Source organism: Erpetoichthys calabaricus, chromosome 16 (assembly GCF_900747795.2).
Source record: "Erpetoichthys calabaricus chromosome 16, fErpCal1.3, whole genome shotgun sequence".
Classification (NCBI taxonomy): Eukaryota; Metazoa; Chordata; class Cladistia; order Polypteriformes; family Polypteridae; genus Erpetoichthys; species Erpetoichthys calabaricus.
Window position 1 is genome coordinate 3,590,833 of NC_041409.2, and position 128,192 is coordinate 3,719,024.

General features: G+C 39.2%; 1 protein-coding gene across 1 annotated transcript; it reads left to right on the forward strand.

Moving 5' to 3' along the window:
* Positions 1–51,184: 51,184 nt before the first annotated feature.
* On the forward strand, positions 51,185–117,791 carry sdhc (succinate dehydrogenase complex, subunit C, integral membrane protein). The gene is made up of 6 exons (XM_028821615.2): positions 51,185–51,342; positions 79,673–79,735; positions 80,139–80,240; positions 80,333–80,394; positions 116,463–116,626; positions 117,046–117,791. The coding sequence occupies exons 1-6, from the start codon at positions 51,326–51,328 to the stop codon at positions 117,148–117,150; spliced, it is 513 nt and encodes a 170-aa protein (XP_028677448.1). The 5' UTR covers positions 51,185–51,325; the 3' UTR covers positions 117,151–117,791.
* The last annotated feature ends 10,401 nt before the right edge of the window (positions 117,792–128,192 follow it).

Consider the following 128,192-nt stretch of genomic DNA (forward strand, 5'->3'; position numbering starts at 1 on the left):
CTGCAATGCTACGTTCCACTCCTTTTCTGATATATTGATTAAGAGATCTTTTTCCCAATGTCCTCTTGGATCTTTGAAAGGAAGGGACTCTAATAAGATTTTATATAATGCGGAAATGGTGTCTAATTCCTCGAAATAGAGCAGTATTTTTTCCAGCATGGTGGAGGGTACAAGATGGGGAAAATCGGGCAGTTTCTGTTTAACAAAGTTTCTAATTTGAAGATAGTGAAAGAAATGTGTAGCTGGAAGGTTGAATTTGGAACGTAACTGTTCAAAGGATGCAAAGATATTGTTTATATAAAGATCTCTGAGCAATTTAATCCCAAATCTTTTCCAGGTATTAAAAACTGGATATGTTTGCGAGGGTTGAAAGAGGTGGTTCTCTTGCAGAGGTGCCACAGATAAAAGATTTTCCATCTTAAAATGCTTTCTAAGTTGGTTCCATATTCTGAGTGAGTAAAGCACAATCGGGTTATTAGTATATTTGCGATAACTTGCATTTATTGGAGCGCAGAGCAGGGAATATAAAGAAGTACTACAGGATTTTACTTCTATTGCGGACCAAGCCTGTGTATGTTCATTTATTTGTGTCCAGGATTTTATGGCTTGTATGTTTGCTGCCCAGTAATAAAACTGAAAATTAGGTAAAGCCATGCCACATTCTGCCTGAGGTCTTTTTAGGGTCGCTCTTCTGATACGTGAGTGTTTTGAGTTCCAAATAAATGAGGTTATAGTTGAATCTAATTGCTTAAAAAATGATTTTTTGATATATATCAGAATGTTTTGAAATAAAAAAAGAAGTTTAGGAAGGATATTCATCTTAACAACGTTAATTCTTCCGGCTAGAGTGAGATGAAGTGCTGACCATCTATGCAAGTCTTGCTTAATTTTTTCCATACAGACAGCAAAATTTTGTTGATAAAGAGCTTTATGTTTACTTGTGATATTTACCCCTAGGTATTTAAACTGATCTGCTATGGTAAAAGGTAGGGTGTCCAATCTAATATTATATGCTTGTGAATTCACTGGAAAGAGTATACTTTTATTCAGATTAATTCTGAGACCAGATATCTTTTAAAATTCTGTAAGTGCTGTTAAAATTGCAGGCACAGTGTTTTCTGGGTCTGATATATATAAAACCATATCATCTGCATGTAGAGAAATTTTCTGTTCCAGTCCTTCTCTGATAATCCCCTTTATCTGATAAGAATTTCGACAGTGAACCGCCAGTGGTTCAATGGCGATTGCAAACAGCAGTGGTGACAAGGGGCATCCTTGTCTAGTGCCACGTTCTAGCTTAAAGTAGTTTGAGCAAATGTTGTTAATACAAACTGAAGCTTCTGGATTGGTATACAGTAGTTTGATCCATGCACAAATATTCAGGCCAAACCCAAATTTCTCCAATGCAGTGAAAAGGTAGTTCCATTCAATCATGTCAAATGCTTTTTCTGCATCTAATGATAGTAATATCTCTGGGGTGTTTGACTTTGCTGGTGAATATATTACATTAAACAGGCGTCGGAGATTGGAAGATAAGTGTCGGCCTTTAATAAATCCAGTTTGATCCTGTGATATTACCGAGGGCAGCACTTTCTCCATCCTTCTAGCTAGAATTTTTGAGAGTATCTTAACATCATTATTCAGGAGTGAAATTGGTCTGTATGATGCACATTGTAACAAGTCCTTATTTTGTTTAGGAAAGACAATGATTAATGCTTGATGAAAAGTTTGAGGTAGAATTTGATTGTCTCTAGCAAATGTTGCCAATAAGAGGGGAGCTAGCTGAGTGGAGAATTTCTTATAAAATTCTACGGGGTAACCATCAGGGCCTGCTGATTTCCCACTTTGAAGTGAATTTATAGCATCTAGTAATTCTGATAGGGTCAGAGGTTTATCCAGTTCCTCAGCACTTAAAGCATCTATTTGTGGTGTCTGTAATGTATCCAGAAATGCATTAGATTGTGTGTTGTCTTCTTTGAATTTAGTAGAATATAAGATTTTATAGTAATCTATAAATGTATGCATTATATTTTTATGGTCAATGATTTCTTCTCCATTCGTGTTGGTGATTACTGGTAATGCATTGCGAACTTCTTGCTTGTGGATTTGTTGAGCTAAAAGCTTATTAGCTTTTTCTCCGTGTTATTAGTAATGATGTCTTGACTTATAAATAAGTTGTTCAGTTTCTTTAGTTGTCAAGATGTTGAGTTCTGTATGCAGAGCCTGCCTTTTCCTGTGGAGAGCTTCACTTGGACGCCTGGCTTGTTCTTCATCTATTCTAGTAATTTCGCTTCTTAGCTCTGATGCTTTCTTGGTTTCTAATTTATTTCTGTGGGAAAGATATAAAATAATCTGTCCTCTTAAGAAGGCCTTTAGAGTTTCCCAGAGTGTTCCTGCAGAAACCTCTGAGGGTGTGTTTGTCTCTAGGAAGAAGCTGATTTGTTTGGATATAAATTCTGTGCAGTTCTCGTCTGCTAATAGAAGAGGGTTAAGATGCCATCTGCGATGTGAGTGTGAGGGGCTTAATGATTTTAGCTCCAAGACTAAGGGGCATGGTCGGAGATAACAATTGTGTCGTATTTGCACGATTTAATCGTAGGCAAGAAATTATTATCTATAAAAAAATAATCAATTCTTGAGTAGCTATGATTCACTGGTGAGTAGAACGAATATGTTCTTGAGTTTGGGTTAAGAAACCTCCAGGGGTCTGATAAGTTGTGGTCAGTTACAAACTGTGTAATTGTCTTTTCAGTGTTAGATGTCATCCCCCCTGTCACAGGAGTCCTATCTAAGAGTGGATTTAAAACACAATTAAAGTCCCCAGCCATTATAATTTTATGAGTGTTCACATTGGGAATGGATGCAAATAGATTTTGCATGAATTCCTTATCATCGACATTGGGTGCATAAACATTTATCAAAATCATTTTACTGTTAAATAAGTTGCCCATGACCATCACGTCTCCCTTCAGGGAGACTACAAATGGGACTGTTCTGTGTATGAGAATCCCCACACCTCTAGTGGGGGGTTGTGTGTTTCATCAAAATTTAAATATTCAGTGTCTGCAAATAAGACCTCAGCGGGAGCAGTCGGGTCACGTTCATGTCACAGCATGAGAAGATTCATGTGGTAGACGTGTTCCCAAGGACTTCAGTTGGGCTGATACTCCATCATATTCATCATGAAAAGTAGAAAGAACAATATTTATTTTATTGTTTTCTTAATTACTAACACACAGTGTCATGCCTGTGCATCTGGGATCATCATCCAAGCTCTTCCCAGGTACATAATACCATCCCGGGCCGAGAGAGTCTGCTGCCGCTAAAAGCCTTGTCATTTTCTTCCTCTGTAGTCTTGAGAAATCACCCAGTAAGGGCAATTGAATCCAGTAGGAGCCGTCACTGACCACAGAGACGATTGAGAGAGAGGAGCTCGAACATTAAAGAACTCAATGGCTCAGGAGAGCAAACAGAAGCCATATAGCCTCTTATTTATCGTTTTCATGCCATTGTGTGTTGTTTTGTTTTCAGCCTTATTACTTAATGGGGAGGGCCGTGTTGGCACCCCAAACTATTTCAGTTTTTTGGACCCTTCTTCCTTTGGCCACCACAACAGTTATTGTAAAGTTATATGGTTTTATAAGACATGATGTAAAGTTTAATCGTTTAATAAGAAACACACACATGCTTCTCTTGCAGTTGGGACTTCCTCAAAATATACTTGTCATTACTGTTGTACAAAAAAAATAATAATTCAGTACCTACAGTGATAACCCATGGAATAAGTAGGATGTACAAAAGACATTTGCAAAAGATGTTTGGCCCATAGTTCTAAGTAGCAAAAGCAGAAAGTCTTTGACCTTCATCTCAAAGGTGTAAACGAGTTACAACAAAATGCTTCGACAAATGTATGTGTCACTACAATGATTTATCCTACTGGTGGAACAATAGCATGAAAGGCAGCAGCAAACCGAAGCAGAAATAGATAGTGTGATTAAAATTGTACCTCCATGATTTGTAAATTGTTCTTAACAAAGACAGACATGGGTGTAGACAAATCTCTAACAGGTCACTGTTATGTTCATTCATATTAAATTTACCCTGCTTATCGAAGTCAGTGAGGTTACACCAAAACCTATCCCAGGTACAATCAAGAACCAACCCTGGACATTCTCTTGGTCCACATCACAGGGCACACTTCTTCATATGGGGCAAATTTAGAGTCATTAATCAATCTGATGCAGGCAGACAGAGAATGTGTAGACTCCACATAGACAGTGAACAGACTAAGATGGAGAGACAGTTAGGTGCTGTGTTGTTGCATCTATTGCTTGGAGTAATGGAACTTGAGTTCAATGACAAATTGTACGGTTTCCACAAAACTAAAATGTAAGGAAGAGATGGATGTAAAGCTTGACATAGAGATACTTGCCAATGTGAGAGCAACTTAATAATCAGTTTACGATCACCAACCACAAAATCAATCTTTACTGGAGGCAGTGAAGACTGTGTTCTCCCTATGAGACATTCTCCCCCATATTTTATTAAAATAGACATCATGGAGTTTAATGTTCACATCAACATAAATTCAACATTAAATGGGCTGTTTAGTGAAAAATCTTTCTATTGTCATCTTTCCAGAGAAATGTTGATTACATCTGGCCTCATACCATGATCTGCTTAATTAATGCATTAGTTATATGGTTTTGGCACTGTGATTAAAGGCATTGCTTTTCACTTGGACTGGATAAATGTTATTTTACAGCAACAATTTTGTGCATCATTATACTGACTACACTGCTATGACAAATGGAAATGGGGCGCAAAGCCCACAATACCAAAACGTCTGAGCAGCCTGTTGCCATGAAGAATCTCAGAAATGTATTCAAATGATTGCAACTATCATTTTATTGATATTTATCATTTTGTGTACAATTGTTCAAACAAAAGAAATGCAAAATGGCAATTTAATTTATGGAAGAGATGAAAAAAATACTTTTAAAGGTATATGGAAAGTTTTGGATGTGTTTGGATCTATGTAGAGAAATTTAATTTAAAAAGTCGTATAGTTATATAGTTTACACTGGACTAGGATTCAAACTGAGGTGCTACTTATTGTATCACTCTACTGCTCCAAAACTTCTTCTTCTTCTTTTGGCTGCTCCCATAAGGGGCTGCCACAGCAGATCATCTTGTTCCATATCTTCCGGTCCTCTACATCTTGCTCTGTCACACCCATCACCTGCATGTCTTCTCTCACCACATCCATAAACCTTCTCTTAAGCCTTCCTCTTTTCCACTTGCCTGTCAGCTCTATCCTTAACATTCTTTTCCCAATATACCCAGCATCCTCTGCACATGTCCAATCCAATGCAATCTCACTCGCTGACGTTGTCTCCCAACCTTCCAACCTGAGTTGACCCTACAATGTCCTCATTTCTAATCCTGTCCATCCTCATCACACCCAATGCAAATCTTAGCATCTTTAACTCTGCCACATCCGGCTCTGTCTCCTTTTTTCTGGTCAGTGCCACCATCTCCAACCCATATAACATAATTGGTCTCACTACCATCCTGTAGATCTTCCCTTTCACTCTTGCTGATACCCGTCTGTCACACATTTTTGCTACATGAAAATTTACAGTCTAGCCTTTCTGAATGCATCCACACTCAAGGCAGTGTGACATTTATCCAGAGTCCACCCCTAATTCATTTTCTGGCATTACCTGGATGCCTGGTTTACATACACACACATAATCGGGTTAAGGTAAATAACCCAGTTAAGGCTTGTGTACTCACAGAAAGTGGCTTGGACAATGTAACGTGCGTTACTTTAATATGTTAATCCTACTGCTCCCAATATTGTGCTACCAAGTTTAGCACTGTACCTTCAGCTCATCAACATAAATTTAGTGATTTGTGAAATATTGAGACAGATTGTTCCAGCCAGGAAAAGGAATAATGTGATTGCCGAACATTTGCCTCAAGAAATGCATTTTGTGGATTCTTCTACCCATGGTTGCTGAAAGTGTGTGAAAAACAACGTGTGGGGTGACAGAGTACCATGGAAATGTGCAGGATACAAAATTCTTAAAGAGTAATCCGGTGAAGGGTTGACTTGGTCACATAATTGGGTTATTTGCAGAGAAATCTACCTCCATTAATCAGTTTTCTCAGAAGTCAATGTCCTGATTTCTCTACTCAGAATACGGGTTTACATTGCATTTTACAAATTAGGTTCGCTAATCGGATTAAGGGTTTACATTGTCCATCCATCCATCCATTTTTTTGTTCAAATCAGGTTCTCTAATTGGAATAAAGGTTTATATTGTATTTTACAAATCAGGTCCTTTGATGCTATTGTATTTTACAAATCAGGTTATTGTGAATACTAGGATGATTGCAAGGCATGTAAATGAGCTAATAATCAGGATCTAAACATCATTTTTGACATTATCTGGTAGCCCATGCAAGGTCCACTAGTGCTGAAAGCAAGATGAAATTGCAGCTTTTCCTCAAGATAGAATGTATTTTCAGTCCTTCTGAGACAAAATGCTGTTTTTGTGGTGGAGTGGACTTGCAGTGGAAAGAGATTCTAATGCTCAGAGGCTTATTGGCTGCTGTTTCAACCTATAGGCTGGATTACAGATCACTCAATAAGAGATGGTGTTAAAGTCTTTGTTAGGACTTGGTGTAATTTCCAGCGCTAACAAGATAAAAACAGCAAGTTGTCTTCATTTAAACTGCAGACCATAGTCTTAAAAGCAAATCACAAGGAAAATGCAATCATCTCATGTTTTGCTTCTATCCATCAAATGTACATGTGGTTATCAGTAAGCAAGTCTTTAGATTTTATGATCTGTTATTAAGTTTTAATCATAAAACTGAGCTCACTACAAACTGGGTTGATTTGTAGTTTAAAACTCAACCATATAGAAAATATTCTCCAGTATAACTGTTATTATTATTAACCGGAGTGGTTCAGCATACTCACTCTTGTGGTATTGCTAACTGCAGTGGTCTAATACATAATTTTTTACTCATGGGTCTTTCAAATTGAAAGACTGTTAGAACAATACATGTAGTATTTTCTGCTCCGACCATTAATCTGTGTCTGGACTCACCTCCACAGCCAGCTCCTCACATATATGGCTATCTAGGCTGGAGCCTTTTGGACTGATGTTTGTTCAAGTCTGGCTAAACAAAGGCATTTGTGTTTCTGTAGATTGGCCTGCTGGGCGCTCAGGCCTTGTGTTCACAGCTCTCTGCATTGCTCACATGCCCTAGGAATACCACACGCGCTGCTCCCACCATCGCTTCACTCTGGGGCACAGAGCTTTTCTTTGGACAAGGGCTGTACTGTAAGCCTAGCAGTGGCCCTGCCAGGACCAGGGCGGTGCTGAAGGGTCCATATACAATGCGCTCCCAGTTCCTACTGAAGGCTGAACCAGCAACATTGTTTACATTCTTCACCTAAGGAGGAAAACAAGGGAAATGCTTATCTCTGTTTTAACCAAAAGGCTGAGCTGGGCTAGTGGGCAGCATCTCTTTTGTTCTCTTTATAACCACAAGGGGCAGTGTAGGCATGTCAGAGACATTAGTGTATTCTCCAACAAGTCAATGAGGGATTATCAGAGGTTTGACTCTGCCCCGACTAATTCTTTTCAAAAATATTATCTCGGATCTGCTTTGAATTCCCTCTTGGTTTTGCAGAGGACGAACTAACAAAAAGCAGGACTGTGTGAAAGTTTCTAAACTGCTATTGTAGTTCTTTAAATGTTATACTTGTTACTGTGAAATTCTTGTTGAAAGTAAATGGATTGTTACTTTTTGAAAAGAAAATATTAAAATCCACAGCTTTTTGTCATTATTTAGAATATGTAATCACAAAGTATATGGGGAGATTACAATTAGTTCATCTCTAAAGTTACATTCAGTTAGAGGTGGCATATCCATTAGTACTGTCCACGGATCCCATGACCCTGAATGGGTTTTGGAAGTTGTGAGAGTATTATATTATATTTTTTTTTCTTTTCTTTTTTAACAGTCTCCTATCTAGTGTTGTTTCTTGCCTTGTCCAGAATGCTTCTTGGAGGACCTCACGTCCTCATGACCCTATAAATGGATAAAGCTGATTTGAAAGCAAAATATACGCTTGCTGTTAACCTTTATCAGCTATTGCAGCAAGCAAACATTTCATATTTTAAACTATGTATTCCTTGCTTTGGCTTTTCTCCTATTTTCCTTTTAAAAACTGCATCATTTGCTCCAGATGTGTTGCCTATCTTGCTCTAGGTATTGGCACCACATTTCTGTTGGGCTGAGCTCTGAACTTTGGTTTGATCATTCTAAAGCATACAGTTTACACTTTTTGATCCATTCTTTGTTAGAATTCCTGGAATATTTGTAATCAATTTAATATCTAAACACTCATTTTTGTGTCACCTTCCACTCCCTACAGAGTACCTGACAGTTATTCTACAATGGACGTCATTGCTCCCTCATAGAAAAGCAGCCTGAAGCTAAGACAGTCCAACCGTCATGCCTGACAGTCAAGATTAGGTGACATAGTGTTAAACTTATGCCAAACATGGCATTTGCTTTGTTGAAGTCAAAAAGATCCACTTTCAGACTCATCCAGCCAGAGGACACTCTTCCATTCCCTGCCAGTTATTCAAAGGGTCTTTAGAAAACTTCATATAAGCTGTATTGTTGTTTCATGGAAGCAACTCCTGGCCATCCACTAATAAATGCTATTGTGATATTAAAACTGACATCAGCTGCAAAAAAGAGAGGCTTCTTGTTGTTCAGTGAGATCATTTGGAAGACATGTCAACACCTAAGTACAGTTGCCATGCTCTTAAACTTTCTCCTTGCAAAGAAAATTTGCATCACATTAGGCTGTAGATGTTGTTCTGATTTCATTGACTTTTCCATACTGACAAGAATGGATGTCTTTCCAAATATGGCTGTGGCCTCCTTAGATTGTGACATGTTGTATTGGTGAGACCACACTGACTGGGTGCTATAAAGGATACCTCCGTTTGATCACCGGCACCTGGACTTCTCCACTTAGCATCCAGTTATCTTAATACATAATTCGCCTGCCTCCTCACTCACTCACTCATGTCCGTCCGAAGCCGAATGCGCAGTCGCCTTCTGCGCACGTCCAAAGCCAAATGTGCAGTCGCCTTCTGCGCAGTTGCCCGAAAAACCTTACGAGGCCGACATCCAACCCCAACATGGCGGCAGGCGGCGGATTTATGGCCACAAAAATTCAAAGAGAAAGGCGACTTCCATTAAAGCTCTAGAGGCCTGAAAGGCGATTTCAACTACAGCTCGAGGCCTAATTACGCATTGATTCAATTACACATTCATTCAATACACCTATATCAGGTTTGTGGTGCTTGTACTTTTTACTATTCCATATTGTACTGGAACATTCATCATTCAATATTATACTATAGGCCTGGAAAATTCATCATCTAACAGTACAAGCCTGTACAGTAATGAGTAAAGCGGACTACAATCATTACAAAACAACTTCTTCGTTACTTATCATTTGTTCTTCATACACTGCTGACACAAACTCGTGCCCATTTCATCTTACGTTGTCGAAACGGGCTCTTTGTCTAGTTTATATATATACTAGACATTAAGCCTGTTACAATAACGGGCACTAGAACAGTAGTGCATAAACATTAATAGGAACAGCCTATATTTTTTGTCAAAAATATTTTTGCAAGAAACCTAAAGTAAAATAATAATAAAAATTATATAGAAACGTATATGACAATACAGTAAGTATAATTAATATTACATGTATCCTCTCCTCTGTGGCTGTTGATTGATGTGTTGTGTCTGTTTGAAGATCTCCTATCCTGCCTCTCTTTATTTTAGCTCGCTGTGGTGTCTCTCCAGCAAGTACTGTACAGTTCCCCAGCAAGTATTTTAATCTGTGCTGGCGTGCAGCTGATTATTTTATGTGTGGCGTCTCCCCAGCAACGGATTTTATGTGAGCGAAAATAAATCTACTTTTAAAAGTCATCTTATTGTAATATCATGAAAATTCGTATATTTAGGAAAACCCCTTCAACGACTGACACTTTACACTTTACCAGGCCAAGCTTCTTAATCGCAAATCTGACATCCTCAGAGTGAACACTTGCACAACAACAAACACTAATCCCACCTCTCTGGGGAAGCTGGTCTCCGCGTTTCAGTACCTGATTGGATTTTTCGTGCGTTATGTTTTAGGTGTTACCTCATTTACCAAAATCCGATTGGATCGGCCACGCGATATTTTATAGGTCCGCCCTCTCTGTCTTGTGTGACACGTCAGGCGGCCTTTGAAGAATATGTTAGAGGCCGGTGACTCTGCCACTCATTCCGCCCCTCCCTGTACTTCCACCTTGTCCGTAATATGCGTTTAAATTTCTGTCACAGCAGTGGGCAATGAGCAGAGTCTCCCCAGGAACTGATGTAATGTGTGGCTTGCAGCTGATAATCGTGGCTGTGGCGTCTCTCCAGCAAGTACTGTGCAGTTCCCCAGCAAGTATTTTAATCTGTGCTGGCGTGCAGCTGATTATTGTATGTGTGCCGTCTTCCCAGCAACGGATTTTATGTGCACGGCCGCGAGTACCCAATCAGCACTCTCCCCAGCAATGATGTCCTTTATTAAAGAGTGCCCCGTGCATGCGCACTTCACCAGAAGACACACACACACGGACACATGGACGCACACAGAGATTTTATTAAAGAGTATATATATATATATATATATATATATATATATATATATATATATATACAGTAATCCCTCCTCCATCGCGGGGGTTGCGTTCCAGAGCCACCTGCGAAATAAGAAAATCCGCGAAGTAGAAACCATATGTTTATATGGTTATTTTTATATTGTCATGCTTGGGTCACAGATTTGCGCAGAAACACAGGAGGTTGTAGAGAGACAGGAACGTTATTTAAACACTGCAAACAAACATTTGTCTCTTTTTCAAAAGTTTAAACTGTGCTCCATGACAAGTAAGAGATCACAGTTCCGTCTCACAATTAAAAGAATGCAAACATATCTTCCTTTTCAAAGGAGTGCGCGTCAGGAGCAGATCATGTCACAGAGATAGAGAAAAGCAAACAAATCGATAGGGCTGTTTGGCTTTTAAGTATGTGAAGCACCGCGGCACAAAGCTGTTGAAGGCGGCAGCTCACACCCCTTCCGTCAGGAGCAGAGAGAGAGAGAGAGACAGAGTTTGTTTTTCAAGCAAAAATCAATACATGCCCTTCGAGCTTTTAAGTATGCGAAGCACTGTGCAGCATGTCGTTTCAGGAAGCAGCTGCACAAAAGATAGCAACGTGAAGATAATCTTTCAGCATTTTCAGACGAGCATCCTTATCGTCTAGGTGTGCGAACAGCCCCCCTGCTCAATCCCCCTATGTCAGGATCAGAGAAAGTCAGCGCAAGAGAAAAGTAAGCTGGGTGGCTTCTCAGCCATCTGCCAATAGCGTCCCTTGTATGAAATCAACTGGGCAAACCAACTGAGGAAGCATGTACCAGAAGTAAAAAGACCCATTGTCCGCAGAAACCCGCGAAGCAGCGAAAAATCCGCAATATATATTTAAATATGCTTACATATAAAATCCGCGATGGAGTGAAGCCACGAAAGGCGAAGCGCGATATAGCGAGGGATTACTGTATATATATATATATATATATATATATATATATATATATATATATATATATATATAGTCACACACGTGCGAGTAGGAGACAGCTAAAGGGCATGAGTAATAATAAAGCATCCGACCAGGGGGCGGTGGAGTGCGCTAACTGTCTTTCTCAGTTACCAACAGACCTTTCCCAGGAAATCCTGCAAGGTTCTGGAGCCTCAGAAGACATCACTTCCGGTGCTGACGTCACTCCCTTTATGGGCCTTTAAAGCCTCCATCTTTGTCTCTGATAATCAGTTCTGTTTTGGACTCTGTTCTATGCGTATTATGCTACTAAAATTCAACTTTTGCAGCCAGGAAAACAATATACGGGTGGCTGCCCCAAATCTTTATGATGTCTTTGTCTAATTATTATCACAATATAGACATATCTACTCTCTCTATATAAAATCCTAAGCCTAAAAGTACAACGATTTTGTGATTTTTTATGTCACGTTTTTTGTCAATATTTAAATCGGGCTTATTTTAAAATCTACATATATATGTTTGGTATCATTCTTTTCAGAATTTATTGAATTTTAATATGATGTTGTTAGATTTTCAGATTCTTATTCCATTTTTTAAATTATAAACTAAAAAATATCAAGAACTCACATCCCATGAGATGAGACTTTGTGCCAAGACATTTAACCATGCCCAGGGCCGGAAATAAAAGACAAAGAGTAGGACAGCTGCTGTACAGGATTTAAACGTTCAAAGCACCGCGCGAGATGCAGATCATGCAGTACGGCAGCAGCAGCTGATCAGCAAAGAGGAGGTAAAAAAACTGTATTTGTTTCTGTTGTATCACCATTTAAGAGGGGGTTTCGGAGGAGCGACTGCGTCTCATTGGGGTGCGTTTAGCCCCCCTCGTCACAACACGAGTGGCAGAATGGCTGATGTGTAGCGCAGGCCGGGGTGGGGGCTTGTTAAGCGAAGCAAATAGGGGGGAACCCCCCAGTAATATTATATATTATATATATTATATATATATATATATATATATATATATATATATATATATATATATATATATATATATATACTGTACATTGTAAGAGACGCCCAGCAGCTCAACCCGGCTAGGACACCCCTGCAATGGAAGGAAGGGGGAAGGCAGATTTTCATGGACACTGCCTATCCCAAAATGCTAGATGGCAGCTCCCCTGGAGTGTAACAGTGCATCTTGGGACTTGGAGTTCAGTTGCTCAGCCCTGTTGAGTACCGTGGGTGCCACCAGGAGGAGCTGTGAGAGGACCAGAGGAGCCATGCCTCATCCATAGCCTGGAAGTAATAGGAAGTCACGTGGACGGGAGCCCTGAAGTATATCCGGGTTGATTAAATAACTTTAATTCTCTGTCTGATCTGGAAGTGCTGGCAAGTCACATGGACTAAAGAGTAGAAGCACTTCTGAGTCAAGGACTATTTTAAGGACTTTTGGAGACCCAGCAAGTGAGCCAAGTTGGGAGGAAGAGGACAGAGCTTGCTGAGTGGTGTAGAGGAGATAATTGTAATTATTAGTGTATTTATTTGCCTGTTTATTGGTGGTGGTCCTTGAGGAGCACTATACAAAAAGAAGAAATAGTAACAACTTCTTGGTGCTTTTAAAATGTGTGGTCAGTGTCTGTGTGTTGGGTTAAGCGCTGGTATAGTGCCATCTAATGTTACTCTATATATACTGTATATATATATATATATATATATATATATATATATATATATATATATATATACAGAGAGAGAGAGAGATGCTCTGAAGGATTCTGCAAAACAAGTGCTGAAGATAAAGCTGAGTGAAGGAAAGGAAGCTTACAAAGCTAAAATAGAAATCAAACTCACCCTTATAATGTGAAAGATGTCTGGAATGGACTGGGCATAATTAAAGGACTCAAGCAATCCAGGGCTTAGGTGCTAGAAGGAGATGTTAGCTGACACCCTGAACCAATTTTAATAGATTTTTTCCTTCCACCCTCTTTTAAAGACCAGCCTCACCACACCATCCCTACTAAATCAACAACTTCTACCATGTCAATTGGAATGGCTAGTGACAAGTCCACCACTGACCACCAGTGTGTGCTGTTCATAACTGAAAACTGCGTAAGGAGACAACTGAGGAAGCTACACACAGGAAAAGCTGCAGGACCAGATGGAGTCTGTCCTTGAGTTCTTAAGGCCTACGTTGACCAACTTTGTGGTGTCTCTAAGGTTCCAGAAAGTGCCACTGCTGTGGAAAACATCCTGTAAGGCAGGCGTCTCTTCGCCTACAATGACTACAAACCAGTGGCACTTAATGTTTTGAAAGAATGAGGATGCAAAGGCTACAATTGTTAAGTTTAACTTTGGTCGGAAAAAATTTTAGCAGATGAGGCAAAGCATAAGGAGGATAGACTGGGATAAGCTTTTAGGTGTTGAGGCAGTAAAGAAGCAGTGGGGAAATTCTGAAGGACTGGAAAATGCCAAATATTATAATATATTTATTATATAAAAAGTGTGACCAGGCAAATCCATGCAACTATAGGCCAGTAAGCTTAATGTGCATCACAGGAAAATTAATGGAAGGAATTATTAAAGATAAGATTAAAAAGCACATGGCAAGAATAGGAGACTTACTGAACAGTCAGCATGGGCTCAGAAGAGGGAGGTCTTGTTTAACTAATATGCTGGAATTCTGTGAAGAGGCAAAAAAAGGATACGATCAAAGTGGAGCAAATGATATTATTTATCTGGACTTTCAGAAAGCATTTGATAAGTTGAGACATGAGAAGTTGGGCATCAGACTTAAAGAAGTGAGAGTTCAGATTTCACACAAATGTTAGAAAGTTTTTATTCACACAAAGAAGCATGCACTCATGTAATAAATTACAAAGTAGTACGGTTTAGAATAGGTACCTACAAATCTCAACTTGATGTTATTTTGGACTATCTAGGTGAATAGGGTGGACAAGTTTTTTGGGCTAAACGGCCTGTTCTCATCACAATTGGTCTAATGCTAACAAGCTTGCTAGGTACAGTTTCATTTAGATCATTTATATAAATTGTAAACAGCAGTGTCAAAAGACGTTTTCCCAGAAGGACGCCATTTTTAAAATTTCATGATTTGAGACAAGTTTCTGCCAAAATAATATTTTGCTTTCTGTGTTGTCACCAATTTTGCACCAATCTTCATGCACTTTTTGGACACTTTATTATACTGTAACAAATTCAGTAACCCTTTGGTTTATGTACTGGAAAAATGCATCTATTACTCATTTACTGTTATGCAACCAGACATTAACACAAACCTCTTCTGGTCTTCATAACACTTACAAAGCATCAGTAAATCATCTCTGCAATGTGACATACTAATGAAACATCACTCTGGAGTGGTCTGAGGGCCTTAACTGAGACATAGATCTCATGGCATTACATATTTGGTGTAAGACCTTAGATTTCCTCAAGTCATTTTATCATTATGTCAATTTGCACAGAGAGGAATGACTTGTCTACTGATGTTATTATAAGTGTTATGAAGACCCAAAGAGACCTTTGTTAAGGTCTTGGTACGTAAGATTAATGAGTAATAGATGCATTTTTGCAGTATGTAAAATAAAGTTTTTTTTAAAATAAACTGTTTATTTGGTTACTAGAATATGAGAAAAAAAATCTGTAAGGAGAAAGCCAGCAAATTATGGTTAAAAAAAAACAAAACAAAAAACTATGAAAGCCTTAGAAGTTCTTTACTACTAACTCACTGTAAAATGAGCTGTACTGCTTTGTCCTTCGCTGTCAGATTTCTGTGGTAAACACATCACCCTCTGTAGGATTTGGAGTGCAAACCTATGACATTTATTAATTGGGCAGTGGGGAATTTGACTGTTAATCCACAATTTTTCACTGCTACAGTTTTCTTAATCTAAAGAGAAAAATCACTAGCAACAAGAAACTGCTGCAGTAAAAAAAAAAAAAAGGTGGAATGTGCTGGAAAATAATTTAACAATCCATATGACTAAAATCATTTGTGAGGCAACGTCCTTACTCTTGGGAGTGACGAGATTCCACAAAGATATCATTTTCTGATTGTCTAGTGAATTGAAAAAAAAATAATAGACTAATCTCAGTACTCACTGCAGTGAGGAAATGAGTAAGTAGGGCATCGAAATAGAAAAATGAAATGAATTATATCACAGCCTACAGCAAATATTATTCAGAAGAATATTTAACAAAATAATTCTAAGTGAGAGACACTTTTCTAGATTATTTTAAAATTTTTAGATATGAAAATTAAAGAAACAGCCCAAAGGGTGCAGAAATGGATTTGGGCCAAAAATAAAACATTATTGTTGAGAGTGCTGTCTCTTCAATGGTTGGTTCCACACTGAAAGCTGACTTCTTGTGTCTTCATCATACAGTATATACAGTGGTAACCCAGAAGAGTTGCGGCTTCTTGCAGAAAGAAGTAAGTCCTCTGGTGGTCTGGCTTCGGAACTGGGGGTAAAAAAGAAGTGGTGATCAGTGACCTCTACCAGTGACCTCTCTACTCAGAGTGGTATTGCTTATATATTGTCACTCACGTGTGCATAGAGGACAGCTGTAGGGCTCTAGTAATGGTAATATGCTACCACTGCAGGAGTTTGCGCTGTGCACTAATGTCTACTCTCTTCTTCCTTCTGCAGACTGGAAGATTGACGGCTTTACCACTATTGATATCACTTACAGTGTCTGTCTGCCTGCACCCGCCTCTTCCTAACAAAAGTCCTCAAGGCCGGAAGATTCTCCATCTCTGGGCAGTCAAGATTTAGACTTGTGTCTTGTGTATTCTCTAACTGTATATTCAGCCCTAGATATCGCACAGATTCAACCAAAAAAATTGGAAAGTTTCAAAAAGAAAAATCTGAATTTGCCACATGTCAAGCACTACCCTGAATCCATGCGAATGAAGTGAGGTATAGGCATTCCTTTGCTACCCAAGGGATAGCAACAGTTGTATAACCATTGCAAGATTTGTTTTGATGATGCAAAGAAAATGAAAAAAAAGGTTTCCTATAACAATGTTTATGGTGGCATGGTGGCGCAGAGGGTAGCGCTGCTGCCTCACAGTTAGGAGACCCGGGTTCGTGTGGAGTTTGCATGTTCTCCCCGTGTCTGCGTTTGTTTCCTCAGGGTACTCTGGTTTCCTCCCACAGTCCAAAGACATGCATGTTAGGTGCATTGGCGAGCCTACATTGTCTCTAGTGTGTGGTGTGTGTGCACCTGGCGGTGGTCTGGGATTGGCTCCAGCAGACCCCTGTGACCCTGTAGTTAGGATATGGTGGGTTGGATGGATGGATGTTTATAACTAAAGTATCTGCAATTGTGAAGCATCAGACTTCAACGCTTGAAGATCATCAGGTTTAGCCTTTTATACATCCTGACCAGGACTGGTCAACCCCTTTAGGCAACATAGGCAGCCACCTATGATGTGTGATGGGTGTGTGTGTGCGCCCAGCGGTGGGCTGGGATTGGCTCCAGCAGACCCCCGTGACCCTGTAGTTAGGATATAGTGGGTTGGATGATGGATGGATGGATGTTTATAATTAAAGTATCTGCAATTGTGAAGCATCAGACTTCAACGCTTGAAGATCATCAGGTTTAGCCTTTTATACATCCTGACCAGGACTGGTCAACCCCTTTAGGCAACATAGGCAGCCACCTATGACTCCGTCATCTGAGGTGCACCATTTATGAAAGTTAAGTGTCATGATCTCCAGACATCAAGGGAAAGGGTCATAAAAAATATGATAATAATGTCTGTGGTATGTACACAAACATAAAACAGTCAGGGTGTACATAACGATGGACTTGCCCACACCTGCCCATGAAATAACCTTTGAGTCAATTGTCCAATTACTTTTGAGCCCCTGAAATGAAGGGATCGTGTTCAAAAAATGCTTTAGTTGCCTCACATTTTTATGCAATCGTTTTGTTCACCCCACTGAATTAAAGCTGAAAGTCTGCACTTCAACTGCATCTGAGTTGTTTCATTTAAAATTCATTGTGGTAATGTACAGAACCAAAATTAGAAAAAAGTTGTCTCTGTCCAAATATTTATGGACCTAACTATGTACAGTATATTAAAAATAGCAGTAGCCCTAGCATTAACCCTTAAGGGACACCACTCATCATTCAATTCTGATAAGGTTCCTCTCACCATAATCCTCTGCTTCCTGTGTCTGGCCCAACTCTGTACCCATCTACACACTACACCCTGCAATGCCACTACATTTAGCTCTCATGTGGTACATTATTAAATACTTTCTGAAATTTAAGATAAATATCATATGTACCACTCTGGTTGTATCCATTTGCTCCTTTCTCATAGAATTCCAGCATGTTGGTAAAATATGTCCTCCCTCTTCTGAGCCCATTTTGAATGTTCAGTAAAACTTGCCATATGTTTCTCAATCTCTTCTTTAATAATTCCTTTCACTAATTTAATTGTGATGCATGCTAAGCTTGCTGGCTTTGATCTTCCTGATAACCCTATTTACATAATATTTGCCATTTTCCTGCTTTTCAGAATTTCCGCAATGCACAGTGACTTCCTGAAAATATGCGTCAAGGGATTATATCTGTACTTGCTAACCTCCTTCAGAACTCGAGGGTAAATATCTGGCCCTGCAGATTTGTTTGATTTCAGCCTATTTAATCTAAGCAGGACTTCTCCCTTTACAATTTCCAAATCACTCAGTACCTCTTTAGTAGTCCCTTTTCCACTGGAAGGTTATCCGTATCCTCACATGTGAAGACTTCAGAAAAATGCAAGTTTAAAGCATCTCTTATTTCACTATCTGAATATTTTAATCTCCTCTACAATTCCTGATACACTTCACCTCCTCCTTGACTGTTATTTTACTATTATTCTTTATTCTTTAATGTGGGAAGTGACATCTTTCACATCTTTTATAACTCTGTGATGTAAGTAAGGATAGTGAATGAAGCAGAAACTGCATTGCATCTGGAAATCAGTATTCACAGTGTTCTCCACAATCAGCACTGACAGACACTGCCAAAAAGGAAATCTCATTAGCTGTAATGTCATCTGGTGGTCACTATAAGTATTCACATTTTCATACTTTAAACTGCTTTGTTTTAATCTCAATCCATTCATAGATTAACAAACCTGCCTAATCTGTTTCAGGACAACATTAGCCTTGGAAAGGGCATTTTGGTTTTAATGTTCAAAAATAAATATTTCAGTTAATAAGCTGCAAAGTATTTTGGTTTGTGATTCATTACAGAATATGATAAATTCCCCTGTTGTATGCCCCTAAGAAATGACCCCTCCTTCTATCAATTATCAGAAACCTTTTAATTCAAATAAAAATTCACTACGGGCTAGAGTGCATATGCAGGAATGGGCACTAGAAAAGTTATCAGTGGAGTTTTTCATTGTAGTTAATTTTTATAACTCATTCTGAGCAACTACAATGCAAACGAGAAACCTAAAATCTGACATCCATCTATCCATCCATCCATTTCAAACAGACTTTTTACAAGACAGATGCAAATTTTCTATCATTATAATTGATTAATCCATCCTTCAATTCATTAACCAAACCTGTTATCCAATTCAAAGTCATGGGGAAGGAATTTATATAATTGTAAGATATAATAGAGAAAAAAATATATATCTATGTATATATATATTGTAATAAAGATAGACAACAAGGTCATAAAGGTTTGGGGTTTTTAGGCCCCGTATACTGTAAAGAAGGTCAAAACAATTTGAACAAATCATTAGATACAGAAGGGTGGGTAGATGGACAATGGAGCCAGACCTAAAATCAAAACACTGGAATGCTGGGAAAACATGGTGATGGATTGGTAGTTGACGTCATCAAATGGGGACCAGAGGAAAAGAGGGACCCGGAAGTCTTGCGTTTCTTGGAGTCGTCCAGGCGAGATTATGGTGGCAGTGCTTCATCTTTTCTGAGGAAACAGAGAGAGAGAGGTTAGTACCCCGCCGTTGTCCCCTGGCATGACTTGTCACATTGCACGTCGGGTCCTTAAGCTGCTCCTCATGCACTCGTGCGTGACAATATATATATATATATATACAGTATCTCACAAAAGTGAGTACACCCCTCACATTTTTGTAAATATTTTATTATATCTTTTCATGGGACAACACTGAAGATATGACACTTTGATATAATGTAAAGTAGTCCGTGTACAGCTTGTACAACAGTGTACATTTGCTGTCCCATCAAAATAACACACAGCCATTAATGTCTAAACTGTTGGCAACAAAAGTGCCCAATTAGCCATTTTCCCTCATGTGACTCGTTAGTGTTACAAGGTCTCAGGTGTGAATGGAAGTTCATACTGGTCACTGGAAGTTCAACATGGCACCTCATGGCAAAGAACTCTCTGAGGATCTGAAAAAAAGAATTGTCGCTCTACATCAAGATGACCTTGGCTATAAGAAGATTGCCAACACCCTGAAACTGAGATGCAGCACGGGGGCCAAGACCATACAGTGGTTTAACAGGACAGGTTCCACTCAGAACACGCCTTGCCATGGTTGACCAAAGAAGTTGAGTGCACATGCTCAGCGTCATATCCAGAGGTTGTCTTTTGAAAATAGATGTATGAGTACTGCCAGCATTGCTACAGAGGTTGAAGGGGTGGGGGGTCAGCCTGTCAGTGCTCAAACCATAAGCCGCACACTGCATCAAATTGGTCTGCATGGCTGTCGTCCCAGAAGGAAGCCTCTTCTAAAGATGATGCACAAGAAAGCCTGCTAGAAGTTTGCTGAAGACAAGCAGACTAAGGACATGGATTACTGGAACCAAGTCCTGTGGTCTGATGAGACCAAGATAAACTTATTTGGTTCACATGGTGTCAAGCGTGTGTAGCGGCAACCAGGTGAGGAATACAAAGACAAACAGATAGTGCTTTGCTGAAAGCTGTGGACCCACTATACCACACTGTATATACGTATATAGTCTCTTGCAGGCCATTCCCGGGAAATCCTGCTTGATTACGGCACCACTGATGACATCATTTCCAGGTCTGGCGCCAACGACGACGTCACTTCCAGTTCCGGCGCCAGTGATGTCATTTCCCCTACTCTTGCTTAAAATGGCCATTTTGTCTAAAGGCCAGTCAGTTCTGTTTTGGACTCTGTTCTATGCACATCATGCTTATTTCAAATCAAATTTTTGCAGCAAGGACACAATATACGGCTGGCTGCCCCAAACCTTTATGATGTCTATGACTCATTCTTATGTCAATATATATATATATATATACTGTATATACAGTATATTGTGTCACACACATTCGCATAGGGGACAGGTTACAGGTTCAAATACTGATATTTGTCAGCCAGACTGGGGGATGGCGCTCTCACTTAATTCTCTCTCCTCTTGTTCCTCTGCAGTTCACCTAAAGGCCCAGTCTCTTAATGGCATCACCACCAGTCCACCCACTGCTGACATCTCTTCCCATACCCAGAATCCATCACACCACATCAGTTCTTGTTCCGGCCATCTTGACTCCACATCTTCCTTCTCTCCACCATATTTAAGCTCAGTTGTTAATCTGTTAGCCAGTTCCATTTTGAACTCCGCCTGTAAAGACCTGTTTTCTTTATTTTTGCATATTTTGCAGTATACGCGGTGACCATCCCCAAACCTTTTTCAGTTGGTTGTCTGTTTTTTACCACAATTGTGAGACCCCAGTAACCCCCAATGGGTGCTCGACAACACCCTCAACTGTGTTGTGCACTGAAACTCTGTTAAAACAGACAGAAATTGGTTGTCTGCTGCCGGTTCATATGCAGGTTTGCAGGCTCACCACATAACGTGTCTGTAGCCTGATGGTTGATGCAGTTTAAAACTGGCCGCTGACCTGGCTCTGCTGTCTTTCTGTCTTCTCTCTTGTGCAGGAAGGCTATCTGTTCTTTAAATATGAGAAGGGAGCGAATGCAGGACGGCTTTCAGCGTCACTGCGTGTGTGGTGTGTGTGCTTAGGTGAGACCTCCCGTTTGAATGAATACTTTGAGAATGTTTCTGCCTTCACAACAATAAAGTGGATTTTCTCAGAAACCTGGACTCATGTCATTCTCTTTTGTGGAAGTCTGTGACCCACACATCACAAGATACAATTTTTATAATTTTTGAAAATTAAGGTCAGAGTCACTGTGACAACACAGGGGGTATGAAAGAGAGTTGGCAGGCAGTTTTAAATTATAGCGGGTACAGGATTGAGGTGTAGCAAGTCTATGTAACTGTACCTCACTGAACCTGCAATACAGATACTCTGTAAGGAGAAAAGAATACTGCGCCTCTGTGTGTTGATCGTCTCCGTCATCACAACATCTGTAAGAAAGGGGACTTGGAGGTGGAAGAATATTTCACTACCAAACGTCCTGGTGAGTGTTTCTAACATATCTGTTCTTGTGCAGAAAAGCACACCATCGGCTACCTTCAGTATGATTGTATTATCGTAGTATTTCCCTCTACTTACCCTTTACCTGTTTTCTCAAGGGTAAATGTTCTTGTCAGGTTCGTTATCGGGTTGGTCTACTGTTGCACTTTAAAATGATAATACACACATACATAGATTCACACACACTCAGACCCTAACCACAACAGTGCCCTACAAATGACTCACACACAGTTGGCTAACTTTTAGCACTTAAAAACCACACAAATGCTTTAAGTATAACACAACTTGTCACTCTCTCAGCACATCAAGAGACTTATTTATTTATCGGCACGGACAACGTATGATGTTTTAAATAGACCTCAGACCTAAATGTTACTTTTGGTCTCCAAGAAAATATTAAAACATACAAAGACTCAGTATCCTTGACTATAGGCCATTTATCAGCCAAGAATACCTTCTTATCATACTGCCCCCTAACTATTGAGTGGCGCCTCACTCTCAGCCTTAAAACCCCGCAGCACAGAGCTAATGGCAAAATCTCCAGCTACGCCAGGTGCTCTTAGAAATCTACCTTATTACTTCAATCACTCTAGACATTAAAACAAAGCATAGAATGTTAAAAGCAGCATGGTATTTATTACAAGAATAATAATAATACCACTGGAACAAAGAATAGAAAATAAGTACTGATAGGAAAGTCTGAATATATATATAGTCTTTAGGAAAAGCTTACGAAAAAGTTGAAATGACAAGGATGAATGTCCCAGGGAGGCGTTTGATTTAGCAATGGATGTTCATGATGCCTTTCTGACGACCAATGTCGTCTTCGTCTGTTCCTCTTCTTCTTCTCCTCCTCCCTCCTGCTCCTTCTTCTTCTTCCTCCTCCTGTTCTCCTTCCTCTCCCAGACCAAGGCATATTTATTATGAAATATCATGCCTTGGTTACACAACACATGAACCTGATTGGCTGGCTGTCAATGTGATTGATAAATTTTGCTCAAACTCTTTCCCAGATAATAAAGTTCTTTGATATTGCCTGTTTCCCTTTCCCAGGCCATAAATCCCAGATGTCCATCCATAAAGTAATCAATAGCCTGGGGTGTCAGCAGAGCATCCTTTCCCGGGTTGTAAAATAATTGAGCCCCAGAATGTCTTCCTTTCAATGTAGGAAACAGCTGTTTGAAAGTGAGGTGTGACAAAACCTGCTTTGATCTGTCTTATTTCATCTGTTATCTTGTCTCGAACAAAATATAATGGAAACCAAAATGTACAGATTTTATACACCATAACAATGATAAAGACAGCAACTTACACAAACATCATGGAACAAGACAGGAGTCAATCTTTTACTGGATTCTAGTCCATCTCAGGGGAAACTCATGCACACTCTTGTGGTTACTAATACAGGAATAATGTAGTGACCAATTAACACAGAGTCTTTTGGATATGGTAGGTAGACTAGACTACTCAAGAGAAAAGATTACAAAGACTAAGGGAAGATACACAAACTCACTATAGACAGAACATATACTGGAATTTTAACACAGTCTTGTGAAACTACGAGGCAGGTGCACTACTCATTACCTCGCCATGCCACTCTCAATCTACAGTGCTGTTTACTGTATATAGCTATAGCTGCCAAGTGAAAAAACTTCCAAGTGACAGTCATCTTGAAAACACCAACAGGCCAAAGCTCAGGAGATCACGCTTTTCTAACTAGAGACACAAGACAAAGGTGAAGTGCACCCCCTAGTGAAAATATATTGTGATAAACAAATATGAGAGACTGAGGCTCCCAGAGGATAAGAAACCTGCTCTCTTGGTTTATTCCTACTGATAAGAAAAATAGGCATAAACACAAAGATGTAAAATGGAGTAGGTGTGAAAGTGCTGTATTTCAAGTGTGTTCAATGTACAATCAAAATATTGAGCACTCCTCACTAGTGAGCCATACTTCTAGTATAGACTGAGATATAAAGGAGAGCAAAACTAAAAATGTTCTTGAACATGGAGTGGTATGGTGACACAGAGGTTAGTACCAGCGTCATGTGTTTCAATCAGGAAGCCAGCCATAGTTTGCATTGTATGTGTGTGTTTGGTGAGGTCCTGTGGGTACTCTTGATTTTTTGGGGACATGGAGGGTTAGATTAACTTTAACTGGAGAGTCTAACCTGACTGTGTACATGAGCAGGCCCTGTGATCAACTGGTGACCCCATCCATAGTTGTTCGCAGGTTTGTGCTCAGTGCTGCTTAGATAGACTCCTGACTCTACATGTTGCTGAAATTGATTAAAAAGTTTGATGATGTTGTATTGTATTAATATACACCTCATTTTGTGTTTTAGCATTATTGGAAGTACATTTGTAAAACCGCAGCAAGATCTGAACTTTTAATATAGACAATACTCTGTAAATAAAGGTACTTTGAAACTAAATTAACTAAACTGAATTGGAGAGCAGCATGGTGGAACAGTGGTTAGAAAGATAAAGGCTGATTCACAGAGCCAGAGATCTGGGTTCAAACCTCAGCTTATTCACTATCTGTTTGGAGTTTACACATCTTTTCTGTATCTGTGTGGGGTTTTCATCTGGGCACTTTGGTTTTATTACCCACACCCCAAAGGTATACATTTAAGACTAATTGGCAGCTCTGACCTGCGAGGGAATTCAATGGACAGGCACCCAGTTCTGGAGTAGTTCTCACCAGTGCTACCACAATGGTCAAACTGCAACCATGAAATGGATAAGGGTGTTAGAAAATGGATTGGTAAAAAGAACTGCTTTGGTGCAGACAATGTTCAGCTTATCATTTTCTAATTTGTTCAGTCAGGCAGCATGGTGGTGCAGTGGCAGTGCTGCTTCCCTGCAGGAAGGAGTCAGGGCTTTGAGCCCCTTGTGTGGAGTCTGTGTAGCCTTCCTCTGGGTGCTCTCATTTCCTCCCACCGTCCAAAGACATGCAGATTAGGTGAATTGGTGCTGTAAAATCGTCTTGTGTGTGTGTTCATTCACCCGCTGCTATGGACTGGTTCCCTGTCCAGGTGTTGCTCCTGCCTTGAGCCTTGTGCTTACTGAAATTGGCTCCAGTTGCCCTGGATATACAGGTTTAAGAAAATCAATGGATGGAGCTGATCGGTACATTCATTTTCCTAACCTGCTTATTCAGGATAGGGCTATGGGGAAGCTGGAGCCCATCCCAGGAAGCATAGGGCACAAAGCAATAGCAATAGTTAGAGAGCTCAAGGTAATTGGGCTCATTTAGCTTTTATTTTCCATCAGATTTACACAGCACAATTTCACAAGTGTTTAAAAATCAAAAACACTTCCACTATTATACACGTTGAAACATACTGTAAGTAGCAGCAAATAAAAAAAATCACAGAAAAATGAGGTTACCTTAAATAATGTAAATGTCTCTTGGTGAAATGCTAGACATTAGCAAACCAAGATTCTCAGTCCTTGATGATGCAAAACAATTACAATAGAAAATAATATGATATCAATTAAAAAGACCCCTCTCTGAAAGTTCATACTTGAGAGCACACATTTTAATGTTAATATAATTACAATTCAATTAATATGTGGGATATTTTCAGCATGACACACACAGTCTGCTATTGGCTTTACAGCTTCATCTCTCTTTCCCTCTAAGTTCCCCTCCTGCGGCTCACTCAGTGACAACTTAACACTTACCTTCTTCCCATAAACAGCAGGACATCAATAATTCAGCATTTTGTTATAAGGCTCATCAATTCAAAAGAAGACTTCACCAGTCTCTTATTTCACTCTCGGTAAGAGGTTCAGCTATAAAGTTATCATGTAGTCTTTTGGGAATGTGGATATTCAACTATTTTTTCCCCTACATTTCAGTTTTGTTTTTCAGAGCAGTATGTCAAGTGTAATTGCCTCTGTCTTTTATTTTGTTGTATATTGATTTTCTTTTTTGATAGAGCCCAGGGCCATGTTAATATCACTAGACAATTAGAGGTGCATTGCCTAGGTGTCTCTCCAAACAACATAGTTTGTTCTCGTAATATTTGTAGCTTTCTTTGTTTTAAATAGAACTCTCCTTTCCTAACTAAAATATTTGCTTTTTGAAGACCTTGAGATCCATTTCAATGTCTGATAATCCTTCCTTGGCAGCATTTCTCTCTCCCTCCCCCATCTTCAGGTAGAGGGTTAAGCCCTGGGAATTAAATATCCAGTGGAGTGACTTATTACTGCACTGAAGGATGAAACAATAGGAAGACCAGAGGAAATGGACTCTGTTCAGTCAGGAATATGTCATTACCTCAGATGAATCTTAATTACTGCTCTATATGTGAACAATTCCACTGCATGTAGATAGGAACATAAAAATCTGTATTTTTTTGGCCCATCCCTCAGTAGATAAACATGGAATCTTTATTTGGTTTTACTCTGGTCTTTAGTGAACACTAAACCAATGTGTTTCAGGGTTCCAGAACGATTTCTGGATTATTTACAGCTGTTAAAAATGAAATTACAACAACATGTAAGAACAGCAGGGGTACCCCAAGGCTTTCTTCTTCTTTTTCTTTATTTTTTCTCACTTATATGTGGGGTCGATGTGCTTAATCAATCTTCTCCATACAGTTCAGTCCTGCAGCTCTTCCTCAGTAAAACCCTTCTTCTTCTGCTTTATCCATCCTCCACCACTTTGGACTGCCTTGCTTTTTCTTCCCTTGTACTTCCATTCCCAACACTCTTTTACCCACACATCAATTGTCTCTCCTCATCACATATCCATACCACCTCAACCTACATTCCAGAAACGTCTCAGGTACTTCTCCTACTTTTCTTGTACCTCTGATTGTCTCATTTCTTATGCTGTCCTTTTTTGTAACTCCACACATCCATCTCAACATTTTCATTTATGCCACATCTAACTTTTTCTCCTGTGCTCCCTTAACTGGCCGTGTCTCGACTCCATATATCATTGCTGGTCTTACCATCGTCTTAAAAAACCTTGTCTTTACCCTTCACCTTAATTCTTCAAACACACAATACTCCTGATACCTTCTTCTAATTGTTCCATACACACTGCACTCTATGTGTTATCTCTGCATCTAATTTTTAATCTTGGGCTACCACTGACCCTAGTTATTTAAATTATTCAACTCTTTTCAATAGCTATCCCTGCAAGCTAACTTTTGAATCCTGATCATCATTAAACCTCAAATATTCTGTCTTTTTCACAAATACAGTATCTTCAATCTTCTATCTTCCAAATGCCTTCTCCATTCTTCCAACTTCTTTTCCACTTCCTCTTTTCTGGGTGCTACATAATACAAAGTCATCAACAAAAGCATGCACCAGGGGGGGTTGGTCCTTTATCCCACAAGTCAACACATCCATAACCACATGAAAGAGGTAAGGACTTAAAGAAGAGCACCATGACTTAAAGAAGAGCCCTGGTGCAGACCACCTCTATCTGGGATCTTATCTGTTAACCCAACTCTGCTTTTAACCTGAGTCCTCCCTCCCTCGTTCTTAACCTGGACATTCCTCACACACTTCTCTGGTACTCTATTCTCCCTCAAGCACCTCCAGACCTCTTGACATGGCACTCATAAGCCATAAGCCATCTTTAAATCAATACACACCATATGCCAAACCTTTCTGTTTTTTCTTGATGCTTCTCTAATCAGTTGTTTCAATGCAAAGACTGCATCAGTCGCTCCTTTCCCTGACATAAAACCAAACTGCTCATCCCCTATGGTGGTCTCTTCCCAAAGCCTTCACTCTAAAACCCTTTACCAAATTTTCATTGTCTTTGACATCAGCTTTATTACTCTGTAGTTTCCACAATCCCAAATACTGTAACACCCTTCTCCTCATAAATGGGTACAATCACACTGTTCCTCCACTCCTCTGGTATTCTCTTCTGTTCATATATCCTCTGCATTACATCCAACAACACATCTATTCCTTCTTCTCTTAAACTCTTCCACACTTCTGCTGGTATTTCATTCAGTCCTGTTGCCTTTCCATCTACCATTCTTTTCATTTTTTCACTTTATCCTTATTCTTGGTACTAGCCCTTAATTTGCCACTCCATTCCCAAATACCACCCTTGGATTTTCTTCATTCAACAGCTTTTCAAAGTACCTCTTCTATCTATTCTTGATCCTATCATGCTCACTCAAGACCACACCTTGCTTATGTTTCATCTGCTTTAGCTGACTAAAATCCCTCCCAGCTTTGTTCCTGTTCTTTGCTATTTTAAAAATCATTGTCTCTCCCTGTTTTGTCTCCAATGTTTTTATAAACCTCCTCCAAAGCTTGTGCCTTGGCTCTTGCCACTGCCTCCTTTGCCTCCTTGTTTGTCTGTCCATAGATTTCCTTCTTCTGTGATTTGTACCATGTCTTCTTTACCTCCTTCTTAGCCTTTGTCACATCTTGCTCCTCTCTATTCCACCACCATTTCTCCTTGGCCCCAAGTGGGCTCCTTCCTGTCATCCTACCTAACACCTCTTCACCTACTCTTAATACATCTTTGCTATTCTTCTCCCATCATTCCTATAGACTCTTAAATGACTGCACTTCATTTAAAACTTTCTCCCTAATCCTTTTCCTAAGCCCTTCCTCTTTACTCTCCACCAATTTATCCTTGGTGCTGCTTGCTCTGGTTTTATTCTCATGCTGATTTCAATCTCCCAGTCCATCATCACCACTTTATGGTGCACTCTCACACTTTCCCCATTTATGACCCTGTAATTGTTTAGCTCTTTCAAATGAGATCTTCTATTCATTAGAAAGTCTATTTGACTTTCCCTTCATCCACTAATCTAAGTCACAAGCTGATTTACTTTCTTTTCAATAAATATGTTAACCCAAATCAGATGCCATTACAAAATCTACTGTCCTCTCTCCTTCCCCATTTTTCTCCCCTACTTCCCACTCTCTATGTACCCTCTTGATCATCTCTCTACTTTTTCCCACATACCCATTTAGATTACCACCAACAATCACCTTTTCACTTTCTTGTACAACCCTAAGCTCTTTATCCATTTATGCCCAGAAAATGTACTCCTCTTCCTCACAGCCCACAAGAAGTGTATATTTACAAATAACATTAACTACATTTTCACCAAGTCTAGCTTGATGCTAATCACCTACTATTCCTGCTATTTACACAGACAAGTGTTAGTTCTTCGGATACTACTATACTTATACCATTGATGCCTTGCTCATTTGCTCCACTGTACAACAACTTACATTTTCTTCTCAAATCTCTTGCCTTATTCACCCTCCATTTAGGTTCCTGCATACACAACACTCCCAATTTCTTCCTTTCCATCAAATCTGCCAACCCTCTTCCTTTCCTAGTCATTACTCCAACATTCTGTGTCCCCAATCTCACCTTTAACTTACAGATCTTCTTCTGCTTCTTCTGGACTAGCTTCTTTAGCCGGGCCTGTCTTTGTTCCCATAGCTCTCACTCACTTCCCACAGGGGTTAGAAAAGGCCCAAGTGCATTGTGTACAGGGTCCACCCTAGCATTTTCTGAAGCTGACTGGATCGATTCCATCATTAAGGTTTTAGATAGGTTTTACAGCCTGATGCCCTTCCTGAAACTAACGTTTTCTGTTTATCCAGATTGGGGACTAGTTCCAAGTTGGGCTGATTTGCCAGACTGGTGGCTAAATTAATTGGGGTTCTACCAATTAATGCTGTTAAATTGCCATTTTAAAAGGCAAAAACAAAGTACACTCAGAAATCTGAGCAAAACCAACATACCTTTCTCTCTGAAGGCCTTTCAAATGACAGCCGCTTTCCTAACCCTAACCCTGGGGCTCCACCTATAAAGAACAAAGAACAGAGATACATTCAAAAAAGACAGTACATAGTAATAGATATGATAGAAAAACATCAAAATATTACACATAATAACACAGAAAAAAAAGAAATAACAATAAAATCAATAAACACACATTAATGCATAATACTTTAAGAGACAAATTATACCTAAACTAGTCATTTAGCCCATTGCAATAACGGGCGCTAGAACAGTAGTGCATAAACATTAGTAGGAACAGTCTATATTAAATGGCAAGGGACTTTGACCTCATTCTTTTTGTTGGTCGTATTTTTCTTTCTTTCAGCCTTTCTTTTGTTGATGTTTACTTGCTGAGCTGACCGTTCTTCGTGGGCTGCCGCCGTGTATTGTGTGTCTTTAATTTTCTGTGACAGTAATAATGTCTTGTACGGCTCTATTCAATAAGGGCGTGCACAAAAAGGCGAGCTTCAAAAGGGCGCCCTCAATTGAGCGCGGCGAATAAAGGCGTTCGTAGATAATTTAGTTCAAATGGCTCTGGAATATGTGAAGAGCAACAAAGGTGCAGATCTTTATTTAAGTGCGCCTTTATTCGCTGCGACCAATTGAGGTCGCCCTTTTGAGGCTCGCCTTTTTGTGCGCGCCCTTATTGAAGGATACCGTCTTGTACGCCTGCTGGCTTGTACGTCCGTAATATACCTTTAATTTTCTCTGGTGGTAATACAGGCGTGCGCGTCGGTAATATGCCTTTAATCTCCTCTGACAGTAATACTGGCTTGTATGTGGCTGTAATATGCGTCACTGTATTGTGTACCTTTAACTTCCTCTCGCAGTAATACTGGTTTGTATTTCCGTAAAACGCCTCTAACTTTCTCTGACAGTAATATCGCGCATCGCACCGTGCCCCGCGTATGCGCACTTCACCAGAAGACACCCACACACGGACACCTGGACGCACATAGGGATTTTATATATATAGATGTTTGACTTGGTATACAGTAGACTTCAAATGTCTATACCTCTATTGATATTTTCGCTTTTGTTGATTTAAATATTGAAATCAAGAAAAATCATGTTTAGACACATAATAAATCTTGAAACCATCTATATTATAACCTTGTGGTCTTCAGTCAAATTTCTTAAACTCAAGGCCAAACTATGTACTAAAGCTCATGGACTTTTAATTTTTCAAGAGAAGAAATTTTCTCAATATATGTATTGAGCCTTCCTCAAACTCAGAAATTCAAATTTTTGAAATTTAGCAAAAATAGCATGGAGGTAAGAACTGTAATGTATGAAAATACAAAGTAATCAAAGAAATAGGTAAGCAGGTAAGAGAGTGGACAGCGTGTGTTGGAGCACCTCGGATGTTTGGCTACAAGTGGGGCAGACGAACGTCCGCTCTAATAGACTCCCGAGGGAGCTGGCACAGGATGTGCACGTGTTCAATGGCTCCCGGCCACTTACTCAGGATGAAAGAACCCCGAATCCACCGCCGGCCAAGATTATTAACCTGCTCTTGACTGTACGAGATTTGGAGTCCGTCCTCCAACCTGTACAGTCTCTCTTACAGGCAATTGACCTGCTGAAGCAGGCAGTCGAGAGAATGGAGAGGACAGCAGAGGTGCCATTGAAGGCAGCATGTCAGTGGCTGACTTGAAGCGGCGCGGGACTCTTCAAACAGCTTGACGTGGCAGTACAGGTGAATGGTTCATGTACCGTAAATAATAACAGAAACCTGAGCAAATTGAATCTGGAAGTGATGCACGAAAGAAGGAACGGCTTGTATGTGTTGACACCCAAAGCTCCCCATGCCAAATGCTGGTGGTGGTCTCACACAAGTCAAGAGGTGTGCAAAGAGGTGTGTCTCTTCTTGTCTCATAGAGAGACTCAGACTGTCGCCGCACCCCAGATAATAAGGAGGACCTGGAAAGGCAAGTACGGGTCTTCAAACACTGCAGCACGTGAGTCCCTGCGCTCACATGTGACAGAGGGCTGTACTCCGTGGGGGTGGAGGGTGGTCTGACACCAGCTGAGTGCAAAGCAGGTTTTCAATGTCCGGAGGGCATGGACACAGGCTGGGGTGCAGCGCGGTTACAAGTGCCACCAAGTTAGTCACATGTGGAGATGTTACAGGAAGAAGATCTCCATAGATGCCTGGAGAGGGTGTCAGTGCAGCGCCTCTCCATCCCCCTTGTGTTTATATTTTACAGGACGAAACCATGGCCTACACTTTACAGGACAAAACCATGGCCTGGATGAGTACAGCCCCCCATCCAATAGAACAGCCCTGGCAGGACAGGATGCTTCGCCTGGCAAGACTCAGCTGGGGGAGGAGCAGTGTGGCAGGCAGGCCGGGACGCCCTGAGTGTGGAAGGACCGGGGGAGAGAGTATTTTCAGGACAGTTGCTCCCCAACAGAGGGCAGCCCTCTTGGTTTCCAGCAGGGCCACACATCTTGAGCATGGGAGCTCAACCCTGTTGGACACACCCTCAGGGGGCACATAGACCTTTTCAGGGCCTTATTTGGCCAAACTTTTGCCACACCCAGAAGTGTGGCCGGAAGAAGCTTGTTGGGCACCCGGAGTCCTTCCGGGTGCCCTATAAAAAGGGGCCAGTCCCCACCATTCGATGGCCAGCCAGAGTCGGGGGGAAGAGGACAAAGCCTGAGGAGGAGTGGAGGGAGAAGGACTGGCAGCAACAAGGGACTAAATTGTGCTGTGTGGTGATTGGTGCACTGTGAGTGTAGTGTGGCAAAATCTGTCTCCTGCCTGTCTGTGTCTGGGTTGGCTCCACAATATACACAGAGAGAGAGAGCAACAACAGGGCTGTAATAAGGTAACCCCAATTGCACAATTGCCTGAGGAAACATAGATGTTAATGCCTTCTTCTCTCTCACCTTTAGACCAGAGGATGAGCCTGATGACAAGCTGTGATGACACTTCTGGTTTGGTCTTCTGGATATCTTGCTTCTTTCCTATAGTGAGCTACTTATGGAACAAGGGCACAGGAAGTTGGCCTTTACTAAGGAGCTAAAGCAGGACAATCACCTTCGTCACTGCTTGTATCTTGCGTGCTGAAGTAAAAGCTCCCATTTTGAATATACTGTAGCCTTAAAAATGTTCCTACCTTTCCAACAATGTCCTGCATATGACATCAAACTGCATCTGGCCCTGCAGGCAGTCCTCCAACTTGCAGGGAAATCATGGGGGTGGTGGCAGGATTGGCAATCCAGCCACCATAAAAAAGGGGATGGAGGAAAGCCCTTGTAAGCCTCAACCCCGGAAGAGCTAAAACCATTGTCGAGCCAATGGGGTCAGGTCTGTTGGGGATCAGAATTGGTGTGGTGCTTCGGGGTCCCAATTTGGAGGAAGCCCATCCAGGTAGGTGCATGGAACGTCTTGTCTCTCTGGCATGATGGCATATCTATTGCACTCCATTTTTCATTGGAACATCTGGAGAATAGAGACGCTATGGTCCGCATGTTGTTTGTTGATTTTAGTTCGGCTTTTAATACCATCATCCCCTCAGAATTTGATCAGCAAACTGGGCCCATTGGGACTGGGCATACCTCTGCAAAACTGGATATTGGACTTTCTAATGGATAGGCCACAGTACGTACGGGTAGGAAAAGAATAAATCAGATACCATCTCCTTGAGCACAGGTTCTCCACAGGGGTGTGTTCTAAGTCCCCTCCTCTTCACGCTCATGACCCACGATTGTTGTGCCAAGTTCAGCACAAACCAAATTATTAAGTATGCGGACGACACAACAGTGGTGGGTCTCATTCGAGGTGACGGGGAAGGGGATTACAGAGAGGAGGTGAAGTCATTTGTGGAATGGTGTGATAAAAACAATCTGATACTGAATGTCGAAAAAACAAAAGAACTGGTGATCGACTTCAGGAAGAAACAGCTGATACACATCCCGGTCTACATTAAGAACACTGCTGTGGAAATTGTGCAGTCTACTAAGTTCCTGGGAGTTAATGTGACGAACAACCTCACCTGGTCCCTGCACACCTCCTCCGTCATCAAGAAAGCTCACCAGCGCTTGATCTTTCTGCGGAGGCTAAAGAGGGCCCATCTCAGTAAGTCAGTCCTCACCACTTTTTACAGAGGGACCATAGAGAGCATGCTAACCAGCAGCAGCTCTCTGTGGCAGGAGAGCTGCAGCGCTTCGGACTGGAAAGCACTGAGGAAAGTGGTGAGGGCTGCGGAGAGGATCATTGGAGCCCCGTTGCCTAATGTACAAGACTTGGCAAAACAACGCTGTCTGGCCAGAGCTGTGCGGATTTCTAGAGACCCTACTTATCCTGCCTCTCATGCCCTCAAGCAGAAGGTACCGCAGCCTGAAATGTAGAACTACCAGGTTTAAAAACAGTTTTTTTCCTACTGCCATTCGTCTTTTAAATGAAGCATTTTAGTATTTTATTGTAGGCTGATTTTAACTATTTGTTTTTATTAATGTCTTGTGCATCGTATTTTCGTTCTGCAGCACATCTTGGATGTTCTGCTAAATGACAAATAAAATTGAATTGAATTGAATTGAATTGAATCTTCCTCTGCTGTTGGAGGAGCCATGTAAACTCCACATTTCAGTGGCAGCTCTCTCTGAGGTGCGCAGACCTGAGATTGGCCAGATCTCTGTGGGTGGATACACCTTCTATTGGTCTGGTCGCTCTGTCACACTCGGGGGACAGCTTTTGCTGTAGCGGACTGGCTTCTTCTGATGGTGTCTGATGTTACTCCTTTCAATGAGCGTATTATGAGACTCAGATTACGGCACTCCCTGGGTGCCTTGTCTGTTGTGTCGGTGTATGCTCCAACCACGGTTAGTGATGTCTCGGTGAGGGAGACATTTTATTTGCAACTCCACTTGGTGGTTGATGGGTGCCCATGAGGTGACTCTCCTCTGGCCATTGGTGACTTCAATGCAACCACTGGCACTGACTGGGCTGGCTATGAGAATTGTCTCAGTCCCCATGGGTCTAGTGACTGTGGTGAAAGTAGCTTCATGTTCCTTGACCTTGCAAAAGGTCAGGGGCTGCGAAACTCTGGATCCTGGTTCCAGTGCCCTAAGCCACATCATTGGACTTGGTACTCCAATACTTGTGGTGCAGTGAAGGAGATCGATCACATCCTCATGGGCAGACGCTGGAGGCTCTTGCTAAACTACTGGATATCATGGATGGCCTGTACACTGGTACTGTGTGTGCTGTGCAGAGTGGAGCACTTCTGCATTTTTCCCAGATGATTTTGGGGTTTGTCAGAGGTATGTTCTTGCTCCTACTCTGTTCAATGCTTGCATGGACTGGGTGTTGGGGAAGGCCATGGGGTCCAGTGGCTGTGGGGCATCTTTTGCTGAAGAAAGATTCACCGATCTTGACTTTGCTGATGATGCTGTGATCTTTGTGGAGTCAATCGAGGCTCTGATCGGGGCTCTCAAGAGACCGAGCAAGGAGTCTGTGTCTGGGCTTGTGAATGTCCTGGATAAAAACCAAGATCCAGGCCTTTAATGACCTCTTGGGCACAGTCATCAGCAATGTGTCGGTCAGCGGGAGAGTGTTGAAATTGTCGAGAGGTTTACTTACCTCGGCAGTGACATTCATGTCTCTGGTGACTCTTCCAATGAAGTCAGTAGATGGATTGGGAGAGCATGAGAGGTCATGAGGTCGATGAAAAGGGCAGTGTGCTGCTCCTGATATCTTTGCAAAAGGATGAAGGTGCAAGTCTTTAGAGTCCTGGTGCTTCCTGTCTTGCTATATGGTTGTGAGACATGGACGCTATCCAGTGACCTGAGATGAAGACTGGACTCCTTCTGTACTTTGTCTCTTTGTAGAACCCTTGGGTACCGCTGGTTTGACTTTGTGTCAAATGAGGAGTTGCTCACGAAGTCCCTGAATGAGGTACATTACCTGCATTGTGAGGATGAGTCAAGTTATGGCACTACGACCATGTGGTACAATTCCCATAGGGAAATCTGACTCATTGTTGATAACCCGAGCGGCAGGACCAGGCCAAGGGGACACCCATATAACACCTGGCCGTGACAGATAGATGGTCATTTCCGGAAGGTGGGACTGGAGTGTCTGTCTGGGGTGTTGCCAACCAGGATCCCGAGCTCTTCACTCTTGTGGTGGGTGTTGCAACGTTGCTGTACCAGTGCATGCTCCCCAACCTGACCTGACCTGTTCAAGAATAAAGTTATTTTTCCTTGCAAACCAGTTCTTGCCTTCCTGTCTCTCTGCGACCCAAGCTTGACAATATTTAAAACTAGGGGGCTTCGCCCCCTGCTCGCTTCACTCGCCAACCCCCATATTTGGTTTTCCGGACACACTTTTAAGATTTTTTTGTCTTTGAATTGTTGCTATTTCATTAGTTTCACTTTTATTTCAGAACTTATGTAAAAACAACATTTGGAACCTTTTGAGTCCAAATATGTTGAATCTTTTAAATGAGGTCAGTGAGACATGTCTTTAATGACTTTGTCAGGTTAGAGATAATGAAAACTGGAATTAAAAAGACTCCCAAAAAACGTAGGCGCGAAACACATGCAGAGCAAGATACAGAACATGAAAGCAGAAAAAAACGAAAGTGCCAAAAAAAAAATAGTAAACATCGCGTTAGCGCTAAAAAAGAGAAATTATTACTCGGAGAAATAACTAAAAGGCGAATAGAGATTGAATATATGGACACAGGTGATATGTCAGAAGTACGTAAATATTGTAAAGCTTTGAAGTTTAAGTCAGAGAATTTCAAAAACATGTTTTACCTCACATGCATTTATTGGTTACTTTGCAAAAAAAATTATTAACTGATGATGATGTCTATCGCTTTGTCTGTGCTGAAATTCCAAACACAGAAACCTATCCTGAATTATCTCTAACCCGCTCTGCATGTGTTTGGCCCTTTTGTTTTGTAACCTCTTTATGACGTTTTACATTGTTTTCTACTCTGTCTTTTATTTCTGATCTCGCTTTATCCTGCTTTTTTTTCAATGACACCTGGTCTGTGGTAATTATTTTCCCTTTTTCGAGTATTAATTTCCGTTTGTTTGCGCTACTGCGATCTTTAGTTTCTTTTTTTATACTTTCTAATTTTCCTACTTTCATATTCTTTAACTTTCTCCACATTTGAATCGCGCATATGTTTTTTTTTTTGGAGCCTTTCGAATTGCACTGCTTTCATAATCTGCTCTGCATGTGCATAGCACCAACGTTTGTGAACGTCTTTATGAAGTTCTACTTTGTCTTTCACTCTCTTTTAATTCTGAGCCCGATTGGACGTGCTTTGTTTCAAATCCACTTGTTACGGGCTGATAATTACTTGCCTTATTTTCAGAATTTGCACCTAGATTATTTTTTCTTTTTTCTTTCCAACGCTTTTGAGTCTTTTTTCTCCGTGCTGCTTTCTTCTTCGCTTATTCGTCGACGTTTCATTTATAACGTATTGTCCTTATATGCTTTATATGCGCTGAGACCCTTGATCTGTATGTGCTCAAATCCTTCACAAGACTGAATGTTTTGCTGCTCCGTTGTCTTATTTGATATTGATTGTAAGTAGGGTGTGTCTTGCAAGAATCTCATGTTCTACGTCATCGTGAGACGGTCCTGGGTCAATCTCTTGGCACAATGTCTCATGTTTACGGTCCCCGCGAGACACACCGTGGCAAGTGTCTTTGGTCTTGCGGGTCTTTTAAATGTCTTCCGAGAAGATCACGTATCGTAGCCTTGCTTTTGCTTTCCAGGATTTTTTTTTTATAATAGACAGACTTACTCAATCCAATTCATGGTCATGGGGCTAGGGCCTATCCCAGTTGCACTGGGTGCAAAACAAAAAACAGCCATGGTCAGGTTGCCACTCCATTGAAAGCCCTCTCATGTACATACTCCTACACATAACCACACAAGGCCAGTTTGAAATCATCAGTTATCTTAAAACACACGTCTTTAGCAAAAATTGAGTACCCAGAGGAAACTCATACAGATATGAGAAGAATGTGCAAACTCCATACAGGCAATGGCCAACATAGGATTAGTAAGGCTGGAGGCATTGCGGCATTCTTAAAAAAAAAATTTCTTAAAAATAGGACATTGAGAATAAAGGAGCAAACAATTATCTCTGAATTGTGGAGAGTGTTGGGATTCTTTGTGTTTTCTTTTTAATATATGTCCATTCAAATGCAAGCTAAATGCATATTCTTTGATAGGCACATTAAAAAAAACTGACATAATTCTTTCCTTCCATTACTCCTACTTAAATCTGTCCTATTTCACCTAGCTTAATGAGCCATTTGCTTTTCCATATTGACTGCATTGACTGCTTTATTGGTATTCATGCACTGTTTGAGGGCAAAGAAATGAAAAGTGCTGTCAATAGAAGATCAGCACACTCCCCATGAACATGTCAATGCTGAGGTTTTAACACATTTCTTTTGTGCAGTGGTGCCTTGTTTACATTTTCTTTTTAATGAAAAGAAGACAATTTCCAAAAATTCTGATCTTTTGTTGTTAAAGTTACCATAAATAAGTTGAAATATTTGTTCTCAGGACATGCTTTAATTCCACCAATCCACTTAGTAAACTGACTTATCCCAATACAGAATCATAGTGGGTTGCTGCTAACTCGGCCACCATTCCATACAAAGATCCCAAGATCTCGTCTGTAGATGGAGACACCCCAGCCAACCACACTGCACACTTGTGCACACCTTCAATTGTTTATAACAGGCCAATGTAGATTTGCCAGTCTACTAAATATACAGCATGTGTCTTTGGGATGTATTAGTAAACTGTAGTACCCAGTGAAAAGCCATACAATCACAGGAAGAATTTGTAAACTCCACACATCCACTAGCCTGGGTTGGAATCTGAATTCAGGTCTCTAAAGCAATGATTAATCACTGTATCATCTCATGTTGCAGTTCACCTCACAAGACAGGCTGACTTAATGCTTTCCTTTCTAGGACTGTGACCTCTGTGTTTTGCAGGAATACTTAGAACTAAGTTGTTGGGAGTCTTGCACTCCTATTTGGGTTAGAATGACAAAATGGGATATGATCATCTATATATATAATTCACTAAGCCAGAAGACAAGTAGCCACCCATGGAAAGCACGCCGGAAGGGGCGTGGATTCACTAAGCCGCTGACAAGTAAGACACCCATGGCGCACGCAGGAAGGAGCCATGCCCACCAACTCTAAGACCATTGGATACGACGACAACTCGCAGAGCCACGCCCACCAACTCGGACGCGACGCCTCGGAAAACATGCCTTCATTTCTGTTTGTCTGTGCCACAGTCCACATGCAGCTCTGAGCCACGTTAACTTTTCATTAGTCAACCTCAGTGGAACCTTGGTTCACACAGAGGCAGCGCCAGAGAGAGACAGAGGCACACACAGGCAGCGCGAGAGAGAGAGCCGCGCACACACAGGCAGCGCGACAGAGAGACAGAGGCACACACACAGGCAGCGCGACAGAGAGAGATGCGCAATCCTTTAAAACTGAGGTTAAAACACAATGAAGGAAGCAGTCATTAAAAACCAATAAGCCCTGTGCCTCTTTTTCATTAGCGTCTCACCTGCTTCACCGCCCTGCAACAGTCGAGATGCTTTCTCAGCAGCTGACCTTCTCTGTGCCTGACTCCACTACTGTCAGTCGCCTGATTAAAAATGGTGAACTCCTGCAATGTTACTATCTTGGTTGGCTTTTAAATAAAGTTCGGATTTGTTCAAATGTTCCTTTTTTTCCCCCTGTGCTTAAAACTCATTTTAAAAAAAAAAGTGTTTATACAACTGCTGCAATGTTACAGAGAGAGAGAGAGAGGGCTCGCCTGCTTCTGAGAGACAGAGGGTGAGGGGGCTCGCGTGCTGCTGAGAGAGAGAGAGAGAGAGAGAGGGGGGGGGGGGGAGGCTCGCGTGCTGCTGAGAGAGAGAGAGAGAGAGGGGGGGCTGGGGAGGCTGGCGTGCTGCTGAGAAAGAGAGAGAGAGAGAGAGAGAGAGAGAGGGGTGGGGGCTGGGGAGGCTCGCGTGCTGCTGAGAGAGAGAGAGAGAGAGCATGCAGCTGAGCAGGGAGCCTGGGTGTTTGTGTCAGTGTTATTCAAATGTTTTTACTATTACACTGTGCATTCTATGGTGTAATGATTAACTATATTTGTGCTTAAAAATCTTTAAAAAAATATATTTACATACAGTTCGTATGGTCTGGAATGGATTCATTGTATTTACATACAATCCTATGGGGGAAATTGCTTCGGTTCACGACCAAATCGGTTTACGACCAGAGGTTTGGAACGAATCATGGTCGTGAACCGAGGTTCCACTGTATATTGACTCTAGAAAACATGATCAGCAAGTCTTTGATAGGCTGCAACAAAATGATGAAAGAACGGGCACATTTTTTTCTCACAAGCTGGGTAGGTGGGTGTTAGTTAGTTAATTAGTTACTCGAAGGATTTCAAGATTTAATATGCACAAGCAGTAACCCTGCAAAAGCAGCCCAAACCAGAAAAGACGGCTGGCAAAAAGTGGCTGACAAATTAAACGCGTGTGCATTGTACTTACTGAAAGCGGCGTTACGGATTTTGCAAATGTTCATTTTTTCCCTCTGCTTAAAAAACATGATTATGCGGCGTATACTACACCGCGGGTTGGTATGCAGCGTGTAAAACAGTTTGTTTGTCACGGATAATTTGCCTTTTACTTTAACACGAAGACAATTTCCTGTTAGATTTGCCTTTGCGATGACACTTGATAAGGCACAGGGCCAAACTTTCAAAAAGATGTGCATGTCTCTGTCAAAACCAGTTTTCAGTCACGGACAATTGTATGTTGCTCTCTCCAGAGTTCCACCTTTTCATTCACTTACTGGTATGCCTGCAGGAACACGTGCAGCGAGCAAGCGAGAGAGAGCGAGCGACACACACACACATACAGGCGCGCGAGAGAGAGAGCGCTGGACACATAAGAATAATAATACTTTATTACATTGATATACCAGTGTTTTCAGTATTCAAAGTGCTATCCACACAGGGAGAAACCGGGAAGCGAACCCAAAATCTTCCACAGTCTCCTTACTGCAAAACAGTAGCACTACCATTGCGCTACAAGGCAGTTAAAGAATGCACCGGCCTCGATTTTGTTTTCACTTCTGTTTACAGCGATCGGATCGTAGCGTGCATTGTTGCAATGTTACTTTTCTTGGTGGCTTATTACATTACGGATGTTTCACATGTTAATTTTTTTCCCTGTGCTTAAAAGACATTAAAAAAGTGTTTCTCAACTGTGACTCCGGAACAACTCAGTACGCAAGCTATATTAAGCGTCAACAACGAAGACTCGCTACACCTTAATGAACAAGTGCTGAAACTTATCCCTACCGACGAAGTAACTTTCACCAGTGTGGCCTCCATCGTCACAGACGATCCCGCTTTCAGTCACGGACAATTGTATGTTGCTCTCTCCAGAGGTCCATCTTTTCATTCATTCACAGTGGTATCCACAAACCCACCCCATTTGGACAACTGTGTCGTTCAGCAAGTGTTCACCCATCAATACATAATTATGCGGCGTATGTTACGCCGCGGGTTGGCTAGTATAATCTAATTCAGAGCCATAGGGAGCTGCAGCTTAACCTCAGAGTATTAAGCACAATCAGTCTATCGCAGAATCCACTCATGTGCACATCCACATTCACACAAGGCCAATTTGGAGTCACCAATAAATCTAACCAGCACATCTGAGTGAGGGAAAACTGGAGTACCTAGAGGAAAATCTTATGCAGACATAGGGAGAATGTTCACTTTTTGCACAGAAAATTAACATGCATGTGATTCAGAATGGTAGATCTATAAGGCAGCATAGTTAACCATGTTGCCACTGTACTACTACTCACCTGATAACCTACAGCTCAATAATCAATTCCCATGATGGCTCAATAAAAATTGCATAAAATCCTGCCCAGAACAGGAATATCAGGTCACAAAAAGGAGACAAACATAGGGGTGGTGTTACCCAAACAGAGTCTAGTGTGGATAGAGAGTGCTCATGAACAGTCCCCACAAAAAGAATACCACCTGGTAGGAGGTACCAGTGCTATGAGTAATGTTCAAAAGGCAGGAGGAGCCATTCATAGACAGAAAAAACAGTTAAGGTCAGCCACTAAACAAAAATACTATTATTGAGAAAGAGTGAATACACATACACAATATACAGTGTATATTTACTCTCTCTATACAATAAGATTAGCGAGATTGTGCAACATTTTCATGTGACATTTTCATGCCATGCTCATTTTTCTCCAAAGCCATACGTTATATAGTATATACATTGTGACACACGTGCAATCAGGGGACAGTCCTGTATAAATGTGATTATCCGCTGGACCAGGGACTGATGATGTCAGATAACACTTTCTCTTTTTCTTCCTCTGCAGACCATCAGAAGGAACTTGATGCTCCTGACCTCACTTCTGGTGCCAGCACTCCTGACCTCACTTCCTATCAAGAGTATATATACTGTATAAACTTTCTTCAGTTCTGTATTGAGCGCGGTCTGAAAAGACATTTTTTGACTTCATTTCCTTGATTCATTTTCAAGTACAGAGGGTGGCTACCCCAAACCTTTTTTGTGGTCTTTGTGATTCCTGCACAACTACATATATAATTTTTTTCGTCTTCATTAGGAGAATATAACAATGATACTTTCATGTTAACACAACAAACGTCAAACAAAATACCTTATATACATCCGCTCCACTAAGAACAGTAATAGTTCATTTATGTATTAGCAGTCGCCAAATAAAGCCTATAATGACACATGCTTATAAATTGTAAAACTGCATAAACATTCAATGGCCAGCAAAATCATAACTGGTGATCATGCAGGAGAAGTCATATTCCGTCCGCTTATTATTAGTTATTAGCAAAACTTCGTCAAGTAGATTACCATTCATCTTGCATAGACAACAATTTCCAATAGTTTTAGCATTTGCTATAACTATAAATAAATCTCAGGGCCAACTTTTAACTGTTTTGGAATATACCAGTAGACTGATAGTGATCAAAGTGTGTCATTGAGACGGCCATGGGGGCACACCCCTTGCTGTATATATCTCTCTCTATATAAAATCCAACATCTGTTTGTCTGTCCGAGAACTACTTAATGGATTTACGATGAGTTTTTTTTCTATAATTTGCTTGGACATTCCAATTGATTTTGTGATTTCTCTCATCACAGTATGTATCATAGTTTGCTTGCAGGACCGATTTATTTGCACTAATCTGAGACAGAGGATGCAGGCCAAGGGGAGGTGGAAGCGTGACGTCAGGAGTGGAGAGCCGGGTGGGGCCAGCCTCACTCATACGCCAGCCTCATTTTGAATCGCTCTACCTCTGGCCACGTTCTGGAGTGGACCTTGCCTCCACTTAGCTAGCAATACCGGTTTGTTTATTGATTTTTAAAGTTTGTCCTGTTTCACTACTAAATGGGTACATAATGGGGTGTTCCACTCCATCGATGGAGGATGAAAGGCAACAAAAAGTTAGGTGCTTTCAATACAGGAGCTGATGTTAGGGTCACTAAATGCAGTATCTGTTGTATCTTCCCATACCACATGATCCCTTCTTTGTCAGATTGGTCAAGGGGGTTGCTCTCTTGGAAAAACGTGGTATTAACCGGTGATAGTAGCCTGCTAATCCAAGAAAGGCCTGAACCTCCGTGCTGAGCCAAAGTGTTGATGGAGTGGAACACCTCATTATGTACCTGAGTCAGAAACTGTTGGACTGTGAAACCAGGTATGCTGCAGTGGAGCAGAAGGCTTTGGCGATTAAATGAGCAATTACTCAACTGAGGTATTACCTTCTGGGACGTGAGTTCACCCTGGTGATGGACCATGCACCTTTATAGTGGATGACCTTGTACAAGATTCGAACCCACGGCTCACAAGGTGGTTTTTACACCTACAGCCCCATATGTTTTCAGTTGTTTATCGTCGAGGAATACTGCAAACCAATGCCGATGCCCTTTCACAGTGCCACAACCTCACGGATAGGTACACCCCACCCAACGGGTCTGGGCTGAGGTGGGGGCCATGTCACACACATACGGTTAGGAGGAAGCTGAGTGGACCAAGTGGAAGTAATTATCTGCCAGGCCAGGGGGTGGTGGGGTATTTTCTCTGCAGGCCAAATACGGGAAAATCTACCTGATATAACAACAGCAACAGTCTATACCACAGGGTCCCAACTTTGTATTAAATAATAATCTTTTATATTGGGTGGCAGAACACAAGGGTGAGGTAAAGTCCCTGTTGTTAGTACCGTGGATTTACCAGCGACAAGTCTGCGAACTGGCTCATACCCATCTCCTGGGAACCCATTTGGGCCCCGACAAAACACTAGAGCGGATTAAGCTCTGATTTCTTTGGCCTGGGATTAATGAGGAGGTCCGCCACTTTTGCATATCTTGTCCAGAGTGTCAATTGTAGCAGATTCCTAGGAGGGACCGTGTTCCTCTAGTTCCATTACCCTTAATTGTTGTACCCTTTGAATGAATCAGGGTCGACCAGGTAGGGTACCTAGAGCCCTTGGCCAGGGTTCATAAAGTGTATAATGGTCCTGGTTGATTATGCTACCAGATATCCCGAAGCTGTTCCCTTGCGCTTAGCGACATCGAAAGCGATTGCACGGGAATTAGTAGGGGTCTTTGTACGAGTCAGCATCTCTAAAGAACTCCTGATGGGTCGAGGGATGCCTTTCAAATCAGAGATGTTCAGGGATCCTGCTGACTACGCCACTGTAAAAGAATGAGTCACAACACACTGGAAAGGTTTGGGGTAGCCACCCATATATTGTCCTTGGCTGCAAAAGGGTTTTGAGATAGGCACTGATGTGGAAAAGATGGAGACTTTAAAGGGTGATACCGGAGGTGATGTCATCTGAGGCAGGAGCCGGAAGTGACATCTTTTTTGGTGCTAGAACCGGAAGTGGCCATTCTTGGCACCAGAACCAGAAGTGGCATCATTCTTGGCGCTGGATCCAGAAGTGACACTGTTGTTGTTAAATCAGGTAGGCTTTTCCATATTTGGCCTGCAGAGAAAACATAACAAGGTTTAGCGCACCCCACCACCCCCTGGTTTGGCAGATAATTACCTCCATTTGTCCCACTCAGCTTCCTCCTAATCGCACATGTGTGACAATTTATATATTGTGGAACATGAACCCCAGACACAGACAGACATGGACGCCAAATGTCCTGAAATACACACATTTTACTTTTACAGTTCTGCACAGAATGTCCACAGTGCACAGATCACCACCAAAATTCTCAGTCCCTTCTCTTCTATCTCTTTTCCTTCTCTTCTGCCACCTCTACTCCTCCTGTCACAAGCTCTGTCCTCTGCCTCCCGACTCCGGCTCCCTGAATGGAGTGAAGTGGCCTCTTTTATACTTCACTCGGATGTGCTCCAGGTGCTTCCAGATGATCTTCTGCGGAAGTGCCGCATGAGCACCCAGAAGCACTCCGGGTGTGCCTGGAATCTCTTCCTGCAGCACTACCAGTTGTGGCGGAAGTGCTGCTTCCAAGGCTCCATGATCCTCCGGGCACCCCCTGGCGGTGGCCACAGGCCCCAACAGGGATGAGCTTCTAAGCTCTGATCCCGTGGCCCCCATGCAGACCAGGGTGGCTGCCCGAGGGGAGGTATTGTCCCTCTCCAGGTCCTTCCAGGTGTACCGGCTGGGCAGGATCTCCAGCCGTCCGCCACAATATATTGTATATTGTTGGGGTAACAGACATAATCCCAGTTAGAGTAGGCCTGTACTGGGGATCTTAAGTCCTCACCTCTTTGATCTGGTTATGGATGGGTTGAGTCATGGAATAAAAGATAATTCCCCTTGGTGCATGCCTATTACTAATGAAACTGTGTTGTGTAGCACCAGAAATGAGAAAGTGAAGAGAAAGTTGGAAGAATTGAGAATGGCTTTGGAAGACAGAGGGCTGAAGATAAATAGGAAGATGACAGGATATATGAGGTTTAATGATGTTTAGTATTCAGAAGTTAGCCTGCAAGGATAAGTATTGAAAAGAGTGGATCAATTTAAATATCTAGGATCAGTGGTAGCCTAAGATGGAAAATTAGATGTAGTGAGAACAAACAGAGTACAGTGTGGATGGACTACTGGAAAAAAGGTATCAGCAGTATTGTGTGATCAAAGAATTAAGGCAAAGTTTAAAGGTAAAGTTTTTAAAACAGTCATAAGACCTGCAATGATATGTGGGCTTATTTAGCTTGGAAACGTCACTACTTAACTTAACTTAACCATTCAGGTATACAGGGAAGACATTGGATCAAAGATTCCAGAGCATCAGAGTCATTGAGTGCTATAAGTAAGTAAAGCTGTGTGCCAGTTGCATAGCTGATAGAATGAGGAGGAGTGGGTAGAATGGTCATCCCTGTTAATACTCCCAGTCTTTTTAATCCCATCCATATCTGTTGAAAGGGGCTCTCTGCGCTAAATGCCCATGTGAAATGCAACTGACCATCAGGGACTTTTTACAGACATGGTGGCCAAGCAGCCTTGGTGTACACAAAATGCTTATATCTGGTCAAAATCTAGACTGCATCCCCAAATCATGGCTGAGGAGAGTTAGAACACTGCACACCAGAGCACATGCACTATTGTAGAGTGAGCGCAGGGCATGTGGAAGATACAATCTTGGTTCCTGAACAAGTTCTCAAGGGCTTCCATGAGCCTTGGGAAACAAAACTTTTTAATATTTTGACATTGCTTCTATAAATTGTTTTAATATCTCTGTTGTGAGTTGTTAGTTTATCCCTATGGATGTTCCATTGTTGTTTTATGTAAGGAAACGAAATCATGTTTTGAGCTCATTTTTTGACTAATAGATTACATTAATTTTATGTATTAGTCAAAATTTTAATTTCTTAATTCTGTTTTTTTTGTGTGTTCATTGATTTTTTTTATCACATTTGTTTTGCACACGTCTAGTATAACAATATCCATATATACCGAGCAGCCACGTTAAAACCAACTGTCTAATATTGTGAAGGTGCCCCTTGTGCTACCAGAACAGCTCTGATTCATCGAGGCATGTACGACCACAAGACCTCTGAAGGTGTCCTGTAGTATTTGGCACCAAGACGTTAGCATCAGATCCTTTAAGGCTTGTAAAGTTGTGTGGTGGGGCCTCCATTGATTGGACTTGTTTTTCCAGTACATTCCACAGGTGCTTGCTCAGATTTAGTTGTGCGAAATTTTGAGGTCAAGTCAACATCATGAACTCTTTCTCATGTTCCTCAACCCATTCCATAGCATTTTTTTCAGTATAGCAGGGAGCATTATCCTGGTGAAATAGGTCACTGCCATCAGTGAATACCATGGTTACAAAGGGGTATACGTGGTCTACAACAATTGTTAGGTAGGTGGTATGTGTTAAATTAACATCCACATGAATGCCAAGACCCAAGGCTTTCAAGGAGAACATTGCCCAGAGCATCACACTGCCTCCACCGACATGCCTTCTTCCAATAGTGTATCCTGCTGCCATCTCTTCCACAGGTAAGCAATGCACATACACCCAGCTATCTGCATGATCTAAAAGAAAACATGATTCATCAGACCATGCCACCTTCTTCCAATGATCCATGTTCCAGTTCTGACGCTCATGTCCCCTTTGAAGGCGCTTTGGTGGTGGGCAGGGATCAGCATGGACAGTCTGACCAGTCTATGACTACACAGCAAGCTGCACTGCACTGGGTGTTCTGACACCTTTATGTCATGGCCACATTTTCAGCAATTTGTGCTACAGTAGCTCTTTCGTGGGATCAGACAAGATGGGCTAGCCTTTGCCTCCCATGTGCATCCTTGAGCCTTGGGTGCTCATGACCCTGTCAGTAGTTTACCAGTTGTCCTTTGTTGGACCACTTTTGGTAGGTATTAACCACTGCATACCAGGAACACCCCACAAGACATGCCATTTTGGAGATGGTCTGATCTGGGTATCTGGCCATCACAATTTGGCCCTTGTCAAAGTCGCTCATGTCCTTATACATGCCCATTTTTCCTGCTTAGAATACAATACCTTGAAAACCTGACTGTTCACCTGTTGTCTAATATATCCCACCCCTGAATAGGTGCCATTGTAATGAGATAATCAATGTTATTCACTTTAATGTTGAGACTGATCCATGTAAGCAATGCAAAGATGACTGACTAACTTAAACACTCACTCATCAACAAAAATACTACTTCCCATTTAGCTAAAAAGCTGAAATGTGGCAGGATGGTAGATCTAGGGCAGTAGATATCCACTAAGAAAGGTTATTTTGATCTACCAATATTTACTGGTACCCTCCCCCAATAGAAAAACTAAATACCCCAAAATCTCAAAAATACTTTGATTGACTTGATTTGGTGACATTGTAGAAAAAAGAAAATTAGTCAACCTGTTTTGGTACGTTTCACTATTGTAAATTTGCACACAAAACATATCAAAATTTAAAAGGATTTGCTTATCATTTCTTATTGAAATATTATGTTTGATATAATCTATAAAGTAAAACTAGGGCTACCAGACAGTGGTGGCATGATGCATTTGACCAAGCATGCACTCCATTTTACTGTGTCTACTGTGTGACCAAAAAATCTCAGATAAAGTGATTAAACTACTTTTTTGTCAGTGCATAGCCTTGTGTTTTTGAAAAAGCCAACAATATTTTCACCTGCACATCCTAATTAAGTTCACAATACCATCAAACAATCAGCGTTAAGCCCTTTTAGAAGTTAAATAAAGAGGAAATAAAAAAAGACAGAAAAAAAAAATGCACACCACAAATTAAGTGATGGAGCCAAGCCACGATGCAGCAGAATAAAGTGCAATTTTTTCTATAGCTGATGGAAGGTTACTGGTTTGAATCCCATAAACACTAGAAGTGACTCTACTCTGTTGGGCCCGTGAGCAAAGCCCTTAATCTGCAATTGCTCCGTCCTGGATATGACATTAATCTGCATCCAGTCCTGCAATCAGCACATGCTCCCAACCTCTCCTCTCTCTCTCCTCTGATGGAAATGTTGCTTATCAGAATGTGGTAAGAAAAGAACAGGACTGTGCTTTTGAATGAGTAAAAGTAATTAGCAACTTTTGTCTTTTTTTTTTTTTTATTCAAATCTTCTGTATACTGAGGCAGTACTAATTTTAGCCTTTGATTCTAATAGTGAGTCAGGATTTTAGGAGTATTTAGCTTTGAATGAATACAGTTTAAATCACCTTTAATAAGTGGATAGGACAGGTAGCCTTTGTTGGGCTGAATGGCCTGTTCTCGTTTAGATTGTTCAAATGTTCTAAAAACACTAAAAAAATTGAAGTCACTAGTGAAAGCAGGAACTGATCTACAGCAGAAATGTTTCACTCATGGGCAATTGCATGTAGCATGTTGAACAGTAAGCAGCAACAACAACAGCAACAATTTATTTCTTGTATACCACAAAATCACATAAGGAATGCCACAATTGGCTTTAACAGGCCCTGTTACACAATCCTCTATAATCATCTGCACAAAGTAGCTGGCTAATCTATCATTGCCACCTCATAAATACAATACAATAGTAGAGACTTACTTTGTTCTTGCACAGCACTCCTCACCAAGTGAACTAATAATGTTAGCCCCTGTTAAAAATATACAAATATTTTCAATAGAAAAGTATTTAGTTACATAGTTCTTCTGATATGTCCAATTAATTAAAGGCACTATAACTGTAGCCCATTGTCTTAAAAGATGGCAACACAGCTAGATATATATATATATACTATATTTGACAACTGAACCGTGTAATTCATGTTCCTGTTATTGACAACATAAAGAACTTTAAATTTCTTTGTTAAATGTCAAATGATTAAGGTCTTTGGGAAACACTCACAAAACCCATTTGTCCTTTACCTATGCCTTGTGCTGTATCGTTCCATTTTTTTCACTGAGGTCAATCTTTATCGGGGAAACACGCCCCAGTTTACTTTTATGGTTAGAAGCATGATGATGCATCACAGATCCAATGTCCTGGGTTTGCTCGGTTGATGTTAGTGTAGACTGTAGAGTTTGCAAGATCAACAACTATCAGTGCTGAATGTTATTTAAATCTCATCAACATACTGTGGCAAACTTTATTACTGAATTAGTCTTGTGTTTTATTACTAAGGTTTACTGATAGTTTCTTTACTGCTTTTCAGCAACACCAACCAACCAACCAAACAAGTAGTCTTTTCACAGAGCACCTTTAAGTGTAACTCTTACAGAATGTGTACTCATGCACTAATCAGTCTCCTCAGTACCGATTAAACATTTTTGTAATGTGAGGATGCTGAAAAGTAACTTTAAATAACTACTGCATCATGGGGCCTTACACAGGCAAAGCACTTACTTTAAGTCCTAAACTGCAACCTCGCTCATATTTTTGTGTTAGAAACAATTTAGAAACCGCACTGTGCTGTTTGGGTCGGAAAAGTCGCCAGCGCAGTTTCCTCATGGATTCAGCATCCTAATGAAGTTCGTACGTTCTCCGTGTGTGTGTGTATGGTTCCTGACACATCCCTAAACTTTACTTTACTTGCTGACTTTATAACGGTTCAGTGTCCGGTAGCTTACCTGTTTTGTTTAGTACACGGTTCTGCCGAGCTAGGCTCCGCCCCCACAGCGCAGCGCTAAGACTCCATCCATCCATCCATCCATTTTCCAACCCGCTGAATCCGAACACAGGGTCACGGGGGTCTGCTGGAGCCAATCCCAGCCAACACAGGGCACAAGGCAGGAACCAATCCTGGGCAGGGTGCCAACCAACCGCAGGAAACACACAAACACACCCACACACCAAACACACACTAGGGCCAATTTAGAATCGCCAATCCACCTAACCTGCATGTCTTTGGACTGTGGGAGGAAACCGGAGCGCCCGGAGGAAACCCACGCAGACACGGGGAGAACATGCAAACTCCACGCAGGGAGGACCCGGGAAGCGAACCCGGGTCCCCAGGTCACCCAACTGCGAGGCAGCAGCGCTACCCACTGCGCCACCGTGCCGCCGCGCTAAGACTCCATAACCGAGAAAGGCCGAGTGAAGCTTGCCAGTAGTTTACTGTTAGCTTCACGCCCTTACTTATTATGGCGAGAGAAAAGACTCGCGTCAAACATCATAATGTAAACATGTACAGTTATGATTCAATAATGTTTAATAACGTATGTATCGCTCCAATTTTTCAGTTAATTAAGTAACCTAATTGCTAACTATAAAATGAATTTGGCCATTAAATCCAACGTTTGCGTCCACTCCGTCACGTGATGTGAAGGGGGCAGACGCGGAAGTGGAAAGCCGAAGGACAGGACAACATGGCGTTATTGTTGAGGTCAGTTTATCTCGAAACTGATGGCGAGGAATATGATAGTTTTTTCAGAAATATATACTGATTATTGTGTGTATTGGTTGGCATTTGTTAAATAACGTATTCGCAGTGTAATAAAATAATTCCATAGCCGAAAAGGAAAACGTTCTTCTTACGTGTTACCTTGTTTGTATTGCTTATGTTATTTTGTGTCTTTTTGAATTTATTTTTCAGGGCTGATTTTTTTGTTGTTTGTTTTTGATCAGGAAGATTGCGAGGAATGCAGTGGTTATCTATTTTTTGATCAATTAACCCTTTTTAGGTCTTTGTTGTAAATGCACGTGTGTATTTGATGTGTCAGTTGGTCGGGGATAAAGCACGGACTTAAATTCAGCTTTATTGTTTCGTTATTCATTTTAGGTGAGCAAGACGGAGATAGTTATGGTTTTTAAATCATGCCTATTTAAATTAGAGGTTTGGGTTTCCGGGGAGTTTAGGACAGGCCCGGTTTAAAACTGTTCACGAAGGAACAAACAATAATGTAAAAATAAAAATGCACAATGTAAATTCAAACCCAACGTTTAAATGCAAAAGTAAAATGAGTAACACATTAAAAATAGCTTGCCTTAATGCCAGAAGTATCAAAAATAAAACGAGTGAGTTGGTGCTGTATGTAGTGAAGAATAATTGTGATATTAATATGAGAAACCTGGCTAATTAGCAAAGATGGGTTGGAGTATAATACGTTTTTTTGAATGGATAGAACAGAAAAGGAGGTGGGTTTGCTTTCTGTGTCAAACAGAATTTAAGTGCAAGGCCTGTTCAGTTGGATGATGAAGCCCATCTTAGTGATGACATGTGGCTTCATCTGGAGAACATGAGGAAAAAGGCCATATTTTAGGAGTGAGTTATAGACTGCCCAATGCAGACAGTCATTTCAATGCACATCTTTTTTGTAATTTTAAAAAGGCAAGTTTACAGGACGACATTATAGTCATGGGGGACTTGAAAACTATCTGAATGTTAACTGGGATAACCTTGCAAATAGAGGAGCCCAAGAGTTTTTAGAAGTAACCATTGACTGCTTTTTAGAACAGTATGTTAAAACACCAATGCTGGGGGGAACCCAGTCTGATTTTAGTTTTTTATAATAATCAGGATAGAATTGAGGATGTAGAGGTGATTGAACCACTAGGGTCAAGTGGCCATAATACAGTTCTCAGTGTTTTGGAAGAGTGTGGCTGTTAAGACTAAAACTGCCAACTTTGGTAAAGCATATTTTAAACCGATGCGGCATAGTCTAACGAGGATAGGCTGGGATAAGCTTTTAAGTGTGGAGGCAGTCAAGGAGCAGTGGAACAGGTTTTAAAACGTTTTACACTTAATGCAAGACAGGTACATACCTAAATTTGAGATTAGTAAGAAATTTTTTAAAACTTAATATGAAATTTATAAAAACTCTGCAGTAGGTTATTAAAGAGTTGAAAAAGGCGCTGCAAAGTTAAAAAAAAAAAAAACGGGTGTATGAGAATCGTAAGGAGTATGAGAACATGAGAACAACCATTAAGAAAGATATTAGGGAGGCTAAAAGGCAGTTAGAGAGGTATATAGCCGATAAGTCAAAAGATGAACCAAAGAGATTGTTTTAGTATTTTAGTAACGGGTGCGGAAATCCAACACCCGACTCGTCCGACACGGGTAAACTGACCGTCGGACAAGCGTGTTTTTCTGGTTTCAATTGTCCGCGGACGAGTGCAATTTTATGGAGAAAAAAAGAATTACAGTATATGTGCTGTGCAGGGCACATTTTACCACTACTTTCAAATATTAAACATTTGGGTATGTACTTCGTGCGGAAACAGTCTACTTAGGCATGTTCTTCATGTCTCAACTTGGTCTTCAATATTGTTTACAAAATGACAGCTGATTTTTCAAAGGGGAAGCACTCTTACGGTCTTACATAAGTATTTTACCCAAATATTTACATGCTTGGAGATGCGGTCATTTTTTTCATGCCGACATTACGATGTAATCTGATGATTTTTCATCATAATCGATAAGTTTTATATACAGTAATCCCTCCTCCATCACGGGGGTTGCGTTCCAGAGCCATCCGCGAAGTAGAAACCATATGTTTATATGGTTATTTTTAGAATGTCATGCTTGGGTCACAGATTTGCGCAGAAACACAGGAGGTTGTAGAGAGACAGGAACGTTATTCAAACACTGCAAACAAACATTTGTCTCTTTTTTTAAAAGTTTAAACTGTGCTCCATGACAAGACAGAGATGACAGTTCTGTCTCACAATTAAAAGAATGCAAACATATCTTCCTTTTCAAAGGAGTGCGCGTCAGGAGAGAGAGAACAAAGCAAGAAGTCAAAAAAAAAATCAATAGGGCTTTTTGGCTTTTAAGTATGCGAAGCACCGCCGGTACAAAGCTGTTGAAGGCGGCAGCTCACACCCCCTCTGTCAGGAGCAGGAAGAGAGAGAGAGCCACAGAAAAACAAAGTCAAAAATCAATACGTGCCCTTTGAGCTTTTAAGTATGCGAAGCACCGTGCAGCATGTCCTTCAGGAAGCAGCTGCACACAGCCCCCCTGCTCACACCCCCCTACGTCAGCGCGAGAGAGAGAAAGTAAGTTGGGTAGCTTCTCAGCCATCTGCCAATAGCGTCCCTTGTATGAAATCAACTGGGCAAACCAACTGAGGAAGCATGTACCAGAAATTAAAAGACCCATTGTCCGCAGAAACCCGCGAAGCAGCGAAAAATCCGCGATATATATTTAAATATGCTTACATATAAAATCCGCGATGGAGTGAAGCCGCGAAAGGCGAAGCGCGATATAGCGAGGGATCACTGTATTACCAGTAATGGCGTACTGCACGATAACATGCAGTGCATACACTTGACTTTAACATTACTAGTTTTCATCCTCTTTCTCCGTCTCTGTTTACCATTTGTTTGCTCAGAGGTTGATGCGCTTGCTGCTTCCTGAGCAGCTCTTCTTTTCTCCACCCTAGCGGCCCGCTGCTTCTCTTCTTTCGTTGGCATCTTTTCGCGTTAAAACTGATTGTTAGTTTTTGTGTTGCAATTACTTAGTACATTTTCTTTAATTTTTCACTTAAGCTGGCACTTGTCTTCAATCTGCCTCAAGAATGATTAGCGAAGGTGGTGGGGAATGAGAACGGCTCCCATACGCATGCGCCGCACAACCGCCCTGCTGCGCGGTGCAGAGAATTGATTCAACAATAAAATAAAAATAAAGAATAATACAAATCATCACCCGAAAGCAGATAGTAGACGTCACGTAGTACATGTGTACCAAATTTCAAGTCAAAAGGTGAAATGGTTTGCGAGCTACAGGTGATTTAAAATCCTGGACAGACAAATGAACAGCCACGGCAGCGTATTATAGAAGAAGATTGATAAAATTCATTGTTTCTACATAAAAATGCAGTCATTTTAGTTACAATGCAAATCTTTTCACCACATAACAAAGCTTGTTAGGCAGTTAATCTTTCCTGAAATTTGCGATTTCATGTAGGTTGTGATATATTGAGGAGTTAAGAAATTTATTGCGTGACAACATCAATTTTGATGAGCTGTCAATAGATCGTTTTTGATTAGAGAATATTTCATATAAAACAAGTTGGTTTTGCGCTGTCAGTTTATTAAAAATAAAGAAGAAAACATTCTAACGGTTTCCAAATGTTATGAAATATCTATAAAAATCTTCACTGTAACTGTAGTATGTGAAATAGAACTAGTGTAGCTATAATGAAGGCATTGTTTATTAGTGAGTTAAAATGATATGGAATCTTTTATATAATGTTATAGAGCAAGGTGGCAAAATACTACTCCCTGAAAGAACTTTTTTCAGTTTTAAAATGGTAGGCAGTTTTGGTATCAATAAAGAGATAAGAAAAAATAAACCATTTTTTACTTTTATTATTTGTTTATGGGCAAGTGAATTTAACTGGCGGACAAGTGGATTTTCTAAGTTTACTTGTCTGTGGACAAGTAGCAAAAAATTTGATTTCCACACCCCTGAAGAGCAGTCAAAGAGAGGTGAAGCGCATCAGGAATAGTGTTAAAAAAAAAAAAAAAAAAAAAATACAGTGAAATAGCAGATGCTCTAAACTCAAATTTGTCTGAGTACCAAGTTGGAAAGCAAATAAAAAATGAATTCCTCATTTGCCAGTCAGTCCTTTTAAAGAGCACAGTTGAGTGCCTCTTTGTGTTTTGGCTTCTTGATAGGTGCATCATTTATTCTTACTGCATTCATCAAGTTTGTATGTTAATGATGATTGTGATTTGTATGTAGTTAGTTTATGCATTTTTTTTATATTAGACTAGCAAAATACCCACGCTTCGCAGCGGAGAATTAGTGTGTTAAAAAGTTATGATAAAGAAAAGGAAACATTTTAAAAATAACGTAATATGATTGTCAATGTAATTGTCGTAGGCTTATTTTAGTATTGAGAGTGAATTTGATAATTGTAAAGAGTTTAATTTATGATTGTAAATGATGTGTATGAGAAATGCACATTTTTAGGATGTAAGGATCTCTTTGTAAATGACGTTCGCTGTTCTGCCCTCGGACTGTAAAATGACCAAGCTGCCTTGAAGTGGTGGAGTAAAAGAAAAGGCAACAGTCACGAGGAGGGAGACGTGAGGAAGTAAGGAAAAACAACAATGTCAGCCTTGAAGCGGTGGATTAAACGAAAAGGCCGGAGCCACCAGCAGGAAGACATGAAGCAAGGAGAACAATTACAGGCTTGAAGCGGTGGAGTAAAGAAGAAGGGAGTAGTGAGCTTGGCAAACAGCTGAGGAAAGTAAGGAAGCGAGTGAGGAGGCACATAAGCGCGGGATGTCGTTAATGTATATAGGCCATGGAGCCAACCATGTGGTAGGTGTGCGGACAGCGGCTGTGTGGAAAAAGGAAGGGGGACCGGGGGCAGGCCTGGTGCATCTCTGCCGTGAAATAAATCCTCTGTTAACGTAAATAAGGAATGAAACCGCAAAAAGGAGAGGTCAGTCCTGAAAGTTCCTTACGGCAAAATGGTGAGAACCCCCAAAAAGAAGACGTTATTTTCAAAAGTTTGTTACAGGGCACGGTGCAAGATGAAACATACTTAACGTTTGTAAGTACAGTGTAAAGGATGAGCATGGGAAGTTTGGGCTTCCTACATATATAGAAAGTTGTAGAAATAGTGAGGAGGGTTTTCCCCTATCTATATATACAGTTTAGGGGGTACACCCGTTTTTTCCCCCCCTTGGGTGTTGCAATAGGACATGAAACATACCTAACTTTTGTAAGTACACTGCAAGGAATGTCCACGCGAAATTTCAGCTTCCCACCTATATGGAAAGTGGGAGAATTAGTGATGAGTCAGTGAGAGCTTTCACTTTTCCTACATCGGAGATCTATACATATAAATGTTGGTGTACTATGTTTTCAAATGTCAGGATTTTATGTTTGTCAGAACATAGCTTGGAAGGAATGGGAGTAAAGCACACAAAGTCACAACACACCTATAGTGCTCTACATAATGTGTGTTAAAGTGCACATTACAGACTTTTATTTAATTTGCGTACATTTAAGTGTTTTTTCTTTAATTCGGTTTGCATACACTTCTGACACATCATGTAGACTTTTTATACATGTTCATCCCATTTCAGGACACCATACTGTTGGGAACAATTGGCATCACAGGTGTTTATTGTTGCTCAGGTGTGTTACATTGCTTCATTAGTACAGGCATAAGATACGTACATAGGCCTGCTTCTACCGTCTGACTACCTTTGGAGTCAGTAGTTGCCATTGTTCAATATGAGCACAAGAATTGTGCCACTGAAAGTTAAAGAAGCCATTATGAGGCTTAAAAACAAGAATAACACCAATAGAGACATCAGTAAAACCTTAGGAGTACCTGAATCAACTCTCTGAAACATCATTAAGAAGAAAGAACACACTGCTGAGCTCCGCAATCTCAAGGACGACTTCCACTGCTAATGATAGAAGAATCCTTGTGATGGTAAAGGAAAAGCCAAAAATGCTTGTCCAACAGATCAGAAAAAGTCTTTAGAAGGCAGATGTGCATGTGTCAGAGACTACTATCCACTGAAAATTTCTCAAACAGAAATACAGAAGCCACATTTCAAGATGCAAACCTTTAGTCAGCCACAAAAACAGGATGGCTGGATTACACTTTGTAAAAAAAGTCCTTAAAGGGGCATGCAGAATTCTGGAAAAAGATGAACCTGTATCCGAGTGATGGCAAGAACAAAGTGTGGTGACGACAAGGAACTGCCCAAGATCCATAGCATACCACCTCATCTGTTAAGCATTGTAGTTGGGGTGTTAAGGCTTGCGTGTGTATTGATGATGGAACTGCTGATTGCAGTTGTACAATCTACTCAAGTTTCAGTAAATGCCTCCAGGCTCATTGGGCAGTGCTTCATCGTGCAACAGCTAAGGCAACATAGGAGTTTTTCAAAGCTAAATAAATGGAAAATTCTTAAATGGCCAAGCCATTTATTGCTTTAAATCCAAAAAACATAAGAGTACAGTCTCCTAAAACAAGTTGGAGTGATAGATGACTGTATTAAAGGCTTGGCAGAACATATTCAGAGATGATCCTTAGCTTCTGGGTATATCTATGAACTACAGACTACAAGCAGTCATTGCATGCAAGGGATATGCAATAAAGTACTAAATATGACTACTTTAATATACGTGCCATTGCCAAGTCCCAAACATGATGCTCTGAAATGGAGGACTAAGTATAAAAAGTGTTTTAATTCCTACATGGTGTGACTGAAATGTATGCAAATTCTGTTAGTCTGCAATATGCACTTTAATCACATCTAAATTGTTTGATTTTTAATTTTAAATTGTGGAGCAGAGGGGTAAAGAGACGGGCGCTCAGCATGCTCCTATCAATTATGGAAAATCCACTGCATCCACTAAACAGTTTCATCTCTAGACAGAGGAGCAGCTTCAGCAACAGACTGCTGTCACTGTCCTGCTCCACTGACAGACTGAGGAGATCGTTCCTCCCCCAAACTATGCGACTCTTCAGTTCCACCCGGGGGGGGGTTTAAACGTTAACATTATATAAAGTTATTGTCTGTTTTTACCTGCATTATTATCAATGTTTAATATTTTTTTTTTTTTTTGTATTAGTAAGGTGCTGCTGGAGTATGTGAATTTCCCCTTGGGATTAATAAAGTATCTATCTATCTATAGGAAAATGTTTCTTTGTCTGTAGCATTATGAAGTGCACTGTATATGAAATTTGATGTCCAGTGTCCATAGTCAGCCTGCCATTACTTTGTGTTTTGAAGGTGAAATTAAAGTGCTGTTTGGCAACTATAATACCAAGGCCTCCACTAAATATTTAGAATTGCAGGACTTTTTTTTTTCTATCTGTATATTTTCTTGTTGGATATCTTTGGATACTCCAGTTCCCTTTTGTATCCCAAAATCATGTATATTAGGTTAGATGGTGGTTTTAAATTTGCCTACTCTGAATAAGAGTGTAAGTGTGAGAGTTGTGCACTGGGTCTGTGTACTACCCAGGGTTTGGTTCCATGTTTTGCATCTAATGCTGCTGGGATGTTTTCTGTCAAAGTGTTACACCTGTAGATTTAGATGATTATGTCAGAATTATCTGGTTTACCATGTTTTGTGTTAAACCTCTTATTTCCGAGTGTGTATAGAGCTTCATGCATTTTGTATTGTACTCTTTGATATAACAGAGTACAAACCTAGGGGACCCTATCTAATAAACTAGACACAAGTATGGCTTGTTCTGTTCCACGAAAACAGTGTACAATTTTACCAGCTATGTTACAGTAGCAATATGCCTTCATATCTTAAAACTAATGTTTTGAGTTTAGTTTGACTTGGGGAAGGGTCCTTGTGTAAAGCATTACCTATCAAACCAGTTAAATAATTTTACCACTCCTACCCCAAGAGTATTAACCTTCTTTGGCCTTGGAAATCTGATTGATGAAGGAGCAGTTCTCATGTTGGGTCCTGTCCTCTATTAGCCATGGAGTTCTAGAAACTCACATGATGTTTTAAAATAAAAATATCTGTACTGAATTTTACCTGTAATTTTTTCTGTCTGGTAGTGCAAGTGCTTATTTATTTACTTAATAATACAATTAGAGATCAGCTTTGAAAGTCATTTGGACAACTTTTGATGGCAGTTCTGTAGATTTGGCCTTCCAAGTATTGCTTCCTCGCAATGTTGTACTATGTTCATACATTTCTAAGGTTTTTCGATATAAGGGTGTAATGCTAGGCCATATATCTTATTCAGTTGCTACCAAAACGTTAACCAAGGGTAGACTGCTGTTCTTTGGAGTATGGGGTGGAGTTGGGTTGTTGGTTTAGGGGGATTTGGATGTAAGGTTCTGATGCAGTCAAGCTTTAAAATGTAAACAAATAGTTCAGTTGTATTTTTATTTAAGAACAATGTGATTGTTCCCTTAAACCACAAATTTCCATTTAAATGGTGCAAATACTTTAATCCATAGTAGCCAATGGTATAGTATGTGCAGAAGTATAAGATCCTTTTTTTCATTTTAACAAATAGTGTGTTTTTATTTAAACCAACATTTCATTGCAGACAGTAGCCTGTAAATTAAAGGCTACAAGTTGTAACAACTAACAAAAATTAATTCTGGTAAAAGTATAATACGACATTTTTAAAACTATTATACGTGAATGTGAATGGTGAAACCAAAAACAAAGAACCAGAGGGCATCAAAAACCAAAGAATTTTTGTGATTGTGCTTTAAATATCTGTAAATTGCTGATACCTGACAATTTAATGACTACCTTTTTTAAGCAATGCCAACAAATAGCCCCCTTATATATATTTTTTTTTAAATCAAAATTACTTCATTCTGCCAAAGTTATGTTTGGCTTTGAAGTGTTATCCATTTTCAGTGTAACTTCTTTTTGTTATTCTTACCTAAGGTTACTAACAGGGCCATTGTTCCCCCTCGCCCCCCCCCCCCCCCCCCCCCCCCCCCCAATGTCAGTTGTACCAAACACTTAACTGTAACTAAGAACAGAAACTACTCAAGTCGTTGCTCAATGAAACATTATCCAGTTACATTTATTTTCAGAGCTTTGGAAACATGATGGCAATGTCTCTGGGTTATTTAGTATTTTGTTCTTTATATCCCTGCTTATTTTTGAATTTTTGAAATTAACATTTTAGTCACTTCTGCCTGATTAGATTTTTGTCAAGGACAAGGGTTCTCAGAGTCATTGTTCACATTTTGCCATTCAACCTAAAAAAAAAAAGTGAACAGGGTGAGCTGATGAACTGCCTACCAATAAAGGTGTAATAATTTGCATTTGTACTGCCCCAGTGCATCTTTGCTAGCAACAAATTTCTTTACTTCATTGCCAGCACTGAGAAAGTTTCCAATGTAGCAGGCTGGGTAGTCCAAAGGTCTACTCCAGCATGTAAGAAATCTCATTTTTCTCTTTACGATGCCATAACCTTTGTTCTTTGTTTTTAATTTAGACTGAGTGCTGAGAGGTTTGCAAGGACTGCTTAGAGTTGCACAGTTTATCCTATAATTTGACTGTTTATATTTTACTGTTTTCTCATGTTCTTTTAACTGTGTCATTTTAGTGAATTCAATTTTGATTGCTTTCCAGATCATTGAGTTATGTTGCTTGTTGTTAAAAGCACTATTGATAACTGATTTATTAATGTGTTCATTTAGTTTCCTAGTCATGCAATTGTAAACACCTTCAAGGGGGTGTTTTTTATACAATTGCATATCGTTCACTGCCTTGCATTCAGTATCTAGAATTGAACATATAGGGAATCCCATCACTCTGTATTTTACACACTTAGGGGTTACATTTTCTTAACATGCTGTCTGTGAAATTATTGTACTAAATTTGCCTGGCGTAACCAACACTACTGTACATTGACCACAAGACACATAATTACAATTAAATGAATATGGTGACTTTTACTTGAGTTACCACTGTTTTTAAGTTATTTGGTATCTTTTTTTTTTTTTGTTTTTTGTCTGGACTGGACAACTAGAGTAGGGTGCAGCTTAACTGTAACATGGTGTTCTTTCCCTCTCTCGCAGTGCTTATTGTTTGTACAATGCTGCTGTATTTAATATAAAAATGCACACACAATTACATGATTATAATGATGATCCAGGTAATTAAAGCCTTGGAAAGCCTCGGTTTGTTAGTAAGAAGAAAAGATTGAATTAAATTATCTGATAAAGTGAATCCAGATTACATCAACATCTAAATACCTTGACTTCATTGAATATGCTTTGAGCAACGCAGACTACAGGATTGTAGAAGACTGCGTGATTTTGACATCTAAAGCACTGCCTGCTATTAACATGTGTCACATTCTTTTAGTGAATGGTGGTAGTTCCAAAAATCACATTTATCAAAATTCTGTGGGACATCTATGTTTTATGTCAAGTTGAAGTTTGATCTTGGTCTCAATTGACATTGATGCCTTGACACACTCAACGTGACCAGTGAATCTGATGATTGGGGAGTGGTGGGAACAAAATTGTGCTTCGGGTCCCTCTCACGAGGGAGTGGATCGCACCTGACCTTATAGGATATGCATGGCCATGTGCCCTTGTCCACTACTTCATACATAACTGACAAGACAAGTGTGGACAACCAATCACACAGCTTGTCTGACACAAATGCGACTCATGAATTCAGTGTGCTGGCTGGCGTAGCCGAGATTTAAGGCCTCAACATCACATGAACCCCCCCCACACAGTACTGGCAGGCAAGGTCATAGTGTTACATCACTTCCATGTCGGGTATGGCCAAGCAGTCACACTGTGAGTCTGATATGAAAACAACTTTACCACCAGAAGACTTTTACCTTAGTCTTGGCAGACCAACCAAGAGTTCTTGCTTTTGTGAGGGAGTGCATTCACCACCGTCTCCAACAGGCTTTCATGCCACATACCGGATGAGATAAAAAATGCTCTGACAGGTTCAGATGGTGACTTGTGTTACACGGGAAGGCTGATCTTCTACCTTGCCTGCGGGAGTCAGACATTTCTAAACCTTAACAAAGACCTTATCTCTTTCTGCTCACCACCAAGGTTTTGGCACCCCTTAGTATGACCTGAGTTTGTATTTCTACTGATGGCCACATGCACAAATGCTCCCTTTGAAACACAGTGCACAGGCTTAACTGAACAATGACCGGTGGAAGACCAGCACCATCTGCTGACTCTACACACCATCACAAAAGAGCGAACAATACAATGCCACAAAGAAAAGCAACAGCGGCCAACACTGCACACTATCAAATCAAACGCAGGAAGTGTGTCACTGCTGACAAAGACACATTTTTCCTTTATGTACCCCTCTTCTCCACAGTTTAAAATTACAAGTCAAACTATTCAGACGTGATTACAAGATACAACAAGATAATGATGTCAAACATGCTGCTAAAGTAACACAGGTGTTTTCAAAACTAAAAAAAATGGAAATTTCTTGAATAGTCAAGCCAGTCACCCTAATTACAGTAAATCCAGCTGACCATGCCTTCTATTTGCTGAAGATAAAACTTAAGGGGACAAGCCCCTGAAACAACCAGAGCCGAAGAAGGCTGCATTAGAGGCTTGGTGTGTATGAATCACATACGGGAAGCAGTCATTGCATACAAGGAATGAGCAACAAAGTACTAAATATGACTAATATACCAGCCATTGCTATGTCCTGTGCTAATCACAGACACCTGTGATTCCAATTTTCCCAAACGTTATGGTGCTCTGAAATGAGGGGACCATGTATAATAGAGTGAGCAAAATGTAAGCAAGTGTTTTTAAAGTCAGCAATGTGCAATTGATTGCTTTGTAATTTCAAACTATGGAGAAGGGGGGTTAATCAAGAAAAAATGTATCTTTGTCCCAAGCATGTGTTTGTGTGTGATATACATAACAGTATCTATAGATATATATTACATTCTTAGTTCTGAATCACAGTCTGATTGTTTAGGTAGTTACCTACCAGGTAACGCTTGTGGTTGGTCGGGCAGTCGGCAAACATCCACCACGTCTCAAAGAGTACATGACATGTGTTTCGCCCTTATTGGGGCTCATCACGTGTATACACTTTTAAATCCCCACACTTTTAAAATGACAGGGTGTAGATCGGAGCACAGTATTACATTCTTAGTTCTTGGGTTTTTTTGTTTTGTTTTTTTTTTTTAATCTTTTGATCCTGGTAGGCAGTTTTTTGTACCAGCCTCATGGCAGTATATACCCAGAAGGCTGGTATAACGGCCCTTCTATTGTCATAACCCTGCTAGACTGATTAACGGCTCACACATACTGTATCTGTTATGCTACGCTACTGTTACACTACTCTCCTCTCTAATTCTTGCAGTCTGCTGTCATAGGATTACATTCTCGAAAGGCCGTTATACCTCTCTACTGTCACAACCTGTAATACTGGCCTTCTCTATTTTAGATTATAAACTTAAAGCACTTCTGTCCAGGTACGCTATTACTCTACTTATGTAAGTTGCACCTTTTTTTTTTTTTTTTTATCTGCAGGTCTGCTTTGTTTTTTATTTTTATCATAGGTTTAAATAAGAAAATGGAAAGATTTCAGTTGTACTTTAGAATGGGATCAACTCCAAACAATAGATGCTTATTGTGCATAGAAAAGTATAAGCAGGCAAAGGGAGCTTTTGCCCTTCTGCTCCACAGGAAGTGTCTTTCCTCCCTAAGCTCACCGTAGGAAGTCTGTGGTACAGTGTGACAGGTGTACCACCCTAGTCAAACTCTTCATCTCACACTGTCCTTAGCACAAGTTGAACCCCACCCAAGGCAGCTTGACACCAGAAGAAAAAGCCCAACGGGAAAGGGAAAACACAGAGTGATTGATCAAAAGGTAGTGAACATCATGTGAGGTGTTCTTGTGCATTTCTTCTGACACTAAACACTGTTTTGAATCTTATCATTGTAAAGTGAATTTTTGCCATTATATCATTATAATGAACAATAGAAGGTGAAAGTGATACACTTTGTTCTATAGGATTAATCTGCTGTTGCAACATTGCGGCTTATCATTGTATTACTGTCTGCGGTGGGGTGGCACCCTGCCCAGGATTGGTTCCCTGCCTTGTGCCCTGTGTTGGCTGGGATTGGCTCCAGCAGACCCCCGTGACCCTGTGTTCGGATTCAGCGGGTTGGAAAATGGATGGATGGATCGATGGATAGTGTGACTTGTTGTTCTGCAGATTGGTTTGTCACAGTAAATGACCTATTGTCACAAACATTATGCACAAAAAGTGCACTTTAATTGATAATGTTTTGAAATGTTTATTTTGTGGAATTAACAGGTTTTAATAAATACTGTTTTGTTAAATTTAAATTGGTTGTGATTCCCACCTGTTTTGCATAAAATTGTTCAAATAGAAACCACTAATGAACATAAACAAGAATGATTTAATGCAGAAATATGTTGCAGCCAGCATGGACTACTAGAATCATCATATAGGTGTGACTGTATGAATCAAAGGGTTAAATCAAGCATTTATGAAGTGCTTTTTAGGAGATTTCAAAATTTTCATATATATTTAGTGTATTGCGAAATTGGAAAAAAATATTGCAAAATTCTGTATAGGCCGTTTCACCCATCCCTATATATATTAGACAGATAGTGAAAACTTTTATTTTTTTATGTTAAGCTTTCTTTCATTAAAGTGTACAACAGAAGAAATTAAACAATATGACAGCTTGTAATTATGAGATGCATTTTATTTTTTCTAATACCATATATGTATTATGGATATTTTCTCCATATATTTTATTAGTTAAAAGAAGTATGTACCTAAATTTTATTTATTTTCTTGTTTTTTGTGCTCATTGAACAATAAGCCTACAGAATTTAATTTTGTTAAAAAAAAAAATAAACGGGTAACACCTGTGGTCTACAGCTTAATTTTAAAAATACCAAAGTTAAAACATTTTAATATGGGACATAAGGGTTCTCTGTGTCTAGTTATGCAGGCACTTGGTGTAAATTTTTTTTTTTTTTTAACAGATATTAAAACAAAAATCTGAAATCCTAGAGCTTAGGGGGCAATGGATCAGAATCATCCCTGATTTTTGTCTGTACCACATTGAGATTAGAATATGATAAAAAAAAAAAAAGAGACCACCTAAAGGTGGTGTTTTGCAGTGAGTAAAAATTATTATTTTTTTGCTTGTTAGACATTTCTTTAGTACTGACTTATTATACAACTAGTCATTTAGCCCGTTACAATAACGGGCGCTAGAACAGTAGTGCATAAACATTAGTAGGAACAGTCTATATTAAATGGCAAGGGACTTTGACCTCATTCTTTTTGTTGGTTGTATTTTTCTTTCTTTCAGCCTTTCTTTTGTTGATGTTTACTTGCTGAGCTGACCGTTCTTTGTGGGCTGCCGCCGTGTATTGTGTATCTTTAATTTTCTGTGATAGTAATACTGTCTTGTACATCCGCTGGCTTGTACGTCCTTAATATACCTTTAATTTTCTCTGGCGGTAATACAGGCGTGCGCGTCAGTAATATGCCTTTAATCTCCTCTGACAGTAATACTGGCTTGTATGTGGCTGTAATATGAGTCACTGTATTGTGTACCTTTTAATTTCCTCTCGCAGTAATACTGGTTTGTATTTCCGTAAAACGCCTGTAACTTTCTCTGACAGTAATATCGCGCATCGCACCATGCCCCGCGCATGCGCACTTTACTAGAAGACACACACACGGACACCTGGACGCACACAGGGATTTTATTAAAGAGGATGGGTTTAATCAACTAAAAGAAGAATATAAGCTACAAGCCCAGACAAATGTCATACAGCTATCACAAATTAAAAAGTAATTCCTAGTGCTGGGAGGTATATCGGTTCATACCGAAAACCGTTTGTTATTTTTGTTATGATATGGATTTTTCTTATACTGCAATACCGGTTTAAATAGCCTAAACAACGTTCGGAACGTGGCGCAGCGGGAAAATGTTTAAGGGGGGGACCTTTTTCACTGCTACACCGCTAAACACGCATGCAACGGACTGCACGTGTTAGTGGAGGTATTGAGCGGTGAAAATGGGCCGAGAACATTCCGAAGCTGAAGTTGTAGCAAATGATAAATTTGAACATGATGACACAGAAGAACTTTTGCCGAATAAAGGAGCCGTGTCTGTTATCTGGAGATTTTGGTTTTAAAAGGTCGGATGTGGACCAAACAACTATTTATTGCAAATGCTGTGGAGCTAAAGTTGTCGCTGGAGGCGGCAACATGAGCAATTTGCTGCACCACCTTAGTCGCAAACATTCTTTAGAGTACCATGAATGTATCGAACCAAGATTGGCACCCTCCACGTCCTTGGGTAAAACTGAAAAAGCTAGAGGACACTCGAGTCAGATGTTACTTGTAGACGCATTTGCTAGAGGTACTGCCTATGACAAAAAAAAAGCAAGCGGTGGATCGAGATAACCAACGCCATTACAATCCATATAGCTAACGTGTCAGTGGACAGAGATTGATGACATTAACACAAAGTGTAGTTGGTATACAAAAAATATTTACTGTTTATTCCTTTTCTAAGACATGTTCAGTGCAATACAACTTTTGACAAGCACCTCTGAATATTTTACTAAGTCTAAATGCCTCTTTGGATGATTGAAAATATGTTGTCAAAATTATAGTTTAAGTTGTTTGCAAAATTTGTTCAATAAAAAGGTTCTATATTTTGACTGCAACTGTCATGCAGTGTGATTCCTTCTCTTCATTAGTGCCACCCCCTTGAAAACTATCACTTTATGGGGCCATGCAAACCTGTATTAATACTTGTGTGCACATTAAAATGTTTTTTTGTACAATGTACAATTCTCATGACAGTGGAATACGTTATTCTTAGCCAGTGGAAAATGTGGTTAACATCCACTCATGCATGGGAAAAAAATACCGTCCATTACCGTGAAACCGGTATAATTTTGAAAAATACCATGATATAGAATTTTGGTCATACCGCCCAGCACTAACTTCACCCCTTTCGATTCCCTTTTATTTAAGGACTGAAAGTCTGTGTGTAACACTAGTAAACCATATTTCATATATTCTAACAAGCATTAAACTGAACAGCTAAGCTAAGTCAATATACATTTTATGTATCCTGTATTTTGAAAAACTCAAATATAGCCTTCGTACTATTTTGTTTTCACCTTGTATCCCACCTTTTTAAGTTCACTGTTATTTTTTGTTTTTATTTTTCTGTTAAAATGCTGAACTAGTGCTTCAGAGTTAACTCTTGTATTTCCTTTGCTTTTCTGTTATCCTTCTGCCCTTCCTTTACTCAAATATTCCTTTTTCACTGAAGGAAGTAAAGAACAGAATAGGTTGCATTACACTGGTGAATGTTCTTTTCCATAATTTAGATGTATAATTATAACATATACATAATACATATGCACAATGCCTTCAAAGACATTTTGTATGTAAAAGAAAACTGATAGGTGTGAATGCTCTAAACTTGCTTTTTTCTGAAGTTTTCACATGTGAGAAAGTGGATAAACTTCAGCAGTAGCAGGGACTACTAAGGAAGTGGTTTGTAATTTAGAAATTGTAGAGGCTCAAATCTAACAAAAGACCAGGGGCCTCATGCATAATTCCTTGGCGTAGAATTCCTACTAAAACATGACATACGGACAAAACAAGAAATGTGTATATGCACAAAAAAATTCAGATGCATAAAATTATGCATAAGCAAAATTCTGTACACTTTCCCTTTATACAGTGTGAGCCAAAATGAAGTACCACATTTCTCAAGGTCATTGCGTGAGGTAGAGGCAGCCAAGGGGGTTCGGGTGGGGGTCTGTTGATAGTTGATCCCTTGTAGTTTTCAATCAGAAGCATGCCTTGGTCTGGTGTGCACCTTGCTTTTGCTGTCGGAGCATTCTTCAAAAACAATGAATCCATCATCACTACGCAACACACCTTCTGAACGCACTTCACCATTCCTCCTAATGGTGACGTCCCAAATTGGAAAATAATTCTTCAGTGGGTGGCTAAATTTACACAGACAGGTACAACATTGAACAGAAAATCTCCAGGCTGTAAGGGCATCAATTTTGCAGTCTCCTAAACGTTCAGCACGCATGCTTCTGCCTTAGGCATTTCCAACACATCTCTTTTAAGGAAGATTTTGCATTATGACCTCAGTTTCCATCCATTCAAAATGATGGTAGTGCAGGAACTCACTGAGAGAGACTGGGAGAGCCGTAGAGAGTTGTGCACAAATATTCTACAAACCGTTCATTGTGATGCCATCATCATGTGCAGCGACGAGGCACATTTCCATTTGAATGGTTGCGTAATTAAGCAAAAGTTTTCCTATTGGGCTGAAACCAACCCTTGTGAACTTCATCAGAGACCTCTGCACATAGAGCGTGTTACAGTTTGGTGCACTGTTGCAGAATTCAGCATTTTAGGCCCTTAATTTTTTGAGGACGGGGTAGCAATGGTCACCTTTACTTCAGAATGTTACATTTAAATGCTAGAGAACTTTTTTCGGCCCCAACTGGAAGAAATTGATGTGGTGGATGCCTGGTTTCAACAGGATGTGGCAACTGCTCATATGGCATAGACATCCATGCAAGCTTTGCAGGAGCTTATCTCTCTGTGCATCAATGTCAGGTGGCCTTCATGTTTGCCTGATCTCGCTCCGTGAGATTTCTTCTTGTGGGTCTGTCTCAAGTTGAAGGTATACACGCACCGACCTCAAAACCTTGAAGCCCTCAAGGACTCTATTTGCCACAAAATTGCTCCTATTCCCCTTGAAATGGAGGAACAAGTCATGCAAGCGTTCAGAAATCGTCTTCAAGAGTGTATCACTAATGATGGTTCCACTTTGAAGACATAATTTTTAAAACACAGTAAAAAAAATATTTTGTATGCCCTTTCTTGTGTCGTAATGAAATGTATTTTATCTTGCAGCATTTTTGTAGAATAAATGTTTGAAATGTGTTACTTCCTTTTGGCTCACCCTGTAAATCCAAATTAATGTGAATTTTAATGCACGTGCATGCACCTATAGCCCCACCCTGACACCTCCCAGAATTATGCCTATTTATATATACAAATCAATATAAATAACCCATTCCATTTAGTGTCTTGTCATAAGACTGCAAAAGCATGTGTAAAAAAGAATTTCAGCAAATGCAAGCTGGAGGTTCTGCTTAATGAAATTTAGGCAAGGAAAAACTTACTATTTGGTGGCTTAAGCAGTGGTATAAGCAAAAACAGAAATTGAAGGAGTGGTACAGTGTGGCGGAGGCACTCAAAAGTTCAAGTTCAGAAAGTTGCGCAGTGCCCAAAATTAAAAAGAAGTGGTCACATGTCAAAGTCGACGTGAAAATGTGAGTCGCATCACACTGTCTGGGGGAAAAAAAAGGTCTACGTCGAGATTAAGGTTGAAATTTCGAATTTAATCTCGAAGTGTCCACTTTAATCTCATAGTGTATTTTGTCATTAAAGTATAACGTGAATTTGTGTTTAATTTACTAGAGTTTCTCAGACTCCATCATAACTAAAGTAGCATGGTAACACTGAAATCCTTGAAGTTTACGATTTTTTTTTCGTTGTCCCTGACATACGCCAAGAGGCTCATAGCTCCTTATCACTGCGCTAATAGCCCTCTTTTGTTTTGCAAATGTGTGGATTAGCAGAACATAGCCTCCTACACCCACCACCAACCATTCACCCAGATGAAGGCATCACCCTGCTGCAGTCCTCACATCTGAAATCTCTGTGGAAGTGTTTATCTGGAGATGCGTTTGTAAGGAATTATGTAAGTAATGAAATACAGTGATTTGAAATACATATTCTTTTGGCTGCTCCCGTTATGGGTTGCCACAGAGGATCATCTTGTTCCATATGTTCCTGTCCTCTACATCTTTTTCTGTCTCACCCATCACTTGTATGTCCTCTCTCACCACATCCATAAACCTTCACTTAGGCCTTCCTCTTGCCTGGCAGCTCTATCTTTAACATCCTTTTCCCAATATACCCATCATCTCTCCTCTGCATATGTCCAAACCAACGCAATCTCGCCTCTCTGACTTTGTCTCCCAACCATCCACTCTGAGCCAACCCTCTAATGTATTAATTTCTAATCCTGTCCATCCTCGTCACACCCAGTGCAAATCTCTGCCACCTCCCGCTCTGTCTCCTGTTTTCTGGTCAGTTCCACCGTCTCCAATCCATATAACAAAGCTGGTCTCACTACCATTCTGTAGATCTTCCCTTTCACTCTTGCTAATACCCATCTTTCACAAATTACTCCTGACACTCTTCTCCACCCATTACACTCTGCCTGCACTGTCTTTATCACCTCTCTTCCCCAATCCTTGTTGCTGTGTACTGTTTATCCCAAATATTTAAACTTGTCCACCTTCACCAACTCTACTCTTTGCATCCTCACCATTCTACTGATCTCCCTTTCATTCACACACTTGTATTCTGTCTTGTACCTACTGACCTTCATTCCTCTCCTCTCTAGAGCATATCTCCACTTCTCCAGGGTCTCCTTAACACTAGAATTACCAGAGTCTACGAAAAAACTCGTAGATCCGGCCCACCTTAAAACCATTCGCAGCTCTCTTTTGTCTTCTAAATGTGCCGATTAAGACGAGCCAGCAAGCAGCCGGCTATTCTGTCCCCCACTGTCGCAGAGCGTTCACTAAGTTTTCCCAGCTCTTGCCTTGTTTGATTATCTGGGAGTGACTGAACTGCTAGAGTTTTTGTGTGGAAATAATAGATCACTATTTGGAACACACACAGTTCATGTGTGTTCCATTTCTACAGCAATCTGTGTAAACACATTTTTAAAACAGAAACGTTTTTCATATTTTAGTAGTAAATGACAAAATGTAGGCATAAACTATATAATGTATGAAGCCTGAAGTCCAAAGATCAAGTAAAAACACTTCCACAAAAGGTTCAAGACTGATACAATAGCTTCCGTGGCGTAGCGGTAAGATTTGCTGACTTGTAATTGAGAGTCCCTGGTTCGATCCCCACTCACTCCTATATTTGCCATTTTCAGTAGTGAGCTCCTCTTTTTGTTAATATTATACAGTACACACATACATTTGGTTTGCGTCTGTAACACACAGTGTGCATTTATAGGACTTGTAAAAGTTACCGTTTTTTTTTTTACTTTTATTCTCTCTAAATCACGATCACGATACATACTACAACCCCCCCCCCCCCCCCAGGATCTGACGCTGTTATTTTTTATTTGAAACGGAATAACTGGAGATGTGAGTGGTGTTTTGAGACAATGGAACTGGACATTCTCTCATCTGGAGGGATAAAAGCTGACACACAAACGCTGGCGAATCTGCCTTCTTCGTATCTCACCGTCACTTGGATTTTTTTATTCGGTTTTATTGAGTGTTCCTGCTCATGCTGAATTAGAGTGCACCTTTTGGTGAATGATGTCAAAACAACAAAAAAACACAGACGTAGGTATATATGATATTTGGAATTATTCGTTTTATGACCTGTATAGTACATTTTGGAAAACTTTGTGGCACGGATGCAACATTATTCATATTCATTCCCATAACATCTTGCATTTTGTAATCAGTGAATGCGTATTTTTTTTTCCCCGATCTTGCCAGTCCCCACATGTTGCTGTATGCTGTTTCTTTTGTACTCCAGGACATGCAGAGGATAGAATGGTACAGAGCAGTAAGTTCAGCGTTATATGCAATAATCAGATTCAAATGTTAACTGTTCACACACACGCAAGGATAGTCTTTCCTACATTTACAACGTGTGTACCTGTTACAATGTACACGCTTCTCTCTATGCTGTGGTTCCTATTACACACCTGAAAGAAAGAGACAATATATGTGAAAACATCATCGCACTAATGCAATATTATTTGAAAACGAACAGCGTCAGATCGGGTTTGGATTTATGTTGGCGCTATTACTGAAAGAAAAAAAGATCAACATATGCATTGATCCAGCAGAACTGAATAAGCTCACGCGCTTTAGCATCCCCACCCCTGATCTGACTCTAAGAAACAGCGCAAGTACAGACGCAAACCAAGTGTGATCAAGATTTCCCGGTTCGATCTCACTCACTCCTATATTTGCCGTTTTCAGCACTGAATAAGCTCACACGCTCTAACAAACCCCCCCCCCAAAAGAGCAGCTTACTACTGAAAACGGACATAAAATTTATAAATTGGTATGCACTGTAAATCGTTAAGTTTAAAATGTCGATCGCGGTTATTTCTGTTAATTAATTCATGCTTTTTACTTAGAGTCAGAACAGGAGCTTGTTCAGCTTATTCAGCTTCTGATCTGACTCAAACTGCGCCAGTATAACTTCACACCCAACCTGACGCTGTTCGTTTTCAAATAATATTGCATTACTTCGACAATGTTTTCTGATTGGTACTATTCGCGTCATAAAATGATTTCTTCACATATATTTGTCTCTTTCTTTTTTAAAATGTGCGTTGTAGCACGCAGCAACTGGCCACCTGCATGTTCTTGCGCACACTGAATAAGACAGCGCTATATGCAATCATCGGATTCAAATGTTAACAGTTAACAGTTATATAGCACGGAATGGAAATCAGCAGTTCTTAGCATTGCACCACGCAAGCTGTCATATCAACCGCCTACTGTAACTTGCTTTCTTTTTTCTTCGGTTATATTCTTGAATAAAAGTGCACTTGTTTTATTATACTTTTACATGGGGTAGGGAAGGATCCTGAACACGACTGAGACAATGAAAAGTGAATTAAAAAAAAAAAAACAAAGCTAACCTTTGCAAATATCATAAATTACACCGGCTGTTACAGACTGAAATCAAATGTATCTTTTCATTCTAAAATAGTAAAAATAAGAACACTTCACTTCTCATAAGGGAGTCATGCAGGATCGAACTCATGACCTTCTGATTGCCAGTCAGCAACTGATACTGTTGCGCCACAGCGGCAATCATAGTAAATAAGTGTCAATGTCCCACACTAAGGCAGCTTTTTTGGCGGCGGCTTTTTTTTTTTTTGTACCTTTTGTGAAAGTGTTTCTTTGATATTTGGACTTCAGGCTTCATACATTATATAGTTTATGCCTACATTTTGTCATTTGTTACTAGAATATAAAAAACGTTTCTGTTTTAAAAATGTGTTTACACAGATTACTGCAGAAACGCAACACACATGAAATGCGTGTGTTCCAAATAGCGATTTATTATTTCCATTCTAAAACTCCACTCACTCCCAGATAATCAATCAAGGCATGAGCTGGGAGAAGTTCGTTTACGTTCTAAGTCATTGGGGGGATGGAATAGCCGGCTGCTGGCAGCATGTCTTTATCAGTACATTTAGATGACAAAAGACGCTGGCAGAGAGGTGAGAACAGTTTTAAGAAGCGATTTAAGGTGGACCGGATCTACAAGTTTTTTCGGAGGCTCTGGTAATTCTAGTGTTAACCTTCTCCCTACTATCACTACAGATCACAATGTCATCAGCAAACATCATAGTCCAAGGGGACTCCTCTCTAATCTAATGTGTCAACCTGTCCATTACCATTGCAAATTAGTAATGTAATCCCACCTCCAGGTTGAATGCATCCGTCACTCCTACCGCAGACCTCACCACTGTCACACTTTCCTCGTACATATCCTGTACAACTCTTACATACTTCTCTGCCACACCTGACTTCCTCACATTATACCACAACTCCTTTCGAGGCATCCTGTCATATGCACAATGCAACTAATTCTGGCCTTCTCTATACTTCTCCATCAGCACCCTCAGAGCAAACATTGCATCTGTTGTGCTCTTTCTTGGCATGAAACCACACTGCTGCTCATTAATGATGTATCTATCATTATTAATAAAGTATCTATCTATCTATCTATCTATCTATCTATCTATCTATCTATCTATCTATCTATCTATCTATCTATCTATCTATCTATCTATCTATCTATCTATCTATCTATCTATCTATCTATCTATCTATCTATCTATCTATCTATCTATCTATCTATCTATCTAATCATCACTTCCCTTCTTAACATAGCTTCCACTACTCTTTCCATAACTTCATGCTGTGGCTCAACAGTTTTATCCCCCTGTAGTTACTACAGCTCTGACATCCCCCTTATTGTTAAAAATATGCACCAGTGCACTTATTCTCCACTCCTCAGGCAACCTCTCACTTTCTAAGATTCCATTTAACAATCTGGTTAAAAACTCCACTGCCATCTCTCCTAAACACTTCCATGCTTTCACAGGTATGTCATCTGGACCAATTGCCTTTCCATTCTTCATCTTCTTCATAGCTGTCCTTACTTCCTCCTTGCTAATCCATTGCACTTGCTGATTCACTATCTCCACATCATCCAACCTTCTCTCTCTCTCTCTTTCTCTTCATTCATCAGCCTCTTGAAGTACTCTTTCCATCTTCTCAACACACCCTCCTCACTTGTGAGTATGTTTCCATCTTTATCCTTTATGACCTTAACCTGCTGCACATCTTTCCCAGCTTGGTCCCTCTGTCTAGCCAATCGGTACAGGTCCTTTTCTCCCTCCTTAGTGTCCAACTTCTCACACAACTCATCATATGTCATTTCTTTAGCTATCCAGTGCCTGCCTTACCTCCTCCCTAAACTCAGCCTTGCAGTCTTCCTTTTTCAACTTCCACCATTTGATCCTTGGCTCTGCCCTCACTCTCCTCCTCTTCTTGATCTGCAGCATTATCCTACTGACCACCATCCAATGCTGTCTAACTATAATTTCCCCTGCTACCACTTTGCAGTCTTTGAACTCCTTCAGATTGACTCTTCTTAATAGGATGTACAGTAATCCCTCGCTATATTGCTCTTCGCCTTTCGTGGCTTCACTCTATCGCGGATTTTATATGTAAGCATATTTAAATATATATCGCGGATTTTTTGCTGGTTCGCGGATTTCTGCGGACAGTGGGTCTCTTAATTTCTGGTACATGCTTCCTCAGTTGGTTTGCCCAGTTGATTTCATACAAGGGACGCTATTGGCAGATGGCTGAGAAGCTACCCAACTTACTTTTCTCTCTCTCTCTCTCTTGCGCTGACTTTCTCTGATCCTGACGGAGGGGGTGTAAGCAGGGGGGCTGTTCGCACACCTAGACCATACGGACGCTCGTCTAAAAATGCTGAAAGATTATCTTCACGTTGCTACCTTCTGTGCAGCTGCGCATACTTAAAAGCTCGAAGGGCACGTATTGATTTTTGACTGTTTGTTTTTCTCTGTCTCTGTCTCTCTCTCTCTCTCTCTCTCTCTCTGCTCTTGACGGAGGGGGTGTGAGCTGCCGCCTTCAACAGCTTTGTGCCGCGGTGCTTTGCATACTTAAAAGCCAAACAGCCCTATTGATTTGTTTGCTTTCCTCTCTCTTTCTGACATCCTGTGCTCCTGTTGCGCACTCCTTTGAAGAGGAAGATATGTTTGCATTCTTTTAATTGTGAGACGGAACTGTCATCTCTGTCTTGTCATGGAGCACAGTTTAAACTTTTGAAAAAGAGACAAATGTTTGTTTGCAGTGTTTGAATAACGTTCCTGTCTCTCTACAACCTCCTGTGTTTCTGCGCAAATCTGTGACCCAAGCATGACAATATAAAAATAGCCATATAAACATATGGTTTCTACTTCGCGGATTTTCATACTTCGCGGGTAGCTCTGGAACGCAACCCCCGCGATGGAGGAGGGATTACTGTAATCTACCTGTGTGCATCTTCCTCTACTCTTGTACGTCACCCTATATTCCTCCCTCATCTTAAAATACGTATTCACCGCAGCCAAGCCCATCCTTTTTGCAAAATCCACTATCATCTTACCTTCTTCATTCCTCTCCTTGACACCATACCTACCCATCATCTCCTTGTCTCCTCTGTTCCCTTCACTAACATGTCCATTGAAATCCGCTTCAATCACCACTTTCTGTCCCTTGGGTACACTGTCCATAACTTCATCCAACAAACTCCAAAAATGTTCTTTTTCATCCATTGCACACTCAACTTGCGGGGCATATGCACTAACGGCATTCATCATCACACCTCCAATTTCCAGCTTCATAATCATTACTCTGTCTGACACTCTTTTCACTTCCAAAATACTCTTGACATACTATTCCTTCAGAATAACCCCTTTGCCATTTTTCCTCCTAACCACATTGTGTCTACAACGATCTGTGTAAATATAGAATGACAGAGGAAATGCGAGGCAAGAAGTTATGAACACACAGATAAAACAGAAAATGTTTTCATATGTTATAGTAATAACGACAGAAAATGCTTTCATATGTTATATTAATAACGACATAATATTAACGTGAAGCGTAGGATGTGTGAATACTGAAGCCCAAATATCCAATAAACACTTTCACAAAAGGTGTAACAAAACAAGTATACTTTTATTCAAGAATAAAACTGAAGAAAAAGAAATTGCTCAATTGACATGTTGCTGAATCCCAGCTATCAGTTGGTACAAAGTAAAAAACATTTGCATATGTGTGTTTGTACATTTCCTTTTGAACCAGTTGTTACAAAGGTAACGCTGTTCTGTCTCAGATCTACGCAGATGGAACAGTGGAAAGGCTACCACTTGGGAACCTCGAGATAATAGGCCCAAATCTTGCGTCGTTGTGTCGTCCCTGCATTTAGTGCTTTGAGTAGTAATCTGCTTTTTTTATTATTATAATGAAAACGTACATTTGACACAAGTCTGTAACTTCCTGTGTAAATTTATGGTACTTGTAAATGTTAGTGATGAAGGGATAAAAGCAGACATACAAACGCAGCTCAGTCATTTCTTCTTGTCCTTGCACATGGACATTTACATCAACATGTCTTTTGAACAATTTTTTTTTTTATTCAGTTTTATTCTTGGATTTTTGATTAAAACTGAATTTAAATGATTTTTTTATTCAGTTTTATTCTTTCTTGAAAAAAAATCATTAAAATTAATTTGAATTCAAAGATTCATGTCTGTTTTTCTCTCTTCTTTATCAGTTGTTACGTTTGACTTTGAAATAATATCCACCTTCATTGTCATTCATGTTTTATTATTCTTACCTAGGTTCACTAGTGGGGTAGCAGTATAAAAATTGCTGCAATCGTAAGAAACAGCAGAAACTTTTCAATTATCTCTTAGAAGAATATTATTCAATTTTTTTGAGTTTTGGAGCTTTGGAAAGTATGTGGAGAATAGGCACAACTTTGGTGACCTTGATTGGTCTATCCAGGAAGCATTCATGATGCTTATGGGTTATTTAAAGTTAAGTATTGTACACACAAATTCTTTACCCCGTTCATTTTTTAATGAACATTCGAATTGCTACTACTTGATTACATTTAACTAATGCTGAGTGTTATGATACATTCTTAAAGTTTTTTTTATCATCCCAATTATTTTTTTCCCCCGACATGAATAAGGGGCATGCCAACACAGTGAACCAGCTCACCATTTCCAATTATAGGCCTACATGGTAGTCTAACATAATGGAGCCGTGTGTAGCATTGCTGTCTCATGGGTACATTGTTCTCCGTATAAATTCTGCACCTAGTTGCTGCAAGTATGAAGTACAGTAGACCCCTGCGAAGTCGCGGTTCAGGGTTCGCGGACTCAGTCGTTCACGGATTTTTCCTTAGAACCTAACTATTAATTGCTAACAGAACGTGCAAATATCCTCCACAATTTTTTGTGGCTTTTTTCATGGCAGTACTGCGCTGTAGAGAGAACAGGAAGCAAACGCTGTGGGAAACGTGATTTGGGATGGTGAAAGTAGCCAATCCGAGAGCGTTATTCATTTCTCCTTGCTGCTGATTAACTGCTGCCCTGTGCCACCTGAGGAGTTTTAAATCCTCTGCATCGTACTGCACAGCTACTTCATCATCATCATCAATATCATTCATCATTGGTGAGAACCCGCACATTTTACTGTATTTTAATTAAATGAAATAATCATGTATTTACTTATAACAAAGAAAACGACAGCGCATACCAAAGAAAACGCGCTTGCATGAATTACAGTACATATAGCGGTAACATCGGTATTTTACATTCTAACACCGCGGGAGACATAGCAGTACAGTACTGTACAGTACATGGGCTTACCTTTACATTCTGTTTTAAGGTTATGTATTAATGTAGTAAGCTGAGTTTGCAACGAAATTAAAGTGCTTTGGGGGCATACTATGTTTAGGGTTTAAACTATAAAAATAGTCATTTAAAAGAAATTTTTTAACCACATCCAAAAGTTGCGGTTTTTCACAATTCACGGGTGCTGTAGGAACGTAACCCCTGTGAATTTTGGGGGTGTACTTTATACCCAGACTGAATGGGTTTTTCTCCAGGTAATCTGATACTGGTGTGCATTAGTTAGGTTATTTTGCTTTTCTAAATTGGACCGTGTATATGAATAAATCCTGAGATGGACTAATGCCTGTTGCTGGCATGATAAGCTCTGTCATATTACCTTTAAGTGTGTTAAGAGTGTTTTATGTATTCATCTTTCTACAATCAATTCACATCCGTTTACAGTTAAATGTTCATTTGTGAATATAAATTGTTTTTTTTTGGTAGTGAAGAAAATTTTCATATTTAATTTTACTTTATTACATGTGAAATGAAGAAAGACTGAAACAGACAGGAATGTAGCACTTTACTCATCACACACTTTAAATATGGTGTTAATTCCATTTCAGTACTTTGTAGCTTTCTGTTCAGAATAAATTGATTTGAGGCTTGTAATTTCTAGAGATGTATAAGAGGGTGGATTAATGTAATGTTTATCCACTCTTTTCTGTATTGCATGCAAAAGGTTTTCTGTTGCTTAGCCATTAAAATTCCAGGTTTTTGCCTTGTATTAGAACATATGAAGAGAAAGAGAGCCTCCTCCTCATTAATAAATCTGAATATTAAATGGTGATCGCCCTGTATAAAGATACAATCTGCATTTCCTTGAATCATAAAGCTTTACTGCAGCAGAGAAAATATCACCTGCTGATGTAAGCATTTTTGGGATCACCAGGCACAGCTGTTGGTTGTCAAGTACAGTAACTCATTTTTATCTGGAAAAAGGCAGGCAGACTGAATTGCTAATTTAGCAGGTATACACAAAAATGCATCTCTCTGAGGTTTGATGCTTTTAAGCAATGTAAACAGTCGAACTGTTAGAGCTCAGTTCTTTTAGTGGAATTAAGCAAACATGCTCAAGATTTGTTTTTATCTGTCATTTGCAGGTCACTGACTCGTGGCAGACATATTGTTTCAGCTCATCATCCAACTTGTATACTTTATAGACAGTAAGTACTGTTACCTCAAACCATAATTGTGTTTTCCGTTTAGGCTTCTTCCAGTTAGTGTTAGCTATGATTTACAGCTGCAGCACTGTTTTTCTGAAAAAGCAGGTAGATCTGTTTAAGCTGTATAATGCATTAATGACTATCAAAATATAGTATTACATTTAACATAGTTTGTATATTCATACTGCACTTTGCATTGATATTTTTTATGCTATTTTCTATTTTTCTCCTATTTGGAAAAGTGTACATCTATTCTATAAAAATAAAAGGGACTAAATTGTAAGTAATAGATGAACCTTAATTTCAGAGAATACACTAATTTAACATGTCTGCTCTCTGTTCTTAACTCACTGCTGAATTTCAGTATATGACAACAGTGATCATTTTACATGGTTTCTTATAGTGCAGTACCTATGGGAACAAGTGCCAAAGATGAGATGCAGAAGTTTTGGGACAAGAATACTCAACTGAAGCGGCCACTGTCTCCCCATATTACCATTTATGGGTATGTGCAACACTGAAAGGCTGTTATGAGGGCATTGGGTAGTAGTGTGCACAAAGAATGGTTCAGACAGTCTTTATTTCCTTTTTAATTAGGTGGTCAGTTCCTATGATGATGTCGATTTCTCACCGTGGGACGGGCATTGCTTTGAGTTCAGGTACATTTTTTTTAGAAGAAGAATGTTCAACAGTTTGTTAAAGTGCAGTTTTAGTTGTTTACTGATATTTATTAATCACTGAGATTTTTTAATGGATTTCTTTATACAGTTTGGCTGATGGACAGGTATAATCTACTCTCTCTCTCTCTCTCTCGTAAATAAAAGGTGTCATTTTGATTGACTTTTCACTACTGTCATCATGTTAAAAACTTCTCTTGTGTCACCTCTTAATTTCTATTTGCTTAAACTGAAAAAGTTTCAACTCCGTCAGTCTTTCCTCATAAGTCATTTGCTGCAGTCTGGGAATCGGCTTAGACGCCCTTCTCTGGTCTTTTTCTAACAATGCCCTGCCTTTATTTATTTGTTATGTATTGCTTATGGACTACTATTTGCACTAAAGTGTTGGTGTAGATATAAAATGGCATTGCTTGTTTAATTTTTAAAAAATTGCACTATTTATACTTCATTTTATATAGGCTACTGTTGTTAGTAGATTTGATTTGTACTATTTGTTTAACTTTAAAAAAAATAAATAAATAAATACATTTTTTTAGATAGATAGATACTATTTTAAACATTTAAACAATTTGTTTACATGAAAAATTGTCCTCAACAGTATTTTATTTAAACCTCTGTGCACCTTTGCCTCAGACATTTCTGATATAAATGTCTATCCGAACTGTTTTTTGTTAGTTATTAGAATAAAATGGCCTACCAGGACAGCATGCTATATTGCCAGATGTAAAACTTTCATATCTAAAGATCAAAGAGTTAAACAGATTAGAACACGTGGCAGCCATTTTCCAGAAATGCTTAGACTGATCTGGTATTTTCTTATAAGGGATTTTTTTTAACACTCTCCATATTCACCTGTTTAAACTGTCAGGGCTACATCATTCATAATAACTTAAAAAAAATATTGATGAGTACATACCATTCAGCCTAATAAAGCGTGCCAATCCCATCCACCTAATAAGTCCAAAATAACATCCAGTCCAGCTTTGAAGGTCCCTAAAGTCCTGCTGTCTACCATACTATTTAGTAATTTATTCTGTGGTCTTCTGTTTGTGTGAAATTTACCCTTAAGTTGCCAACTTTGTCCCTGTGTTCTTGTTGAACTTATTTTGAAGTAACAGCCTAGACCCACTGTATTGATTTCTAATTTTTAAGACTTCAGCCATATCACCTCTTAATCTCCATTTACTTAAACTGAAAATGTTCAGCTCCATTAATTTTTTTTCTTATATATCGTACTTCTTGGTCCCAGAATCATTTTTCCTAGTGCTGCTATATATATATTTTTTTTTTGTAGCCTGGAGCCAAAAACTGCATGTATTACTCCAGGTGCAGGCTCACTTGTACATTATAAAGCTTAATCATAATTTCCTTTGACTTTTTGTGTACACATTGTGATATATAACCTAACATTTTGTAAGTCTTCTTATTTGCTTCTTTATACTGCCTTTTGTTTGGAAATGATGAGTCCACTATGACTCCTACGTTCTTCTAAAGAAGGGTCCTTTCAAGTTTCAGACCTCCCATTGACTGTTCAAATGTAATATTTTAACATCCTATGTTAAAAACATTACATTTACTTAAATTTCATTTCTTCTGCCACAGATCTTCCCATGCTTGTATACTGTAACAGTCCCCGTGTGTAATGATTAAAAGGATTCTAGGTTACAGTCATATGAAAAAGATTGGGAACCCCTCTTAATTCTTTGAATTTTTGTTTATCATTGGCTGAGCTTTCAAATTAGCAACTTCCTTTTAATATATGACATGCCTTATGGAAACAGTAGTATTTCAGCTGTGACATCAGGTTTATTGGATTAACAGAAAATATGCAATATGCATCATAACATTAGACAGGTGCATAAATGTGGGCACCCCAACAGAGATATAACATCAATACTTAGTTGAGCCTCCTTTTGCAAATATAACAGCCTCTAGATGCCTCCTATAACCTTTGATGAGTGTCTGGATTCTGGATGGAGGTATTTTTGACCGTTCTTCCATACACAATCTCTCCAATTCAGTTAAATTTGATGGCTGCCAAGCGTGGACAGCCTGCTTCAAATTATCCCATAGATTTTTGATGATATTCAAGTCAGGGGACTGTGACGGCCATTCCAGAACATTGTACTTCTCCCTTTGCATGAATGCCTTTGTAGATTTTGAACTGTGTTTTGGGTCATTGTCTTGTTGGAATATCCATCCCCTGCACAACTTCAACTTTGTGACTGATGCTTGAACATTATCCTGAAGAATTCATTGATATTGGGTTGAATTCATCCAACCCTCAACTTTAACAAGGGCCCCAGTCCCTGAACTAGCCACACAGCCCCACAGCATGATGGAACCTCCACCAAATTTGACAGTAGGTAGCAGGTGTTTTTCTTGGAATGTGGTGCTGTTTTTCCGCCATGCAAAGCACTTTTCATTATGACCCAATAACTCAATTTTTGTCTCATCAGTCCAAAGCACTTTTTTCCAAAATGAATATATGCATATTCCAGCATATTAGTAAAACACAACCTTACCTCTCTGAACCTATGTTGACTGTTCAGTAAAACACCTGTTCTTGCCATGTGCTGCTAATCTTTTCTTAAAAATTTACCTCCATTAATTAACCTGTGATGCATGTTAAGCTTACCTATTGTTACATAGATCTGCCCTATCACCATTTTTATATAATGGAATAATATTTCCAGTCTTTGAGTTCTCCAGTGTTACAGTGACTTCTAAAGTACATATATGTCAAGGATTTATGTTGCACTTACTAACCTCTGTAGTCACACGAGTATAAATGTTATCTGGCCTTGTTGATTAATGGGTTTCAGCCCCATCCACGCTGCTACATTTTCATATAGAAATGCAGAGGTTTGTCTCAGTTTTTTTGCCTTTCATCCACACTTGCCTAGGATTTTCAACCCCTGAAAATGAAGACTTAAAAATGGTTTCCAGAGCTGAATACTTTTTTGTATATGAAGCATATGTGTTTTAATGTGGATGGGCGAAAACGATCATGCTCCAACTGGTTCATGCTTACTTTGTGGCCATCCCCAGTTGGATTCTGCTTTTTACAAAACCTCATTCCATGATTGGTCACCCTTAGCTGAATGAAAAAATATTCCAAAATAGCAAACAGTCATGTTACTTTCCATGGTGCTTGCCTACAGTTGTGCTTGAAAGTTTGTGAACCCTTTAGAATTTTCTATATTTCTGCATAAATATGACCTAAAACATCATCAGATTTTCACTCAAGTCCTAAAAGTAGATAGAGAAACCAGTTAAACAAATGAGACAAAAATATTATACTTGGTCATTTATTTATTAAGGAAAATGATCGAATATTACATATTTGTGAGTGGCAAAAGTATGTGAACCTTTGCTTTCAGTATCTGGTGTGACCCCCCCCTTTGCAGCAATAACTGCAACTAAACATTACCGGTAACTGTTGATCAGTCCTGCACACCGGCTTGGAGAATTTTAGCCCACTCCTCCGTACAGAACAGCTTCAACTCTGGGATGTTGGTGGGTTTCCTCTCATAAACTGCTTGCTTCAGGTCCTTCCACAACATTTCGATTGGATTAAGGTCAGGACTTTGACTTGGCCATTCCAAAATATTAATTGTATTCTTCTCTAACCATTCTTTGGTAGAACGACTTGTGTGCTTAGGGTCGTTGTCTTGCTGCATGACCTACCTTCTCTTGAGATTCAGTTCATGGACAGATGTCCTGACATTTTCCTTTAGAATTCTCTGATATAATTCAGAATTCATTGTTCCATCAATGAAGGCAAGCCGTCCTGCCTTTAGAATTCTCTGATATAATTCAGAATTCATTGTTCCATCAATGAAGGCAAGCCGTCCTGGCCCAGATGCAGCAAAACAGGCCCAAACCATGATACTACCACCACCATGTTTCACAGATGGAATAAGGTTCTTATGCAGGAATGCAGTGTTTTCCTTTCTCCAAACATAACGCTTTTCATTTAAACCAAAAAGTTCTATTTTGGTCTCATCCGTCCACAAAACATTCTTCCAATAGCCTTCTGGTTTGTCCGCGTGTTCTGTTGCAAACTGCAGGCAAGCAGCAATGTTTTTTTTGGAGAGCAGTGGTTTTCTCCTTGCAACCCTGCCATGCACACCATTGTTGTTCAGTGTTCTCCTGATGGTGGACTCATGAACATGAAATATTAGCCAATGTGAGAGAGGCCTTCAGTTGCTTAGAAGTTACCCTGGGGTCCTTTGTGACCTCGCTGACTATTACAGGCCTTGTTGCTCTTGGAGTGATCTTTGTTGGTCGACCAATCCTGGGGAGAGTAAAAATGGTCTTGAATTTCCTCCATTTGTACACAATCTGTCTGACTGTGGATTGGTGGAGTCCAAACTCTTTAGAGATGGTTTTGTAACCTTTTTCAGCCTGATGAGCATCAACAACTCTCTTTCTGAGGTCCTCAGAAATCTCCTTTGTTTGTGCCATGATACACTTCCACAAACGTGTTGTGAAGAGCAGAATTTGATAGATCACTGTTCTTTAAATAACGCAGGGTGCCCACTCACACCTGATTATCATCCCATTGATTGAAAACACCGGACTCTAATTTCACCTTCAAACTAACTGCTAATCCTAGAGGTTCACATACTTTTGCCACTCACAAAGATGTAATATTTGATAATTTTCCTCAATAAATAAATGACCAAGTATAAAATTTTTGTCTCATTTGTTTAACTGGTTTCTCTTTATCTACTTTTAGGACTTGAGTGAAAATCTGATGATGTTTTAGGTCATATTTATGCAGAAATATAGACAATTCTAAAGGGTTCACAAACTTTCAAGCAAATCTGTAGCTATTTGCCTGTATGCATCTAAATTGTGTTTTGTTCGGTATGGATGCTGCATACCTGAGCAAAAGGCAAATAATTTACTGGCCGCCCCAGTCTTGTGATAAATCCTGTGGCTGGCAGCGTTACTGTTGTAGTGAAAAATTTGGAGCCCCATGAAAATAAGATTGTAAATAACTCGGTTGACTGCCTCAGTCTTTATTAATTAAATTTAATCAGTTCAGCCTCTTATCAATCTTTATTACTTAAATATAACCTGTTCGGTAAGGAGGAGCTCTTTCCGCAGCAAAATTAATAATAAGGCACTTAACTAAGTGAATTTGTGGGTGTAGAATGCAGCTGAGCTCACAATATTAAAGGACAAAGAGAGACATGAAAGCACAGTGCAGTAAGACAAAGATAGACACAAGCGGGTATGTACACATTTATTCACACTCTCTATTGAGATTGTTTTGTAAATTTTGTACAATATGCTTTAAGATTGCCGTGTACAGCTTAAGGTCAATCCTGTCACAAATGAACATACTGTTACTTTCAACTGCATTCAGCACATTGACTTAACACAGGGCAATTCTGTGCTGCTCCTTTAGTAATTTTTGCCTTTTTCTATATGCTGTGAGCACAACATCAGTGTCTTGTGCGAGCCGATAGCCTTGAAAGTGCATAAAACACAAAGGAATCTGAATATTTTCACTGCATAGTCCCTTCAAGGATTTTCTACCTGATGCATGCATGCCCATTGTAGGCTAGGCAAAGGCCTAAGTCATATTCATGTTCTGACATATAGTAAAGATTGGAAAATCCAGAAGCTATTGTTTTTATAAATGTGTTTATTGACTACTAAGAAATTAACTGCATTATTTAATCTCAGATCTTTTAGGATATCTACTCACATTTTTCATTCCATCTAAATCATTGAACATGTTTATTCCCATCGTTATTTTTGTTCTTCCATTTAATCTTACTTTCAACTACACCTTGGTAAATTTGCAGTTTATTCATCCCAGGATTGCCATATTCACAAATATATGGGCCAGCTGCCAGTATGCTGTGTCAGTAGCATTTGCAAATGGCAGTCTGCACTTAGGAGGTACTTAGGAGGTTAAGATTCTGCAAGTGTCCAAAGTGTCTGCATTACAAACGCATTTTGTTAGAAAATATACTTCATAGGCTAAAACAGAGCTGAGTGCTCTGTTTGTAACTATTTCATTTTCTAAGAATATTTTTGAATTGCAAAGGCACATTCACAACTTGAAAACAGTAAGCATTTTAATATGTATGTCTTTCCATTTTTTTACATTGGTCAATGCACAAAGGTTAGATTCTAGCAGGAAATGCTCTACTCCATCGCTTCTTCTTAACCTTGTAATTCCATTATTCCCTTCCCTGTTTAAAAACCGGTGGAATTTGAAGTGGACAGCTACATTTCAAGGTAACCAGGCTCAACAGTTTTCTTCTTGGTTTGAATTGTAAATAGTGTCCTTTATTCAGAGTCTAATTCATATAAATGTGTACATTTTAGCTATATTTCTGTGAATAATACAGTAGAAAAATAGGTCATAGCAAAACTACAGTATGTTTAACATTCTGGAACAGTAACAAGAATGCCATAGGTTTATTTTTAGGTGATGGCAGTTAATGCTAAAACAGATGCACCATATGTATGTTTTAGTTCATGCCTGTGTGTATTTAGTGTCCTTGTTTCTGATGCTATTCTTTACAGTAGGGAATTGGTCCCAGTATGTGCAATAGATGTATTCTGTACATTATCTCAAGAAATAATTGTAAATATACAAACTTTTTGATCATCAGAATATTTTATTAGGATGTCCAAAGTTATGTAACCAAAAAAAGTATTCAGAACTTTCAACTTGCATGTAGTTTTTTCATAGATGACTGTATTAAAGGCACTTCACCCAACCAAAGCCCTACTTCTTTTATTAATTTTCCTCTTTCCACTATGTTCTGGTACTTTCTTGACAGTTTCATGAGTAGCTGCCTTCTTAGTAACATTGCAGACTGTAGAAACCACAATGCCAAGGTCTCTGGATATGGCCTTGTATCCTCTCATAATTTTCTGTTCATTATAATTGTCCATTGTTCTCAGACTGGTCTTTCGGCATTGTCAGAAAGGATCAGTGAAAGAAAGTGACCTTTTTTAAGCATTAAATGCTTCATTCATTTGTTGATCATTGAATAATTTATGCCATGTTAGTATTGCCAATTTGTCACAAGTGAGCCTAATTTTACAGCAGTGATAATCTATTTCTGCTAATCAAACTAATCTGAATTTTTCAAAAGGATGCCAAAAATTGAGTCATGGTAACCTTTCCTGTTTTTATTATTCTTAGTAATGTTGACCACAACTAGTGCTGGGCGGTATACCGGTTCATACCGAAAACAGTTTTTTATTTTTTTTTATGATATGGATTTTTCTTATACCGCAACACCGGTTTAAATTGCCTAAACGACGTTCGGAACTTGGCACAGCGGGAAACTGTTCAAGTGGGGACCTTTTTCACTGCTACACCGCTAAACACAGATTTGTTGCACTAGGGCTCTTTTTCAATGCTACACCACCAAATAGTGGGCGGTAGCATAGGAATGCTGCGTGGTGAAAATGGACAGAGAGCCAGGAGATACTTTAGTTTTAAAAGGTCAGATGTGTAAATACTGTTTCTATACTACTGGATAATACTGCAAGCCAAGTTGTACTTGTTTCATTTGTTTTCAATACAGTGTAATGTACCTGGGTACTGTGTAATAGTGTGGCGACATGTTTTCAAACCCCGTCATAAGTTATATAGCACATTAAATGCTTTGTGTTAAGTGATTCTTAAACTGACTACTTCTTGCACTAACAGGAGGCGCCGGCAGCAATCGCCGCACAGAATACATTCACTTCATGATCTTCCTTCTCTCTGAACATTTAGAATGCTAAAATAAATACTTAATATAATTTTCATGGTGAAATGCATTAAAGCATGCATTAATCATATGGGGGCAAGGCGGCGTGCCTGCCTTGCATTTGCATGTTTTTCTGGTGGGTTTACTCGGCGCTTCAGTTTCCTTTCAAAGTCATGTAGGATGTGGGGTTTTGTTGTGCTATATTGACCCTGCTAGTGTATGTTTTGCTTGTATTTATCCTTCGATGTGCTGGCGACTTGTTCAGAGATGGGCGCAACTCTGAATGGATGGCATAATTAAACATGTATAACGAAGATATTTTTAAAGTTCTGAACACTCCGTGGGCTAAGTTTATAACTAGTTTTAATTTCACAAAGACGTTTATCGTGTGGTGATTGGTTATGTGGAGAAAGAAAAAGGACGGATAGGAACTGGGGTTTTAGTACGTCAGATAGAGACAGCACGCGTGCAATAAATTAAGCCCGCTCAGAAGAACATGCATTGAATTCTGTGTTCGTGTCTCCGACCACCAGATCACAATCCCAACATTTACACAATATTTAAGTTAAACCTGTGCGATACCCATTCATACATCCAGTTTTTTGGAGCCTCGTCACACCTGCCATAAATGTCTCCACACTGAACGTACACCTGGGGACCCCTTACTGCCAGGGAGCAGCACTACCGCCTCACTACCGTGCTTGTTTAATACCTGCTTTAATGCATTTCATCATGAAAATGATATCAAGTATTTATCTTAGCATTCTAAATTTTTAGAGAGCAGGAATACCATGAAATGAATGGATTCTGTGCGGTGATTGCTGCCTCCTCTTAGTGCATAGGAAGTCAGTTTAAGAAGCATAGTGATTAACAACTGGGTCGGGGAACACAACACAAAGCATTTAATGTGCTGCATTAACTTATGACTGGGTTTGAGAAAATCAAGTAAATTAAACATTGATTTTAGGATGAAGTTTAGTTTATGACATTCTACTTTAATTATGAAGTAAACTATGAAAATAAAGTGGAAATGTTGACTTTAATCTTGACATAAGCGTCAAAATTAAAGTGGAAATGTCGAGAATAAAGTCAGCATGTCGACTTTATTCTTGACATATACCGGTAGTTTGTTTTTTTTTTCTTCCCTCTTTACTGTGTTTTTTTTTTCTTCACCGTGGCCCTAATGCACTTCCGTAGGGCTATACCACACATAGCATTATACAGTAAATGCAAGTTGCAGTTATTTTATTTATGTATATAGCTTAGCTTGAAGCAAGGCCCATATTAATGCAGTTTGCCTAAATGATGGTACAGTTGGTAAGGATGTCATCACAAAGTTGTACTTGTTTTATTTTATTTTAATTTGGTGAATGCTGTGTAATGCACCTGGGTTTGAAGTCTTGAAGTAATAGTGCAGCTATCAGTAATAATACTATTATTTATTTTATTGTTATTATTTATTAGTTTAAATATTATGCGGTTTATTGATGGTAAAGTTGTTTAAAAAGTCACTTTAATGTGTCAGTGGACAGAGATTGTTAACATTAACAGAAAGTGTAGTTGGTTCACAAAAAATATTTACTATTTATTACGTTTCTAAGACATGTTCAGTGCAATACAAGTTTTGACAAGCACCTCTGGATATTTTACTAAGTCTAAATGCCAATTTGGATGGTTGAAAATATGTTGTCAAAATCATAGTTTAAGTTTTTGCAAAATTTATTCAATAAAAAGGTTCTATATTTTGACTGCAACTGTCATGCAATGCGATTCCTTCTTTTCATTAGTGTCACCCCCTTAAAAAAAAATCACTTTATGGGGCCATGCAAACCTGTATTAATATTTGTGTGCACATTAAAATGTTTTTTTTGTACAATGTACAATTCTCATAACAGTGGAATAGGTTATTCTTAGCCAGTCTACTGCAGTAATTGCAGTGGAAAATGTGGTTAACATTCACTCATGCATGGGGAAAAAAATACCGTCCAATACCGTGAAACCGGGATAATTTAGAAAAATACCGTGATATAGAATTTTGGTCATACCGCCCACCCCTAACCACAACTGTAATATATACAGATGAGGCAACATGAAAGCTTGTGCTATGAGTTCGTCTCTTCCAGGGCACCACGAGGGCACCTTTAAATGCTATTTTCTGTCCACAAGATGGACTTCAGTGCTGTGAAGTAAACTCGCATGGGGCATTCAGCAGTGCATGCTTTAGTCAGTGTAACATTTTATTGTGGGCTGTGTTAGATTTGCGGATTCCTGCGCCATATCAAATTACACAACAGAAAATCACAGCCTATGTCTACTTATTGACCTAGTGCCAAACTTCCAATGCACTTGTGTTTGTCCCTTTTCCTGACAGCCAATAGTGTGCTGCCTGATAAAGCAGGTGCTATTCGCAGCATTAACAGCTGCAGGATGGTCGGCAGCAATCTCTGCCCTTTATTTCTTTTTTTATATTTTGTAGTGATATATAATATATGAATCTCTGCCCTGTTTTTCTTTTTTACGTTCTGTTGTGGTATGTAAAATATGAAACATCAGACAGACAAGCTTCTCTTATGTTCATGAGGTAGACAGGCACCATACTACCTTATAGAGCCGGTGCTGTGTGAAGTGTTAATAGCTGCAGGGCATTCAGCCAGAGTCTGCGCCCTTTTTTCAATTCTGTTTAAGTACATAAAATATGAGGCATTGGACAGTGCTGGTGTTTGTAGCACTTTGAATTAATGGCAAAGTTTGTATAATCCCATATCTACAGCACATGTAGGATACAGATGTTTAACGGACACTCACTAACATTTGGTCATGTTAAAAGAGACTCCAGTGTTAAACTGCATGTGAATGTAGCCCAGCTCAGTTTAAGTACCAGTAAACTTAGCACAGGTGCTGTAAACATTTAGAGAAAATACATAACAAAATAAATGTGCTATTTGCCTTTTTTCAAATAAGGATTATATGACCATCCTTACTGGTAATATGTAAAACCATAAATATAAAAGAAGGTGCGTTTTCTCTTTTGCATCACCACAAACATAACATAACAGGTTAGCTAATGAATTTCACTAGTGTGCCTACTATATGCTTGGGCTAAGCAAATATCAACTGTAATTTAACTTAGAAACCCATCTTGTCAAAAAGGTGATAATAGAAAGTGCCACAATGCTCTGTGTGTATAAATATCACAATTTGTTCTGCAAAGTCCAGTGGATGACCCTGTGTGACAGGTTTGCCTGTGGATTTGACTAGGATATTCAACTTTGGCAAGGCAAATATGTAAATAAAAGCTACCCAGAGCAGTCGGTTGGGGTAGAGTAGGTAATGATTCAGTTTCGCTTTTACCATTTGTTTTCAGCTAAAGTCTGAATAAAACATATTTCAAAACATGTGCAGACATCCTGCCTGCCATTTGGGTATTGAAGTCCTTACTTGGGCTGTATTGCTATCTTCTCATTTTCATGTATAGCAAGCAAGGCTTCTAAACTAAAGCAAGCTAAGGCTAGCTTACGCTTTTTACCATCATTTTATCATCAACTAGCAAAATACCCGCGCTTCGCAGCGGAGAAGTAGTGTGTTAGAGGTTATGAAAAAAAAAGGAAACATTTTAAAAATAACGTAACATGATTGTCAATGTAATTGTGTTGTCATTGTTATGAGTGTTGCTGTGTTTTATATATATAAAATACAGACACACACATATAAACATATATATACATATACACATATATATACATATCTATATATATATATATATATATATATATATATATATACATATACACATCCACATATCAACATATATATATACACATATATACACACACACACGCTTTATGGGTGATGATTGTTTTACTCTTTTTATCTTTATTTTATTTTATTGTAGAATCAACTCCTATCTGCGCACAGCAGGGCAGCCGTGGGCGGATGCGTATGGTGTATTCACTCCATGTTATCGTGCATTGCGCTGTCAGTGGTATTTTGATAAAAGAATTTGAACAACATATAAGAAGCGTATAAATTATTAAACAGTAAAACATTAACATTTAAGAAGTAAAGTTACATTAAGTACTACTGCAGTGCCTTCGGGTATACCTCATTTTTTGTTTGCCCATTACATGCTTAAATGTATACATTTTTTGGTGCACCTACCCGAGAACACGCGACATATAACCGAGCGTGGGAGAAGCATGGATTTTAAACACGCGTTGAGTTCATCTGCTGGTCTCCCTCGTGGAATAACTGGTAATGTTTGACTAAAATGTACAGCGAGTAAAACGACATTACCTCCTATTTTTTTTTTTTTTACGATCTCTGAGATGTTGCTTTTTTCGGTTCAAGGCTTCATAAGCTCTTTTATGTTGTATGGTGTACTTATCCCAAACCATCATCTTTGAATGTTGCAAGACTTTCGCCTTGTATGTAGATCGGGGTAATTACATTCATTGCATTCCTAGTCTGAATCACAATCTGATTGTATGGGTGGTTACCTGGCACTGTAGGGTTGCCACCCGTCCTTTAAAATACGGAATCGTGCCGCGTTTGAGAATGAAATTGCGCGTCCCGTTTTGAATCAATACTGGACGGGATTTATCCCGTATTTTTTTTTATCATTTTTTTTTGAAAGCAGCGTCTCATGCAAATCATCCCACACGCATTTTATGAAGATGCCTCCTTTCCTACTTTTGATTGGGTAATACTTGATGTCATCGTTAGTTTGATTGGTGTTTTTAACTGTCCAGTGAGGAGGGCGTGTCTTTTAAGTACAGTCTGCAAAGTGTTGGCAGTGAGATGTGGCGTCAGCGCCATAGTTGAAGCCCCTAACGTTGCGGTCAGCAAGTCGGCTAACATCCGCCATGTGCCGTCTTTCAGTTGCGAGAAGCAGATCATAGAATGGTTGAAACTGTTGCCCCTAACGTTGCGCCACGGCGTGTGGTTCGTTTATACCTCGTGTCTTCTCATTAAACTTTTATCTCGCGAATATGTTATTGCAATCCGCAGCGGGAGCGTTTCTATAAACTTAATTTAAACTTACGTTTTACACCGTGCTTTGTTTCCCTTATGAACATGCTTGTATGCTTAACTCGCTCCGTTCTCAATTGTTTAATTAATTTTTTGCTCTTCGCTGTTTGCGGCTGTTTCTCCATTTCCCCCTACTTCGTTCTTTTATCTCGCGAATATGTTATTGCAATCCTTAACGGGAGCGTTTCAATAAACTGATTGAAAATAGTTTTGCATTTACCTTTTTAGTAAAAGGCGAGCTTTTAAGCCTGAGAAATCACCCCGTAAACGCACACGTTTAATTGGACATGTGTTAATATGTATGGTTACACAGTATTAAAAGACAGTGAACAACGTCAGTTACCTTTCTTCCCGCGTTTGATAAAAGGTGAGCTTTTAAGCCTGAGAAATCACCCTGTAAATGCACACGTTTAATTGCACATGTGTTAATATGTATGCTTACACAGTATTAAAAGACAGTCAAAAATTAACGTCATTTACCTTCGTTCCCGCGTGTGACTCGTGCTGTAAATGTCTTCCTTGTTTTTAGTTCACGTGATTACGTAGGAGGCGTGATGACGCGATACGTGACTCCGCCTCCTCCATTACAGTGTATGGACAAAAAATATGTTCCAGTTATGACCATTACGCTTTGAATTTCGAAATGAAACCTGCCTAACTTTTGTAAGTAAGCTGTAAGGAATGAGCCTGCCAAATTTCAGCCTTCCACCTACACGGGAAGTTGGAGAATTAGTGATGAGTGAGTCAGTCAGTGAGTGAGTGAGTGAGTCAGTCAGTGAGGGCTTTGCCTTTTATTATTATAGATTGACATTACAGTCTTCAAAATCACTGAGTTTTGTACTAAGGACCACTCCTCTAAAGTCTGATCAGAACACCAGGCTGCTTGAATCAGACAGTCATCTGTTAATTTCACTTTTCATCTCCCAGATTTATTTTATGAAAGGTATTTATGTTAGAGATATCAAGATTTAAGTCCAACATTACAGGATTTGCTTTTCAATGTCCAGTATCTGTGCCAGTAGGTTCCAGGCCATTTACTTCTTAACACTAGATTTACCAAAGCTTATGGAAAAAACTCGTAAATCTGTCTCGCCTTAAATCCCTTCTCACCTCTCCATCAGCGTCTTTTGTCTTGTAAATGTGTCAATAAGCAGCAAGCAGCCGGCTATCACATCCCCCCCACCGCCGCACAAAGTTTTCTCAGCTCAAGTCTGTTTACTTGTGTGTCAGATGATTAGAGTTGTATAGAGTAAATACTATATCGTTATTTGGAACACACACATTTCATGTGTGTTCTGTGTCTACAACAATCTATGTAAACACATCGTTAAAACAGAAACATTTTTCATGTTTTAATAATAATTGACAAAATGTATACCTGAAGCGTATAATGTGTGGAGCCTGAAGTTCAAATATCAAATAAACACTTTCACAAAGGATCAAATATAACAAAACAAGTACACTTTTATTCAAGATTATAACTGCAGAAAAAGAACCCGTGATAGGGTGCGACATTGACACGTTTTAAGTACAACCGCTTTGGTGGCGCAATGGTAAGAACTGCTGACTGGTAATCAGAAGGTCCCGAATTCGACCCCAGATAGCTCAGTTTTGAGAAGTGAGCTGCTCTTATTCTTACTATTTTAGAATAAAAACATAAATTTGATTTGAGTCTGTAACAGCCGGTGTAAACTTATGGTACTTGTAAAGGTTAGCTTTGATTTTTTTTTATTTTTTTTTTATTCAGTTTTATTCTCCCAGTCACGTTCACGCTCTCTGCATGTGACACTGCTGTTTTCACATAAAGATGCGGTATAACAGAGTAATGCACATCACACTTTTGCCCTTACTGTACCTTGTATATGTGCACGGGAAGATCTGCAGTCCACTTGTAACTTTACGCTGTAGGAAGATAAGTAAATAAATAAAGGTAAATAACATTCGATCTGGCTTTTATATACAAAGTACAGCGACGGCAGCTTCCACCTGCAGCTATAGACTCTTCAGTACGCGAGAGACTCTTCACGCTAGTGTTTAGATCTGGACAGTGTATGTGTCCAAAAAAGAAGTCTGACTGCATTCTCGTGCCATTGCTTGCGAAATGAAGTGTCAGCATGCACTTTTCATGGCATTACACATGTGTTATTTATAACATACCCGTGTTGATCAAACACAGGAAGCTCTGCACTCTACTTGTGATTTTACGCTGTAGGAAGTAAGTAAATAAATTGGGGTAAATTACATTTGATCTGGCTTTTATATACAAAGTGCAGTGACGGCAAAGTGCGACATGCATTCTTTTTCCAATGTAGAACCCTTGTCATCATCTGAGTTCAACTCTGCTATATCTCTCAACTCTCTCTATACCTATGTGTCTGTTTTTTGCAAGTGCGACTTTAACATTATGGACCATAAAGGTGCATATTAATTCACTCAATAAAACTGAATAAAAAAAATTCAACTGACAATGAGATAGGAAGAAGGCAGATTCACCAGTGTTTGTGAGTCGGCTTTTATCTGTTCAGATCAGAGAATTTCCAGTTTCATTGTCTCAAAACACCACTCACATCTACAGTTATTCCCAGTTACAAATAAATACTAACCGCGTCCGATCCCTAGGGGGGTGGGGTAGTATGTATCGTGATCGTAACTGAGAGCTAACTTTTACAAGTATTACAAATTTACACCGACTGTTACAGATGTAAATCAAATGTATGTTTTTATTGTATAATATTAACAGTAAGAGCAGCTCACTACTCAAAACGGCAAATATACAAGGCAATCGTGATCGAACCGGGGGACTCTTGATTACAAGTCAGCAGTTTTTACCGCTGTGCCACAGAAGCTGTTGTATCATCCTTGAACCTTTTGTGAAAGTGTTTATTTGATCTTTGGACTTCATATGTCTACATATTTATGTCTACATTTTGTCATTTATTACTAAAATATGAAAAACTTTGTTTTAACAATATGTTTTCATAGATTGTTGTAGAAACGGAACACATATGAAATGTATGTGTTCCAAATAATGATCTATTATTTCCCTATACATCTCTAGGTACCTGACTCCCAGATAATCAAGGCTGGAAGTGAGAGAACTTTGTGCCCGTTCTGCGGCGGTGGGGGGAATGGAATAGTAGGCTGCTTGCCTTGATCGGCACATTTACAAGTCAAAAGACACTGACGTTTTTTCGTAGGCTTTGGTAACTCTAGTGTTAAACAATGCAGTGAACGCACCCCCATTCCCCAGATAGGCCTTAAGCAAGCTGGGTGCAGAAAGTACTGTGTAAAGGTGTGAAAAGCCCTTTGTTTCTGCAGGTCTTTAATAGCAGTACATTAGGTGGACTTCAAAGCCATTAACCAAAGACTAGCTGCAAGATCAGAGCATTGATGTTACTCTTGGATAGTGGAGGCTTCTGTTTTGCTACTATCCTATCTTTACTCCATTTCTTTCTGATCGTTTTGTCATCAACACTGACCATAGCAGATCCTAGAGAGGCTTGCAGTTCTTTGGATGTTTTTCTGGGATCCTTTTTGACATTTTGAACAAGCGGTTGCTGTGTCCTTGGAGTATTTTTGACAGGCCAGGCTTTCCTGGGAAGACTCACCGCTGTTCCAACTTTTCTCCATTTGGTACTAATTGCTCTCACTGTGGTGTGGGCCCAGAGTCCTAGAACTGGCCTCGTAACACTTTCATTTTTGGTAAGTTTCAACAACTTTTTTCATTATTTCTTCTGGAATTTGATTTGATTATTCTTGAAACCTTGTGTTGACCACTTAATTCTCATAGTGAGAATCAATATATGGTGAGGTTTAGATTCAACAGGGCTGGCTGCAGTTAGGTCTAGCTATGCCTATTTAGCTGATTTTAATTATCAGTTCACTTTGGTCAGCTATTTGAGTGATTAACCAAGTATGCAATTGCCTTTTCACATGGATAGGGTAGTACAGTAATCCCTCCTCTATCGCGGGGGTTGCGTTCTAGAACCCCCTGCGAAAGGTGAAAATCTGCAAAGTAGAAACCATATGTTTATATGGTTATTTTTATATTGTCATGCTTGGGTCACAGATTTGCACAGAAACACAGGAGGTTGTAGAGAGACAGGAACTTTATTCAAACACTGCAAACAAACATTTGTCTCTTTTTCAAAAGTTTAAACTTTGCTCCATGACAAGACAGAGATGACAGTTCCATCTCACAATTAAAAGAATGCAAACATATCTTCCTCTTCAAAGGAGTGTGCATCAGGAGCAGAGAATGTCAGAGAGAGAGAGAGAAAAGCAAACAAATCAATAAGGCTGTTTGGCTTTTAAGTATGCGAAGCACTGCCGCACAAAGCAGTTGCAAGGAAGGCAGCAGCTCACACCCCCTTCCGTCAGGAGCAGAGAATGTCAGAGAGAGAGAGACAGATAAAAACAAACAATCAAAAATCAATACGTGCCCTTCGAGCTTTTAAGTATGCGAAGCATGTCACTTCACGAAGCAGCTGCACAGAAGGGAGCAACGTGAACGTAATCTTTCAGAATTTTTAGACGAGCGTCCGTATCGTCTAGGTGTGCGAACAGCCCCCCTGCTCACACCCCCTCCGTCAGGAGCAGAGAATGTCAGAGCAAGAGAGAGAGAGAAAAATCAATACGTGCTGTTTGATCTTTTAAGTATGCGAAGCACCGTGCAGGAAGCATATCGCTTGATAAAGCAGCCATATGAAAGCCCAGCAAGGAAGAGAGCAATGTGAAGGTAATCTTTCAGCGTTTTTTGAGGAGCGGCCGTATCCTCTAGGGGTGCGAAGAGCCCCCGTGCTCACAATATATTTGAGGAGTTTTATTTAATACGTAATACGCGCTGTGGTTGGGTAGTTTCTCAGCCATCTGCCAATAGCGTCCCTTGTATGAAATCAACTGGGCAAACCAACTGAGGAAGCATGTACCAGAAATTAAAAGACCCATTGTCCGCAGAAATCTGCGAACCAGAAAAAAATCTGCGATATATATTTAAATATGCTTACATATAAAATCTGTGATGGAGTGAAGCCGCGAAAGTCGAAGCGCAATATAGCGAGGGATTACTGTACAGATGTTGGTTAACATCATTACTTAAACATATTCAGTAGCAATTTAGAAATGGTCTTCTGTGTTTACTCTGGTTCCCTTGTTCTAATATTTTGGGTAAAGTTTTGAAACGATTGTAAGAAATATACTCAAATAGAGAATATCTACAAGTGGGGCAAATAGTTTTTTTACAGCAGTGCATGTGTTATGTGCTGTTAGGCCGCATTAATGTTTAACATGCACGTACCGTGTAGGACATTTATGTAGCAAATGTATAATGTCCATATATCTTTATGTATTTCTTATTACATGACTTTTTACTATGCTTTAATTTAAGTTACTGTAATTAGCCTTAAGGACTACTTCAGCTTAACTCTTTTAGGGCGGATGTCGACTTTTGTCGACAGGAGGGGTTGAGGGCGAATGTCGACAAAAGTCGACATCCTGGGATAGAGGGCAGCAATCAGCTGTTAATGGCGACAAAACTCACTGTCACATCACAGGCATTCCCTCTCTGCTTGGAGGAATGTTAGCCTCATTGACTCGGCAACTGATCCTTGCGTGTGCGTGACTTGCGAAATGTAAACAAATGTAAACAAAGGCAAGATGGCATCAACATCTCACGAGGGAGTGAAGCGAGTGCAGAAAAGAAAATACTACGCAGACGATGTTTTGCGCATTATTGCTGAGTTGGACTCTGATTTTTCAGAATCGGATTTTATTGACAGTGATCAGGAGATCGAGCAAAAGAGTGAGGAGCCGGCATCAGCTGATCGGAGACCAGCTGGTGCCGCCCCAGTTGATCGGCTGGCAGCTGAGTGCATTCGTGCTGCCGATGCACCTACGACAAGGTTCGAGTGGGAGGAATACCCAGACATTGATCCGTGGGAGCCGAACTGGCTACCGGACTTCACAAGAAGGCATGGCTTGCTGCTGGACACAACGGATTACCAGCCGCTAGACTACTTCAATCTGTTTTTTCCTGAGGCTGTTTTTCAGCTAATATCAGATGATACAAACAGGTATGCAGAGCAATTTTTTGAATCGCGGGATGCGCTTGATCCTCATTCTCGTTTTTCAAAATGGAAACCCACAACAAAAGACGAGATGAAGGGCTTTGTGGCATTGCAAATAGGGATGGGACTAGACTGGCGATATAACTTCAGGGAGTATTGGTCCAAACGTGCTTTGTCCCCTGGTGGCTTTGGACAGGTTATGCCGCGTGATAGGTATGTGCTGCTACAAAGCTTTATTCACTTCTGTGATAACCAGAAGCAAATCCCAAGTGGAGAGCCAGGCTATAACCCCATGTATAAAGTTCAGCCCCTGCTTGACATAGTGGAGCCGACATATAAACAATTTTATCAGCCTGGCCGTGATTTGTCTGTGGATGAATCAATGATAAAATACAAGGGATGCCTTTTTTTCTATCAGTATATGACAGGCAAGCCCACAAAGTATGGCATAAAGGATTTTGTACTGGCAGAAGCAAACACTGGTTTCTGCCTGAAAGTAATTACATATACTGGAAAGCATTCTTTTCAAAGAGAGAACTGTCCCTTGACAAGTCCGGTTGTGCTGGAGCTGCTTCAGGGCTGTGAACATTTGGGTCATGTTGTGTACATGGACAATTTTTATACATCACCAGAATTGTTTATGGAGCTACAGAGCAGGGGAATTGGAGCTTGTGGCACAGTGAGGGTGAGCAGAAGACACATGCCTTTACAGTTGAAGCCAGACAGGCTGAAGATGAAAAGAGATGACAGTCCGGTTTTCATGCGGGCGGATAACTTGGTGGCATTGGCATGGCATGAGTGTGTTTGGGATCATTGTCACGCTGAAAGACCCAGCCACGTTTCATCTTCAATGCCCTTACTGATGGAAGGAGGTTTTCACTCAAAATCTGACGATACATGGCCCCATTCATTCTTTCCTTTACACGGATCAGTCGTCCTGGTCCCTTTGCAGAAAAACAGCCCCAAAGCATGATGTTTCCACCCCCATGCTTTACAGTAGGTATGCTGTTCTTTGGATGCAACTCAGCATTCTTTCTCCTCCAAACACGACAAGTAGAGTTTTTACCAAAAAGTTCTATTTTGGTTTCATCTGACCATATGACATTCTCGTAATCCTCTTCTGGATCATCCAAATGCTCTCCAGCAAACTTCAGACGGGCCTGCACATGTACTGGCTTAAACAGGGGGACACGTCTGGCACTGCAGGATTTGAGTCCTTGGCGGCGTAGTGTGTTACTGATTGCAGCCTTTGTTACTTTGGTCCCAGCTCTCTGCAGGTTATTCACTAGGTCCCCCCATGTGGTTCTGGGATTTTTGCTCACCGTTCTTGTGATCATTTTGACCCCACGGGGTGAGATCTTGCGTGGAGCCCCAGATTGAGGGAGATTATCAGTGGTCTTGTATGTCTTCCATTTTCTAATAATTGCTCCCACAGTTGATTTCTTCACACCAAGCTACTTACCTATTGCAGATTCAGTCTTCCCAGCCTGGTGCAGGTCTACAATTTTGTTTCTGGTGTCCTTTGACGGCTCTTTGGTCTTGGCCATAGTGGAGTTTGGAGTGTGACTGTTTGAGGTTGTGGACAGGTGTCTTTTATATTGATAACGAGTTCAAACAGGTGCCATTAATACAGGTAACGAGTGGAGGACAGAGGAGCCTCTTACAGAAGAAGTTACAGGTCTGTGAGAGCCAGAAATCTTGCTTGTTTGTAGGTGACCAAATACTTATTTTCCACCATAATTTGCAAATAAATTCTTTAAAATCAGACAATGTGATTTTCTGGATTTTTTTTCTCATTTTGTCACTCATAGTTGAGGTATACCTATGATGAAAATTACAGGCCTCTCTCATCTTTTTAAGTGGGAGAACTTGCACAATTGGTGGCTGACTAAATACTTTTTTGCCCCACTGTATATATTGCTCAAGCAGGCAAACAGTGACAGCACTATGACTGCGGCAGATTTCCGCAAGAAGGTGGTTGACAGCTTGCTGGCAGATTATGTTGGAGTGCCTTTGGCAGAGCGAGGAAGGCCAGCACAAAGAGCAGTGCCAGACAGGCTGAGAGCCACTTTCCTGCAACTTATGAGGACAAAAAGTACAAGCCTGACTGTGTTGTGTGCAGCAACAGACAATTGAAAAAGAGGCACCAGTGCCACATGTATTGTAAGCAGTGCAACGTAGCAATGCATGCAGTTGGCTGCTTGGAGCGTTATCATACTTTGCAGGACTTTGCTTTGTAACATGTATAGTATGTGAGATCATAATATGTGAAATTATATAGTATGCAGGCTCATACAACATGCAAAACAGTTAACAATTGTCAAAAATAAATATTTTATTTATTTGTTAAACAATTGCTTTGTGTTCTTTTTTAAAGAAAAGTTAGTTTTTGGAAAAATATTCAGCCCTGGGAGAAAAGAAAAAAAAATTAGCCCTAAAAGAGTTAAAGCCAATGCAGTCATTAAAACATAGTTGTTATGCTCTCATCCTTAACATTGGTCCTAATTTCTTTTATAATCCTCCAAAACACCATGTGTCTTTTCTTTTCTTATCTGTCTGAAATACTAACTCATTTAAGTTCTCTTTCTCAGACTGTTTTCTTGTAGGTGACTTTAATATTCACATTGATGATCTTTCGTGCTCCTACTGGAGTGTTTTGACTTGGTGCAACATGTTGATTTTCCTACCCACTCTGGTGGTCTCATATTGGATCTGGTCCCTATTCCATCCACATTAGATAGTCGATCACTATAACTCAGCCCTCCATTCAACATTAGATAAAATACTCCTTTAAAACACAAGGAGATTTCTTTTAAAAATTCAGCTCCATTGTATAATTCAACATTATGATCTATGAAAGCAGCTTACTGTGCCTGACCATGAAAGAACTTAAAAAGATGCAATAAATGCAGCCACGAATACACATTTTGGCATAATAATAGGTAATGGCTATAACCTGAGGGTTTTTCTCCCTGTTTAAGAAACTACTTCACCCTGTATCTGGCCCAATTACCTCTTCCACTGAAGACTGTGAAAAAAGTCTTACATTATAAGATTAAAAACATAAAAAAAATTAACTAATACAAATCCATCCTACTATATTTTCCTTGTCTTCCCTGTCCATCCAACTCCTTTTCCAAATTTTCACCAGTTTCATCTACTTTTATTGTTGGCTAGTCTGTAAGATGATGCCTACTGGACCCCATCCCCACCACAATTCCCAATTTTTGCCTTTATACCATAATCTTGACTTTTACAACAATAATAAATATATTGCTTGATTCCGGCTTTGTGCCAGCTACTTTGAAAATCACTTCTGTAACTCCAAAATTAAAAATGTCTGGTCTTGAAGCTGACATTCTCAATAATTTTCAGCCCATGTATCACTTACCTTTTATGACTAAAGTTCTTGAGTATGTTGTGGCCTCCCAATTCAACACTTAGATAGCTTGTAATAAGCTGATTGAACCCTTTCATTCTGTTTTTTGAGTCTGAGCTCAGCACAGATGTGAAACTGTTCTGCTTCATGTAACTACTAATTATTTGCTTATAGCAGCAGACAATGGGCAAATCAGTATATTCATTGTTAGTATCGAATGCTTTAATAAGATCTATGAAGCATGATGCATTACTATCCATCTCCAAGTGCTATGTTTCCTCCCTAGTGATACTTTGCCAGGCCTTTACTACAGCTATCTTCAGGTGTTGCTTGCTCGTTGGACTTTCTGCCATCAGTTTTGTCTTCAGTAAGTGAAATGCATGTTCAATTAGGTTGAGTCAGTTGATTGGCTTTTGAAAAATCTTTCACTACTTTGCATTGGAAAGCAGTTGGTTTGCCTTCATAGTATGTTTTAGCTCATTGTGCAACTGTACTGTGAAGCATTGTGCTAATCAGTATTGCAGCATTTGCCGGAATCTCAGCAGACAGTATAGCCCTGTACACTTAAGAATTCACCTTGCTACTTTTGCCAGCAGTCATATCATCAATAAACACAAGTGACCGACTTCCATACGCAGCCATGTATAATCATGCCATAAAATTGCCGCCTCCATGTTTCACACTTCTGGCAAAGTCTAATCTGTCCTTCCTATGCTTGAGGTTTACTAGTGGTTTGCACCTTGTGGTAAACCCTCTGGCTTTACTTTCATGAAGTCTTCTCTTGATTATAGACTTTGGCAATGATGGGTCTACCTCCCAGAGAGTGTTCTTAGTTTGACTAAATGTTGTGAAGGGGTTCTTCTTCACCAAGGACAAAATTGTGTACTCATCCAGCACAATTGTCTTGTGCGGTTTTCCAGATCTTCTGGTGTTGGCCAGAGTTTGCCAGTGTGTTCCTTTTTTATAATGTACCAAATGGTTGACTTGTCCACTTCTCATGTTTCTGCTTTCTCTCTAAAGGGTTTGTTTTGTTTTCTCAGCCTAATGATAGACTGGACTGAATGATGGACTTGCATGGACAGCTCTTGGTACCTCATTTTGAGTGTACACTGACAGCAAAATTCCAAATGCAAATTGCATTTAACTGCAGACCATCTACTTGCTTAATAATTAATGAAATAATTAGGGAACTGCTCCCACCTGTCTGTGGAATAGCTTGTCAAATGTCCAAATACTTTTGAACCCCTGGAAATGGGGCTGGGGGCTATGCTGTCATTCCTAAATACCTCATAGAATATTTTTGGTTAACCTCTTGAATTCAAGTCAAAAGCCTACACTTCAATCATATAATCATTGCTTTATTTCAAATCCATTGTAGTTGTGTAAAGAGCCAAAATTATGAAAATTGTGCAACTGTCCAAATACTTATGGACCTAACTATGTTTCAGTGTTAAAAGAGACTTGTCTCAGAGCTTGATCCAGTGATATTAAAAACTATAAAGTATAATATTAAAGTATAATAAAACCAGTCATGCTAATTGGAACTATAGCTCAACTTAAGAACAGGAATTACTTCTCAATCACCGTTGATGATCATGTCATCAGACCTCCTTCTTCTGCTAGCATTCTGAAACATTGAGAATTGTTTTATATTATGGTCACTTGACCCTAGTGGTCCAGTTACCTCTGCACTCTCAGTTCTGTCCTGATTACTATAAAATACTAAATTTATATAGGCTCCCGACCCCCCGCATTGGTGCTGTGAAATACTGTGTTAAAAACAGTGAAAGCATCAACAGATTACTTCTAAAAACTCTTGCTCTTGTGCTCCACTATTTTCAAGGTTGCCCCAGTTAATATTGTTTATAATAATATAGTTTTCCCCTGTAAACTTGCCTTTTTAATATTACTAAAAAGATGTGCATTGAAGTTACTGTCTGCATTGGGAGGTTTGCAACATACACCTAAAATAATGGCCTCTTTCCCTAATGCTTTCCAGACAAAGCCAGATGTCCTCACTAAGGTGGGACTCATCAAGCAGTTGAAGAGGACTTGCATTTAAATTCTGTTTGACAGAATTATATCCAGGGTTTGCTCATTCCTCTCCTTTTCCAATGCTAAGAAACTTGTCCATGCTTTTATTACACCTTGCATCGACTTAACTCCCTACTGGCAGCTGCCCTTTCTAATCTTTAATCACAGCTCCAGTTGGTTCATAAATATACTGCAAGAGTGCTTACACAGACCTGCAACAGTGAGCATATCACACCCATCCTTCTCCACCTTCACTAGCCCCCTCTGTCTTACAGGATTGAGTATAAAATTGCAATAACCTATAAAGCTTTAAATGGCCTTCCAGCGGACTACATCAGTAACCTCCTTTGTCATTATGCTCCTGTCCCCCACTAAGGTCAACACATTCTGGCTATCTGGTTTTGCCCAAAACTAACCTGCACTCTATGGGTGACAGAGCCTTTAGCCCTATAGCAAGCAGACTTTGGAATGACCTCTACAAATTAATGAGATCAGCCAACTCAAAAGACAACTTAAACTCAAAAGCAAATTTTAACTTACCCTGACATTTTGACCCCTTCTTTCATTTTAACCACTCTATCCAGATGCCCATGAAAATGTGTGTTTGTAACACAAAATTATGTTATCTGTTCAGGGTTTTCTTGAAGCATTCGTAGATTTGTATTTTATTCTGGTTTACTATTGTTTACTTTATTTCAATGCTTTGTATATCCTGTATTTATCTTTATTTAATATTTATACAGATATAACTATAATGCATTATTATTACTCAAGTGATCTAAATGACAGACTTAAGTAGAGCATCGTTAGTAGGCAGCTACTTTACCTGTGGATCTCATTCTATCACTGCAGCATATCAGATTTGCACCTTTAAACACATTTAAAAATATCTTAGCAAGTACAGTTTAACATTTGACATTGTATTAAATGTAGTTTTTGGCAGGATTATCCAGCCTAACAACCAAGTAGGATAGCAGTCTAATACCATCATATACATGCAGTAATGAAGCATTTATTATGATGGTCAGAGATTTGCATCTTTTAGTTTAGTTCCATTCCACCTTCACTTGTATGCCCAACAGACTATGTGCTATTATACAAATGCTTTATAGTTAAAATAAAGTACAATTCTAAACAAACTCCAAAAAATGAAGAACACAAAAAACAAACCAAGTATACTGTATAATACTTCATAGATTTTACACTTGGGGATTTAATCTATCTTATATTTTTCCTTATTTTATGTAAACAATTGCCTTTATTTATAGTAAATGCTTTTCCCATTTTCCAATGGTCTGTTTGGTTTCTTGTCAGGTATATTTGAAGGGCTTTAGCTGACTCTTGAGTTGTTCTAATTTCTTTTGTGTCATCAGCAAATTTTAATGTTATGTGTGTTACTAAGCAGTAATCCCAAGTGGAGAAAGACACTGACATCTCCTAATTAAAAAATAATAATCTTGTTTCATAACCTGTAATTACCTCGGTTTGGCACAGTGGTTTTTTTTATATAATGTCATTGTGTTGTTTAGCTCCTAGTTTTTGATAATTTCACTAATCCAGTAACAAAATTAGTTTTTTATTTTCTTTTTATATGTACTGTGTAGGTAATTTGAGTAGTTTATAATAAATGTTGTCCATCCCTGATGTTTTGTTTCTAATATTCTAGTCTTTCTTTAGCAATTTCACCTATATAATTTGAAAATTGTTTAATTTAATTTTAGTCTTCCCTCGGGTACTAGCATAATACTAAACTCTTCCCTGGGTTAAAAACTTCAGCAATTATTATTTTGTTATATACATAGCAGATGATTTATCCAATGGATTCTTTAAGTATCTTTTTACAATGTTACATTGTTAAAAGCTCCTTTTCGGCATGTTATTTGTCTTATAACGGTGCTGTCATTTGTACTCCATAAGCATAACAGTTAACCTAGTTGTCATGATATTTATAAATGTTATCGATTTGCATTTTCTTGTTTCATTTTTGAGGAAGCTTATAAGCTTTGTAGCTCCTTTTAATTTTTGTACTGTTCAATACCCTCTGTGTGCAGAATTGTGTCTTGATTATTAGAGATTATGGTTTCCCAAATTCATTTCATACTATGCTTTTGTGTTTGTGGTTGCCACTCCGTTTGCACCTAGGTATTTGTTTGTTAATGCATTAGTTGTGGCATTTGGAGCAGATACAGTTAGGTCCATAAATATTTGGACAGAGACAACTTTTTTCTAATTTTGGTTCTGTACATTACCACAATGAATTTTAAATGAAACAACTCAGATGCAGTTGAAGTGCAGACTTTCAGCTTTAATTCAGTGGGATGAACAAAACGATTGCATAAAAATGTGAGGCAACTAAAGCATTTTTTTTAACACAATCCCTTCATTTCAGGGGCTCAAAAGTATTTGGACAATTGACTCAAAGGCTATTTCATGGGCAGGTGTGGGCAAGTCCGTCGTTATGTCATTATCAGTTAAGCAGATAAAAGGCTTGGAGTTGATTTAAGATGTGGTGCTTGCATGTGGAAGATTTTGCTGTAAACAGACAACATGCGATCAAAGGAGCTCTCCATGCAGGTGAAAGAAGCCATCTTTAAGCAGCGAAAACAGAAAAAAACCCATCCGAGAAATTGCTACAATATTACGAGTGGCAAAATCTACAGTTTGCTACATCCTGAGAAAGAAAGCAAGCACTGGTGAACTCAGCAACGCAAAAAGACCTGGACATCCACTGAAGACAACAGTGGTGGATGATTGCAGAATCATTTCCATGGTGAAGAGAAACCCCTTCACAACAGCCAACCAAGTGAACAACACTCTCCAGGGGGTAGGCGTATCGATATCCAAGTCTACCATAAAGAGAAGACTGCATGAAAGTAAATACAGAGGGTGCACTGCAAGGTGCAATCCACTCATAAGCCACAAGAATAGAAAGGCTAGATTGGACTTTGCTAAAGAACATCTAAAAAAGCCAGCACAGTTCTGGATAAACATTCTTTGGACAGATGAAACCAAGATCAACCTCTGCCAGAATGATGGCAAGAAAAAAGTATGGAGAAGGCGTGGAACAGCTCATTATCCAAAGCATACCACATCATCTGTAAAACACGGTGGGGGCAGTGTGATGGCTTGGGCGTGCATGGCTGCCAGTGGCACTGGAACACTAATGTTTATTGATGATGTGACACAGGACAGAAGCAGCCGAATGAATTCTGAGGTGTTCAGAGACATACTGTCTGCTCAAATCCAGCTTAATACAGTCAAATTGATTGGACGGTGTTTCATGATACAGATGGACAATGACCCAAAACATACAGCCAAAGCAACCCAGGAGTTTATTAAAGCAAAGAAGTGGAAAATTCTTGAATGGCCAAGTCAGTCACCTGATCTTAACCCAATTGAGCATGCATTTCACTTGTTGAAGACTAAACTTCAGACAGAAAGGCCCACAAACAAACAGCAACTGAAAGCCGCTGCAAGGAGGAAACCCAGCATCTGGTGATGTCCTTGAGTTCAAGACTTCAGGCTGTCATTGTCAGCAAAGGGTTTTCAACCAAGTATTAGAAATTAACATTTTATTTCCAGTTATTTAATTTGTCCAATTACTTTTGAGCCTCTGAAATGAAGGGATTGTGTTCAAAAAATGCTTTAGTTGCCTCCCATTTTTATGCAATCATTTTGTTCACCCCACTGAATTAAAGCTGAAAGTCTGCACTTCAACTGCATCCGAGTTGTTTCATTTAAAATTCATTGTGGTAATGTACAGAACCAAAATTAGAAAAAAGTTGTCTCTATCCAAATATTTATGGACCTAACTGTACATATTCACAAAAGAGGAGTCTATGCAGAATAAAAATTGGAGGTCTAGATAGCTCTTTGGAGGAGTGCAGTCATCCTTGCTGATATAAAAATTACCTAATTTTGTCTGCACACGCAAATGTGGATCTGTGTACATTTACAGAGTTGAAAACAGTAATTTTAACAGTGAGTTCCTGTTCATTGGTACAACTTGGGTTCTGTCGCACACTACAAATGTCTTGTGTAGTGTGGTTTTAGCTTCCTGTTTTATAAATTAACTAAGAGATTACTTATTTCCCTTTTAAATGACACACACAATTTAAATAATCTCTTATATAAATGGCTACCTCCAACCCTTTGTGATCACGTCTGTCTTTTCTAAGTTACCTTGTATTCTAATCTCTTGGTTTTGTCTCATAATTTTTCAGATTGCTGTAAACATATTCATCTGTTCATTTTTTTAACACAATCCAGTTCAAGGTTGCATGGCTCAGATCTTATCACAGCAGTGTCATCTGTAAAGCATGAACCAATGCTAGTTGGGGTGTCAGTACATCACATACTGTACATGCACCCAGATTCACTCATACTAAACCAGTTTATACCTTCCAGATAACTGATTATATTTGTCTGTGCGATGTGGGACAAATATATAGCTAATTTAAAAATTAAACGTAGCCAGTCCAAAGGTTCCTGCTCTGTCACATGCTATGGTTTGATTAGTTTTAGACTGCACATATACAGTGGTGTACAAAAGTATTCAAGCCACTTGAAAGTCTTCATAATTTTCTGCATAATAAAAGATTTCTACACATATTTATCCATTCAGTGTTTTTAATGTGAATTCTTAATGCTGTAACAATACATTTCCAAAGTCAAAATTAACCATTTTCTGCAGATATTTAACTGAAGAAGAAAAACTAAAATGTTAATGTTTGCATTAAACCTCTGTGCTTTGGAAGCTCCAGGTTTGCACAAATGACAAATTAATCACAAACGCAGCAACAGTGATGGTAATTTAATTAGATTCTTCTTGTATATTTACACAGAGAACCATGAACACTTGGAATAAGCTACCAAGTAGTGTGGTAGACAGTAGGACTTTAGGTACTTTAAAAACTAGTTTTCATCTTTTTTTAGAAGAATTAAGTGGATAGGACTGGTGAACTTTGTTGGGCTGAATGGCTTGTTCTCGTCTAGATTGTTGTAATGTTCTAATCTCTCCAAATATAAAAAGCACCCTTTGTAAGTGTCATAGCCTTTGTTGGACAATCAATGTGTGCTGATGTGAGAAACAAGGTCATTGAAATGCACAAGGCAGGAAATGGCTTCAAGCATTATCGGAGAGCATCCAGCATCAGAAAGTGGAAGGTTCATCACAGCACCAAGACTCTTACTACAACAGGACATCCATCAAAACTAAACATCATAGAGAAACATCGACTGGTGAGAGAGGCTACTTAGAATCCAACCATCACTCTTAGTCCTCTTTAGCTAAAACTGAACTGAAGTGAAGATGGCTGAGTCCACAATTTCAAGAGCTCTCCATAAAACAACACTGTACAGGAGGGTAGCAAGAAAGAAGCCGTTGCTTAAGAACATCCACATAAAAACATGTATGGCATTTGTTATAAAGTATGACAAGCACTCAGTTAAGATGTGGGAGGAGATTTTATGGTCAGATGAGACCAAATTAGAACTTTGTGCCAGACTTCAAAGAGATATGTGTGGTGTAAAACTAACATTGCCCATGCCCCAAGAAACACTGAACCTATGGTGAAATATGGTGGTGACAGCATCATGCTATGGGGATGCTTTTCATGTGCTGGGATGGGGAATCTTGTCAGAGTTGAAGGGACAGTGGATGGGCACAAATATTGCACAATATTACAGGAGAACTTGTTCCAGGCTACTATGAACCTGCAGCTCAGGAGAAGATTTATCTTTCAACATGACAATAACCCTAATTATAAGGCCAAAGTGTCACTGCAATGGCCCAGAAATGGAAAGGTCAGAGTGTTTTTGAATGGCTAAGATAAAGCCCTGAACTTAACCTTATTGAGAATCTTTAGCACCATTTGAAAACTGCTGTCCAGAGGCGCCATCCCACCAACCTACAGGATCTCTGTAAATTCTGCCAAGAAGAATGGGGGAAGAATCACTCCTGAATAATGTACAAAACTGGTACATACAGTACTTACCCCAAAAGAATTAAGGCTGTTATTGCAGAAAAGGTTCATTTGGATATAAATTAGATCAGCTGACTCAAATAATTTTTTTCAAAAACAATTAAAGGTTTCATTTGTTTGGGGTGGCATTTATATTTTTATTGTATTAATTTTCATTGTAATCATTCCATACAAACAGATCAATTTATAACCCAACAAAATTGAAGACAAATCAAACCCCACCCCTGAGAAGGAGAGCTTAGCTAAAGGAAAATTGCTTAAGGCTTTTTAATAAGGCAACATTAAACAAAAGAAAGGGAGAAGTAAATATTTATGTAAATAAGAGATGGAGAAGGGAGTTAAATGCGGTAATAGTTATTTCTCTTATTCTAAAATAATATTGATTAAATCCTGCCAGGTTTTGAAAAAATTTTGTACAGATCCTCTAACTGAGAATTAGATTTTTTCCAATTTCAAATAATATAAAACATCTGTTTCCCACTGACTTATAAGAGGAGAATTAGGATTCTTCCAATTTAACAAAATAAGTCTGCGTGCCAAAAGTGTAGTGAATGCAATCACCGTTTGCTTGTCCTTCTCCAATTCAAGTCCATCTGGAAGAACACAGAACACAGCTGTTAATGGGTTAGGAGGGATTGTGATACCAAGGCTGTCTGAAAGGCACTTAAACATTTTTGTCCAAAATGATGTTAGTTTGGTGCAGGCCCAGAACATGTGACCCAGTGAGGCAGGAGCTTGGTTGCAGCGTTCGCAGGTTGGATCCTGCCCTGGAAACATTTTGGACAGTTTTAAGCAAGACAGATGAGCTCGATATATAATTTTTAGTTGAATAATTCTATGCTTTGCGTATATAGAACTCGAGTGAATTCTCTGCTTTGCTACCTTCCACTCCTTTTCTGATATATTGATTAAGAGATCTTCTTCCCAATGTCCTCTTGGATCTTTGAAAGGTAGGGACTCTAATAAGATTTTATATATTGCGGAAATAGTGTTTATTTCCTCAAAATTGAGCAGTATTTTTTCCAGCAATGTGGAGGGTGCAAGGTGGGGGAAATCGGGCAATTTCTGTTTAACAAAATTTCTAATTTGAAGATAGTAAAAGAAATGTGTAGCTGGGAGGTTGAATTTTGAATGTAATTGTTCAAAAGATGTAAATATATTGTCTATATAAAGATCTCTGAGCATTTTAATCCCAAAACTTTTCCAGGTATTAAAAACTGGATATACTTGCGAAGGTTGAAAGAGGTGGTTCTCTTGCAGAGGTGCCACTGATAAAAGATTTTCCATCTTAAAATGCTTTCTAATTTGGTTCCATATTCTGAGTGAGTAAAGCACAATTGGGTTATTAGTATATTTGTGATAACTTTCATTTATTGAAGAACCGAGCAGGGAATATAAAGAAGTACTACAGGATTTTACTTCTATTACGGACCAAGCCTGTGTATGTTCATTTATTTGTGTCCAGGTTTTTATGGCTTGTATGTTTGCTGCCCAGTAATAAAACTGAAAATTAGGTAAAGCCATGCCACCTTCTGCCTGAGGTCTTTGTAGGGTCGCTCTTCGAATACATGGGTGTTTTGAGTTCCAAATGAATGAGGTTATTGTTGAATCTAACTGTTTAAAAAACGATTTATTGATATATATTGGAATGTTTTGAAATAAAAAGAGAAGTTTAGGAAGGATATTTATCTTAACAATGTTAATTCTTCCGGCTAGAGTGAGATGAAGGGTTGACCATCTATGCAAGTCTTGCTTAATTTTTTCCATACAGACGCCAAAATTTTGTTGATAAAGAGCTTTATGTTTACTTGTGATATTTACCCCTAGGTATTTAAACTGATCTGCTATTGTAAAAGGTAGGGTGTCTAATCTAATATTATATGCTTGTGAATTCACTGGAAAGAGTATACTTTTATTCAGGTTAATTCTAAGACCAGATATCTTTTGAAATTCTGTTAGTGCTGTTAAAACAGCAGTGACAGTGTTTTCTGGGTCTGATATATATAAGACCATATCATCTGCATATAGAGAAATTTTCTGCTCCAGTCCTTCTCTGACAATTCCCTTTATCTGATAAGAATTTCGGCAGTGAACCGCCAGTGGTTCAATAGCGACTGCAAACAACAGTGGCGACAAGGGACATCCTTGTCTGGTACCACGTTCTAGTTTAAAGTAGTCTGAGCAAATGTTATTAATACAAACTGAAGCTTCTGGATTGGTATACAGTAGTTTGATCCATGCACAAATATTCAGGCCAAACCCAAATTTCTCCAATGCAGTGAAAAGGCAATTCCATTCAATCATATCAAATGCTTTTTCTGCGTCTAATGATAGTAATATCTCTGGGGTGTTTGATTTTGCTGGTGAGTATATAACATTAAACAAGCGTCGGAGATTTGAAGATAGGTGTCGACCTTTAATAAATCCAGTTTGATCTTGTAATATTACCGAGGGCAGCACTTTCTCCATCCTTCTAGCTAGGAGTTTTGAGAGTATCTTAACATCATTATTCAGGAGTGAAATTGGTCTGTATGATGCACATTGTAACAAGTCCTTATTTTGTTTAGGAAAGACGGTGATTAATGCTTGTCGAAATGTTTGAGGTAGTATTTGGTTGTCTCTAGCTTCTGTAAATGTTGCCAATAAGAGGGGAGCTAGCTGAGTGGAGAATTTCTTATAAAATTCTACAGGGTAACCATCAGGGCCTGATGATTTCCCGCTTTGTAGTGACTTTATAGTGTCTAGTAATTCTGTTAGCGTTAGAGGTTTATCCAGTTCCTCAGCACTTAAAGCATCTATTTGTGGTATCTGTAATGTATCCAGAAATGCATTAGATTGTGTGTTGTCTTCTTTGGGCTCAGCAGAATATAAAGACTTATAATAATCTCTAAATGTGTGCATTATTTTATTATGGTCAATGATTTCTTCTCCATTCTTGTTGGTGATTACTGGTATTGCATTGTGAACTTCTTGTTTGTGAATTTGTTGAGCTAAAAGCTTATTAGCTTTTTCTCCGTGTTCATAGTAATGCTGTCTAGACTTATAAATAAGTTGTTCAGTTTCTTTAGTTGTTAAGATGTTGAGTTCTGTATGCAGGGCCTGCCTTTTCCTGTGGAGAACTTCATTTGGACGCCTGGCTTGTTCTTCATCTATTCTAGTAATTTCACTTCTTAGCTCTGACACTTTCTTGGTTTCTAATTTATTTCTGTGGGAAAGATATGAAATAATCTGTCCTCTTAAGAAGGCCTTTAGAGTTTACCACAGTGTTCCTGCAGAAACCTCTGTGGGCGTGTTTGTCTCTAGGAAGAAGCTAATTTGTTTGGATATAAATTCTGTGCAGTTCTCGTCTGCCAATAAAAGAGGGTTAAGACGCCATCTGCGAGGTGAGTGTGAGGGGCTTAATGATTTTAGCTCCAAGACTAAGGGGCATGGTCAGAGATAACAATTGTGTCGTATTTGCATGATTTAATTGTAGGCAGGAAATTATTATCTATAAAAAAATAATCAATTCTTGAGTAGCTATAATGTACTGGTGAGTAGAACGAATATGTTCTTGAGTTTGGGTTAAGAAACCTCCAGGGGTCTGATAAGTTGTGATCATTTGAAAACTGTGTAATTATCTGTACAGTATTAGATGTCGTCCCCCCTGTCACAGGAGTCCTATCTAAGAGTGGATTTAAAACACAATTAAAGTCCCCAGCCATTATAATTTTATGAGTGTTCACATTGGGAATGGATGCAAATAGATTTTGCATGAATTCCTTATCATCAACATTGGGTGCATAAACATTTATCAAAATCATTTTACTGTTATATAAGTTGCCCATGACCATCACATATCTCCCTTCAGGGTCCAATACTACATCTGATGCTACAAATGGAACTGTTCTGTGTATGAGAATTCCCACCCCTCTAGTTTTCTTTATAAAGCTAGAATGGAACATTTGGCCAGTCCAGTCTTTTTGTAGTCTGAACTGATCCTTGGTTAGTAAGTGGGTCTCCTGTAAAAATACTATTTTAGCGTTTAAGCCTGTTAGGTGAGAGCATACTTTCTTTCTCTTTAATTCGTGATTCAGGCCTTTAACATTTCAGCTCACGAAGTTAACTGTTCCATCATGGAGACATTGATTCTGAGTTTTTAATGTCATTTTATAGTTTTAATTGGTAATATGGCAGTTTTAATCTTAGTTTCAAGATTCCCCATGAGTTATTGCATTTTAGCCTATTGTTGCATTGATATTTTATAATTATAAGGATTACAAGAATAGATTAGATATAACCTGCTCTCCTTCTCTCCCCCCTTTATCCCCCCACCCCCCCATTTTGCCTCCCCACATGAGGCTAGATCCCACTTCGTGATGTCCCAGTCCTCTGACATACGAAGAGACAGAGCACGTCCAAAACAAAACAAACCCCACCCTGCAGCGGCGTTAGAGAATTAAAACAGAGGTATCTTTTGCAGCTAAATTCTTAATACTATCTGCCGAAAATATTATCATTAACAGTATTTAAGCTTGAAATAATCTTCAGCGCTTTTAAGTTATTAAGATTAAAAAAAAAAAAAGGTGGCATTTAATTTACACTGACATTCTGACCCTTCCTTTCGATTTACCTCTGTTCAGGTGCTGAGGTTGATTGGCATTTGTATGTTGTTTGTTCAGGATTTTTTGTAGTATTTGTATTCTTGTATTTTACTGTGGTTTATTGCATGTTACTCTAATTCAAAGCTTTGTGTTTCCTGTATTTATCTTTAATTTAGTGTTTTATGTTGATATTATTTTGTATCCAGTATTTTTCTACTTTTTTTCTGGTTCTTCATTCTGAAATTCTGTGAAGTGCTTTGAGCTTGGGAAGGGTGCTATATAAATAAAACTATTATTATTGTTATTATTATTCCTACTACTACTACTTTAGTTGATTCAACATGATTCTTTATTAAACGAAACACAATAGTATATAATTTATATCATGATATACATTTTTGGCTATACCACATACCACTACTCTCCATTAACTAATGCACCTGCCAGCTAAAAAAATAAAATAAAAACTGTAACTGCACTGACTAAATGAATACAAATTTTGATTAAGTGATTTATTTTTAAAAATGGATTTTCAAATTAAAGCCCCTTCTATGTACATACGTATTCTGTACTATATTTATCCAGAATTGTTGTTGGAAAGAATTGGCCTGACAGACATTTTAATTTTTTGATTCAGATTAACACATTTCAATAAAAAAAGTATAATTAAGAAATGCAAAGGTAATTGAGGAAGATGTAATATTTGGTCTTGATAGTATATTAGTGGTATTCATGTTCCACTGCACAAAAAATGTTAAGTAGTCAAGTGCATGTACAAGGTTACAGGTTTATAGATTCAACCTTTTAAAATGTAAACTTTTGCCATTTGGAAGGAAACAGATAAGTGGCAAATATCTAAAAAAAAAATGCAGGGAAAGAAACGAGTTGTGCTGAAGGAGTTGTACTTGTCTGAATATTCAGTAGTGTTCTTCTACGTGTATAAGCTGAATTGATTTTTTCTCCTGTATAAGATGAGATAAACTTGTAATTGGGCTTTTTATTTATATGACTCACCCTTTAAATCGGTTGCTGTGCATTAGGGGAAAAAACAGCTTAGAGCCACAAAAGAAAATGAAAGACTTTACTAATGAAATTAATGATGTTGATTTTAAGATAAAAAAAAAAACACAGAAAGCAATATTTTTCAGTTTTCTAATAAATAGTTGTATAAATGGTACATTTAATGGAATGGCCGCCATCCACAACTGAATTTTGCACTGTTATGTTTACTCTTTCAGGAATCTCACTGTTTGCCCTTTCTGCACTGTTCCTTCCTGGTGACTTTTCTTCCCACCTTGACCTGATTCGATCCTTGTCTCTTGGACCCGTTCTTCTCTCTGCTGCAAAGTTTACCCTGGCTTTCCCATTTACCTACCATTCATATAATGGAATGCGACATTTGGTGAGTGTTAGACCTTTCTTTTAAGCTGTGGTGGTTTGCGGAATGATGTTGCATGATCTCGGAATTGATGTATTTTATGGTGCATGTTCAGTTTGCACATTCAGTTTCATTATTACAAATAGCTGAACATATAACTTGATATATGTTCACTTGATATATGTTAAAGCTAATTATTAATTACAAATGCAGGTTTATCTTAAACCAAAATTAAAAAACAATATAAAATAATGATTTTGATTCTCTGAAGACATGCATTCATGAAAAATTTAAACAGAAAAATCTTTTTCTGCATTCTTTAATCTTTTTGCAAACTTGCTCATGCAGCATGTATTTTGGTAAAACAGTTTTCATTTTTGGGGAGGAGGTATGATATTGTCAGTTTTCTCATTCTCTACCTTTTCCTTTTTTTCCCTTGACAGATGTGGGATGCAGGGAAAGGATTCGGCATACCAGATGTTTATCGTTCTGGCTACACTGTCCTTGCCATGTCCTTTTTGACAGCAGCAGTGCTTGCTGTGCTGTAGATAGATTCAGGAAGAGACAGAGCATTAAAATATGATTCAGCACATGCTGCCTTTTTGCCCTCTTTGTATACATGGAAAAATACACCTCAGGGAGGACAGATGGATATCATCACATTAGTAAATTCTGATGGATTTCTGCTGTTGTTTGCAGTGCGTGAAAAGCGTACCAGGTTGTTGCTTAGTTTAGTTGTAGGCAATGTTCATACATCATGTGACAACAGCACGTTATAGAAGTGCATTAATCTCTTCTTTCATATGGTTGTCTCCTTAGTCCTACTGTATAGTATATTAAGTATACATGTTGGATAATCTGTTGATGATAACAGCCAGTAATAACTGTAAATGCCATGGCTAAAGATATTCCTGATTTGGGTGTGCTCAAGTTTCTGCTGTTTAAACATCAATAGCATTTACCAAGGCAGTATCTGAAAAGCAGCAGCTCATATATTTTGCTCCAATTCTATATTCTAATTCTCTTCTGAACTTTTTAAATCTCTCTCCTGCACAGATTTGTTTTATTTCTTCTTATAAATAAAGCAAAATCAACTTTTTGCTTTCTTTTTTTTTTTTTTTTGCTGCTATTTCATCTGTAGTAGCACTTGTAAGAAAATCTGTATTAATAAAAATGATTTAGAAATTGATATGTTTCATGTTTTTAAAGTATGGAAATGCAACATAAAAGTAATTTATTTTATACAGTACCTTAAAAATCATTCACACTCTTGGAAATTTTCACATTTTATTGTTGTGCAACATTGAATCACAGTGGATTTAATTTGGCTTTTCTGACTCTGTTCATGAGAAAAAGACTACTTAATGTCAAACTGAAAACCAATCTCCGCAAAGTGGTCTGAATTAATTTCAAATATAAAACACTAAGTAATTGATTTTGCAGCAATTTCAGCCTTGACTCTGTGCACAGGTCTCTCTTGTCAGCTATGGACATCTGGATGCTGCAGTTTTTCCCCATTCTTCTTTACAGAGCTACTCGGCTGCATGAGGATAGTAAGTGAAAGGCCTTTTTCAGGTTTGGTCACAAATTATCAGTTGGATTAAGATCTGGCCTCTGACTCCACCAATCCAGGACATTACCTTGTTGAATCCTGTGTAGCTTCAACATTAATCTTGTGAATGTTGTCATGCTGGAAAACAAATCTCCCAAGACACAGGTTTCTTGAAAACTACTTAAGGTTTTCATCAAGGATTTCCCTGTATTTTGCTGTATTCATTTTACTCTTTACCCTCCCAACAACATTTATTTATATAGCACATTTTCATACAAAAAGTAGCTCAAAGTGCTTTACATAATGAAGAGAAGAAAAATAAAAGACAAAATAAGAAATTAAAATAAGACAACATTAGTTAACATAGAAAGGAGTAAGGTCCGATGGCCAGTGTGGACAGAAAAAACAAAAAAAAACTCCAGAAGGCTGGAGAAAAAAATAAAATCTGTAGGGGTTCCAGGCCACGAGACCGCCCAGTCCCCTCTGGGCATTCTACCTAACATAAATGAAATAGTCCTCTTTGTAGTTCGGGTTTTTCACGGAGTCACTTGATGCTGATGGTCATACAGACTTCTGGCTTTTAATCCATCCATCAATGTTGGAACATCATGGTGCTTTGGGTAGATGGTGGTGGCACACGCCACCACCAACAGGACACCGGAAAAGGAAAGAGAAGAGTAGGGGTTAGTACAGATTTTGAATGAGTAGTTATAATAATGAATTGGATATACAGAGTATCAGGATTAAATTACAGTGAAGTTATGAGAAGGCCATGTTAAAATAATGTGTTTTCAGTAGTTTTTTAAAGTGCTCCACTGTATTAGCCTGGCGAATTCCTACTGGCAGGCTATTCGAGATTTTAGGTGCATAACAGCAGAAGGCCGCCTCACCACTTCTTTTAAGTTTTGCTCTTGGAATTCTAAGGAGACACTCAGTTGAGGATCTGAGGTTACGATTTGGAATATAAGGTGTCAGACATTTCAATATATAAGCCGGGGCGAGATTATTTAAGGCTTTATAAACCATAAGCAGAATTTTAAAGTCAATTCTGAATGACACAGGTAACCAGTGTAGTGACATCAAAACTGGAGAAATGTGTTCGGATTTTCTTTTCCTGGTAAGGATTCTAGCAGCTGCATTCTGCACTAGTTGCAAACGATTGATGTCTTTTTTGGGTAGTCCTGAGAGGAGTGCGTTACAGTAATCTAGCTGACTGAAAACAAACGCATGAACTAATTTCTCTGCATCTTTCGATGATATAAGAGGTCTAACTTTTGCTATGTTTCTTAGGTGAAAAAATGCTGTCCTAGTGATCTGATTAATATGCGATTTAAAATTCAGATTACAATCAACGGTTACCCCTAAGCTTTTTACCTCCGATTTGACTTTTAATCCTAATGCATCCAGTTTATTTCTAATAGCCTCATTGTATCCATTATTGCCAATCACTAAGATTTCGGTTTTTTCTTTATTTAATTTGAGAAAGTTACTATTCATCCATTCTGAGATACAAGTTAGACATTGTGTTAGCGAATCAAGAGATTTGGGGTCATCAGGTGCTATTGATAAATACAGCTGTGTGTCATCAGCATAGCTGTGGTAGCGCACGTTGTGCCCTGAGATAATCTGACCTAATGGAAGCATGTAGATAGAGAAGAGCAGCGGACCCAGGATAGAGCCTTGTGGAACACCATATAGAATATCATGTGTCTTTGAGTTATAATTACCACAACTAACAAAGAATTTTCTCCCTGCCAGGTAGGATTCAAACCAATTTAAGACACTGCCAGAGAGGCCCACCCATTGACTAAGGCGATTCTTAAGAATATTATGATCAATGGTGTCAAATGCGGCACTCAGATCTAAGAGGATGAGAACAGATAAATGGCCTCATGGCCCAAGACTTCCAGCACCTGCTGCAGAGAAGCATGATGTTTCCAGCACCGTGCTTCATGGTGGGGATTAAGTTTTTGCTATTGTGCAGTGTTCAAATATGATGTTTAGTCTGAAGGCCAAAAAGCTTGATTTTGATCTTATTAGTCCATTTTTCTTCCAGCTAAACTCAGATTCTTCCATTTGTCTTCTGGCAAACTCTAGCCAAGATGTCATGTGCATCGTTTTACAGTGGCTTCCTCTTTGCCATTGTCCATAAAGCTGTAACTGGTGAAGAACTCACACAACATTTGCTGTATGTTCCGTCTCCCCAGTCTGAGTCACAGTACCTTCAGTTATCACGTTTCTTGGTGACCTCCCTCTCTAGTCATTTTCTTGTACCGTTGTTTTGTGTTTCTGGACTGCCATATTCTTTCCATTCGTTATTGATTGATTTAACTGAACTCCAAGGGATATTCTGTGACTTGGATGTTTTTGGCCTCAGTCCCTGGCTTGTGCTGGTCAATCACCTTTTCACATAGTTGCTTGGAATGTTCCTTTGTCCTCATTTTGTAGGTTAGGATACAATACTGACTCTCCATAAGTTCGACCTTCCACATAGATCACTGTTAAACTAATTTTGTGACTTCTAAAGCTAATTTACTACACCAGTGATAATTTAGGTGTGTCATATGAAAGGGGGAAATTACATATGCAATCGGTTATTTTGTGTTTTATATTTGCAAATGTTTTAAACCACTTTGCAGAGATCTGTTTTTACTTGATGTTAGTGTCAAAAAGATCCAGGCACTGTACCAGTGGAATGATGAACAAAAAACAAATGCAAACCTTTGCATTGAAGTACTTAACTGACATGGGAAAATTGGTTGTTTAGAATATATATATAATACAATTTAATATAAAATACAGCAGCAATAGAAAATTGTAATGGAATGCTTTAATATGTCTGAACATATTTTCTTCTAGGCTCAGTAGCTGGTGATATTTCAGTCAATGAGTTATTTCATTAAGCAATCCTACTTTACTTTTCACAGTCTCCTGCCAATTTACTGGGTTACCTGCTTTATGTATTTATTTATTTTGCACTACATTGGCTCACCACATATCACAATTTTGTTCTTACTTAATTCCTTAACAAATGATTTTATGCTAAGAATTACTGGAAAATATCTGCATTATTAAAAAGGCTTCTTATTTTAAATGAGTATTGTGTAGCATGTAAAAATTAATTTACAATCAAGATTAATAGCACTAATTTACTGGACTAGACAAAATGTGGAAGTGTTAGAAATGTCTGTACAGCTTTTTAATTAGTTCTCTGTCATTGTTCATTAACTACAAAAAGTTAATTTACAATTTAATCTCCTTTTGCATTTGTCAAGTTAAACATGTACTAACAATATATTTCTGATACATTTATTTTAATTCCTACTTTGTCATATCTGAGGTAGTATTGTATGAATACCTCTTAATGTAGTTGGTGTGCCATGGTGCAATGAAAAATACCATTTGTGTTAGCCTGGCAAAACAGATTAAAACTGCCCAAGTATAAAAGGTGTATAGTAATGTCCAAAAGCTTGAGACCACAAGACCTGCAAACTGGTGCCCCTCTCTGTGTTCTTAACTATTAATTTGTATTTATTGTTACAGGTTGTTTCAATTGTCTCTGTCCTAATCTTTCTTGCCATTGGTTCAGGATAAATACAATTGTTGGTGCATCAGGCAAGTATAACAGCAACGAGAGACCAATGAAAGCCAGTTTTAATAAACATACAAGTTTTACCCTTGAAATGTCCGAAATCATGAATCATGTTGCAGGAAAGGGTCTGCATATGCAGTATGCAAAAGAAAAAAAAAAAACGAAACTTTTTGTGTTCCTGTTTTTATAAGAAAAAAAAGTTATGTGCCTGTCAGAATTACTTTAACTCTGATGGAAAGTTGCTGCATTCATTTTTTCTTTTGTAATTAGATTAGTTTATAATTCACTGCAGTTGGAATACATAAAGCTTTCTTGTATTCTATCCAGTTTTGGAATATGCCAGCAATATGAAGTCTTTTTTTTTATTATTTATTTATTTTATTTTTTTTAATTCAGCTCAATGTCTTATTGTAACTGGGATTTACTTCTACTATGGGGATTCACCGTAAAAGAAGTGACCTTTGCCTGTTTTTAATGACAGTAGGTAATCTGACAAATTTGAACTACTATGTAAAATTCCTCCTAAAAGCAGCATGAATTGTATGTTATTTGTAATAATAATAATCTACATATAAGACCGCACTTTGAATTGATTACTATTGATTACTATTACTATCGATTACCAAAAATAATTTTGACCTTTAGACACAATATCAAGCAAATCATTAAAAAACTCAAATTCCATATTTGCAGAGGCTATACTTGTAATTTATGTCTTAACCAAAAGTTACTGTTCCTGATGCATTCAAAGGGGTCACTGTCAGACCTTTACTCAGAAAGTTATAATTGATTTAAGTCTAAACTGCAGTGATTTGAAAGGCACCCTTTCTTTCTTAAGCCCTGCGAAAAATAAAGTTGCAGTTTTGAAAGAATTCACTCTTATTTATCGTGTACTGCTAACAATATTCTGAAATATTCCTTTGCAGGAAATAATCGAGTCACTGCTGTTTTAGGTTTAGGTGCTGCTTGGAACATGATTGACCATACTGCCTTACTTCAAGTGTGTTGACAGTTCTCCATTATTACAGGCTGTTGATAGATAACATATCTTTCACTTACTTGGACTGATATAGGTTTCATTATGTGCAGTTTTGTTTGAAAACATAATTTCATTTTTTTTAGTTAGACACAGGCAATGTTATATATACTGTATAAGTTAAAACATCAGATTAAGTATAGGTGTTTCTCCTTAATCTAATACTAAACTGAATCTGCAGGTAACTTGAGTGTTATTATTGACACTAATCTATACAAGATCTGCTGTTAACATGTAATAAATAGTAGAAATGGAAGGAGCTTCTTCACCCAGCAGAAGGTGCAAAAGGTGGTTCATGCATTTTGCTCAAGTTGAATTGACTACTGCAGTGTATTGTTCAATTTGTCATTTTTTCAGACTGCAGTGAATTCAAATTGTTTAATATCTGAAGTGACTTTAAGAAATCAAATCTACTGGGCAAAGTTCCACGTAATATTAGCAGCAGTCAGTTTATTAATTTCTTTAATAGTAAACTTAGTCTAGAATCTTATGTCATTTAGTAAGTAGCAATCAGTCCTATTGTGTAACTGTTTGTGCATCCTAACCTAGCAGATATAAATTAACGAAAGAACAGAAAATCTTACACTTTATTTCTGAACTTAGATGTGCCACCTGTCCTTGACGCACAATTCCAGCCTGTATTTGAATATTTTTCATCCTGATTCCTTCAGTGCAGCCATTGAATGTTATTAACAATTATTGACTGAATTCAAATTAATAGTTTATTATCTCAAGCACTGATCACTGGGAGTAAAATTTTAACATTCATCCATCCATCTATCTTCTTACCTTCTAAATCCAAATTCAGGGTCATAGGAAGCTTAAGGCTGCCTGTAACAACCCAAACTGGATAGGGCTCCTGTCATTTATGGTGAACCATGCAGTCTAGTTCTTTTAAAAAAAAAAAAAGTTAGATTTTTAAATATTCATTTTAATGTATAAATAGTAAAAGGTTTATATCCCCTTTTCACTTACAAAACCTGTACCTCTGACCCTGCATTGGAATTACAAAAACTGTTATCACAAGCAAGAACCCTATAGGCCCCAAACTTTGGGTGATCCACTTGCCATTATACAACAACCCACAGTTTATTTCTTATACGGTTTATGCTTTAGGGAGCTTTGACAGTGCCCCCAGCTTTGACTCCTTAAGAAGGCAAGGAAAAAACCCTAAAAGAAAAAAAATGGAAGAAATCTTGGAAAGGCAATTCAGAAAGAGACCCCCTTCCAGGTAGGCTGGAAATGAGTGTCAAAAAATGGGGTAAATATAATACACAAAACAGAAAGCAAGTAATGCCTCTTCAGAAATATACTACTACCGTACAAACTACAAATGCGAAATGCAAAAATAGATGATACCACTTGCTAAATACAGAACTATCACATGTAAGGATACAGATTTGTTCAAATATATCCAAAACAATGTAGAAACTAATTAACATAAATGAAAAACAACAACATCTGGCCATCAGCTAATTGTAGAGCCGCAGCCAGACTGTAGAATAGGAGTCGGACAAGCCAGACCCAGACGGAGTCCTGGAGACCTCGGCCAACTAGCTGCCTCCCCTCTACAGCTGGGCCAGCCAATCTGTTGAAAGGACCCTTCTACCCCATGATACAACAGATGCCTCACTGACTCGATTTTTCATACGGATAATGCACCACGTCACAAAGCAAAAGCACACTTCATCTCAAACTGGTGCTATGAGCAGGACACAGTGACTTCCATTTACTCCATTGGCCTTCACAGATAAATATTAGCAGGATCTGTGTGATACTGTTGAGTCCGCTTGATCCAAACTCCATAACAAATGTTTCCAGCACCACTAGGACCAAAACCTTGAGTGTAGTTTTGAAGACAGTAAAGGGTTTAACTCCATATTAGAGAAATGAACCTAACAAATTGTCCATCGAGTACATTTCAATGTGTGAGCCATGGTGTTATTCTGTTCTTAACTGTACACTGATGAGTCAAACCACTCTGACTACCTGCCTGATACATTGCTGCCTCTACAGCTCTGACCCATTAAAGCATGGACTCTACAAGGCCTCTAAAGTCTTCTGTGGTATCTGGCACCAAGACATTAGCAATAAATCCTGTTAACACCTGCAAGTTGCAAGTTGGAGCGGCTGCAGATTAAAGAGATGCTTAGTTGGACTGAGATATGGGGAACTGGAAGGCATGGGCAACACTCTGAACTCTTCATCCTGTTCCTTCAGCCAGCCATCCATTATCCGACCCGCTATATCCTAACTACAGGGTCACGGGGATCTGCTGGAGCCAATCCTAGCCAACACAGGGCGCCCGCCTACCTCTGGGCACACACCCACACACTAAGCACACTTTAGGATCGCCAATGCACCTAACTTGCATGTCTTTGGGCTGTGGGAGGAAACCCACACAGACATGGGGAGAACATGCAAACTCCATGCAGGGAGGACACAGGAAGTGAACCCAGGTCTCCTAACTGCGAGGCAGCAGCGCTACTGCCACGCCACCCTTCCTTCAGCCATTGCCGAACAATCCCTGCAGTGTGGCACAACACATTACTCTGCTGAGCAATGCCACTTCTGTCAGGGAAGACCTTTGACATGAATTGGGTGTACCTGGTCTGCAGTGATGTTTAGGTAGGCGTTTCGTGTCAAATTAACATCCATATGAATGTCTGGACCCAGGGTTTCCCAGCAGAACGTTTCCCAAAGCATATGACACTCCCTCCACTGGCTTGTCACAGTGCATCCTGGTTGCATGTCTTCCTCAGGTAAATGATGTACACATACCCAGCCATCCATATGATGCAATAGAAAAAAGGGATTCTTTTGGACCAGGCAGCCTAATTCCAAGGTCAAGTTCAGACGCCTGCGTGATCAAAGTGGGCATTTTCAATGGTGGACATGCTTTAGCAGAGGCACTCTGAATCTCCTGCAACTGTTCAGTTCCATTAACAACAGGGTTCAATTCACTGTGTGTTGAGAGTCATTACTTCCGCAATCATCATTAAAATCAGTAGTTCCGCAGGATCTCTGCTTTTATATTCATACCAGAACTGACTTCTTGCATTGATGGGTTTTGGCCACCCAACACACTGTCAGCAGTTCATGGATATCTTCTCTCCTCGGGCCACTGTTGGACGCTACTCACCACGGCTGGATGTAAGCATCCCGCAAGCCACACCTTTTCAAAGATGCTCTGACCCAGTCATGTGGCCATAACAAATTGGTGCTTACAAAAATCACTCCGATCTTTTACATGTGCCATGTGTCACACACGTGCGATTGGGAGGCAGCTAGAGGGCCTAAATTATAGTAGTACCATGCCAGACCAGGGGGTGGCGAGCTACACTAGCTTTCTCTCTCCATCCTCTGCAGACAAACCACGGGAAATCCCACTAGGTGCTGGCCCTATAGATGATGTCACGTCCGGTCCCTGAAGAAGTCACTTCTGGTTCCTGTCCAGATAATGTCACTTCCTGTCATGACCTTTAAAGCTGCCATCTTGTCAAACCAAAATCAGTTCTTTTCAACCTGAACACAACCATTCTAAATTTAACCTTTTGCAGCCAGGGCACAATATATGGGTGGCTGCCCCAAACCTTTTTTGATGTACCCGTGTCTTTTTTATCACTCGTGATATCTTTTGCATTCAGCATGTCGACTACAGGTACTTAATGTCATCTTAATGCCTAATACTATATATCCTTGAACTTGACGTGTTTTTTGTTACAAGATAGTGGTCATAATGTTTTGGCTCATTCTGTGTAATTTGAGCTTTAGTGTTGCATACTAGGCTTTTTAAATGAAGCGACTGAATTTAAAATAAATAAAACCATATATCCTTAACATGCACTACATATAATAATAATACATTTTATTTCATGGTGCCTTTCTAAACACCCAAGGATACTATACAGGTAATAAAATCATAAAACCAACAATAACATGCATGTACACATACACCTATACATATATCTACAGTATATCTATGGAACTGAAAATACAGCAATAAGAATACAGCCTAAGGTCATGTAGTATAAGCTAATTTAAATAGATAAGTCTTAAAATGAGATTTGAAAATAGGTAGGGAATCTGTGTCCCGAATGTTTTGTGGTAGTGAGTTCAAGAGACGAAGAGCAGTATGACTAAATGCCCAGGATGATCACGCGTGCAGGAAGGGTGATGAGAAGACCAATAATAGAGGACCTAAGAATGCAGTTAGGTATATAAACACTAGGGGGCTCTGCCCTCTGCTCTCTTCGCTCGCCAACCCCCAGGCGAATGCTACGTGCTAGCCACTTGACGGCTCTGCCGTTCGCGTATGGGGAAGCGGATGTACAATTTAAACAGATTGTTATTTTCACAGATATTGTTACATGTGCATAATAGAACTAACTATTTTACATTTCAGTGAGTAATTACCCATAGTAAAACAAATTATGTTTGCTGTTGCGTTAGAGGTATTCGTTGCGTTGTATGTTTTCATTCTATTTGGCTTTGAAATTAACAATCAAATACTTTTTAAACTTACACCTTTACTGTAAAATTTCAGTAAAAACAATGCGATATTGCATTGAATTTTGATTCCGTGTTTGGACTTACATCATGACAACACAACGTATAACTGCCCGTGAGTGAATATCGTTTCTTTCTCTCTTATAAATAAACCAACTTTTTTGAATGTTTGTCCCTGTGATTTGTTAATTGTTATAGCAAAAGCTATTGTAACGGGAAACTGTAAATGTTTTAATGCGAATGGCATATCAAGATCTCCGTGGTTATCCACGGAAGATGTACTACATTGCCTTACTTGTCGCCTCTTAAAAATTTACATGTCAGAATTGTATGACCAATTTTGAATACAACTAATGCATAGTCCTATTGCATAGCCCATCACTCAGACATAAATTACGCCATAACATTTTCAACAGTAATTCGGCTGGTGGAAGACCGGACGGTGTTAACGGTTGCAGATATTCTTCGTGATATTGTAAGCTGATGTTTTCATCTTCTGCACGATCACCACCAAATGTTTCAGCAAAGTCTATTGCTACGCATTTAACCAATTTGTCGTGTAACCGTTCGACAATTTTCACGTTAAATTCATTTGACTTCATTGTTTCTCGGTGCTAGGATTGCCCATGGACTCATTTCTTCTGTTGATAACCCTTCGGAATGAAATTCTTAAATAAGATTTGGACATAATAAATTTTCTTTTATTTGGAAATTAAAGTGAGGAAAACGTAAAAATGTATAAGAGCTGATAGCACAGGAACTGTGTCTGACAAAAGCATTCACATGAATGAGAAGTAAGAGGACCGTGGCCATGGTGGAAAATGGTTGAGAGGAGGGTGGGACTTGAAAAAAATCTCTTGGCAATAGTCTCGTCTCAAGATTTTCTTTTATAATAGAGAGA

Excerpts from the sequence above, each read along its gene's own strand:
- sdhc (XM_028821615.2), top strand. Across the intron at positions 79,736-80,138 it reads ACTTGTATACTTTATAGACA|TGCAGTACCTATGGGAACAA; the intron begins GTAAGTACTGTT and ends GGTTTCTTATAG. Across the intron at positions 80,241-80,332 it reads CCCCATATTACCATTTATGG|GTGGTCAGTTCCTATGATGA; the intron begins GTATGTGCAACA and ends CTTTTTAATTAG.